General features: G+C 37.5%; 2 protein-coding genes across 6 annotated transcripts; both read left to right on the top strand.

Annotated features, from left to right (window-relative positions):
• Positions 1-26,154: 26,154 nt before the first annotated feature.
• Positions 26,155-31,980, top strand: LOC139147690 (brevican core protein-like). The gene is made up of 5 exons (XM_070718853.1): positions 26,155-26,307; positions 28,048-28,132; positions 28,531-28,812; positions 30,290-30,574; positions 31,430-31,980. Exons 1-5 carry the CDS (start codon positions 26,251-26,253, stop codon positions 31,438-31,440), a joined length of 720 nt encoding a protein of 239 aa, XP_070574954.1. The 5' UTR covers positions 26,155-26,250; the 3' UTR covers positions 31,441-31,980.
• A 12,794-nt stretch (positions 31,981-44,774) lies between these two features.
• On the top strand, positions 44,775-108,529 carry LOC139117658 (fibroblast growth factor receptor 2-like). Of its 5 annotated transcripts, none has more exons than XM_070680923.1 (21): positions 44,775-44,962; positions 78,648-78,762; positions 81,310-81,584; positions 82,950-83,079; positions 84,160-84,317; positions 88,070-88,153; positions 89,508-89,646; positions 92,178-92,422; positions 93,040-93,169; positions 95,490-95,653; positions 95,955-96,041; positions 96,778-96,925; positions 97,955-98,124; positions 99,229-99,341; positions 99,944-100,059; positions 100,760-100,870; positions 101,177-101,361; positions 102,614-102,736; positions 103,356-103,564; positions 104,056-104,161; positions 105,734-108,529. In XM_070680923.1, the coding sequence occupies exons 2-21, from the start codon at positions 78,681-78,683 to the stop codon at positions 105,833-105,835; spliced, it is 2,877 nt and encodes a 958-aa protein (XP_070537024.1). In that variant the 5' UTR covers positions 44,775-44,962; positions 78,648-78,680; the 3' UTR covers positions 105,836-108,529. The 5 variants fall into 5 exon arrangements, with proteins under 5 accessions (XP_070537024.1, XP_070537017.1, XP_070537011.1 ...); XM_070680916.1 differs by having other exon boundaries at positions 44,821-44,962; positions 84,157-84,317; XM_070680910.1 differs by lacking the exon at positions 44,775-44,962 and adding an exon at positions 48,489-49,454.
• The last annotated feature ends 35,650 nt before the right edge of the window (positions 108,530-144,179 follow it).

Here is a 144,179-nt window from a genome sequence, read left to right as displayed (position 1 = left end):
TGCACCTTGCTTGAAAATGTCAAAAAGTGCACAACAAAAGAGACCTGAAATGTAAACTTTCCATGTTTTGAACTTTGACCTCATTTGGTCATGTACGCCTAACCTTGACTTTGTGGTCACATCTTGAGTGAAAGTTAGAATGTGTAACATATCCTATTTATGTTATCAATTTTGGTATGAACATTTTCATAAAGCAGGATATTCACTTTTGTATACAATTGTACTTTCTTAATAATTCAGATGTTTGTTTCTATGGCAACGGTTTTCTACCCATTACTAAGCTACCAAAATTTTTCAGAAAATTCAGAGTTTCAACTTTCAAAAATATATTAAGTGTGAGATTGCCCTCTGCTTGCCCAAATAGTACCAATTGACCATAATTGGGGCCTTGCTCATAGAGTACATGTATAACTGAAAACACACTGATGGTTGCCTTGGTAATTACTCACTACCAACAACATCCCTGATACATAACATACTAATTTTCAAAGAGCACATATCTGTGGCTATGTCTGAACAAGTTTTTGAGTTTCTATCATATTTTATGTTGATGTAGCAGAAAAGTATTTATGAAAAATGCTCTATTTTATCGAAATTCTGAGATGTTATGGGCATGACCTATTGACCTTGACCCAGAATGTTCAAGGTCATGGGGTCAATTGAAAGGCCATGATGTGAGGTACCAGAGTCTGTCTTGAAATCACGTAAATATCTTTTACCGTTCCCTGGAAAATCAGTTTTCTCTAAAATTCTTAGCTTATAAGATTGTAAGTATTGTTGCCATGACAACGACTTTTGAGACAGAAAGCTACTTCTGCGACCTGTCCACCAAAAATTTTCAGAAAGTTCAGATTTTGGGCTTTCAGAAAATGTATGGTGGAATTTGCCCACCCAAATGGTACCAAAAACCTATCTGGCTCATGGACTACTAGTGTCAGCCAAAAATTTCATCATTCAGTTGTATTTTTCGGCGCGCCCTTCGGGCGCGTAACTTTAATAATCAGTCATATTTTTCAGCACGCCCAACTTTAACATAAGCTTATCGAGCATACATACATCAGAGTTATCTGAATGTTCAATATTTTTCAGCGTGCTCTTCAAACTCATTACTTTAACATATCAGACATTTTTCAGCATGCCCTTCAGGTGCATGACTTTAATATACAAGGCATATAGGCCTATATCAGAGATATCAGGATGTTTCATATTTTTCGGCGCGCCCTTCGGGCGCCATACTTTAATAAATCAGAGATATCTTGATGTTTGCTAAGTTAAAGTGTACCATTATGAAATCTGCATTTCATATGAAAAGGATGACAACTTCCTGATACTTTTCTGTTCTCTTTATGAGAATTCAGTATGAGAAAGCAACATGCACAAATATTTCACAATATATATATAGGCTATTTGATACAGTGACTTATTTTAGAGATAGAAAAATGACAAGATATCTTTCCTTCTCATCGATGCAATTATTTTCCTTTGTGTCACTGGTTTTCTGTAGAAAGATGCTTTTTGATGAATAAAATAACAGTTAAAAAAAGGCAGTTTTTGTCATTATTAGCTGTGCTTTTATGGTTTCAATGTTACAAGAAAAGGTCCTCTCAGACACTGTACACATCAGATTTGGCTAAAAAAGCTCTCTATGGCTCCTCAGGAGATTTAATTGGATGGTTGGCAAGTCTTAACGCCCATCAAAGTTTTTGATTCACTGCTTTTTCCTCTTTGATATTAATGATTGACATCCATTTCTGTACAACAGTTCAGGACATCTGGTTAAGCATAGAAAGTGTGACATACATTCACAGGTCATACAAAATACAGCTCATTCAAAATGTACTGTATTCAAACTTTAAGATTTACACTTTGAAATTCCTATCTTACAACTGACATGTCAACAATTTCATTAAAACATAGAATGTTATTTAAAATATAAATATATGTCAAATGTAAAGTTATACATATATATATATATATATATATATATATATATATATATATATATATATAATATATATATATATATTTATATATGTATAATTTATGTCCACCTTTTGTTTTACCTATGTCGCGCGGGGGGGGGGGTCACCCTGTTTTCGAAATTTGGAATGGGGGGGTCACCCTGTTTTCGAAATTTGGTATGGGGGGGTCAGCCAGTTTTTGACGTCGGCAAAAAGGTAATCCACACCCCCCCCCCAGGCCGAAGAAACTGACCAGTCCCTTAGGGGAGGGGGGTTTAAGGCCAAACGCATTTAGTTTCGTTTACCGTGAGCATGTTTTAATTATCCACGGCCCCTTATGGTAGCGTTACCGTAAGCTGATGTCCCGGGTCGACGTGTGACATCCGGTCGGATGTGGTATCTACGTTTGATGACGATCGACCTCCTCGATCTCGACACACCAAAATGACTCGGAGGCCTACAGTTGCTCTTCTCGATACAGTCGACGCCACTGCAATCACAGTAACCTGTGGTCTATTCCGCTCTGCGTCAATGCCCCATAGACGTGTGTACATATGCCTGACCACAGCTGACTGTGCTGCAATCGCGCCCGAGGATACCTCGTATCGTACCTCGGACGTCACCGCGCACAACGAAGGCCACGCTGTAGCCGTAAAGTCGCATGTGGTTTACGACGATGGTTTACATACGAAACAGTCCCAGTACATTTATTTGGGCTGGAACAAACTCAGTTGAAAGTATTCTTTGCGTACCTGGAATTTCAGACAGTGAGTTATTTTATGACCAGAAAATACAACCCTTTGGCCAGTACGTGGTCTTGAAATCGATCTGCTGGTTCAATCGATGAATCCCCAGCATCAAACTTGTTTGTAGCTGTGATATCGCAACGGTACTTGTGGCGTGTATCGAACGCGCTCGGGTCATTGAGGTCATGGCCACAGGCGATGACCTCAATGACCCGAGCGCGTGCGATACACGCCATAAGTACCGCTGCGATATCACAGCTAGCTTGTTTGTTATCATGCAAACGTCACTGGGTCAAACCACACCAAATCTGTATAAAATGAGAAGATGGCCAAATTCTCCGTGGATTTGTTATACAATCTGCAGTCATGTTGCACTATGTCTTGCAAGTGATATTTGTACTTAAACATTTGCTGTTTGTTATAAAAGAGGAATCATACTTGCTGGTAAGACATTCGGTTAGGCCTTACTACATGTTCAATTTTTTGGTTATGTTTGCTTCTGTACAGACTGTTCTGCCAGTAAATCGATCATTCATAAAACAACGTTGTACATATGTGTATTCCAAGTTAATTTGCACAAAAATTAGCAGTTGATTATAGACAAATAAAAGACAATAAGAAGATAGAAAGTGATTTAATGTCTTGAAAATGATACTTAGTTCTGGTTAATCTCTCTCTGTAAAAATTGAACCAATTCACACTTTAGGATAGGATAGTCGGCGCAGAAGAATAAGCAGTGCCTCCGTATACTTGTTACTGCAGTTTTCCCATTGTATCCTTCGAAATTATTTGGTAGAAACAGCACATCATGTAGCCTTGCCAAGTCATGGTTTGCAAATCTGGAATTTGTAAAATAATAGACTTTAGAATGAGTTTAAGGAGGCGCTGCTCGAAACACAGCGTATTTTGCTAAAAATCAGTTGTTTTGCAATTATTCATTTAATTTAAAGTAATTTGTTAAACACAAGAAAACATCTTGGTTTGGTTCACCTTGAAGCTTGTCAAGCAGTCGTATGTTGGGTAAAAATGTGTAACTTTATGCAAATTTATGCAAATCACCCAATTTTTTGGCTTCCCTTTTTCTCCCAATGTCAAGATTTCCAAAGAATTTAACTCCATTATGGCTGGGTCAAATTTTTAGAAATTTTTATATTTTGTTCTTTAAATACTTTAAAAAAAACTACTATTTTGTTTGGCAAACAATTCTTATGTTTTGAATAAGATACATTTTAATTTTGCTTATCGTGATCTTGATTTTACTCACTTTTTTGAGTGTCAGTCTTTCAACCCCTGCCATTTGAGAATGAGGATAGATAATGCAATATAATGGTCGTTATTTTCTACATATACTCTTGTGTCCAGAGAAATATTAAATTTCAGAAAACAGCGTCAAGTTATTATCGTAAATTAATTTTCATCGATAGTATCAAAATTGAGGCGTTTTGCCCCAATTATATACCCTTCATTTTCAAGTAAACTATTGCTACCATACTAAACTATAGATTCTCTGCTTTTTGAAAATATATAGTATGAGGGGGTTTGCTTTTCATCTTTGATGAGAAATTTTGCTTTGAAAAAACTGTGTTGGTAACCTGCAGCCCCACCTTAAGCTAAACATTATATTCAACCAATGGTAACCAATGGTGGAGAATGACTATGTGTACACAGTTGCATCTGCGAAGGTAAAGTTATGCCACACTCATTGTCAAGACGATGATGGTTAACTGGCGAGAGAGTCTCTGAGTCAGTGACCGCGCACCCCAACAAGTTAAATATGTAGCTAAAACTCTGCTGCTGCAAGGAAATTAAAAACTTTCTTTTTTATACGCAAAAAAAAATTTGCTTGAAACGAAAAGTAGGAATTGGTTGCTGTATAGAAAAAACTGCCGGCGATTACTTTTTCAACAAGAAATATAAATACTGAATAAGAAAAAGTGAATATAATATTTTGCATTGACAAATCTATAGACGAGGCAGAAATGTTATCAATCAACCAACTTAGACCTCATTTTGAGGTATTAACGATGTTTAGAGTGTCCTGTTTATCCATTGACATTAGCTCACTTGCCACGATAATTGTTGCGAGGATTTGCGCTTTCATAACAAATGCTTGATATTGATTTGTTCATGCGAAGCTTTATGGGGTCTTTGACATTACTGGGCGAGTCAATAACATCGAATTATACCCATCGGATACAGGCTACTGCTGGCGGCCGTACATTAATGATCATTCGATAACTGGCTTATCATAATCAGCGTTCCTTACATGATACCTTTGTAGAGTTTGGTTTCAATTTAATATACCGGCAGCACCAGCTTTCGGATAAAACATTTGTGAAGGCTCTAATGGAAGTAGATTGCTTGAAGAGATTAAGTATCGATAGATAAATCTGATCTAATGAGGGAAAATTAAACATCTTTATTTGAACGAACTCATATCGGAGTTTCGCAGCTAAACTATCAGAATGTATAGACGGCTGCACTACTGATTGTTAAAGAGCCAGTTGCTGTAACTTTTGATAATTTTTTCATTATATTTGTTTTTAATGTCAATTGCAATTTCTCTTTTTACTGATTGATTTTCATTATAATTCGAGCAGCAGAAAGATAGTTGTCACTTTTCTTGCAAATCGTAACGAACCGGCAAAATAATTAAAAGTCATTATTTACACTTTCAATGAATCGTGTAAGTTACCTTAAAGTATTTCAAAACGTATGACTGATAGATATATCCTACTAATTGCACTTGCGATTTTTACAGACCTATTAAAAGATATACCTTTTCATCGCATGATGGACGACGTATAAGGAGAACGCTTCAACCGACTGTGATACTATGTAATACAGCTTTCAAGAAAGGTCACTTCATCCTTAGTCTATCACTTCCTCGCAACGCAACAGAGCACTTAAACTTTACTCTGTCCAAATCGGCGCGAGAGGAAACCTTGATTGTGGCTCAATATAAGCCTATTAGAGAGTAACAGTCAATTGATTACAAGGATGAGATTCACGTTTTGCCTTTCAGGAAAATTCGCAAAGATCATATCATGCGACGAATCACTTGCACTGTCGTATTTTCTCCTGTGAAGACAAAATGTTTGCGGATAACATCTTAGAGATACTGACTGAATATTTCCCTTCAAAGTCATCTGACATTCACAAGCATGTTATTAGTCCTCATCAATTATTTTGTTTATATCAAATCATGATAAAGACGCATGTTTTTTGCAATAAGGGGAATATATGGCACAAACTAAAACAGCGGAGGTTTCTTACGGTGTAGCGGATGTGCGTGTATTCACGATGCGATTGTCTACTTCATGAATGTACTATCTATGTAATCTTAACTTCTACCCAGGACAGTGACAAATTCTATCATTTTGCCACTTTCATATAGCTTTCAAATATAACATATTAATTTAAAAAGTACCATTTTCAACTGATACCCTTTGGTATTTTCGATCCTGGGAACTACATCAGCATGTACGCCATCTACGTGCTGCTTCCCGCTGGAACTATCACAGGTGTAAGCAGTAAAGAAACACAGTTGTACGACAAGTATTATAAAAAACTTTCATTATTCTCATTTGCAAGTAAATGAGACCAATGCCCTGAGGGTTCCTAAAGGCCACCTCCATTTCGTCTTGAAAGGTATATTAATGAATGTAACCGTTAAACAACAAAAGCGAAATTGGTAAAACTTCATTTATGTTTGCAATAGGCCCTCAACTGCTATGTCTCAAGTAAACAGTACGGCAACTACGTGCAGTGGGCGATGAAAAATAGATTGATAAACATTTAAAAAATACTGTTGCAGACAAAGTTTTCGACATAAATAAATTAACTGCAGAGCAACAAATTAACCAAGGTAACATGAAAAATATTACTGCGGGGTAGCAAGGATTATTGCCAACATAGACCATTTGCCAGAGGAGACGACTGGGAGTCGATATTTATTGTTACTCGGATTAAACTGCCAGCGATGAATCTGTTAAAAAAGGAAAATGAAGTGCCAATTCACAACATATGATAATTTACCTTTACAAAATATGTAATTGCATAAAAATTACCAATTTATCTACCCAAGACATCATTTGCGGTATTAAAAGATTGCTAAGAGTTTTTCGTTCCTCCATAACATGGTGTTGATTCGCTTACCATGCTAATTTTTCTAGGATTTGTACAATTATGTGCTTTCATAACAAATGCCTCATATCGAGTAGTTAACTTATAGCCAAAAAAGGCCTGAACCAGTACTAGATGACTCAATTACATCAAATCATGCCCCCAGGACACGAGCTACTGCTGGTGGCCATACATTAGTGATTTTTTCAATGAATGGCTAATTATAATTGGCGATTCTTACACTGTGCCTTTTTAAAGTTTGGTTCCAATTTCAGCAGAGATGACTTCTTTTATAGAAATCTTCCATGGAGTTCTGGGAAGCGTGTAGAGATTGAATATACAGAGAAAAATATAATTTAAATTGGAAATTAATCGCCTTCTTTTGATGATTGCACATTCGAATATTTGCGTACTTGTAGGCTGTTACGCTGAGTTTCAATGTCAGAAAGTTGAGGGCCTATATACTCATCAAGTCTAGTAGGAACTTTTACTGATGACATTTCACTGCATCGATACTACAGCTAGCAGTCGCACATTTGTGGTGATTCGTTAATTTTCTCATTATTTAATTATCAGTGATACTTTAATCGTATTTTATAGAGCAGACTTTGAAGTAAAGCGACTGCGTGTAAAACGTTGGATATTGAGAGATGCGTACCTTGGAGTCTTCACAAATAATGGTTGTCATTTTACGAAATTATGCCATCTTATGCTGAACGCTATTTGAAAATAATTTGGCATGATTTCACGAGATTTATAATACTGAGCGGTTTTCAAGAGACTGCTAGCGGTCGCGAAAAAGTTTTTAAATGACGCTTATGTAGGTATAGAATTACAATAATGGAAAGTATTTAAATCGATTTATAATCATCTTATTCTGTATACCCGGTACGAACTTCAACGGCAGTGGCCATGAGCAGATCGTGTGACAATTCATCGTTACCGTTTTCTCATTTCTCTAGCGTTTTAATCTTACACCTGCGGCAGCCACGATATCAAATTCCGTCAATTTGCCACTTTCCATATTTTCAAACATAATGCCGTCATTTAGAACGAATCCTTATCAAGAGTTGCCTCATTAAGCCACGTATTTGATCCAAGCAACAACAAAGTAATTATCTTTTGAAATTACCTTTCGAAGTACGTCTCCGTAGAATTGATGATGCATTCCCCGCGGTAGATATGCTCTGATATTTCCGTGATTTGGATTAGCACTTGAGATTGAATGGGATGGACTGACATATTATCGAGAAACCATATCGTCGTTTTTCTCAAAGCAGGACAACATGAAAATGGAGGTATGCTTGGAGAGACAAGCTTTTATCTGAGCATGCGAAGGAAACGCAAAAAGAGTGTATGTAATAGTCTTACTAAGAATAACGGAATAGAACAGTGTTATACCGGTTACATTACAGATTTTCTAAAGAAGGAATTTGTAAAAGTTGGGTGCTCGCACATTAAAAGCGGACATGTTCGTAGGTGTGGCTGATGAAATATACATTATTCATCATTCTTGATAAAGGAAGACAACGTCTGAAATCACATGACTAAACTGTACTTTGTTCCTTAAGCTTTATAAAGGCCGAAGATAGTCTCCAAATCGCTTCTCCAGAGATTCGTGAGATGATCTTTAGGCAGGCGAGTATCTAAGAGAACATCTGGTAAGTTTCCCAAGTATTTAAAATCACATACTGAGGTAAACTATCTTTAAGATTGGATTGAGTTCCTTTCTAATTGACTCGCATCTCTTGATCTACACTATATACATAACTGATTTCCCTCATTGTCCTGAATATTTTTCTTTAATGTACTCAATATATATTCCGATGTATATCTTGCATTTTTCCCCGGAAATTGTTTCTTCTTTATTTATTTCTTTTATTTTGCGGAATATGTGTTTTCACAGTACTGAATGCATGAACGTGTTTAAACGATAAGCACAAAGTTATATCGTTTGACGTATAGTTCGGTTTATTTTGTGTTTAGTTCTTAATTCATTCATTTTTCTTGATAATATCGCGGTGATTGGGTAATGTTAGTGTGTCTCAAAGTTAGTCAATTATAATCTTGACATTGCGTTACTTTGCCACAAAATACAAAGCGGGCTGACAACTAAGTCGACTATTAGAGTATCATCAGTGTAACTGCATAGTGAATATATTTGTTCGAATTTCCTATCAGGAAAAATGGTCTAATCGCTTCAGGCCTCGACTTCATGTAGTATTCTATGCGCCTCGAAAGTGAAAGACTTAAACAGGAACTTTCCCTATAGTAGCCGGAATATGCAAATGTAAAAAAGCCATGCTACTGATTAGACGTGCCGTGTTTGGTCCAAAATCCCATAATTTTGCTAAGTTTCAGGCGTTCATTGTCTTTGAATGTTGGATATGATGTCTGATGTGACTATATAGCGACTAGACTTGAGGCAGAATGAACTGAAAAAAATGTTCCGTTTTTTGTCGGACAACGCATATGTTTCAAAATGTGATCCCTGTACGACCATTTTACCCCTGTTTGCATATGTCACGAAATTGCCCATAATGGTTATTCAAATTTATCATACAGTCTAAGCGATGCCATGCGAATTCTAAAACTATCGCCCAGTGCATGCAAATGACTGCGTCATCAGTAATTCCCCAATTGTGCGCCCATGGTCCTGTAGCTTCCTGTTTAAACTTTTTCTCAAACTTTACTCAAGGATTCTTTCCACCATTCTCTTTCAAAATGAAGAAATAAAATCGGGGGTCACCGTGCAAATTTTGGTACTAGGGAAACTAATGACCTAAGATTTACCAATTTTTGAAATTCAAAATGGCCATCCCCGTGTTAACTCTGTGGAGAACAAATAAAAATTTCGATTTTCGAAAAAGGTTTTCTTACACCAAGAGCTTTAATATGAACCCCCTCAAGTGATTGTGCAGAAAAGAATTGGAACTTGGAAAAGTTTGAGAGTCCAAATATCTTTGCATTCTACATTGAAAGGTCGAAAAAGAAATCAAAAGCCTGGGTAAAAACACGAATATGTGATGTTGGGAACGAAATAATCTGTCCTGAACTTTTTAAATCATTGTTGTAAGAATCTGTTTATAAGCATTTTAAATTCTAGCCAAGTTATATTCATACTATGACTCACTCTGTACACTTGAGTCAAGGCTTTTACTAAACTTAGAGAATCAATGTTGAAGTCGTCTGGAAATGTGTAATAGTCAATAGCTGTATATTGTAGTATTTTGCTTAGACGATTATAATTTAACATTTTCAGTGTTTTTAAGACGTTGTGCAAGTATCTTGTATCTTCTATGACAAGACCCTTTCGTATATGGTCCGGTGGCCTTGGAATTAAATAAATGTGCACAGTATGTATGCACTGATTGATTGACAATGACTCACTAATTGATCATGAATTTTTAATGTTCAAACAGCCGAAGCACTAGAGTTCCCTAGCTAAACAGCAACAGATCTAGAAGTGTGTTTTTCTATTTCTATCTATATCCAATGCAATAACGTGAGAACCACTGCATGTCAGTATGTCATTGGTGTTTGTTTTTTCTGTGTTTTGAATAATCCAAAAGCGTACATGCTGCTGCTCCGATTGCCTTCGATACCGTATGTCAAGATACCAGTTCGATTAGGATGACTATAAGGCAGTTTATTTATTTTACGATCATGAAATCTGAATTTTTTTTATGTTTGCGCTTTAGTTCGCGCCAGACGAAGTCAAGAATGGGCACTTCGAATCTCTTCATGTGCGTGTTTAGCTTCATATACACTGGTCGCCATTGTTGTTTTCCAGTCTCCAAAGACGGCAACCTCTCGGTATATGTTCTCAAGACGGTATTCTTGTTTTTGTGGTCGCCCACTAAAGCAGCTACTTCGTCCGTCGAGAACTTTACAAATCTTGGTTTCTTGCTCATGGAACTTGCATGGCTTTCCACTTCTGGCTCCATCGCTAACATGTTGCCGTTATCAACTTCAAACTCCTGGTTTTTCGTTTTTGTTCACACTATCCATATCGTCTGGATAATAAAATTCACGTTCTAAGTGTTCGACGTACATACAATTCACCAGTCGTAATATATATCCTCCAGTTTTTCCCATGAAGAATGAATTTTACAGACGACAATATTTATACACAGAACGTAGTTCCCCGAAAGACCTCGTTTATTAAAATTTGCATAATCGTTAAAATCATTTGCGTATGGCCCGGTAAAATATACCAGTTTGTCACACGCGCGGTATAAGGCCTAATCCAGAGAATTATGGTTTTGATCACTTTGTTCGTAAATTTGCTATGAATCTGATGTTAGATGTATCCCTTTACCATTCTATATGCACAATAGGGCAATAAAATGTCAGAAATTACGTTTTTGCAAAGAAAAGCACAGGAATTACTTTTGTTTTGCTAATCTGCATATAAGTTTGTAAAACTACGGGTTTTATTTTTTCACGTGCAGCACGGAATACGACAATACATTTGTAATAATATGTACCTTATATACAGTGTAACGTGATAACAACCCTCCTGATAGGTTCTGCAAGGTGTTACTCTACGGTATAATTTGAAACAAATCACATCTTCAATCGCAGTCGAACTAAAGGCAATGATGATAGTACTAACACATTTAACATAAAACCTCATTTCCCCAGCTTAACATCAACAAAATGCGTATTTACTACTCGTTTGATAACCCCTAAAAGCCCAAATTTTTGACAACAAAAATCCAGTTCCAATCAGCATTAGTTGTTATACGACGACTATTTTGCAATTTTTCTGTTACGCTCTCCTTGTTATAGAATAGTACTTATAGCACTTCTTACAAAATCAAAAGTTGTCAGACAGAAAATAATGTATTTCTAATATATCATACCGACGCTTTGACTATCGGCAAAGTACCTCACGACTAATCGAAACGTCCACAAGCTCGAACACTCTTCAACATGCTTTACGGGATAAGTTTCAGAGAGGTTTTATAATAAACATATCAAGGTAGTGATCATGTACTGTGCGTTTTGCATAATGATAGCATTCATTCATTTTACAGTTAATCACATGGCTCATCTTCGAACTAGTATTTCCGCTGTTTTATCGAAGTTTAATGCCGACACGTAACTAAACCATAGATAGTACCTTTTGCCTAAACATGTTTATTCAACTGAATATTTTAGTTACAGATATTCCACTAGTACGCCATTAGGCTCAAATACTTTCAATTGCTTTGCAGGTATTTATTGGTCGGGTTCAATACATTGAAGTTATGAAGGCTGTTTGGTGTTTTCTCTTCACGGTGCTTGTTACCCATAGACATAGCATTGTGGTATGGACGAACGAAACTTATCCGATGACTCCGACCATGGCCACAAAGCCAAATATGATGTCAACTTTCACGTTTATGACAAAGGAAGAGCAAAACACACATAGGCTTACTACGAAGGCAGCTAATACTCACACGACTGGTCAAATGGAATCAACAAAAGTCAAAACCGACGGATCTACGCCAGACCTAACGACCACGACAACTAAACCCAAAACACAGAGCTCAATGATGTTTCAAACATCACAATCGATCACAACAGAAAATATAAATACTCTCACGACTGGTCACATCGAAGCCAATAAAGTCCAAAGCGACGGATCTAAGCCAGCCCTGACGACCATGACATCTAAACCCACAACACACAGCTCAACGATGTTCCAAACATCACAATCGACCACAATAGAAAGAAATGCACAGGCCACTGAAAATGCCCGTATGTCCACATCGGCTAGAAGTACAAGCAGGGTTGTCCCCTTGAAATATTATGTCGATGCAACATCGTTACAATGCATTTATCCCAGTGGTGACAGAATAGACTCGTGTCTCACTCGGAATGGGCTCGTCTGCAATGGTGATGTGACTGCTGAAATAAAGAGATACAACGTTTCAATGTGTTCTTGTAAGCCTGAATGCGTAATGCGTGGGAACTGCTGTTACGATTATGAAGACAAATGCTTGAGTAACAGCGCAGAGTTAGCTGACCCTGATGGAATTTGGATAACGGACTATTGTATGAAAATAAAAAATAGCCCGGGTGTTGTAGCTACGCATAGGTGTCCAAAGGGTTGGACAAATGAAGGCGTCAAACAACAGTGCGAAAATATAAATGGTAGGTGTACAGTAATACATATGAGTGCGTTACGTTTTCATTGCGAACGAATATTCCCACAACCATCTATTTGTTAATAACGATTTTGCACGTTTTCATTGAAATAGTTCCAATGTTGTTATAAACATATATAAAAATAGTGCTTCTAAACGCAAAGTAATTGCTACTCAATGCCATAAAAAACTTTGTAAGGTATAAATACATGAGCATGACATGTCGGTGAATGAAAACATTTTGATGACGTATTAAGCTAATATGACAAACCTTTTGAGCGCCTTAAGAAAATATACTCCAGTCAAATTTTTTAAAGATTTTTGTCAAAACTTTGATAACAATCTGTAGCCAATGAAATGTGATGTCCTTTTGTTCCAAAATTATCAAAACAATTCAGAAAAATTGGCAAAAATTGGCAGTAAAATTTTAATGGGAAAAATTACAGCAATTAAAGGGTTGATGTGTTTTTTTCTAATATTTCAGATACATCTGTCTTTTCTGTGACGCCAGTGATCGATGGTACGGGTAAAGTATTCCGTAATATCTACTGCGCTGTTTGTCATGCTGTGAACGAAACAAGTGTCCGGTTTGCCACATTGGTTTGGCAGTGTTCTATGGACTTTCGTGGTATTCTCGAACAGTTTTCTGGGAACGTGTCTGCCATAATTTCCGCAACAAGAGCTACAGAAGATTGTAAACTACTGTCAAAAATACCAAAGGACCTTGAAGGGTCTGTGACTTCTTGTGTACATTATATTGACTCGTGCCCTTCCGAATATTTAAACAAGAGTATAATCGACCAATGTTATAATTACACTTCAAAAGTTGGGGTAACAGTAAAGTCCGGTAAATTTTATGTAACAGTTTATTATAAAAACATTAATTGCGCGATATGCAATGATTACACAGTGTTACGTAACTTCTATTCGGAATGCGGTATACCGCCGCCAAAGTTTATACCCGGTTCACGTTATCCCACATTCGATGTCTTGTTTGACTTCAGTGCCCAGGGTGCACAGCGTGTTACTATAAATAACGACGCCTTTGAGGAACAGTGGAGCTGTGGGCAGGACGAGACCTTCGACGTGTTGCAAGAAAAGTGTGTTAGCTACTTATCTAGAATTGCTGAAAGCAAGTCCATCGCACCAGCTGACATCGAGTCAACAACCAATCCCCTGTCAATAGATAGGCTATTTGAAAACTCACGATTTTTATGGACTTTCCAACTATCTTACCAATCCCAAAATGATCTCGTCCACTTCATCAAACTACAAAGCCTACTCTCAGAGAGATTATTTCAGAATTACGCCGTCATATCGGAGACAATATTTCACAACTATGGGGTCAATATTTTAACGTCAGAATACCATAGATTCGATGATCACAACATCCATACTATACAAATGAAATTTCTGATTAAGGAAGAACTATCTTCTCTGAAAAACTTCTTGCCGATAGCATGTTCTACAATGTGGACAGACTTTGGTTATGAATTGTCGACGTTTGGCGTCAAATTTCAATCAGTCACATTTGAAACATTGAACGATGAATGCGGGAGCCAAGCGAAACGTGTTGCTTTAAAAGGCGACACTTTTAAGTTCAAAAACGAAACTTCAAATGAAGATTTGTTGGCCAACATCACAGAGCACCCACTCTACCTGTCTGCAGTCTTTCGATCGAAATCATGTCATTATAAACGGGGAAGTTCATTATTGCCAGATATAGACATGGAAGTGGTGTCCTGTGTGACTGAAAACAAAGCATCGGACAATACGTCTTTTTCATGTCAAGGTTTGATCTCGAAGATAGCAGATAGGGAATTCACGGTAAATGAGGGAGTTCTTTCACACAAATCGTCGAAGTACCCCCCGGGAAAATTTATGTTGTCTGCAGATCGCTCCAATGCCTTTATATGTGATCCTCAAAATGCCAGGGCTACATTTTGGCAAATAAGCTCTAAAACCAAATTAAAACAGTTACTAACACTCGTTGGCTGCATTTTATCTATATTTTCACTGTTTGTCACAATCATTACAATCTGTGCTTTCAAAAAAATGAGAACTCGCCCTGGTAAGATTATATTAAATTTGGCATTAGCTCTTGTAACTGCCCAGTTGTTATTCATAACATTGATGGACCTAGTTCAGATTCCATGGTTATGTAAGGCAGCTGCTATTTTATCACATTATCTGTGGCTCGCTGCTTTCTGTTGGATGAGTGTTATGGCAACTGACATTGTGTACATGCGTACACAGTTGACGAATCAGGTCTCTGGAGATGGCAAAGTGTTTGTGTGTTACTGTCTCTATGCCTGGCTACTACCATTTGTGTTCGTTGGAATCTGTGTAGCATTAGACTATTTTGCACCTAATGAATTCAAGATTGGTTATAGTGAGGGTCCAGTGTGCTGGATTGGTCGGCTTAATCCTTTAATCGTTGTTTTTCTGGTCCCAATTGGTCTAATCCTTGTATTCAATACCAGTTGCTTTTTCACCTCAGTATACTCAATTTTTGCATCTGAGAGAAAAATGAAACAACATCGTCAGAAATCTTACGCAACCCATCACGTCATCTTTTCCTTGAAGATATCAACTGTAATGGGATTAACATGGATCATCGGATTTCTGGATGGTTTCCTGCAACACGATGTGTTAGACTACATCTTTATTGCCGCCAATTCCTCTCAAGGACTGTGCATTTTCGTTGCTTTCCTGTTACGCATGCGTACGGCAGGGTTGTATCGTAATGTGTGTTTTGGTACTGAAAACAAATCGAGCAGTACCAGAAGAACAACAGACGAATGATATAACAAAATATGTTAAGAATTAATTGTTAACATTATAGAATACCTCATGCAATTAACTGATAAACTTATGAAAAATGTTTTACTGTTACTTGAATAACGTCTTGTATATTTAATTATCATATACTACGTGTGAATCATATTAAAGCTGACATGATTAAGGACTTAGTGTAATCATTAGCTTAAATTTCTCTCTTTTAGAAGCAGTATCTGATGTTGTATAGTAAAGCTTATCGATGACAGTTATTGTCATCACCAAGACAGAATTTTGCAAGAAGACACTAAAAATGTCACATATTTATATCTGTATGTAGGTGTATCGAATACGCATTTGTATAGAATTCCTGGTAGAATCTCTATTTAAAATGAATAGGAGAGGATTAACCGAACGCATATATTTAGGTAAACTCTTTATTTTCTACAATTTAATTAGGTCTCCCTGTTGTCGTCTTGAATTTCCTAAAGTATGTTACGATAACAGATCTATGGAGACGTTTTACTGAGATTCTAACAACTTTCTGTTCATCTGTCATGGACTGTTTAGCCAATTTTACAGGTGTAAAGTGGACATATTTGTATTAATCTGCTCTCAGTTACTTGTAGCTTGTTAACGTCCTGTTTATGGATATTTGTACTTGTTTAATTTATGTTTCTTTATCAATCCTTGACATGTTTACCAACATAGTGAGGCCTTCAGGCGCTTTCAATTGAGACTCGCTCAACAGTATCTAACCGTAAATGAATAAGTAAATAAATAAGTATTTAAACACACTATTTGAAAACTACTGTGTACTCATAATGAAATCTCAGAGTGGTTTCATACACATAACTAAAACTAGCACACCTTGCGGGGCCATGGATAATTAAAGCATGCACACGGTACACGCAACAAATTGCGCTTGGCCTCAATCCACCCCCCACCCTGCTCCTATAAACGAAAGTTTAGAAGTGCGAAATTCCAACCAAGCCTCATTCTGTATCAGCATGCCTACAATCGGTATTTACGTCGCTATGAAATCACACAAACACTCCCACCACCCCGGCATATCCCCTCTAACATCATGCGAGCAAAGGTAACATAAGCAACCGTAAAACTAAGGGATATCTTATATCAGTGAATAAAATTAGCCATAATTCCCTAAAGTAGGATAAAGTAAAACCATGTGAAACAGTAGCTCAGGAACATACAGTCTGATTTCAACTCTATGTGGCTTATGTTAAGCTATGTATTTGTATGTAGATGATAATATCGACGATTATGAATAAATTACTGTTGATATATTCATTGCATTTTTATATTCCGTAAAAAATACTGACGTAACCATATCTACATGGATGCTGAATGTGTGTAAGGAACTCTATTTCAAGGGACTACTACTTTTAAAGGGAAGGGTCTCACAACTGCGCCTATGCGACTTGTTCCATAGTTAGTTTACAGACAATGTATTCCATGCTCGACATCTAGATCCATGACGTCATCATAGCGGCAACATTAATTTTTTTGTATATTATGACAAACCTAATTTAACTGTCATCAATCGCCAACGTACCCTATATTGGTCATATAAGTGTCATACGACCTTTGACCGCAGTTCCGAATACATTTAACTTTACCACAAAGCCCACAATATGATGCTTGAGTATTAGTTTAGTAAATTTCCAGAGAGGGCGCCATATCCTCATCAAACGAATGGTACAGTACCATATTGAGAATAGATAGACGTAAACAGCGCCCCTCGACGATGCTCAGGATCTATTTTAAGGACCGTCTCAGATTGTCGCACAAGTTCAAAAAGCGAGATTATTTCGTTTACGGCGGCGGGGGGGGGGGGGTTACCTCCATTCACTTACGCACTTTTATTTTGTGATCACAAGTTCTTTGTGTGTAAAAATAAACAAAAACTGCACACTCGTGCGGACAAATTGTACTGTATCTGTTCCCAACTCGTTCGTGTCCAAAACATATCAATATCCTAAACCTTTCATTCATCAACTTATAAAGACGAAAGTATCGTTTTAAATGTGCTATAATAAAAAAATAGAATACTAAGAGAAAGTCATGAGATAAAATTGGGGAAGTAAACTAAAATTACTTTTCTATGCGGTAAACGCCCCTTTAGTACTCAAGTTTGATCGATTTCTTCACATTGTAATGTGGCCAGGGGATACATGTTCTTCAGTAGCTATAGCAAACTGCTACATTGTACTCTCAGGCAGACATTAAGATTTCGCACTTTTGAACTTCCGTTTAGGGGAGGGGGTTTTGATCTAAACGAAGGAATTTCGTTTCCTGAACTTATGTGACAATCTGATAACAAAATATAGTGAGATTGTTGAAAGAAATTTCTGATGCCTTTGTACAAAGACAGACCGAGGTCAACGCTATCATGTCCGGCTGTTCTTTTCCATTTGTTTCAGTAGCATTTAAACAATTGATCGTTTAAACTGGTAGACAGGTGAATGAATACAAATTTAAGAGGTTTCTTATAGAAAGTTCCCATCGGAGATATGTTGATGTGAATGTTTAAGACGTATTCAAACGAACTAAGACGAATAACAGATGAATGTATTTACTCGGAGTGCATGATGGTTAGAACCAGTGCTCACCATCAGAAAGCCTACAAATGTGTCGAACTTTTGTGCAACTTGATAGGAAAAAAACATTGTGTGAATTAGAGAATGAAACATTCACACATTGACTGCAACTGTACGATACAAAATGCAATATTCTAGTGTTATTTTCGTAGTTCCGTGATTCACGTCAGACTCTGTCGGTGTTTATGTGCGAAGTGGTCGTCAGTTCACATATGCTTATTGAACCGCCTTGGACACTTCACACAGTTGGAGCGTGATCATCAAAGCAGTAGAGAAGAGCAAAGGAATGCCTAGCCTGATTTATGGAAAATAGTCAAATGCATTGCAAATTTATTGGTAAAAGGCCTAACGTAATTACTAATGCAAAACAAGACACGCTGCACCATAAAAAAATACCTGTAAAGACGAATAAATTAATTGGTTCAAAATTGCGTACTGTCCCGTGACACAGGTACGCTCCTGACGACAGGTGGTTTTTTTGTTTGTTTTTTTTTGTTTGTGTGGGTTTTTTTTGCAAGACTGTTGATAAAAGTTCTCAACCTCATTCGATTTTCGAAAAATGTCTGTCCATGATGAAAAAATTGTTACAGATTACGTCCTTCGAGGCGAGATTAAGATAAAATGTGGACGCTGTTAGATCTAACAGGACGTAGGCCATTTGAATTAACAACTACAGAATGATAAAAGATGAGCAATTTTCAAAATATAGTAAATGGTGAGTAGAGAAAATTGAACACTCTAAAAAAGACTGGCCTTGAAAGAGTCACCTTAAAACAAATTCGCGAGCTAAACCTGACTTTTTGATTACTTGATCAAACTTCGAGATGCTTTTGGAAAGAGGCCCCTCGCCAAAGCTAATAATAAGATTATGTGCATAGATTTGTAACGTAGGAATAACTTGTACCTTGATTTGAGTTGAATTTTCCCATGAGGCCCATGTTCTCACATTGCCTCTGGGAATATCGTTTTTGCTTGAATAGAATACAATACTTTGGTTGTAAATCGCCAGCTTGACAGACAACATTCTCGCAAAGTGCGACGAACATTATATTTACGTCAATAAGCATATAATTATACACAAAAAATTCAACAATATTCAAAGCTTAGTTGGTAAATAGTTGTCGGGTCGTATATTGTTTGCTGGTCTCTTTTAACATTGCCACCCGTTCACGAACAGATTTCTTTGAGTTTCAATCGAACTGAGATGCATAAAAACGTTGAAATTTCCGAAGATAACACGCATGCAAGGACAATTGTGAATAATTGTCCTTTTTCACATTTCGAGTATTCAATATAGACATTCGCCTCTTAATCTGATCTAGCATTTCCAAAATCGAAGCATGCTCTTTTTTCTCGTTTTTATCCCATGTCTATACTGAGGAATATGAGAACTGGGTAATATGAACTTGAAAGATTGTAAACAAGCCAGTCAGTTTTGTGGGAATATATGTCTCGAAGCTAGATTTATGTGTCAGACCAAATTTATGGTTGTACGTGTTGTCTTGTTACTTCAGCTTGTGCTCTTTATCTTCGCAAGTAGACGAATCCACGTTTAACGCCGACGGGTGAATTGAGCCCGTCGAGAGGCCAAGCGTACGGTCACCATCTCTGATTTATGACATTGTGCTACTGTCCTGCTGCTTAGGGTTGCATCCGACTTCTGTGTTGTATTGTGATAGAACGGTGTGAACGCACGTGACAACTGGATCATCCTATTCACAGACAACTGACACAGGACAACTTGCATAAGAAATCAAGAAAAGATTGGACTCTTCAACCATCTAGTGCAAGAAAGTTTATCCTGTACACCCTCTGCATTCTTTACGTATTAAACAAAGGAAGTGATAACTTATTCTAACAACGTGGAAGTATTTCTTGACACTGGAACACCAGACATAAAATTGTGTACATTAAAATTTTCTCAATACTTCTCTCACATATTGGGTGAGAATGACAGAATTTTAAATTCACCATTTACGCAAATATGTCATCTGATGCATATTCTTAAGATCCACATTATCAACATTGATTGATAATAAGTATTACTTGATCGATACCAATTCTTCGAGCTGTGCTGAAATCAGCAATTATAATAGTTGACGAGAACTTGTCAACCGTTATTCAAATTTAAGATATTCTCAATCGAAGAGATTAGCTTCGCCCACGAATGGCAAAGTACGTCACTGTGTACTCTGACCGAGAGATGTTCTTTTAAAGTCTCTTTCGATGGCAGAGCTGAATATTAAAGGATTTGCGAAAATCACACGCCACAAAGCAGGCCATGGTCAGCCGTATAGCGACACTGTTGACGGTGTTAAAACCGAAGGGTGTGGAAATTTCAACTTTTTTTACAATCATCTCTTTCCCACGATGTTTACAGTGACGTGCACGAAACTGTATGCTGACCTGTTTTCCTTTTTAACGCCGGAAAATGTAGTGTCTTGAACGCCGTGACCCTGGTTGGCAAATAAATTCTGATGCCAAACGATTCCTTCAATGCATATGGAGAATCAAGCCCTGTGATACAGATCGAAAGGTTATTGGCACCCCGATGAATGTTTCTCATTAAAGAGTCGAGAGGTCAGCTAATAATATGGGGACCCCCTTCACGGAATTTAATTTTTTTTTAAATTAACAGATAGTTCATTCCTCAGCGTTCTCCAATAGGAAGTGTTCATTTCGCCATGCGCCATCTGCTGCGAGGATTGCATTAAGTTACGCATTTAAACAGCAGTAGTGGACCATCGCAGATTGTCGCTTAAATTCGACAAAGAAATCATTTTCGTTCAGGTAGAATGCGCCTCGGGGACAGATATTCAGACTCTCAAATTTTTACAATTGCCTTCTGCTCTACCACTTGTTTGGGTTCATTTTAAAGCTCTCAGAAAAAGAAATCTTTCCACTGTCCTAGTTTTTCGAAAATCGAAAATTTATTTTTCTCCATAGAGTTAATACAGGTATGGCGGTCATTTTGAATTTCAAAAATAGGTAAACTTTAGGTTATTTGTTTCTGTAGTCCAAAATTTGCACAGTGAGCCCAAATTTTTGTACTTGATTGGATGAGTGAAAGGTAGAAATTGTCATTCAGGAAAGTTTGGGCAAAAGTTTAAGTCCTTCACTTTCGAGGAGCATACTACCTTAAATAAAAATGCGTCTTTTTGCTCCTAAACGATAGCTCAAAAGTGCGAAGTTTTAATATCATCCACAGAGACTAGAGTAAATGTAACAGTTTCTCATAGCATTCGATAATTTGCCCACGGCTATAGAGCATCTTCCGAGTAATCATTGTAGCGATGGGGCTTTTGTTTTTATCTCATGAAGTACTATTAAGGGGTCGTCGATCATAAAAGCTGACGCACTGGAAACGTAATCCTTAAGTTTTGGGGAGGAGTAAAAATGCAATTCATTTTGCGTGCTTGAAAATTGCAATAAGGATTCTGCTGTAATAAAAAATAAAATAATAAAATCCTGAAACCATAATAAAGAAAAACAATATTGGCACGGGGCACATATTTCGTGTGCGGTACCAGAACTCAACTACTAGTAACGGCTCCCACGCAGTACAAACTTCCCCTTCATCGTGACAAATGTGCCACAAATAACGATAATTAAAAAAATCATTTGAACTATGGTGGAGGAATACTGGCCACTTGGAACGTTAAAGTTTGTTTATATTCAAGTGTAGATTTTGCAAACCCTGTGCTTGCAAGACAGGTTGGTATTCTCCAAACATAATAGACGACATTGTTCTCTTTAAAGCATCTCACCTTAAGGGGTTTCGCTTTGAGGGGAAGGAGGGGATGACATGGATTTACATTTCTAGCAAGTCACCTTTAGCGATCGAAGACCTCTAACAGGAAAAAATTATCAAATAGAAAAAATGCCGCCAAAATATGTGCGAAAATGAGTTCATGAATGAATTTAGGTCAACCTCACCCCTGGTATACGAAATATTTTCGCATTTTGAAATTATGCGACAATCTGAGACGCCCCTGAAGTGTGTCATTTCATGCTCGGTGTAAGCGGATGTCCGCCTCATGATCCCAACAAAAACCCCCTATGTCATAGCCAGGCTACGAGCATCACCCGTTTCATATTTTCTTAGTTTCAAAAGTAGTTGGGTTAAGCGGTCAAAACACATAAAACTAGCAGATCTAACATAAAACATAATTTATAGTTTGTTTGTACAGTACGCGTTTTCTCGCAGCAATGTGACTGGCTGAAAGAATGTATGTGAATTTTCATTTACAAACAATTAGATTTCTTGCGTTTAATCTATAAACAGCGTTGATAGATTTTCGAAATAACCGTTGTTCAAAATTTATTTTCAATTTATAATTCAATGCTCTCCTGTATATCTACAAGCATATTCAAACTATGGAGTTTAGAGAGAAACGTTGACATTTTTGCCGAAATCAAACTCTTCCTAAACCAACCTTGCCCAAAACTGACATCATTAAATCACCGATTCTTTAATAATACAGTAGCCTGTTTCTCTACTGTATATGCCTAAACCTACTTCACGCCATATTCGGAAGTGTCTACAGTTGGAGATACTAAGCTTATTAGCTGTATTGGCATGGAATGCGGAGCGAGCATAAATGAGTTGAGTTCTACCATAGACCCTCTAGGGGCTATGGTTCTACGCATGTTCTTTCGGCGATTCCAATCCCTTGTGTGCCCACTATATAGCCTACACCAATACATTATCGGACGCAAACTCATGAAAGATGGATTAGCTATAACATGTTGGCATTTTGGTCATTTTGGTAAGAATTTTACAAGAATCGGTGTTGAACTCCCTTTAATCAACCAAAAGCGGCTTTGCCTGAAGTAGGTTTAGCTTATTCGAATGAGGGATAGATTTCTGACTGATTTGGGTTAGGCTGAGTTAGGTCTGTTCGACTCTGCACTAATCACAACATGGCTGCCAGGGATAGAATGGCCTTACGCCAAGTGCAGTATGAATTCATGATTGCAGCGAGGTTTAGAAGTGATCGCCTGTAAAATGCTTGTTTATTGACTGTTAACAGTCGTACTTACAGTAAATTGCACTTGATTGGTGTTGTAAAGCAGTAGAGCGGAAATTGTTCAAACCGCAAACTGTAAACGTCGGTACTCGCATTCATACTGGAATGTGTATGCGTGGTTATAATATGTTATTTTCTTTGCGATAGCGGGGTATAAAAAACTTTTGCGGGATAAGAGGCATTTTGTGTCGGCAAGAAAGCAATGTGTATATGTGAGTAAATTCGGATGTTATTTTAATAGAGCATTTACTTTGGCAATTTGAACCCAACGGATTAATAATCTGCAATTGCCACCGGAAGCGACAAGTATAGGGAGCGACCGACGGAAGCTACCTTAGATGGTAAGTACACTGTCAGCAGACAGTGGTCAGTTTGCAGGTCGCTTTACTATGTGTGTTCGGCAAAATTATATACTGTGATCATCACTTTCATATATTGGCATAATATATCAGGTCATGACCCAGTCCCGCACAAGCACTAAAAGCAGGTCTACATACGAAAACTGGCGCTACGAATGAACGGCAGTTATTAAAAACTTTCTCGTTAAAATGATACAGAGGCTTAAAATTTGAAATTTGAAATCGAAAGCTTTGCTTTAACAACATTAAACCATTCACGGAAAAGTCGGCAACAACAATGCATGTGCCATAATTGGTCAATGATATGTTTCACTTTCACTCAACGTTTGGAATAGATTGGAAATCCCCCTCCCCTATTTTAGATCCATGGGCATGGTAGATGTCAAAGGGAATTAATCTTTCTCGGAATTTACCGACAGGAGTGGTAAATGACATAATAGTATATCACATGTCAAAGCTTTCAGAAAACGCATTTCCTGTCCTGAATATCAGTAAAAGTGTAACTCAAATTTCAAAATCAGGTCTTGCGACATAAATGAAGCTGACCAAGCTTTGATTAGCTAAAGCTTTCACTGATACCGTTCCTTCTTATCACATTATTTTACCAAAGAACTCTTATTTATTTTCTTCTCTGTCGTAAATTATCCCATACCTGTTTTGGTTTGCCAGACGAGATCAAACTTTACGTCTTGAGGCTACCCTGTATAACTAATTATACCTAGAATACTTTTAGGGGGGTCATGGGGATTAATTTCTGGTTAAAATTTGTCTGTTGACTGTTCCAGCCTACGATATAAACAGTATACGATGTTTTTTCCTATCTCTCTCTATGGTGTTCCCTTATATCTGTGCCATATACTAAAAGAGAAATGATTTCCCTTGTATGACTTAGCGTTTTGAGCAACAAATCCTCGCAACATTAGCTGTCAATTAAGACTATCATTGTGAAATTCTGAACCAACTTCCGGTTGTATTTCAGTTCCGATTTAATGTGATCGACCAAAACTTTTAGCTCCCACTAAGGGACCGTCTCAGATTGTCACACACGAAACTTCATAAGTGCGAAATGTTCATGTCTGCCTGAGAGTACAATGTTGCATTTTGCTATAGCTACTAAAGACGTATTCCCCTTGCCACATACAATTAAAGTAATCGATCAGATTTGAGTACTAACAGGGCATTTTACCGCATAAAAGTTTCATTTTATTTTACTTTCCCTTCTTGCATCTCTTGTGCTGTTCTTTGTCTTTGTGAACACGCAATTTGTACTATATAGGGGCGGTAAATAAAGGGGCCCAGGCATGTTTAATCATATTAAAACGACTATGACCTGGTGCATAAGAAGTGAGAATAAAGACATCTAGTGGTTAGACGCCTACAAATAGCACATTTAAAAAATGATACTTTTTGTCTTTGTTTAATTTCATGAATGAAAGGTTTAGGATACCATGTTACTATCGGTGAATTGTGTTTGGGGCACAAACGAGCTAAAAACAGTTACATATTTGTTGTCAGGAGTGTGCAGTTTCTTTAATTTAAACTAAACACACGAAAACTTGTGATCACAAAATAAAAGTGCGAAAGTGAAGTTCACTAATGGAATGGAGGTCAAACCCCTCCCCCCTAAACGAATGAATTTCCGTTTTCGAATTTCTGCGACAATCTGAGACGGTCAATAAGGACAGTTACAAAGTAGGACAAATCAGTCAACAAGTTGGCAGAGCTAGATTTAGGAGAAGAATCCAGCTATCCGCTATCTAATTACAGATTGTGGCGTGATACGTTATTGTGTATTAATGCCAAGTATCAACGAATCGTCAGCTGCAAAGACCGTCATCGGTAAACTTGGCATCCTCTCTTGGCTTTTCAAGGGAAAATTTCCTCAACTTCGCTATATCTAATTAGTCACATTTTGCCTTGTTAACGAGATAGAAGCCGATATATATATATGTTATCTGTAGTCATATATATGTTATCTGTAGAGTATATATCATCCCATCGGAAAAGACAGTGTAAAATAGATGGCAGCGGTTTGCAAAATAATTCGAACATTATGGGTTAAATTTAGCTTTTCAAAGTGTTTTAGTGCAGAATGTGTACATTAGGCCACGCGAAATAAGCTAATCTTGTCTTTATTTCAGGCAAAGTATGAGCAACCCTAAAATACCATAGGGGCGTAACCGTTTGACGTAAGATGAAAGTGCTCTGTAATATTTCGTCAGACCATATTCCACGTGATCAAAACGACGGCTCTCGAAGCTGTACCGGACACCAGCAGCCCCAATTTAATACAAATAAGGGATATGCGTGGGCGATTTATGGCTTTGGAGCATTTACTGCTGTTTTCTGCCTGTGGTATAGGATTACACCATCCCTGTCACATGTTTTCTCCGAATGTCTTTTTCCGCTGGCCGCTGAACTACATAAAAGTGCGATGGTTTTTCCAGAAGTTACATTTTGGTTACGATAGTCACCCACCGAGACGAGTTTGCCATGGCGTCCTACATCCGTTGTGCCCTGCTTATGTTGGTGGTGATCCAGTGTGTACTAGTAAGTGGAATGGGTTTTTCATTCACTGCGCATGCTGCACCGACTGGGGACACGGGCAATAGGATCGCACTTAGCGCTTTGACTCACTTACACGTCTTTCAGGTTCGTTTCCTTCTCGTCCTCAGTAGCGGAGAGAGTGAGTCAGTCCGTCGTGCACTTAGCCATCGATGTACACTAATTGTATTGTAGTCATACAATTTTATGTTATAAACTATATTGTTTCCATTCGGCTTTGGTAACTTCGATTGAGGATTAATAACGCAACTCAATAGTTTCCTCAAAGCACAAAATGCTTCCATATCTCTCTAGCGTCTTCGAATTTGATCATGAAGGGAGGGCCGCTAAACATATCAAACCTTAAAGTTAGTCTAGTAATTCCGTTGTTGTATTACCGGTATGCTCCGCGGAATAAAGTGTTGATAATTTTATTAATGAATACATATTTGATGTTAGAAAAACAAAAACGTTTCACGTGATCTAATTAATCTAGTCTTTGTTATGCGCATGTCCGATAATGAGTCACGATTCTTTGCAGCAATCTAGCTGTTTCACATCATATTTTGACTGATTTGTCTTCGAGACGATGGTAGACGTATTTCTAACTATTACACCTCTGAGAAGAAGCTTAGTTTATAATTTGAAATTGGAAATTGTACCAGATGAGTCTCACTTCTCCTCAAATTTTAAGTAATCTGGCACATGAGGTAATCAAAAATAGTATGTGTACATCGTTTATAAGTGTCTACAGTCCGAATGTGTAGACGAGGTTGGAAGTCCCGGCATTCAATACAAAGATTGGTATAAGTATTGCAATATTAGAGCGTTGTAATATTCTGTACAATAAGGGAGGTTTAATTACACGTAATTACGTTCCATCAGTGCACGTAGCAAATTTGTCACATGATAACAGGACGTGGCGTACGTGTGTAGCAAAGACGGTCGGGACGTCAAACGACACTTCAACACGTAGTCGTAATTACGTGTACGTTATATTTTCCGTGAATTTAGACATGCAAATTCGTAAAGTGTCATTGTAAATAAGCAAATTTCTTTGATATCAAAATATTCGTAGACTTTGTATCAAAGAAGTAACAGTACAACTTGTCATTGCCATGATTTCAAGACATGAACGAAATGTTGTAGTCTCATATATCTTACGCCTTGACAAAGATTTCTTTATACACCATGGATAATCGGCCTTTTTATAAGCACATAAGCTGTAATTTGTGGCAAGTTTTTCAGTATTCTGCTTCTGTATATCAACTACCGTGTCTGACCCTAATCCGCTTGTCATGCTGAATTTTCAGGTATTCTTTTTGTCAACACAGTTTATGTGTGTGTAGAGATCATTGTTTATTGTTCACAAATGAATTCTAGTCCGGACTTAAGAATACAATTTTCAACAATAACAGTGGAGATTATACTCATATAGGTTGTGTTGATATGCTAAATACTTGGCATTACATTACAGTTTAAGGAGTCTGTGCAGAAAGTGTAGGGAAACCACAAAACAAAAGTTCTGAAAAAATATCCAAAAGATACAGCTTATGGAGCTTTAATTCGTGGGTAGAACGATGAATGGGAATGGTCCTCACACAGAGAAATTATTTCTTCAGATTTTATACCCTGCATATGTCCTAAAATTTGATTAATTTTGATTACGATCTCATCGGCAATCTTTAACCTAACCACTTACCTTTTGAACAGAGAATAAGCTCGTTCTTACTTACTTTAATTCAGGTCCTTGTAGATGGATATCCGTATCGCCACAGGAATCACCATCAGAATCACAATGGCAGACATCAGCCCCTAACCAAAAGTGCTGGTAAGTTTAGAAAATTAATGTCTCCACAGTCGTCGGTCATTCATCATCAAATACCCCGAGTATGGCGCGCTTGCATTGTGACGCCATGGGGTTATTTCGTAGAACGGTGTGGAGTGTGTTCGTAGAGTATTCTGAAATTAGATCAAGTGAAAAACCCGAACGCAGGATGAATTATGAATCTTTAGCTTTTACTTCCGCCTTTGTAAGAAGTGAAACAGAAAACGCTAATTATAAATGTCATATTATTTGACTTAGTTTTATAAGTCCGAGGTGAAATATTGCATATTCTGTGAAACCTCGGTTTTGTATACCGTAAATTTTGTTGAGATCGACATTGTAACCATGTTTTAACTTTCAGTTTCATTCATTCTGGAATGATTGTTATATATTTTTTACAGATGTGTTCTACGTTGACGGCTGTGCCGGACGTAAGTCATTGGACTACGTAGATGCCATGGCCGAGTGTAAGCTCAGATACGGCGCTACAATTGCCAGCTACAAGCAATTGCACCGATCTTTGAGTCAAGGCTACCAAAAGTGTTCCCCAGGTTGGCTGAGTTTGGGTACCGTGGCGTATCCCATGCAGCAGAGATGCTTACTTTGCGGCAACCGAGTTGGGATTGTTTCGTTGGGTTTCAGAGATATCAGGGAAAAATATGGTGTCTTCTGCTACCCTAATAGTGAGTATTTTTATAATTTTGTTGTTGTGTTAGCACAATACTGCACAATACCGACATGCTTTATTTCTTAAATGTCAATCGCTTAACATTTTTAACACCTGAGTTTATAGTAAGACGGTTAAAGCAGTGTATTTCGCATGGCAAACAAATCACGCTCATTGCCTTTACGGGACACGGCTTATTCCTACACCCGTGTATTTCTTCTACCGTGTGCAAATTTGAGTTACTAATGTGCCAATGTTACACCATAGAAGATGCTCTGGTCATATGTGCAGTCTGCAGTTTCAACTTCCGACTACTTATTTCGGCAATTAATCGATTTTTGGAAGTCAAGATTTCGTCGTTGGACTTTTACACTTTCAAATTCATCGAAGAGTTTTAGTGATTCACGGTCACTTATTGAAGTCACGTTTATCGAGTCCACTTTTTGAGATCTTTCGAATACACCATAAACAGAGCCTTGATTCAAAATGAAATGTTACTCTTAAAATTTGGCAAACGTTAAAGAATTCACACGCGCGCGCATTCGGCGAGAGCAAAAATCCTTTTCTGACGTTCCATGCCAGAAATTCAATAGACTGTTATGATCTAATAGCAACAAATCACACCCCCCCCCCCCCCCCAGCGACGGCATACCACGAGATTTTGACCAGTTCACTTCATATATGCTCTCGCTATCGCTGGGTGTGCTTTATTACATAAATATATACGGCATAAATATCACATATAATAATTCGTTCTGCCTGCGTATAAAGTATCAGGTTATCGACCTAGTGTCACGCAAAATAGATTATTACACCTCACGTATTATTCGGGTACTATGATTGGCTGAGCCTCACTCACGTGATATAGAACAAAACGTGATAGAACATGGCTTAGGCGATATAACCCTGTCGCGTGCGCTGATACAGCCCTGTCGCGTGCAGTGATATAGCCCGCTACAACGTTCTAGAATACCGCGCGTCCTTTCTGCGCGTACCACATCATCGCGTACATTTGCTTGGTATTTTCTGTAAAGCAATGGCTTTTGAAAAGGTACAAGAAATTAGCTCGACCTGAAGTATATGACGACGTTTAGTACATTAAATGAGAAAAACTTGAACAACGCTGTCTTCGTTTTTAGACGTTAATTCAACTTCATGTAGCATTGCGATCGAGCAACAAATAGAACGTTTCACTGTGGCGAGTCTCGGTCGACACTTGACTGCATTCTGAGCAGTTTCGAAAACAAGTGTTTGTTCGGTGTAATAAAATTAATAACACACGCTAGCACGGGCAAGATCACGATTTGTTGCCTGCCCTCGGGCTGGTGCTTATGACGGTAATATTGATGATGCCCGAGCCGAATGAGCACCATCCCTCGGGCGGGCAATAAATCATGATCTTGCCCTTGCTGGCGTGTGTTATTATTTAACTATTCACTGATATTATGCCAAGCTACACACATTAATTTGGTTTTTCTTGTGTGTGTTTTCAGATAGAAAAGTCTACTTCGTGCAAGCCTGTAACGGTACCCCGACGTACGCCACAGCTAAAGCTGAGTGTGTTAGGCAAGGCAACTCTATCGCCACCTACGACCAACTTGAGGAAGAATGGCGAAATGGCTATCAGCATTGTAAACCTGGTTGGTTAGCAGGTGGACGTGTTGGGTACCCTGCGCATGACCGATCTGCAGAATGTGGCGATGAACCAGGCGTAGTTGAACTTCAAGTCGGTATTGAAGACCTAGGTGAACGTTATGGCGTCTACTGTTATCGTTCAGGTACGACAGGCCAAACGTCAATTTAATCAGTTTGATTTCCTTTAAAACTTACAAAAGTGTTTATCTGCATATCGTATCATATCCATCCCTGGCTATTTTAGATTCTGAATAACAGAGAACGGGTTAAAAGCAAAACAAAAAAATTAACAAGGCCAAAAAACCAATAACAGTAACCCAAGCCCCCCAAAAACGACACGGCAATACAACAAACATTGCATGGGTATATCTCATACACTGCCAACGGAGCAAACAATAACAGCATTACTGTTGTCAGTTTTCCTCCTAGACGCCACATACGTACGTCAATTTCTGTTTTCTTCAGAAAAGTGCTCATCGCAAAACGTCCGAAACTGCCTCAATCCCTTACATGGAAAATGCACATTCATAAATACAAATATATGATTTTTATTTCTTTCCGACATGATTGTTGATTGTCACGAAAGTGCAATAGTTGCACTTTTATCTTTTGAAAGGTCCATTCGCAAACTAAAGCTTGGCTATAGATCTCCTTTTGAGAAACTTTGTAAATAGCCGGAGTTCAAATCTTGAGCCCGGACGTTGAAGGCGCACCAGCTAATCTGGGATCTAAACCACCTCAGAAGATTTACAAAAGCAATACAGTGCGCCCTCAACCACTTTCAGAGTACTCATGGCAAACCAAGAACACTCTGCCAGGTATCGGGAGTGTGACAACCCAAAGACAAAACAACAACATCGACATCCATAAGAGTGACAGCAACAATGAGCTGTAACAGTAATTTGAACAGTAATATCGTGAATTGAAAATAAAGGAATATGTAACGTATAATGGTGATTTTTTTGGTGACCTAGTTCCTATTTTATTTTACATAACAGATGATCGGTGAATGGTTCCACTGTGAAAAGGAAGTGCAGCTACGGTGCTACAACGCAAAAATGAACTAGTACTTCATGTATATTATCCTGGCCTTACCAATATTCTAAATTATGATTAATGGAAATAGAGGGCAAATTATGCTTTATTTATATAGTGCACACCTGTCTTTCTGTCAATAAATTTATCTGCCTTTAAAATGATGTTGTCTTTAAACGTCATTATGATTGAGTCAAATAAAAGATAAGACACGAAACTCTGGTTTTCCTTCTTATGTAAGTACTGTGCCAACTGCAGAAACTCCCTCTCGATTAGTGGGTATAACGTACGATGACGTCATGACAAAGTACTCTGAAAATGAAGGAGATATAGCCCAGTTTCGTCCCCTTTCATGACGTCATTGAGTGAAAGGTTAAATCTGACTTGATGCATTGGAAGCCAGAACTCAAGAATGTCATTGACCTCAACAATTCTGAGAATTTGAAAAGCAATTTAAAAGTAGTTTTAGAATTTTAAATAAACTCCCATACAATATTGGCTTGATGATGATTGTATACTTGATCTATTGTCTTTTGACTTGGAATTATTTTAGGGTTCAACTTGCATGTGAGATCGTCATCAGACACGGCTTTGAAATTAAAACACGTGTAGTACACTTAATAGTGTCGTAGGAACATTTAAGAGGAGATAAGAAAGCTCCTTGGATATCATTTAAGCATCATTTCACAACTTATTTGCATAATAATGAGACGGAATGTACAATAGCTTTGTTTTCTGTCAGAGAAATTCTAAATAATTGTTTGACTGCTTGCTTAAAAGCAAAAAAAGATAACCCTGAACGAGCTGGTTAATAACATTTTCATTACAATTATGGAGATAATCATCCAGGGTGTATAAATTCATTAGTTTAAATGCGATCACTCATTGAACAGAAATTGGAGAATGGCATAGGAAAAATTTAATTGGATTGCCTTTAGCGCATTTTATTAATACGAGTGGGGCGAAGACTTTCATTCTGCATGAACCCGCTCATGCGTAGATACACAGTGTGCATACATACATACATACATACATACATACATACATACATACATACATACATACATACACACACACACACACACACACACACACACACATACATACATACATACATACATACATACATACATACATACATACATACATACATACATACATACATACATACATACATACATACATACATACAACATACATACATACATACATACATACATATTGACAGAAAAACAGACTTAGAGAGATAGACAGGCAGACAGGTTTATCGAGTTAAAAAAATATATGAATTATATCAAACCAAAATAGACAACTTTGAATACTTTATGTCGAAGGTCATTCTATTCTACTTTGAGTTGCGTTGCATTATGTAGACTTATCATGTACACTGGTCTACAAGAAAAGAAACAATATGGTCATTTTTCCCTGTAGCTTCCAAAATGAGTTCCTATAGGCAATGCTGAGAGAGAAAAAAAACACCAAATCGGAAAATCCTGCAAACCATTGTACGTTGTACACTCCGCCTCGTTTCAATCGGTTCTTCTTTTCAAAGTTTGCCACCAGACATATCTTTCTTATTACCTCATTAGATCAAATTCCAACCAATGTTTGCCACGAGACATATCTTTCTTATTACCTCAATAGATCAAATTCCAACTAATCCCACACGTGTACCTCTCTTTTGTCACCTCATTAGGTCAAGGTCCGGCCAGTCTTATGCGGGTACTGGTCTGTGCCCGTATGTAGACTCAATCGATGAGAGTATATTGAATGAAGCCTACGTATGTCATGACTCTCATAATCTTCTTTTTATTTGAGTGCCGGGTGATCGTCTGAAAACTGCAATTAGGGAGGGACATTTAACAAAGCTTTTCTCCGGAAAAGGTGATCGCAAACACTTCATATAAGGGACCTTTCTCATGTCAGCTGGCTATTAACCAGGAGGCGTGCACCTTTTCTCATTTGTGGCTAAGGACAATCATATTTATGGGGCAAAATATCCACTCAGCAGGCTTGCCGTGTGATTGAGTTTTCTTTTGGATGAGTTGTCGTCAGCCAGGACAAAATTACCACGTTGAAAAGAGGCGGCAGTTTGACGCCTTTGTAAGATAGGGGACAGGGCAATGTCATGAAGTGTTTGCTGTAGGCGACGGAAGCAAGGAGCTTGCACTGTTGAAACGAAAAGAGTAGATTAACTAGTCCGAATCTTTTCTCGTAGTTGATTGGCTGTTCGGAACAGTCTTAACTTTCCCTTCGATAACGTACGTCTTGATAAAATTTGCGTAAGCCGATCGGTTTGCTGCTTCCGTGAAAGTCTAGCATGTTGTAAATATTTTAGATATAAATAAATATTGGGCTGCTAGTTAGTTTTCAACAGTTTTCTTCCCCTTTGTGGAAGAGATAATTGCAAACCAGGGTGCCATGTCACACAGGGTTTATTAAACCAGCCGGTGCGTGCTCAATCAAATTTGATGACGGCATGATCCTCGCATCTGCTGCCAACATCACAAGCGAAATTAAAAAAATCGCCGGAAAGAAGTAGATTACAGCATCATCGGAACAATGCGACAAATAAGTTGACATTTAATAGGAAGCGCACTGCGAACGAGTCTGGTGAAGTCTGGAATCTTCCTCTTCATATTAGCTGACCACTTTACTGATACACCGACAATCAAAAGTCAACGAAATCAGTGCTGTGAGATTTCAATGATGAATACCAATGCCCGATGCTGTGAGGTGAATTCTAACTCCCGAACAGCGGATCGTCACGCCAAGTATCAGACTGAGTGTAAGACTTAATGAGACAAGCTGAAACCTCACAGGCACAATGGCAAACGACGGGTCTGTTAGAATGATTCTACAACCAGACGCCCGGCTTCTTTGTTCCCCAAGCAATATCATTACATTGCGGTTAGACATTATCTCTAGTAGTAACACGTTCCTATACATTATTTCGTTCTCACTGTTGATCGCAATCTGTGCATATTTTTGTCTCTTGTTAATGGCGCCAAACCTTTTTCAGCGGACACTTGTCGTTGGTTATTGACTCTTTCGCACGTTTCATATTTTATCGAAAGTGCGGTCGATATCACTTGCAGTCGTCAAAAAGTCGACTAATGTGCGTGATATTAATAAAATTATGTAGTTACAATGACGAGAATAAGTTCGGATACATCTTCAGTGGAATCCGACACATCTATATATTATAGATAGATAGAGGGACAATAATTCACTTCAAAATATCTGAACTCACACACTCACGAATGATGCGTTACTGATTATTTTGATATATTATTGCGATAGTCAAATATTCCGCTGTCACTGTGTGGATCACAGGGCGACATCGATGTATTGATGAGTCACTTTGGGTATCCAGTAATTGTCTTATTTCTTTGTTGTTTTAAGATAGAATGCGTGGACAGATGTTCCGACATTTTTTTTTTAATTTTACAACACCTTTCCTGTCTTCAGCTTGAGTGGGCTCATCGGAAGTTCTTCACCGTGTCATTTTTCAAATCGATTTTTTTTCTCTGAGAGTTAAAACAAGGGTTGGCGGGCGGGCCTCTTTGCATTTCAGGTGTTCGTATGTGTCAGGGAATTGTTTCTTTAGAACCAAATTTACACGGTGAATCCTCAGTCTTATCTTTTATTCAAAGTTTGAAGGAGAACGGTTGAAAAATTCCTCGTGAGGTAAACTTTGACAAAATTTTAACTCTTTCAGTTTCGAGCGGCGGACTATCACAAGAAATGAAAACCTCTCTTTACGAGACACGCGCTTCTGTATTGTTGTATATCAACAGCAACGTTAAGGTAAAAGGCGCTTCCGGGACAGAAATTCGGACTCTCAAATTTTTCCATTTCTTTTCTGATCTACCACTTGTAGGGGCCCATTTTAAAGCTCTTGGTGTAAGAAAACTTTTCATCGTCTTAGTTTTTCAAAAAAATCGAAAGTTTTACATTCCCCTATAGAGTTAACACAGGGAAGGTCGCCATTTTGAATTTCAAATCTCGGGAAATCTCCGGAAATGTGTCTGTCTTGTACCAAATTGTGCACGGTGACCCCTGATTTTTATTTCTGATTTGGTAAGACAATGGTAGCTTTGTTGAGGAAAGTTCGAGTAAAAGTTTAAGTCTCTCACTTTTGAGGTGCACACTACCTTAATGCAATTTTCATAATTTGGTCATGTCAACGTACTTTTACCTGTCCTCAAGCAAGACGGCTGCATATGCGTGCCGATCTAAGTCTTCCTGTTCTCAGGTGTATGCTGAGTTGAAGTGTCGTTCACTGGACGATTGCAACTGAAATCGCTGCCACACCGTTGACTGTCAAGAAAATGTATATGTTTTGAGTTCCTTCATATGACGATCGCGTGTGAACCAAAGTGAAAGATACACCGATACGTATCGCTTTCCTTCTATTTCACAGCTGTAATTCAACTCTCTGTTGTTTTATCTAGTCCATAATGTCGATTTGTCACTCCCACGTGATGGCATCTGATCGCTCGCTCGACCTCGAAGCAATCAGCAAGATTAAAACGCCAGGGTAAGCGTGTGTGTTTTATGCGGTGTCGTTTAAACAAGGTGTTGAAGAGGCGATAAATAGGCCAGTGCATTCATAATACGACTAGGGTGTATCACGAAATAAAAAAAACCACACATCAAAAGAAAAAAATTAGAAAGTAAAAGAACAAAGAGACATAAAAGAAATTGGTGAGCGAGTTAGATGGAGACTGCGAATGTGTTACTCTTTCAACTTTGGTGTCGTTCAAGCCCGATGACAACGATATCCCTTCAGACTGTAATTAGAAAACAGTAAATCAAAATGGGACTCTTTGGTGGTTTCTGATATATAGAACCCTGGTGGATTGGACGAGATTGGCCTTGATAATCCAAGGTCATAGCCCTCAGGGTAAGCAGATGTTCCCGGCATCCTTTATTCCTAACATCCTTAAAATTATTAATTGAAAGATTTTCATGACACATAAAGATGATCAAACAGACGCTTGTTCTTCCCTCCCCCGAAGGGATCTCAGTATGCAACCAGCAGGGAATGCGATGCTGTTTTCTCTGGCTAGATATAATTTTACATCTATTGTATGTGCCGTGGATCACACCGGACAGGGATTGCTTGACATCAACACGGGAAATTGGAAACAAGAGCCCATCATTCAAACGACATGGTGATGACTGCCGTGGCTTTGGATGGACTGAAAACATCCGGGATACGTTTGTCTCGCCTGGGGGCTGGCCACGTTAAGATTTGGCTTGTTAATTAAAAGAATGAAATAAAAAAAGTAATATTGAGTCATTTAGCGATGGTAACTTTGTTTTGAGGAGGCACTGTGTGTGTGAGCCATTGCTAGTTCAGGAATGGGCCCACTCTCGTTCAGTGTTACTCACGTCATGTTCGACTAACTGTTATTATGATGCACTTTTTACTATACCAGGGCAACCTTCTTTTTTACATGCTGGCGCACTTTTGATCGTAAAGCACTTTCGGATAGCTATTCGGATTGTATCGTGTGTAGCTTTGGTCTCTCTTATTATCCCTATTCTGTAATATCTTGAGATGGAACGAGCTTGTATGCGACTCTCTAAGGATTTGACCGCTGTAAACCCAGATATGCGCAGAGCAATTTCACATCTCACAACAAACATCAAATTGAATAACCCTTCCTTGCTATTTGTATATTAAAAGGGTCCAATGAGTGCATCGTAAAGGTGATTCTGATGTCATCGAAAGATTTGATATTACTTCAAAGTGACACATTGAAATGCTGAAATTGGAATCCGCAATTCTTGACGTCCGTTATGCTTTTCGTCAAGTGACCACGGACAAACTATGATATTTGTGAAACAGAGATTTTATGAAACTTGAATTATGCAAAAACTTGTCGATACTCACCCAAGTTGGAAAGCGTTAATATCTGGTAAAATGGAGTTAAACCATCGCAACAGTGACGATATAAGCACCCAGTCGGGTTATACAAGTAGTTCTTCCGATACTGTTTTCATACCCTGCTTAATCCATTTTCGCTTTTCTTTGTCCAAATGTAGGGGAGAACGAAATGAAAATCATCCAAAATAAGCAAAATACAAGTTTGACGTCAATAATTTCAAAACTCATAACGTCTGCGTGCTGTCTTAGCATCATTGTTGATATAATTTGTATGCAATGTATAATCATATTCCAATTTCAAGACCGAGAATGGTTCACTGGCTGACGTAGATGACTTTGTGGCAAACGCACGTTTTGATCGTGTATCCAAACAAAGAAACATAGTCAATGAAAAGATGCTAGAATTGTGTAAATTTCACACAGTTACTTTGAATTAGCCGAATGTACTCCTACGATATATCTATTGACAATAAGACGAACAAACTTTTTTTATCGACACATATATCTAAGAGTTCTTATGAGGGTAGCTTATACTTCTAATCGGGCGAAAGACGCCGATCACACTTTAGTAGGCCTCTTTTTTGTGTTTTCCACCACTTTACAGATTTGCAGAAGTATACAGCATTCATGGTAAGCTCTGCATTGCCTTTGCTGTTGCGAGTTTTTTACAAAATAATCCTCCTGTAAGTGTGAAGAGAAAGAATGCGCTGTAAGCAAAAATTCTCTGAAAGAACTGTCGACTTTTAAGAACTCAATTGATATCTCTTTCTAGGCGTTAAGATACCTGGCAGGGTTATTTTCGCAACACCTTGAAAATAATTGAACTGTGCAACATGACGAATGTCGGAATACATTGTTGAACGGAGGATGAGATAAACTGGTTCTTGCTTTCCGGAAACGAGCTGTATCCCTTCAAGGTAAACTAGGTTATGAAAAAATGATAGATCCTGGCAAATCGCCATGGCGATTAGAGGAGATGATACTGGAAGTCACGCTATACAGTGGAAATTCTAGACATCCCTAACTTTTGTAGAATGGTTGCTTGAAATAGCTAGATACATATATACATACTTCATAACATACAAACACACATACATATATACATACCAGACAGGCAGGCAAACAAAGAAGCACCTTAAAGAGGCACTCCCACTTGGTAACATTTTTAAAACACATTTTTTTTGATATTTTTCGATATTTGACGTGGCGACTCCGCGCGGATCGCGAGATATCGATAAAAACATGTCATTTCCCTAGCGTATTTTTCACATCCCGAAGTTTTACGATCGTTTCTGGTTATGACCCGAAATCCCCCGAAAGTGTGTTGTTGTGCTGATTGACAATATTCTAAGGAGTCCAAAAACGTTCGAATGACGCAATTAATTTACCTCCTACTGCGATGACTTTATATACATCATTATCAATGCCTTTACCTCTGGTAATTCTTTTTTAAAACTTCTCCTTAGTTTTTGTCGTTTTCATTATTCTCAATCAGTTGTATTTAATTTTTAAACAATACCACATAGATATCAGTTTTTACGTGTAAAATATTAGTTGCCTCTGATGACTACATTTTGTCGTCTGCCACACAGTTACGCGTGGTTCGATAAAAAGGGCGCCACGTGTGGAATGCGCGCATACCACGCGGCGGCCACTATGCATACTATGTATCAACCGCACCTATCTGTGCTAGTCACCTATGCGAATTCTGATGGAATCAGCAAACTTTGTTTTTCGTTTTTTTGCCGAGTCAGTAGGACTCGGCTTTCTCCCATGGGACATGACCGCTCACCGACGCGAGTGGTACTGCTGTGGCGTACAGCAGCGTCAGCGTAGACTCGTACTCCATAGCTTAGTTGACAATGGCCCCAGTGCCGAACGTTCTATATTCGGAAGCTGAATTCAGGTGGGCCACCGGAATTCAAACTTTAACTTTTTGAGGACATGTTTTTTATCGATATCTCGCGATCCGCGCGGAGTCGCCACGTCAAATATAGACCGTTGGCATTAAAAAAAAGTGTTTTAAAAATGTTACCAAGTGGGAGTGCCTCTTTAATAAATGAAAAAAATAAATAAATAAATAAATAAATGAATGAATAACAAGACAGACAGACAGATACACAGACAAATAAATAATAGATAAAGTAAAAAATAATAAACAAAAAAATAAATAAATAAATAAATAATTAATTAAAAACACGCACGCACTGCCAGTCAATCACAATTATATCGAAATTCTGTGAATTAAACTTTTTCGGGGCCAACTTAAAATCCACCTTCAGAAAAATCCAGTGAGGTGTTAGGAAATACACAGTTACATTATTAGGCCTCGTAACTCAAACCTACATCAATCACTTAACAAACCAAGACCGAGGACAAAACTACATGATTGTATAGACCAGATTTCGCATAAGTAAATGAGTGAGTGAGTGGATGACAGCTAATCGGTCGGATGATTGATTGATTGATTGATTGATTGATTGGTTGGTCGCCCAATTGTTTACGTGAGTGAGTGAGTTGGTGTGTGGGTGGATGAGTCGGTTTATAAGTAGGTAAACAGTAAGCAAACGAATAAAAATGTGTAAAAAATGTCGATGTATTTTCAACTTATACGCCCATAACAGGTAGCAGAAGCTCCCAGCTGTTTATTGACCGGTGTTTGATTTAATTTAAAAATGAAATCATGCATATTTCAGGTAAATGTTACTCTTTCAACGCCGGAGAGAGAGAGAGAGAGAGAGAGAGAGAGAGAGAGAGAGAGAGAGAGAGAGAGAGAGAGAGAGAGAGAGAGAGAGAGAGAGAGAGAGAGAGAGAGAGAGAGAGAGAGAGAGAGAGAGAGAGAGAGAGAGAGAGAGAGAGAGAGAGAGAGAGAGAGAGAGAGAGAGAGAGCGGGAAGAGAAACTCACACTTTTACAGTTGATCGCAAAGTAGGTCATTTTGATAAACCTTCACCTTCTAGCTTCCTACTCTATAAAAATGTCGGAAAATAAGCAAGGTCTCTTGCTATCGATTTCACTGCTGAGTCTCTGGGGAAATATTCTTTACAGAAGATACGCGAGTATGATGATAGGGTTATAACACCAAGTTTTACCGTTATCGGGTATAAATAATTGTAATGTACCAGGGTACCAAGAGAATTAGTCCTTAACTTCCGCTGACATTTCACTCTGAAAAAACTGAATTCTCTTTCCTAAATCAAGAATACAAGTCAATTATTGCATTTTAAATGAGAGTTTGGCCAACATAGTGAATTTTCAAATCAACATATTATAGTTACATGTACACCACACACGTTTACTTCCGAAGTGGGCTCGCATACAGCAAGTGTTTAAAAATTTATGTAACGCCCTCTCTTGTTGAAATTTTATGTCGTCCCTTGACCAAGGCGTGTGAAGGTTGGTTCAAGATCGTACTAGAAGGAGATAGGAGATAGCGTCATATTTTTAATTAATTATTGGTAAAGATTTCAATCACAACAATCGAGCAAGGGATATTCCATGGTGTGATCTTGTTTAAACTGAAAATATGATCAAAAACTGCCAGAAATTTTCATGTGATGACCATTGTACGATGATGACTATTTTGTAATATATAACTTAAATGGTAGAGAGTGTATACTGTACATAGAATTCGAGACTTGGAACGCCATGGTTGCCTATTTGCCCAAACTTTCCTCAAAGGAAACTTTCAACGGTTACCATACGCAGTCGAAATCAAGAATGAAAATTAGCGGCCACCACGCAAATGTGGTTCAGATAAAAAACAAATTGCACAATAATTACTTACACTTGACATTCGAAATGGTCTCTATCCCTGGAGAGATTCAAGGTTTTGACTTTCACAAAATAAATAGGTGAGCTTCAAAGTGAGCTGCACAGGTGGCAGACAACACCGTATTGTAAAAGGTAGAGAGTCCGAACATCTGTCCCAAAGGCGCATTATACATTAAGGCAAAGGCGGTGACTTAATGAGTAGCGTAAGTAGAGAACAGAGCAGTACAATGCAGTGCAGTGCATAGTCTGGCAGAGACCCTGCGATTCGCGTTCTTCCCTAGCCCTGTTGGAACACGCGCGCGCCCTTCAAAGACGCGACGCGAATCCCAGGGTCTGGACGTTCTTGCAAGCGACCGGTCGGATTTCTGCCTGATCCGGGTACTTTACAGAACTCTACGCATCCGTCAATCAAAAACAAATGACAAGTACCATAGCCTAATAAAATTAAAAATGAAAAATAAAAACATACTGCGTATATAAGTCTACCAGCTACTAGTAAAAATTTTCTCCGCCCAGTTAGATAGGTGTTTCTTTTGACGACACTACCCTTATGAATATTCATATCCTTGCAAGAACCGACAGTCGCTGTGTCTGGCAGCGCGTGCTCACAGCTGCACAGCCTTGGAATGCAGACCCATAGCGGCGCGCACAAAACAAGGCACAGCGACTGTGGAGAGTCTATGCAGTGCAGTGCACAACAGTGCAGTACAATGCAGTGCAATATTCTATATTATTATACACCTACTGCCGTAATCTATGGGAGTTTGACCGTCCAATATGTATAGTATAGTATGCGGAGTCCCGAATAAGGGAGACGCGCGACGCGCCAGTTTGGGGTTTGTAGCAATTTTATATCAACAATCGCGCGCGTTCCACTCATATCGCGCGTGCCGCATCCCTCAAAATTTACCATAGAATTAGTTTATACGGACGATTAATGGAGGGAGGTGTATAATACGTCACTCACTGAGCCCTCGTCCATACAGGGCCGTATTTTGTGTATAACCCTATAGTATAGTATAGTACAGTGGAGTACGCCGTGGTGCAGTACAGTACATTGCAGTACAGTGCAGTGCAGTGCAGTGCAGTGCAGTGCAGTGCAGTGCAGTGCAGTGCAGTGCAGCACAGCACAGCACAGTACAGTACTGGGCAGAGCAGTGCAGTGCAGCACAGTACAGTAGAGTACAGTGCAGTGCAGTACAGTACAGTACAGTACAGTACAGTACAGTACAGTACAGTACAGTACAGTACAGTACAGTACAGTACAGTACAGTACAGTACAGTGCAGTACAGTGCAATACGCTAAGGTACCGTTCAGTTTTTACGGCCGGGGGGGGGGGCGGCAAAATCCAGGGGGGGGGTCATCAAAATTTTGGAATCCGCAAAGGGGGGGTCATCGCTTTTTCACTGGTAAGAAAGGGGGGGTCACCACATTTTCAAAAACATAATACCAACAATAAAGTTCACTTTATGCCATTGCCATGATCGACCCTCTTTACCAGCGGGCCGCCTTCGGCGGCCCACTACAATAAATATACATTATGTATTACCCAGCGTTTCCGTTACAATTTCAAAACTTGCGTACGATTTTACGCAACTGAGTTTTTATTTGCGTAAAATGTATTCAAAATGCGTACGGTAGGAATCAGTATCTGAAGTGAGCTGGGCAGTCTTTTCTGTAGAACTTGGGGGTTTCCTGTAATGCGCATGCTCTATTAACAAAAACAACAACCTGGGGGGCTTCAAGGTGTAGCTGAACGTTTGCCATGCCGTGATGCATGTCCCGTATATGATCGTTGAGCAGCCCAATGAGTTCATGTTGAAAGAAAATACCTTCTGACTACGACATTAGTGTTTTCAAAGGGCCAACAAAAAGCAGATACTGTTCAAAGTCCAGCGGGACCTCTCAAGAATGCAACCCGACAGAGTCTAAATGGTCACCCGTAAACACTTTCCAAATAACATGCGACATAATGACCATTAACTGTATCGTGTTACCAACAACGTAGACTCGATCGATTCTCGAATTTTTTGCATCTGTAGTGCCATTTTGTCTGTACAGAACTGACTGACATGACGTTTTGTGATGATGAAATACAATGTTGCATAAGTGCTACGGTCTGCTAAAGTCTAAAATGTTGCAATATCATGATAAATGTCACTTGCAAGCAGGTGCATATGTTCTATATTTGTCCTGAATTGAACCACGTTCAGGCAATGTAGTGCGGGCCAAGTACGTCGTGTCATTGGGCGGCATTTCTCAATGCGTATTTGTTTACGTAGTCATGATTTTTTTTGCGTATTTCCGAACAATTTTGCATAAAATACGCAGGATTTTGCGTTAACGGAAACGCTGATTACCCATGACCCTCTTAACAGGCAGACGCCTTTGGCGGCCCACTCCAATTAGGTTTACTTCATGCAATGGCCATGATCGACCCTCTTTACCGGCGGGCCGCCTGCGGCGGCCCACTCCAATAAATTGACTTTATGTAATACCCCACGGCAATCTTAATGGCCGTGCGCCTTCAGCAGCCCTGTCCAGTAAAGTCTACTTTATGCAATAGCCATGATCGACCCTCTTTACCGGTGGTACCGGTGGCCCACTAGAATAAAGTTGACTTTACGTTATGGCCCATGACCCTCTTAACCGGAGGGCTGCCTTTGGCGAACCACTCCAATAAAGTTCACTTTATACAATGTCCATGGACATGAGTTGTCTATTGAAATGAAGTTAAAAATTGCCTTACAGTCGTCCTAATTAACAGACGTTTCAATGGATGTGGCTGAGAAGTTTGTGCACTGGCATCTCTGCTACATGAATAAAGTGCGCGGCGTACCGGAGTTCAAATCCAAACCATGCGGGTAAATTTGACGTATGGGTTTTAGTTATTTTTAAGCGGGGGGGGGGGGGGGGGGGTCATCAATTTTTTTCGTCTGACAAAGGGGGGGGGGTCATCTTTTTTTCACGAAAAATGCAGGGGGGGGGGTCTATATTTTTTTGAACACCGGCGACAAGATTTTGCCGGCCCCCCCCAGCCGTAAAAACTGAACGCTCCCTAAACTACACTGCAGTAAAATGGAGTGAAGTACAGTGCATTTTAGTGCAATACAATATACTGTAATAGATAGTACAGTGTATTTCAGACAATTACAATACAGTATGGTACGGTACAGTGCCACGCAGAAGGTTAATGGTACAGTACAGTATCTTTTAGTACAATAAAAGACAGTACAGAGCAGTACATTACATTACATGATACTTTACGCCTAGTTCAGTTCAGTAAATTAATGTAATTTGTAACAGAAAAAATATACAGTGAAGGATAAAACAGACGAACACAACGTAATAGCGTACAGCATAACAAAAGACCATCACGCAATACATTACACTATACACAGCCGAACATGACTCGGTAAAATACAACATACTGCATTATATACGATAAACGGTATGGCAGTATTCGAAGCAACTCGGTAGAATGCGACAATATAAGGGTAATTTAAAGGTTCCTTTGTCTTCAATACGGGTAACACAGACATAAAAGGCCATTCTTATTTCTTGTGAGGGATAATCTAGCGTAAATGTGTAGTTTCCGTCTCACCCCGCTACCAGTCAGTGGTTTCGTCCGACAGTTGCAAAAACAACCCTCCCACACTTCGCGTAACTGCCATGCGATGGATGGCGACACGCACGCCACATGAAGAGTGGAATTCACCGGCGTAGCAGGGCCTGAATCTCCGCTCTCATCACGCGCTGCCGTTCTCGCAGCAGAAGTACTGTGCAAAGCTACCTGTTGCCAACGCTGCATCAAAACATACAGGTTAGTGTGAGGATACTTTCGTCCTTGGATAATGTCACTAGATTTCAGTATGGTTTTCGATATGTTGTTAGAGTGAAACTCTATCGCAATGATTAAATTTCTCACCTATTTATTTTCTCAACTGAAGAGTAGTTTATTTGTATTTTTGCGAAACCAAATACATAAGATAATGAGTTTGGACCCGATTTCGTATGCAAGAATTTTCTTAGATTGACCATGTCTTCAAGATTTACCATAGCGTCGTATTGCTGCATTCTAGCATAGCGATCTGAATTCCTATTCACTTATGGGTGATTGTTATCTTGGTGTAGGCATGCGCGTATGCGTAGAACGGTAGTTGTGGTATAGAAAGTCTTAACGTAAAATAATCATTACAACAATCACCGGGGTAACGTTTACTCTCTCAGTGTCCGAGTCATACGACATCGGGCGTTACCATGACAATATTCTTGTTTGTGGCCAGATGTTCGCTCGCCCTTACTTTGATTCTGATAAACTTTGATAGTGCACAGTAAACTATTGTTGTAGTGAGCGTCCCCATTGTACAGAACTCAGAAAAACCGCCCCTACCCCTACATTCCGTTAACAGTGAATGGAAGGCGGCAGAGCTAAGATCAAACGCTGTACAATTTTTTGTTGTTGCCTTATTTCATCCCGTAGTGCGCGATCCCATCATAGCGAGTAGTAGCAAATGTCATGACATTATTCAACAATTATTTTAAAATGTCAGCAATGTTTATGAAGTCTTTGGATATTCGATGCCTTGAAAGACTGTCAGGGGCTCTTTAAGGAAAATGTCGCAATTATCGTGTTTCGATATAACAATAACGAAACCAGCTATTACTACGTATCGTATAAACGAACGTCACCTGCACACGTGCGTCGTGACGTTTCCTCGGGTTTAGCTTGTTTACGGCACTGCCGCGCTGTCGTTTGGTCCATTAGTTTGAATCTACCGCTCGCCAGTGCAAATTGACAGGGTCGGTGAATAATAATCAAAAGTCAATGTTGACGGACAAGAAACATAACCATACTGAAAGTGTGAAAAGACAGATATCAGCACTTATTTTACAATTTCAGGAAGGGAACTCGGTGAGGTCATGCGATCTTCATTCGCCTATTTATCAGTTGCAAAAAATAAACAAAAGAAACACCCCGGATGCTTTTATTTGTTGAGCTCGGAAAATGGACAGAACCTCGTATTCACCAAAGTCATTTTCAGACTTGGGTTCTTAGAATACCAATTACTGAGAAACAACGCAGAGGGAAGTGTAATTTTCAACCGACTGAGAAACTAGAATGGGATTCAAATGATCAGAAACATTTATACGTATATCCTACAATACCCACAAGTGCTTTAATTTCATTTTCTTCATTGCATGTTTGATAGAAACCTTGTAAGTGAAGCGGCTCTTTTTAAATTTTCATCGTCAAATGCACTTTAACATGTACCGTTTTCATCCGTGGCATTCCTTTACAGAGATATAATTCTGATAGATAAATCAAAGTGTTGCTACTGATTGAGGTTTCCATTGAGCAGGGAAACCTAAAAAGTCTTTCTTATGCATGACGAGTCTTTACAATCGACCGTATTTTCATCTGGCGATAAAGAACACAATTCATAGCATGTCGCTCCATGTTCGGGTTGATTGAAATGTCGTGTACTCGTACAAGAAAATATGGACCCAAGTCGGCTTCAAAGTGGGCAGCTCTTTCGATTAAACAAATAAAATGGTTTGCTATCACGGCCGAATGCACACGGATGTCGACCGTACATGGACTGCAAATGGGAAAGCGTAACAATCAGTTTTTTCTCCACATCTTTTCACCCGATGCGGTGTGAACGCACTGTGACGCTATTGACAAAGAATAGGACATCGTTTGGAGACGTAAAAAGTCCCGTTTTGATATTTCAAAATTGGCGGGAAGTACTTTGATATACCTTCGTCCGCAGACGACTTCAGAGAATACCGTAAAAAAGGCGCACATTCACTTATAGTATAACGTACGCCAAGATGCAAGACGTATGGATTTTATGTATATAGAACTAAATAAAACGCTCATTAATATGCAAAGTTTTCCGGACCAAAGAAAAAAATATTGCACGTTCAAATCACAACTAGATTATTTTACTTTAAAATTTTTAGAACATTGTAATAGGACGCTTCCGAAATTGTACGACAACATATGTACAAATAAGCTACTCACGTATACTTCATCCTATATACACACGTCAAATACCCTAGTCTTATTCGAGTGATGGTAACAAACTGTAGCAAAATGGCCACATTCTCGCTGTTTTAATGCCAACAAAATTTGACTGACATATCCCATAATGTTAAAGGATTGACTTGTGTTTTTCCATTGTTACGTATGTTACGTGTTATAATTGATCATATCGATGAACAAGTTGAAGAACTGAACGTGGCTGAAGACAGCGCTATATATTAGGATCTGCTTATTTACAGGGGATATATTATTTTGTGTGGGCGAAAGTTATCGAAGTGAACCGAACTTTTAATGTCGATGAAGACAGACCAGTCTAGACCATAGTGAGCCACCCCCGCATAAATTTTAATCATCGGATATCATCTCTTCAGCTTTGCGTCGTGTCATCCCCGCATAAATTTCAATCGTCGAATTTCATCTCTTCAGCTATGCGTCGTGTTATGTTAATCATTTAACCCTCATTTCTGCGCTCTAATTCGCATGGACCAGCAGCTAGCAACATGTTTGAGCTGCATAAAATCCAGAGAGAGAGAGAGAGAGAGAGAGAGAGAGAGAGAGAGAGAGAGAGAGAGAGAGAGAGAGAGAGAGAGAGAGAGAGAGAGAGAGAGAGAGGGAGAGAGGGTGAGTCACAGAGTCACAGAGAGAGAGTCACAGAGACAGGAGCGTCACGGTCACACAGAGAATCACACAGTGTCACAGAAAGAATCAGAATCAGAGAGAGAGAGGGGAGAGAGAGAGAGAGAGAGAGAGAGAGAGAGAGAGAGAGAGAGAGAGAGAATGAACTGACAACACCTAGTTCCAACGAAAGTAGTTTGAAGCAATACTCTATCAAATATTTGTACTAAGTCTTCTGTTCCGAGAACTTGACTTACTGATTTACGAGTTTGACCATGACGTCGGTGTGAAAACTGACGAAAGAAACATCATTTGCCCCAAGCTCTGCAAAAATCACATCTCAATAGTATTTTAAGTCAGGTGGTTGTCAATTCCTTTGTCGGTAGTCAAAATAACGACAGAACAGATAAAATTACAATACACAATATCTCTGCAAACATAATTTTTAGACAGTTTTGTCATTTTAAGGACACACAGTGTTGTTTTTCTCGCCCATGCATATCTAATTGTCATGATTAAATATGCATTTCACTTGGGAAGATAAATATAATTACGTAGGCCTGGAATGCTACGCTATGTCGTCACGGTTTGACGCGCCCATAAAAATGAAAGTGTAACAATCAAACTAATGTTCCGGTCAAGGTCACACACACTACTCCATTGCACTGTTGATCCAGGCATCATTTCGACACCGGCTTCCGAAAAGTAATGACCGGTTTATTTGCCATCAACCTGTTTTGATAAATACCGACTTAAGCGCGTAACCCGATCTCAGTAAATCCTACAGTTCAACGGAAATTGAATGTACTTAAATTGGCCACTCGGGTGCAGTACTCCGTAACCCTAATGAGCAGAAACCGATGTCGACTGTATCATTGAGAGTTTTTGTTTTGAGTGAGTATCAAAGAACCCTTACTTTGACATACTATGTAAAAAAGTGGACCCGATGTTTGTCTGTTGGTGCTTCGGTAACGCCAGTGTCGTAAGAGCACGATGGAATATCTTAATTAGATTCACGCCAAACGAAAGCTAAGGAACATAGCGAGAGGCATAGAGTAAAAATACTGTATTCAAACTTCTTATAGAACAGGACTGAACTGAATATCACAGGAAATGTTTTTAGTTGAAAAACTCGGTGATATCACGACAATTTGCACACAACAATTCACATAATACTGTAAATAGATGAGCGGGTGATATTTGTAAAGTACCAATACTGAAGCTGATTTCATCAACTGACAAAGTAATAAAATTAATAATGATAGTCAGTGCAACTGAAGTGCTCAGAAAAGGTCAGATCTGGACAGTAGACTATGCACTAACGTTCAGCTCTTCTTAATGGATAGTCAGTGTGTGAGAAATACCCGTATACATCAAACTCAAGTGGCCACGTCGACCGGGTTCTTTATAGTTGTCTGAGGCCGGCGAGCTTCTGTTGTGGGAGGATGAACCCACCTCCGCACGCAAACTAGCAGATTTATCGTTTTTCATCGACAACTGCCGCGTATACGAGCGAAGCTTGAATGTCGTCTATGTCCTCGGCCCGGAAACAATAAATACAGGCAAAGGTACACTCATGACGATGCGGGTTGCCAACAAAGTGTGACAAGGAGATATGTACTGTAGTCCCTTCATAAGTCCTCAAAAGGTAGGTTAAAATATTAATACTTGACAAGAAACTCACAGACGCGTGACATCGAATAAGGTAGAATCCCGAGAGAGAGAGAGAGAGAGAGAGAGAGAGAGAGAGAGAGAGAGAGAGAGAGAGAGAGAGAGAGAGAGAGAGAGAGGAAAGAGAGAGAGAGAGAGAGAGAGAGAGAGAGAGAGAGAGAGAGAGAGAGAGAGAGAGAGAGAGAGAGAGAGAGAGAGAGAGAGAGAGATGATATATTGAAAGGAAATCCTCTACCCGGGCGCTCGTGCTACGACAATTTGTAACTCACACAGTAAAGACTAGGGAAACATTTTTTTCTCGGTTAAATTTCGAATGTCCTCTAAATTTCAGAAATTTTCATAACTTCACGTTCAGTATTAAGATATTTCGAAGGGTAAGCTTAATTTTGGAACGGAATTCAATTATCATGAGCGACAGATACGCGTCGTTTTGAAACTTTGATTTGTACACGACATCTAAATTCTAATGCAGGTGTGCTGAGCGCGCGGGAACTTTTGCACGTACATATGAACAATCTTCCACGGTGGAGAACGAAAAAATGCAACCGATAAATGGCTACTGGCGGGCCTTTAAGTATGTGTTTACTTCTCGATTCTCCGTAGACTATGCAGACTACCACTGTTGTGTCTAACTAGTTCAAGCGTCAATTTTTGGCCTACATTAAAACTCATTACTGAACAAGACTCAAAGTCTCCGTACAGTACTCAGTTTTGCGCGAAGTATGATGGGTGCCAACACTGATTAATAGTTCATTTGCATAAACTTTGAAATCAGGCTGCATGTCAACTTTGAGTATGCTGTCATTCATATGATTACATGTATTATATTATGGAATTGTCATACTTGGGCCGTCTAAATCTCTCTTTGATTTAACAGCAACTTCAAGAGTCCTGTACGAAACTTACTTTATCTATAAAACGTACGCGAATCGCATTGTAAAATCAGTAGTACGGCACAGGCAAGTGTCAAACTTAGATGAATTCTTCTCTGTGTGTTTTGAAGTCACACATGCAAATTTCATACTTGTTGGTGCAAGGTCGACAATCAACAGGTTCTGCTCTGATTGTTTCTGTGTCAGAGTACTTTCAACCGACGCGTACGTGCAAACCCATGGCGGGTGTACGTTCAGGTATGCACATCAGATACCAAATATCTCAATAACAAGTGTGATCAATGCAGTGTCCTTCATTTTAACAGAAAAAACAACTCAGAATTTACCAATTGTATTCAAAGTGGGTACATTTAGACGCGCTATCGAGTGCGCATGCCTGATTTTCAATGTAGGCGATCAAACCTACGCTTGATCAAATTTGCATAGATAACCCTAGTGGGTATAACACATTGGTGGTATGACACATTGGTGGGGCAGAAACGGCGTTTACTGGTGTCGACTCTGTTCACGTGACCCGTGATGTATAAGTTCCATATATTGTGTACATGTACTGAAATAAAGGCACAAACGTTAACTTACGAATTTGTGGTAAACCATAGAAAACACTACTGGAATCCCAACAATGATTTTACAGGCCAGACACGACCGTCATGGCATGATATGAATATATCATATCAAATATCAATACAATTCGTGTACATGTATGTAAATCAAGTCTGTAGTATTTCGAGGGCAGTGTCATTCCTGGAAGTCGAGCAGTCAAGTAGACACCACAACAGGACCACTGTACACAAATCCTGACCTCTGTTGCTGTAGCTATAACCCTATCTTCATTAAAAACACTATGATGCCTGCAGTGTCCTTGATCAAAGTTTTCCGTTTTGTGAATTTAGCGCTAAAATAATATTTGCATTGTGGGATGAGAAAGCACAGGTCGCAAATAATAGAACCATTTTTTTTACAAAAAAGCAGAAGATGTGCTTTCGAGAGACATGCGGGCAGACTTTATTTCATTTCACAAAACACCCTGTAGGTGCTATTCTTGTAATTGTATGTAGAGTTGCCGGTTGTCCTTCAGAGCAAGCTGTATTGTATACCGCGAGTTAAAAGATACTGGACATATATGCAACGGAAACATTTTCCCCCTAGTGTTAGGAAATGTCAACCTTTTCATAGGTTCAGCCACTGAGTGTATGAAAATAATCATAAAATTATGTATGACTAAAAAACGAGAGAGAGAGAGAGAGAGAGAGAGAGAGAGAGAGAGAGAGAGAGAGAGAGAAAGCTGTTAGATTAATGATGATCGCTCTTTTGCTCAGCCCCAACACGGTCCCTCCACAAAACGTGCCCCCAACGTTAACAAGAGGTGACGATGACGATTGTTAGCACTGAGGGTCAATACCAGTTTGTCACTAAGGGAGTATGCGCCTCGAAAGTGAAACACTTAAACTTTTGCTCAAATTTTCCTCGAGTAATCTTTCAACCATTCTCTTTCAAAATCAAGAATATAAATGGGGGTCACCGCGCAAATTTTGGTACCAGAGAAACAAATACAATCAAAGATTTAACAATATTCAAAATTCAAAACGGCCTCTATCCCTGTGCTAACTCTATGGAGAACATACAATTTTCGAATTTCGAAAAACTAAGCAGGTGAAAAATTTTCTTACACCAAGAGCTTTAAAATGAATCCCCACAAGTGGTATATCAGAAAAGCATGTGCACTGTAAAAATTGAAAGTCCGAATATCTATCCCCGAGGCGCGTTCTACCTAATCATTAACCCGAATTAGCTGTACTCAGTGTCAGAATTGTTACAGTCGTGTTAAAGTGTGAATTGTGATTAGGCATAAGTACTCAAAACAAATGTTCCTGTAAGTGTGTTAGTTGTTACATGTATATCGAAATGACTGTGCTATCAGACTCCCTATATCGCCTACATTTCGGAACTGACTGACGCACGCAAACTTCAAATGTTCTTTTTCTTTGCAGCAAAAGCCATTTCATTTCCTTTCACGGGTTATTACATTTGAAGAGTACGTTTACCTGTGTTGGTTGGTTACCGAGTAGGGTTAGGCTATTGCAATTTAACCTCGACCCCTCTAGGCACATGTATCTCAATTGGCCAAGGATAATACAGACAGTATCAAAACATGACTACGGCTATCAATGCAATGAACAGCTTTGTAAGTCCAGCATATATATCTACTAAGGGAAAGGTGCCCCTGGGCAGACTCCGCGCGTGGTTATAGCAAACAAAGAATCATAGGTTAGAAGCGGTTGTTCAACTTCATGACACAAAACATGTTTCGCTGTGTCTCTTATGAAGATAACACAATTTACCCCGCATTGGAGACCTTTCTAATCGCTTTTATCGGTTTAAGGACTGAAAGAACGCCTTGCCACAGCTTGTTCAAAATCAAGTGTAACTTCTTGTACAATGTGATGGACCTCATGACTGCATGGACATACAAAATGGTCCAAGAAAACATGCAGTTACCGTGCTGCACATGAAGAATACCATGAAACTGGAATGAGAAGATCGTCACAGTTTTTAATCAACAATATGTTGCTGACAGAAACTGTATAGCGATAGCAAGATAAATATTTTCTGTGCGTTATCGTATTTTGTGTGTTCGACTGTTATTATATCGCGTGAGAAGCACTGCCTGTAGGATTTTGTCCGCTGTATGCTCGAGGTAAATACGATAGACACCACAGTACCAGGTATTTGTTGTGGGCAAATTATCTCCGCAGACAAGACAGCCGGTTGGAGAAAACCCCGGTCATAGCATTACAGTTCGAAAATATAGCTGTTAAACCCAACACTGATTAGGCTGACATATGGCATCAACGGTGACTATACTAGCTTGGCACATCGATGGCTACGTCGCATCTCTTTTGCAGACATCAATTCCGTATAGATAATACTTGCAGCATACACGCATATCACTGACGGCTCGACAGAGACTGCGCATCATTGCTAAAACTGACAGGAAAACACCTATTTGTCCCAACCTTTTTGTTGCTAGTGCTTGCTGTAAACACGTCCGCCATATCTATCCGATGACGTCATGCTTGGAAACTTTCTTATATGCTGACAAGCAACAACTGCTGTTGTAGATGTGTGTTGATCAGAGTTCATTAACCCGACACCAAACCGTTAAAGGGGCACTCTCGAATCCCTGGTTCTCGCATTAGTGGTTGTTGACGTTTATGTGATTTTAGTCCTTTATTCTCCGTTGAAATTCGTGCACACAGTGCAGTTAGGGGCCGTAGATAATTCAAATACGCGCATGGTAAACACAATTTCTCTGTGTGTGGGACTGGGGGTGGCTGTACTTTAATACTGTGCGCAAAATTCGCACACGTTTTTATGTATTGCAAACAATATTGCACTATGTTGTTTGGCGTGTACCAGGCCAGTGCGGCACTAGCGCTACACCAGTCTTTTGACATACATGTGGTTAAGCGTACAAGTAAAATAGCGTAAAAATCATTTTGGATAAACTAGTTCAATTGATTCCATTCTATTATTCTATTGGTTGCGTCATTGTCGAGTTGGCGCTGAATAAAGGTTGATTTTAGAGTGGGTATACGGGGGGGGGGTTAGATTTCATAGCGACAAAATTACCTATTGTACATGCTGATACAGAATGACGCTTGGTTGGATTTTCGCACTTCCAAACTTTCGTTTAGGGAAGGGGGAGGGGTTGAAGACAAACGCGCTTAGTTTCGTTTACCGTACACATATTTCAATTATCTACAGCCCTTTAGTCAAATTGCTGGGAGATAAAGCTTATAAAGAAACTGCCCTATAACACAGTGAGCAATACGTATTCAACATGCAAATCTGACACAGTTTTTGAATAACAAGGTTAACTCGCACGTCACTCCTCGAAGTCGATGTACTCCACAGGAAATTAATTCACAAAACAACCGAACAAACATTCACGATCAGCTATCGACACAAATTGTACAGTTATTGTCACTTCAAGTAATAATAGTAAAATGTTTCCGACATACACCACTTTGATCTCGTTTCATTGTACTGTAGGTCAAATGAGGACATGTTTGGGCGCGAAGTTTGCTACCGACTTTCCGTAATACTGTGGTACACAAATTTTTTGACAAAGGTGCAAATTTTGACTAAAATTGCAACTTTTAAGCACTGGTCTACCGAGTAAAATGAAACGGCATCGTTTTTTCTTGTCGTTCATTGTGCTGTATTAACTCGGATATCTAATGCTTTATATAACAGTTCAGTTGTCATGAGAAACACTGCAGCCTCAGTACGTAGATTCTGATTTGTTCTCGGTGGACGTGACTGTACCGGCGTTAGGTATTTCTTGAGCAGCATGGCAGCTGGCTGGTCAGCAAAATCGTGGCGATAATGGGTCTGCATAATAAAGTGCTAATGAACCTTTGACAGAAAAAAAGTTAAGTACACTTTAAGGCCAAACAGAACCTATCGGCCACACACGGCATGTGTCACCGTGAGTCCGAACATGTCCTTCAAAAGTAATTCGTCCTGGCTCACTGTGAATGCAAGCTGAACGTGGTGTCGTCATACAGTACATGCAGATTGTTCCTCAGAAACGAACGTCCTTATTATTAAATCATTCACTTCCTGTCGATCTACCGCGTAAACTTGTAGACCAATATCAAACATGTAGCGAAAATGAACGTGTGTCGTTTTCTGAAATATAAAAGAAACCGTTCGCATGCCGTGTGTTAAGGTAGCACGCGTCTGATAATTGACAGCTATAAATGTTTGCTCAAACCTTCGATAAGAAAGTTTAAGCAATTCTCCTTCGAAATCACGAATTTACTTAATGGAAAAAATAAATTTCTTAATTTTCAAAAAAAGAAGCCTGGGAAGACTTTGTTTCGCCATGAGCTTCAAGAAAGAGCCCCCACAAGTGGTAGACCAAAATAACCTTGTAAAAGTTTCAGATTCCTAATAATTCTGTCCCAGTGGCGCATTCAGTCTGACCATTAGGAATATATATGTAGGTCTTCTTTTGCTTGATGATATGTGGAATGAATCGATCGTAATGATTGATGAATGCTGTCCTGGTTTTAAACAAATACAAGGAAGTCTCTCCGAAACTTATAAATCTTTCAAAGCTTTGTAGTGAGTGGTAATGAAGTTCAACCATAGAAATAATATGCTAACGCACAGGCTAAAATGAATGGTACGCTTATCGTACCGAGTACCAAGTGGTTGTATGAAATAAATTTCGGAAATGGTGTGTGTTCGTATTTTATCAAAGCAAGCAGGCAAAGCCCGAATGTTGCATGTAAATGCGATTAAATAAGTACGCGCCTCGAAAATGAAAGACTTAAATATTTGCTCAAACTTTCCTTAAGGAATCGTTCAGTCATTCTCTTTCAAAATCAAGAATAAAAATCTGGGTCATCGTGCAAAGAATGGTACTAGAGAAACAAATTGCCCAAGATTTACCGATATTTTAAAAATGGCTACCATCTCTGTGTTTGCTGTATGAGAAAAGTAAAATTTTCGATTTTTTAAAAACTAAGATGGTACAAGTTTTACTTGCATCTAGAGCTTCAAAATGAACCCCCACAAGTGTTAGATCAGAACAGAATTATAAAAGTTTGACAGTCAGAATATCTATCCCCAAGACGCACTAAACCTAAATTCGTACGCACCTCGAAAATGAGAGTTTTAAACTTTTGTTAAAACTTTCTTTAATGAAACTTTCAATCATTCTCTTATTACATCAAGAATAGAAAAATCGTTGGTCACCGTGCAAACTTTGTTGATAGAGAGACAAACTACCTAATATTTACTGATATTTTAAATTCAAAATGGCCGACACCCCTGTGTCAAATCTACGGGAAAAATAAGATTTCGATTTTCGGAAAAATAATACAGTGAAGCTTTTTCTTACACCAAGACCTTTAAAATGAGCCCTCACAAATGGTAGATGAGAAAAGATTTGAAAAAAAGTATGATATTCCGAGTTTCTGTCCCCGAGGCGCATTCTACCCTCAAACAAGCCGAAGCTATTTCAGACGTTTTGTGCGATTGATCAGAAAAATATGTTACCTGCTTCATGTCGCCACAATTCAGCGTTAACACAAAGGTTTGCTTAATAAACACACTAACAATGTATTTATGTATCCTCCCTTGTAACCGTAACCAGATATAAGATAAAATGTTATTTAGCGACGATTACCAGACGCGTGGTTTGCACATATTTCAAGCGTAAAGAGATGAATTCCTAAATTGTATGCAGTGAGTAACGATTGTATGTGAATCTAAAACTAATCTCCTAGCATTCATTGACTAAACAAAGTATCCTGTCCCCGCAACTTATAAGAAGATTGCTCAAGTTGTATATTGTCTTCAAGACCATTTAAAGATTTTTTCTCGTGTTTTTGTTGAGTAACGACATAAAATGAAATACAGCCGTTGGAATAATATAGCTCATATGTGAAATAATATGTATGTAATAATATTTTCAATATTCGATAATGAAAGTATGGTTATCTACAAATTATAAAATACATATTCTCATACTTTTCTGTTACTATACAACAAATATGAGTTATAGACAGCGGCACTGATAGTTTCCCCAAAATGTCAATTTTGTTAGAGTAATGGTGCATCACAGCCTACACGTCGCATGATTTAAATAAACCGCAGAAAAGTTTCCAGAATCAGGCCAGGCTGAACTTAAGAAGTTATCAGTCATTTTTCTATGTCAGCATTAACTCAAATTACAACGAAAGGTAGGCCTTGATTATTGCAATACTTTTCAAATTTACCTGGTATACCTTCCTCAATGAGATTGTATATTGAATAAAATATTAAATGGTAAAGTAAAGTAGTTAGATTGGAACCCCAGCAGTTTGGAACATTTGTTAATAAAATGTTCTCGAAGAAAGTGGTGAAAGTGATTGGAAAAGTAATAAAAGAAAGTACATTTGTGCTTCAAGGTCATGGACAATAATTATGTTTTCGATGCTACTCATATATCGTGACACATTTATGGCATTTTTTTACTGTCTTCGGCCTTTCTGTTATTGAAACAAACGAAAACACCAGCAAGCCTTTTTAATGTTGTTTTTGCGTTTGAATTTATCACCCTTCAAAACGATGTCGTCAGTCAGTTACATGATATACAGGGCTATAACCCTCTTGTCTTAACAGATAAATCTAGTTTTGAAACCATACGTTTCGTGATGCGCTGAACAAAACACAAATGCGACACTTCTTCTGATTGAGTAAACTTCACGTGAGATTCAGTCGATACGATGATAAATTGATTCATGTAATACGATAATGATCATAACAAAATACGCCGCGGCTATGCATAATATACTCCGCCAACAATAACTTTCTTTTGAATCTGATAAGAGGTGCTGTGAATCATGTATGCCTTTTATATATCACAGAGTACCGGATCCATTATCTGTACGAAGAAGTCGTGCGAACATAACAAAACGTTTCGTCTCATCAGTGTGGTGATATTTCAAGGTACACACCCGATCATTATCTTGTTGGTGAATTATCTTAAAAAATTAATTGTCAGAGCTTTCTTTACATTTCAGTTGGATAACACGAAACGGTTACTTTTACCACATCCGACTGTGAATTTAAAAAATTAAAAGATGTTTACTTCTAGTACACGTTAGAAAATGTGGCTTTTCACCGTACCCATTTGCTGTAGGAAATAACACGTAAAACCTGGAAAGAATCCCAGAAACCTGTTCTCGTCTTAACTTTGTTGTTCCGCTGTATCTTTGGGGCATTTTCCACAAGTCGAGTTCGTTTGTGGAATACCGTACGGTATTGGGACTTCATCGCCGATGAGCTTTTCACCAATGCGGGTGTGTGCTTGTTAGATAACTCTGCATGAAAACGTTTCTTTTCATCTATTTAGTTGCATATTTACGAAATCGATCCTAAATTTAATGCATGGGCTTATATAGTAACAACGAATCAAAGCCGTAAAGAACTTACCTAACCACTTGAGGGGAACCATGACACAGTGCCGATGTGTACGTGATCAAGGGCAAAATGGAAACAAAACTGACGAAAAAACCCCGAATATTTCTGAAGAGGAATGCCTGTGGAATAAGTGAATCACCTTTAAGGCAAATAATTTATGGAGGCGTTGAGTATTTATTGAAAATCACTGGCGTGTTTCTGCACAGAGTGTATGTCGATGACGAATGTTACCCGATTTGCTAAAATATTACTTGCAATTGCTTTTGTTTACCGTCGTTGAGAAGTAAATTGACTGCTTCAGTATCACTCCATATCGTGCATGCTCGCTTCCCGTGTCGTGACTGGGCCTTCACCAGATATCGAACAAACTGACTTGGTCATTTTAATTTCCACATTGGTGATAACATTTTTCTCCAAGCCTTTTAACGCTCATTTAACTATATTTCGATACTTGTACCGATATTCCCTGATAGTGAACTGATATCAGAACTTATATCTAATAGCATATACCTGGATGAACTTGCAATTTTAGCTACTTGGAATGGTCTGTTCTAAGGGACACAAACTTAAGCGAATGTATTTACGGCTATTTATATCCTCATTCCCAAATAGAGAAGTTTTATAAATTGTCTAAGCCGTCCTAAAAATTACTCAAAGTTAAGTAGCACAGTACAAGGACAATGTAAGCGGCTATTTCAATTTTTTTAAGATTCCAGCTTTCCGGTTCTCCCATGGGACATTCTTATCTAATCTACGAATTCTGCTTTCTATTTTCACATCTGTTTTTCAATCTCTGTTCTGCTTGTAATGTTTATTTTGCACGCAAGGAGATAAAAGTAATTATCTATCATCCCAGGAGCGGCACAAAGATCAAGCAAAGGGAAAATGAGGACAATAAATAATGATCAACAAAATTAAGTATAGCGATAACTCTGGCGGTTTCTCCATCTCACATTTCCGCCATGGTATTGGGAGCACTGACGTGGCCTAATCTCATTTGGCCCGAGAAATACAAAGAGGTCTTGAACTCCTACAACGTCTTAGGATAAGAAGAACGACTTCGCGAAACGGATTAACATTTCTTTTTGGTACTCTAAGGCTCTTATCGACCGTAGTTTAAGGGTATTGTCTCGCAACAATAAGCCATTTTATTCCATTTGAACTTCACTTTTTTGATTTCGTTTGTTAAAGAGGCAATCCCATTTGGTAACATTTTTAAAACACATTTTTTTAATGCCAACGGTCGATATTTGACGTGGCGACTGCGCGCGGATCGCGAGATATCGATAAAAACATGTCATTTCCCGAGCGTATTTTTCACATCCCGAAGTTTTACGATCGTTTCTGATTATGACGCGAAATCCACCGAAGGTTTGTTGTTGTGCTGATTGACGATATTCTAGGGAGTCCATAATAAGTTCGAACGACGCAATTTTACCTCCCACTGCGAAGACTTTATATACAGCATTATGCCTTTACCACAGATCAGTTTTTGAAAACTTCTTCTTAGCTTTGTCGTTGTCATTATTCTAAATCAGTTGTATTATATTTTTAACCAATACCACATAAACATAAGTTTTTACGTGTTAAATATTAGCCGCCTCCGATGACTACATTTTGTCGTCTGCCACACAGTACGTGTGGTTCGCCGCGCGCGTGGTATGCATCTATGCATACCACGCGGTGGCCGCTATGTATTAACCGCACGTAACTGGGCTAGTCACCTACATGACCTATGCGAATTCTGGTGGAATCAGCAAAAATTGTTTTTCGTTTTACCGCCAAGTCAGTAAGACTCAGCTTTTTCCCACGGGGCATGACCGATCACCGAGGCAAGTGGTACTGTGGCGTAAAGCAGCGTCAATGTAGACTCATACTCCATAGCTTAGTTGACAATGGCCTCAGTGCAGAACGTTCGATGTTCGGAAGCTGAATTTAGGTGGGCCACCGGAATTGAAACTTTTACTTTTTTGAAGACATGTTTTTATCGATATCTCGCGATCCGCGCGCAGTCGCCACGTCAAATATCGACCGTTGGCACTAAAAAAATGTGTTTTGAAAATGTTACCAAATGGGAGTGCCACTTTAACATATGCACATAAAGAGACCCCTTTATCGATCGGTGGGCCTAAGGACAGTGGACATCGATGTTGAGTGATTTGTCGACTCAACAATGCAAGCATACGTATTCCACTCCATGCGAGCATTGATATGATAACTCATACATTAATGTCAAATTCTTACCGTCGGTGAAAGTCTTCAAACAGCGTGCTCAGTGAGACGAGGTTTATGAAGACCAAGGTTGTAATCAATGTTTTGATATTATTGGACTGACATTTGTACGACAAGCAATTAGATAATATGATAAGGAACAGCAAAGCCTCACTTCGATCAAATAGCATTTTACATCTGAGGACTTTTGTCTTCCGAAAACTTGCTCAGTGAGACGTATGTTTGTTAAGATATAGGTTTTAATTTAGATATTTGGCATTATTACACCGATCTGACTATTTATATTGAAAATGATAAGCAATACAATTATTGATAAAGAACGGAATGATGCCATTTTCTTTATTCTAACTTCACAGTAAATTTAATTCAATCCATCTCACAACTGTGGATTACTTAATCGCCACTAGTCTTTATATTGCCTGTAGTGTCTATTTATCGCAGTCTAACAATCAGGTGCTAAAAAGTGGGTACTAAAAGCACTTCGTCGGACCTAATCAATCTTACTTGTTAACTTCAGAAATCAATCCAATAACATAGATATGGATGATAACGTCTACATGATAGACCATTGATTAATGATAGACGTACTCGGCACGAAAAGTTAGCAATTCTAACAACTAAAGACACGTAGAGATTAATAAATAAACCGTCACGTTTTTTTATGTATCTGATATGTGCAAATTGGACTGTGGATACTGCAAACGCGCGCAGTGCGAAGGAAATCTGTTGCGTTTCGCGTCAACCCCTTCTCTTAAAGGGACGTATTAAAGCGTGAAAAATATGACGACGAAATTATGTGTTGAACTCCCCGAACATGATGAATTGCAGATATGCTTTTTCGACGACAAATACTTCAAAAAAAATTCTGAACGGTGAAACATAATGGACGCATACCATACGGCTTCCATCGCGAAACCGTACAAAAAAGTTGTTACGAGTTTTGCCCCTGGTAGTTGAATGAGAACGTAACCGTTCCAACACCCTCCCCACCGCATCCGGTTTCGTCTGTCATGTTCACACTGTAATTATTCACGGACCCCCACCCCGTGTACAGCGCAGAATTGAGTACCCCAGCTCAGAATACTTCTTGTAGTCGTCCGTCTGAGATAGCGGAAAGAATTGATTTCGTTTTCCGGCCATCGCACTATATGTAAACACCCTGAATGTGTGAAAGCAACAATTTCTACACTTCAGGAAAGATTAAGTTACTGAGTTTGATTTCGATTTTACTGGGGGTATAATACATAGCTGAAACTAAAACTGGGGTGAAAGAGCATCCGTGAGTTTAAAACATGGCAAAAAAACCCAGAACAGATCAGGCTAGGCCTGATACTGCACAGGAGATTCAAATCAAAAAGATGTAAAATATCAAACCTCGTTAACTTGAGGAGAACGCACATTTACGAGCGACATAGTGAAACGTTAAGGAACAAATAATGAAGACTGTCAAATTAAAACTTTGCGTTTTGTTATTTTAATGTTTAATATAAATCAAGAGAAAGTAATATGTCAGTTTAATGTGCCTAAATATAAATCATAGAATATAATGCGTCATCAATAAACATATAAACGGTCGGGTAAGTTTTCCGAAACGCGTTCACATCGTTAACTATCTTTGTTTCGTGTGTGTTTATGTGTGTGTGTATGTGTGTGTTCAATGTAATGCCAATGATGTGCGAAGATGTTGACCGCAACATTGACAAGAGTTATATCGCAATGCAAGGTAAACTATGGTGAAATGCCTTATTCACTATAAAGACAGTGACTAATAGGCTGGGTGATATTAAACTGCAATAATTATTCTCTCGAATCATTTACATTCACATGCATCGTTTTATAACCGAACATTTTGAACATCAAATTTCAGAGATGAAAGGCGTTTGTGCAACCTAGAATAACTAAGTATCTAACAAACTGCATAGATAGATAGATAGATAGATAGATAGATAGATAGATAGATAGATAGATAGATAGATTGATAGATAGATAGATAGATAGATAGATAGATAGATAGATAGATAGATAGATACGTAGATACGTACGTACATACATACATACATACATACATACATACATACATACATACATACATACATACATACATACATACATACATACATACATACATACATACATACATTTTTTATGAACATACTGCTTTTTCTGCTGTACCTGACATATTGTACAAGACAACAGTGACAAAAATCGCCCCAGTGCAAATATTCACCAACTCATTAGTTTCTTTAATATGCTTATATTCTTTTTAGCCGACCCGCCTCGTAAAATAAGTATACAATATTTTTCCATAAAATGTGACATTTATGGATTAAGGACTGAGGCTTTAATAATTATTTCCTCCGGTAGACAAAGAGACCGATGTATACTTGAACAATACCAATGTCTTGTACACAATATATATATATATATATATATATATATATATATATATTATATATATATATATATATATATATATATATATATATATATATATATATATATATATATATATATTTATCACATGAACTGGCCCGAATTCCCACCTGTGTGACGTAGAACAGGACGGATAAGAAATCCGAATTACCCCTGTTGTACGTCATCAACCGGAACTTTTTCTTGCATGGTACCCTTCATGCGGGTCGCGACGTGAACATAGACCGATTTGTCGTGATCGATGCCATGTGCCATGCTCTCAAGACACTTTTTCAAAAAAGGTGACCCGATAAATTCACACATGGAAACATAGAAGGCATGTCCAGCGAAATTTCGAGTCGCTAAAACTATAGCTGTTCCCGAGAATCGAATGGGGATACCGCCGATCCGGTCGAGTCGCCTCGTAAGGCTCAATGTGGACGTCGTACATGGCGATCCCGGTTGGCGATAAACCTAAAATCTTCACCTCAACGAAAGTTCAACTGAATAAAGGAGTACAGTATAATCTTCGGGAAAGCGACATACAGGCACAAGCATAAAGTCATTCGACTAACAACGATAAATTTCCTTCATCATACGAAAAATTCCGTAAATTCTTGCTCGGAATCAAACCTGTAGCGGCGTAAGGTTGTAGCGCTAGCGAAGACATCAACTGTTGAGCTGTAGGCTATAAGCTTATGCATTGCAGCGCTGTGGAATCCGATGTACTTCGAAAGTTGACTCAGACAACACTCAAAATAGAGTTTCCGTCAAGTAAAATTAGGATGTATCTACGGGTGAGATATATGTCACTGCAAACATCAAAATCCTTAAGACGAAAACATTGACGACCGAGATCGGGATTAACGAGTTTACACCGGCATGGCAGAGACCGGTGACGGCAGCGTTGTGGGCATAAAGTACATGCAATGAGGTACACTCTGTGTGTCATCGAACGGAATCTTTCGCGCTCGCCACGGTCGTAAACTAGTGTGATATTTTGAAAAGCCACGGAATCTCTGAGAATGAGAATTACTGTTTCGATCGTGTCGTTGCATTCACTTCATAAATCTATTTGTAAATATTCTGAATAACTCTGAATACTGTGGCTATCCGTCGCTAGCACGATGAAAGTTATGTCGACCGTACCGTACCGATGGCCGACTTGCCTTGGCATCGGTACAGCGCGAGACAATGATTGACAGGTTCACGTGACCGAATCCGTATGTCTGGTTGCAAATTTCAGCTTGATGGGATTTATGAATGAAAGTATCTCCTGGGTGACGGGCCGCTTTACTCTTTAAATGAAAGTAATCCGCGTAAGTAAAACACAAATCGCGACGAAATTCATGCAATTTGTTTCGATAATTTTGATCCATCTACGTCAAAAGAAAAATAAGAAGACTGTTCATGTGATAAATATATAATCCCATGGTATTTTTCTCTGTTTGACGTCATCGTATACTCGTGTTTTTCGCGGAGCCGCACAACTTCTCGCCTTCGGCTCGAAGTTGTACGGCTCCGCGAAAAACACTCGTATACGATGACGTCAAACAGAGAAAAATACCATGGGATTATATATATATATATATATATATATATATATATATATATATATATATATATATATATATATATATATATATATATATATAAATTACTTCAAGTACAAAGTAATGATATCTGTTACTTAAGTTTCATGCATCCTCCAATCATCAGACAGAATAAGTGAAATACATGAAAATTTAGTAACAGATATCACTACTTTGTACTCGAAGTAATTTTTTATTATTATTTATAACGCTTTTCTTTAGCATCGAGCACTGTTATTTCCCACGTGGACACCTGTATACTTGATATATATATATATATATATATATATATATATATATATATATATATATATTATATATTATAATATATATATATATATATATATATATATATATGCGCCAATCGTTAAACAAGGTGTCTCTTTAAGAAACACAACGCAAAGCAAACCAAAACGTGAATGAAATACAAGTCAGTTTCGGAATAAAGTCAATTATTAAAAGTTTGCATTGCAAAATTGCCATGTTGTCGTGAGTTAATATCGTCGATGTCTGTAATAATCTATTTGACAAACATTAAAGAAGCATGTTAAATATTCAATACTCTCCAGATCATGACATATGATGAGAAGTCGTTCAACTATTCAAACAAATTGTAGCCTGGAAAGTTCTTGATTAGCTATATTTTAAAGGACGTGACAGCTTTGTCTTGAAATGTAGTATATTTACGAGCCGCCCAGGCAAAGCGGATATATATCTGACCGCAGGGAGAGAGGATGTATCTATCCTGATGTAGAAAAGTAATTAATAGTAAAATTTATTCAATATCTAGTGTTGAGGGACTAAACAAAGACAGGTTTTCCGACTAGGATGACATTACAGTGCATTAATAAAAGTGAAGCTGAGGAACAATATAGTGTTTTTATCTCCAGATCTGCATACAACATGAACCATGGTTCGACAGGTGTGATCAACAAATCTTGAACTGATGTGGCACATCTGCTCATTTTAACTAATTCAGAGTGTTTATTGATATTTTGTAAAGCACGCACATGACAAACGAAAATCATAGCGTCTAGTGGGAGGATGCGTAGCTCTACTGCGATTACCATGTGCGCAGTTTCGCGCTTGCCACATCAATGTCAAGGTTACGTCATAGAAAATGCCTATAAGCAAGATACTAACTCAACTCTTACTATAATATATTGTTTTTAAATGTTCGTCGTTCAACAACTTTTGAGCGAAACTTATGCAAAGCCCGAATCATCATTTCGTCGTCAGGTTTTGAGCACTTCTAGCAAGGGAAGCGGGAGAGCGTTTTGGGTTGAACGCATTATTCAAGTTTATCTTATCATAGCGACGTAAATAGGTAACGCATATAATTATGATTTAATCGCAACTCAACCATTGCGGAAATACTTGGGAAAATCCACATGACATTTGCACACCGTCCACAGAATGCTCAAAGTCTTAAAAATCCCTGCACGATAGGAATTTTTATGACCCCTAATACATTTATTTGAACGCTTCGATGTTAATGCATTGCACGACGTATAGTTTCCGGTGCAGGGTGAGTTCTTTGTATCCTTTTGTATTGTTAGGTAGACCCATTCATAACGGAAATGTATCATTTTGCTTTTATGATGAAATTCAGCCTCTGTGACGTTCTCTGTTGTGTTAGCAAGTGTGCATGGTGAAAAGGAGAGCGCTAACGTGAATGATTTGGTCAACCGTGACGTCATGCAGGGAAGAATTCATGTATTGCTGCGTATGATCTCCTGTCGATTTGGTTCAGTATTCTTGCTGTACGTAGCCTTTAGAATGAACTCAGATCCTTTTTAAAAGCTATAAATCCATTTAGAGAGTTACAAAGTACGTGAGTAATCGTGCTCAGACACTGTCTATTCAAAGTGGAAGAGTAAAATTGACTGTAAACATCGGTGACTGAAACGAAACTATGATTTGAAGATTTATTGTAGTCGTCTGGTCACGATCTGAGGTGCTAAGGATGCGTGATTTTACTGCCTTTGTAACAGACTAACAGATATCAGTGCCGGATCGCGGGAAATTAAGGTAGGACGTGTCTCTAAAATGAAAGACAAACTTTTGCTCAAACTCTTTCCTCAAGGAATCTTTCACCAGGGTCAATATGCAAATTTTGGTACTAGAGAAACAAATAACCCAAGATTACCGATATTTTAAATACACAGTGGCAGCCATTCCAGTGCTAACTCTGTGGGGAAAAGTAAATTTTCGATTTTCGAAAAAGTAAGAAGGTGAAAAGTTTCCTTGCGACAAGAGCTTTAAAACGAGCCTACAAGTGGTAGATCAAGAATTGCAAAAGTTTGAGTGTCAGAATAGCTGTCCCAGAGATGCATTCTGCCTTAAAACTCTTGCATGGCGAGTGCAACTAATTGCGTTTAAACTTAAAAGCTGCCATCCTTTAAAAGAAAGTTTAGAAGTACCATAAAGAAATTGTAATTTGACCCTTCTACAAAACACGATACTTTACTGACAGGTTTAATTTCAGACCAACAAACATTTTGAAACAAAATCTGTTGATTCGCTACCATGCTGATACACACTGTCCCCTACGTGACCCTGAAATGTAGCAAGCGTTAAACTCTGCGTGTAAATCGACATCGACGTCAACTCCTCCCTCTAAACGCCATGAGTTTTGTAATTGCCTGTTTGAATTATCAAGCACGGCCCGTCACAGATAAGGTGATCAGAATGAAGCCAACACAGAGCAGCTCGTGCGCGTTTGTTAATCTCACAATTACATGGCGACCGTTTATATTATTGGTGAGACCATCGCGTTAAAGCCACAATAGCTGCGAATTTTATGCATTATGTTCATGATTTCAAACCAAAGTCGGTTCCTATATATTATGCGAACTGGAGGACACGTATAGAAGTATTTGAAAGGTTAAATAAGGCGCCCCCACGGAAATGTACAAAAATGCAGAATTCCCTGCACATACACATCCTGATCATACAAGAAAACAGGCATGATGTCATTTACTTGAAGGTAAAACACACGATAGCCAACATTTTATTGTTGTAATTTGTATTTCCTCTATCACATGATTAGATTTTGAAAATGGCGGGAAATCTAAAATTATGTCAAAATGTTTGAATTTACAGGCCACTTTCGACACTTATGACAGAGTTATATATTTTTCAGTCTTTAATGGGTTTTACTCAAAATCTCGGAAAACTCAGGATATTTTGAGATCGGTCTATGACACACTTGCAGCTAATGTGGCTTTAACGTATAACGTGACATAACTCTGAAAAATATATTAGTACAATACAAATATTCAAAGTACTGTAATCTCGCATTGCCGATTAAATGCAATGGCGCCTGAAGCTTCAACGCTTATTACAATTATTTTGGTCTCTTTGTATGCCCTTCTCTGTCTGCCTCTGTATGGCGCTCTCTCTCCCTCTTCCCTCTCTCTCTCTCTCTCTCTCTCTCTCTCTCTCTCTCTCTCTCTCTCTCTCTCTCTCTCTCTCTCTCTCTCTCCCCCCCCATGATACTGTCATGATACTGCTTTGCTCGTTTGCTCCTTTACTCGATAGCAAGACATCATGATCACGAAATTCATATTACACAAACCTCACAAGGAATATGTTATTAGTATTGTACGAGACATCGGCTCGTCTTGCAACTAATATTTTATCAGTCCCGGAATGCCAGGTGTTTGTATTGTTGATGTATGAGTGCATGATGCAATATTAATTTTCATACAAGATGTAAAATCAACTAATATCGTATTTTCAAAAGAACAGTATATCATTTCAGACTATATTTCAAAGTACTTTGTAATGTCACCAATTGGATAGATACCAAGTTTCTTATCATGGACAAAATATCCATTGTCGAGATACAGTATCGCGTACATATTTAATTTATACTTACCATGCATATTAATGATTGCCATTGATTCAATTTTTTCGACGCTTACAAATTATGTTTGGTACCATTTTGTCATCATTTTCACACAAATAATAACTTTTCCGGCGCAATTGTTCGTGAATTAATTGAGTACGTCGGTTGGGGACTGTATGTTATCTAGCCACGTGCCTGACAAGGGAGCCTCATTGTATTTAGATTGCTTCTCATTTCAAACTTGGTGAGCTAATTCTCACTCATTTCAAATATGATGAGCTAACCCACACGTAGTGCATACGACGGTGACGCCATGGAATCTCTGTATATTAGCCTAACTCCATTAGTGTTCAGATTTCCTGCAGGCAGTTCAATCTTACAAGCTACTTCAACTTGGCACTAATTTCGGCAACTTATCGTGTTTAGGGAAGTTCAAGATATAATTTCTGCGAAAAACGAATTCTGCGCTGGTTTTCCAACCTTTCGTTGACGGTCGGTGGGTTTTTATGTGACAAAGAGGAAATGACACCCGGTTGAAATGCATATGTTTAAATCATCCATAGCCTCTTAGTCATATTGCTTTTTGATTCATGTCAGTGTAGGGATAACGTATAATGCAAGCAAAATGGATACAAGCCATAACTTTGTCGATATATTGTCACCGTGCTTTAATCATATTCAACGTTCATTCAGATCTCAGAGTTATGAGTTCCTTGCTACCGGCGTATATCGGTCGGTTGAAGCTTGGAGACGATTTCTTGGTGACATGGCTTTCACAGGTTTTGTGCGATAGGAAACGTTCGAATTCAGGTTGTAATGGAGAACCTGCTACATTCCCTACCCTGAGTACACAACCAGTAAAACAGATCATGTAGTTCCCTCGTATCAAAATGTGTAAATCAAATGTCGTTATTCGATACAGATTTGATATCAGTAACTTACTCGTCCTCAAAAAAATTCTGCCCACAGTGTTTAATTCCCTGATGACTTGACACGACAATTTCGGAGGACTCACCTGGTTCGCTTATCCCTCCCTGTCTGGCTTCCTGGGAACACGTAACTCTTTGAAACATCGTGTCATTTATTACGGTCCCATATCTCTCTGAAGTTCTGTGAGAATCTTGGGAAATGGACATAAGTCAAGACACATGTGATAAACTTAAATTTGGCAGTGCCAAGAGAATGCTTTCTGTGCTATGTTTTTGTCTTGTGTTCTTAACTATACAAATATTATTGCAATGCGAAATTGAGATGGTATAAATCAAAAAAGGCTTCAGTAGTCTTTGGCGAAGGACATTATTTTTAAAATTATGTTCACCTTGTAAGAGGCAGGTTAATGATAAGCTATTCTACAAAACAAAGTAAAGTGACATGGTGACATTTGATGTAAACAAATCAAAATTAAATTAGGAATACAAGTAACTTAAGTGGACGCATGCTTGTCTAAGCTCCACGGTTAAGGTTTGCGTTGAACTCCACTAAGGTCAAATCGTTTAAACACCCCTTTTTAACAGCTCAATAATGCCTCATTCATCCGTTTGTGTTCATCACGTTCTGTTGATCGTTTCTCACACAGACAAAAAAAACAGAAAAAATTTGCAGCTTACCAATCCTAACTTCAATTATCAGAAAACTTTTACCAAAAATTGAGACAAGTTAGGTGGTTTTGTACATCTAATCGCTAAAATTATAAGGTGCCGCGATTACATTCTTATTAAGGAAGAGCGCACCCCATGGACAGTTATTCGAATTCTCAAATTTCTACACTTTTTTGTGATGCACCACTTCTGGGGGCACATTTAAACTCTTGGAGAAAGATAAAATTTCATCGTCTTAATTTTTAGAAAATCCAAAATTCAATTTTATCCTTTAGAGAAAACACAGGGATGGCGGCCATTTTGAATTTCAAATATTGGTAAACCTTGGTTTATTTGTTTCTCTAGTTCCTAAATGTGCACGCTGACCCCGAATTTTATTCTTGATTTTGAAAGAGAATGGTTCAAAGATTCCCTGAGGAAAGTTTGAGCAAAAGTTTAAGTCTTTCACTTTCGAGGCGCATACTAACTGAGTATGACAGTAACCGTGTACCAAGACGAGATTCTCATTCAAAGAGATAATAATTTACTCATAGTGGGTTATTGTTAGTAATCTTGGTTTCCTTTTGCTTGCTTGAATTTTAGTGCCTCGTTGTTAATAAAAAATCATATTTCGAAATTATATCTCTGAATCAGTAAATAGACTGGCAGGTTTTACAGATAAAGAGATTATATAGAAAGCGTTGCTTCAAGGGTCAGTAATTGAAAAAGCTCTCAGTTAACAACGCCCCAAACAAACTCTTAAATTGCTTATGTCTAAGACTCGAATTAAATTATGAGACCCGAATTAAACGACAAGAATCGAATTAAACGAGGGCAGGACCATTCCGAGACACAAAATAACATATAGAAGTAGTTGTAGTGATTGTGGGGATAATGATGGTGGGGAGGAGGATGGAGGTAGTGACGATGATGATGACGACGACGCCACCGCTTCTTATGATGATGATATGATGACGACGATGACGACGACGCCAGCAACAACAACAAACAGAAGCACTTTCCTCTTGCCCCGCTCCCGTCCTGGGGCCAACATGCAATATTCAATCAGAACGATAGTCATAGCGTAGGTAGGTCAAGAGTGGCGGTAAATTATATCATTATATTCTCCATCTCATTTCGTTTAGAGATAAGTCAGCGAATTCAGGCGCCCAGATTCATCTTATCTTCTAATCACACGCAGTCACGATTTCAACGGCGACTTGTCTTGCATAGATATGATTTCAATGCAGCTTATACGATACCCTGTCGTCACATAAAACTATTGTTAGCCGGAAGAAGTCACGTTCACTTGTTCATGTCTATAGATGCTAACTTTTGAGACTTCAATGTAGGTCAAGTAACTACAAATTTGATGGAGATCGTAAAGTACGGCTTCCTTTTAATCAATGCAGCTTTATACCCAAATCGTTTTCTTTGGAGAGTGGATTGTTTGTGACAAGAGAGATGCTGTACTTTCAAAGTTTTTCCCCTGCAATATCCGTCTGGCTCCTTCAAGAACATCAGGTGTGCAGCTAGTGGTAATGAAAGTGATTTATGGAAATCCGTGCTTACGGTTGTTGAATAGGTCGCAATATGAGACCACAATATAACCTTTATCTCAGAATTTAAGTAAACATTAGTCTATTTTTCAGAGCTTGTTAGAAAGACGGACATACCCATAAATACCAATGACAGACTAATGCGTCTTTTAAGACGCAGTGATAAGGTGTGTATTCGTACCACCTGCGTCTCCCCATCAAATACTCACAATTATTTCATTATAACATTTTGTTTGAACTTGAAACGACTTCAACGGTTATTTGTTTCAAGGCTGTTGCCCTTGATGCAGTTATGATTTGATCATCATAAGGCGATGGACTTGAGAGTTTTCAAGAGCGATTTATGGAAAACAAAAGGAAATTTACATACGTACAGTTCGCGTATTTTTTACGGTGAAAACAAAACAAGACACATACGGGAAGTACTGCTGCATACCCATAAGACAACATTTAGATAATAACAATTATTTGCCTGCATACATTCAGGATTTCGATTTTTCCAATAAAATCGGAGAATATTTGATCCTACAATCCTTTTGGTTTACTTTTTACGGTTTAATAAGACAATAAACCATGTTTTTCAATCATTTATTGAATATTTTTGTACGCCTGTAGACAGAGAATCTTGCTAAACGAACCAACTTTTTCTTCAAAATTTCGAAGTTATGGTTCTATTACCACTCATTTGACAATCAAGGCCAGAAGATATCGTTCAAATTTTATCATTTAAAATAGCTTTTGGTCTTGTAGTCTTACGCTTTGATACGATTCACTTAAATGAACTTAAAAACTTTTTTTGGAAGCATATTTATTTCAAATATAAAGTTAATAAATAATCAATTGGATTCGCTCTATGACCTAAGGTATCTATTCTTCCAGAGAAGACATCACAAGACATTTAAGGTTAGCAAGCACCATGCCAAAATTATTATCATCACAGACTCTATGAAATGCGAAAGTTTCATCAAATAAATTGGCCATAAACTGAATATTTGCTCAAAACCAAACGTAATCAAGATGCCTGTGAGCTGCGTCGTTCTTGTGCGGATGCGTGGTCTGAAATTCAGAACTCGTGTTTAAGACTAAGTTCTTCAGCTTCTCATCTAATTGCAGTGAGTTGCCTTGCTAGAGGACACACTGACTCTGACCGGTATGTTGGTCTTTGAAACAATTAATTCTCCCTTTCTTCCCTCCCTCAATTAAGGTACAACGAGCCGCGGTAATTTGTCTCTCTTTTGCCAAATTTTGCACAGTGATCCCTGATTCGTATTTTTGTTTTGGTAAGAGAATGGTAGAAAGCTTCATTGAGGAAAGTTTGAGGAAAAGTCAAAAGTGTAGTTCTTTCACTTTTTAGCTGCATACTACCTTAACCACATAATTTTGTAACAAACATGTGGACAGAAATCAAGACAGGCATACTATTCGGAAAAAAGGTCATTTTTTACATTCTCGCGCTCTCTCTTCAGGAAAGAAGCTGGTTTCCTTTTCTCGGTTTTGATTTCTAAGAATAGAGACTTTTCGCTGTTGCTGCTAACGAGGACAGGTTTTCGAAAACTTGTTGAATTTTTGCAAGCGATAACGTTACATCAGTTAACGTAAACTAACGTTATGATTGTTGAAAACACGCATATCCTGCAGCCTGAGGGTGATTTCACTACTATGGATTATATGACCTAATGATTTCATCGGTAAAAGGAAAAGGGTTACTATTGATAAACCTTAAATATAATATTCCTTTTTCGTTGATATTTATGATTTCAGGTGTATTGATTTCAACGTTAAACCATATTCTCCTTCCCAAAGTCCCAAACTAACCGTTGTGATGATACAGATGTACAGAGACTTTGCAGTGAAATCAGACACAGCTTGTTCTTTGTGATAACACGTGTTCAACGCATGATCAATTGCTACTAAGGCTATAAATTAAGAATGAAAGTAACATACTGTTTAGCTCGAAAAATTAGATGTATTAATTCATCAATATTAATATTTCGTCAATTTATCACTTACTGTCAACAAGATCATTTAAAATGTGTTGCGTGACTGTGTGTTCGCGCGGTGCTGTTTGCATGAACGTAGGCAGACAAAATGGCGCCATCCTTTAAGCGTCTTTACTTTTTCAGTGCAAATAGTTCACGTTCAAAGACCTCTAACTCCCCCGTACTTCCATACTCATATAGACAAGTGCAGGATTTCCAATATTTGATGACATTTAGATAGACGTAGGGATTTAGCTCTAGGACATGAATTTTATAGTTACAATAGGCCGCCGACTCACAGAAAGAAAATGTTCGGTTTAAGCACAGGTTACTGCAAGCAATATTAGTCTAGAAGTTATGAATATGATCAATAAATGTCATGTATTAAACTTTTTTCATTATACAAACCTTACCTGTGTCTTGCGTGTGCCTATTACTTTCATTAGCTATCTCTGTACAGTATTTCAAAGCAAAAAGTCCATATCCGGTTTCAAAAAATCTGCATATTCGAAGAGTTAGATGTCGTAAATTTTCGAAAAATAGTCGGCATCAGATTTGTATTGAAGCAATCTACAACGACGGCCCTTCGAAAATGCAGATTTTTTGAAATCGGACCCTGAGAGTTTCACCCCTTTCCATCTACTACCATATGAGCTGCTAGCGAGTTATTTGGTGAGGGCGATAATCCCCCGGGCTGGTGATCGCCAGAACAAATTAATGAAGGGTATCAGGGAGGTATTTAACAGACATGGACTGTTTTCTCATTGAGATACTTTACCGAGGTAGCGAGGGTAAAAAAGGAAAGGCGCATACTCGACACAGTTAAGGCTTGTATAATGGAAAAAGGTTGAATACATGACATTTATTGATCATATTAATTACTTCTGGCCTAATATTGCTTGCAATACCCTGTGGGTCAAACATGAAGGTAGCGAAAGTAAAACGATAACTCGTTGCGCCTAAGGTATTACACAACTGTAGAAGGCGACACATGCAAGAGATACGTTATTTCCGTTGACCTACATCCTGTGCGGCCTACATTATCCACGCAAGGTCAACCGATAGTAGGACCGATTACAAAAGAATCACGTGACCGGAGATCAGTATTTCTATAAAGTTTCGAGATGTTTAGAAGCCCTATCCTAGAAGTCATGGTCAAACCAAAGTAGGTATTGACATGTATTACTATTTCACAGCAGAAAAGACTGCTTTAAATTATGGAGATCTATTACATCGACATGGAAAAGAAATTTCCGTAAGGAAATTGAAGTCAAATTTTGACAATTTCCTGCATAACAGTATTAAGGGTTTTTTTCTCTTCAGATTTACTCTAAGGTTTTTGGTAGATATATCAAAGAAAGTTCCATGCGAGAGGTACTTGTAGACTTAAGGAATTTTCATGATTACTATACCGAGAGAGTCATTCCTGTCATACGGATGTTATACTACTATTGTGTGGTGGTGCTGCTAACTACTTTTTCTGTCAACCATCCACAGAATGCTTTCCCATCTGCAATACTGGCAGTGCACTAGAGAAGACACCCTTCAGTATACAGAAAGACAAAACCGATCACAGGCAGCGACAGACCGTTTTAAAAAAGAACGGTGATTGTATTGTAAAAACGTCATAGAAGCGCCGGAAAATAAACACACTTACAAAGAAGCTGATAATTATATATTATAAGTGGATAGATGCATATATATATATATATATATATATATATATATATATATATATATATATATATAGATAGATAGATAGATAGATAGATAATGAGACATTGATTGATAGCTAGGTAGAAAGGTTACCTAACTAATTAACTAACTAACCAACCGACTAACTAACCAACAAACCAACCAAACAATCAATTTAACTAGCTGACACGTATGTACGGCTAGATTATTGGATTTTGTGCTGTAAAGATCATGTTTCACAGTAAACATGGCGCACTTCTCTTTTATCTTGATAGCTTTCAATTATCTTCCGTCTGTAAAGTTAGATTATAATTACCCACGACAAATATGTACGTGTTGAAGTTGTATAAGCATTTTTTGCAATGTTTGCCGTTATTTTACATGCATGATTGTAACTTTTTCCGAGGCATTTGATGTTATATTTTGCCAGTAACTAAAGATAGAGAAACACATACCTACATTTACATTGAACACAACAAATTTGTCGACTTAAAAATAAAACACACGATTCAAACAAACGACTTTACTACAAATTCCCTGCCATCACTCATTCATATCCATTTAGATGGAATTGTTCGTGTCATTGCATGCTCGCACATATTTTCCACGATACCAAAACTCAAAGCTGCGTTCGCCATTATCAATGAATGTAGGTTGGTTTAAGAAGTTGTCAAATGATACTTAACAAACAAGAAATCGAATTTTTACACGTTCCACCTTGATAATACGTTGATTAGATTGGGAATCCGAGTGTTTACAAATTCTCTAGATAATAAATGAAATATCAGTTTTATGAAACCCATGGGAACCAATTTATCAGTCCAAGGACAATAATACATTGTATGACATTGAATAGCTGGACAAAGAAAGTATATAATGGAACTGAAACAATACGAAATAATATATAAAGGCTGTACAATATGTGCGATGAAACAAGAACACTGCCATAGGAAATTGCCATGCCGAAGTGCCTGAGTTTGCATTTTGAAACATTTTTGATAGGACATATATTAGTAAAAGAAAAAAAATGAAGAAACAGGGGCGGGCTTTATAAGAGTGTCACAAATCAACATGATTTAAGCTGTGTGAGGAGTAGGCAAAAACTCAAATACATGTTCCGCTCGCGGTTGTACCTCGAATAATCACGTGACCAGCAACTTTTGTGCACTTAGTGACCACATAAGCCCATCTAAACATTTACGGGGAAACAACTTGGTCCCGCGTGTATCAGTCGGCGTCCACGCATTTTTGTCCTCGAAAGAAAGACCAATTTATATTCAACAATTCTCTGACAGAATTTGTGAAGTTTGACAAAGCGCAAGGATGATGGGGTCGTTCTGCTCGGCTGTGTAAGAGTGTCACTCTGTTATTAACCACAATGTTGGTGATTAGCACGCATCATCGGTTAAATCAACATGTATGGTGCTATTTAACTACTAAGCATTACAATAATTATAATTAAGAGCGTACAATTGTAATGCTATACACGTGTACAATTAAATACCAATAACGATGACGACCATGTGTTTGCTGGGAAATTTTCAGTGATGAAAATAACTCCAATTTTGCGAGGAATATTTAGGTTTCAATAAATTAACCCAAGTATTAAAACTTAGCCTTCTCTTAGCAGCATAAACATCCTGTACTTGTTCTGATGTTTGCCCTTGACACTGACATTCAATATCATTTGTCTACTCGCATAAGAACGCTGTTAACAAACTTGTGAAGATTTCGCATATATGACATCATTGTAGTTCGAATAACACATTGATCAAATATTAAATTGGTTAGAACCTTTATTGGCTGATTTCATATACCCCCATTGCCGTAATGTATGGGTTTCTGGCGTCCAATCACTTTGGTATAAAATATTATATATATGCTGAACGCGGAATTCCAATGCGAGCTACGCTCTTGGCTAATTTGACGTTTGACATGCCGATTAATCCGATGTAGACAAACTTAAGGACGTTGTAACGCATTCTAGGTGTTGACTTTTCAGACTCTGTTCACATAAATGCAATCTGCAAATTTTGTCTAAATGATTGTGTTATCTCTCTGAAGAGGTGGAATAAAGTTGAATAGTTACGGACGTTCGTGCACAGAGTAGTAGACTCTGCTAATCGATACGTCACTCACAAAATACGGCTGAATATGGACGTAGCTCCCCGATACGTCTTTCACTGAGCCCGAGCCTATTTTGTGTATAATCCTATAGTACTACATTGATGTCCATGCGTCGCTTCCTAGGTGGATGTAAACAGACAAAGCAAAACAAAGATCATCGAGATTTTTGATGCCAGAGGTCAAAGTTTACAGAATTAATGATCGAACAAGTAAGCCGTCGATAGTTCTCATCGTAGCTCGAAGTCCGACAACGAATTAAAATTCAATACCAGAGATCTTTCGAAAACAAGTCGTCAAGTTTGTCTTATATTCACATGTGTGACGTTAAATGGATACCTATTATTGATATCTGAAGGTCAAAGTAAAAGCACTCGTCCAACGGCTCCATCACCTCTCAGGCTGTCAGTAATAAATTGACGAAGAACTGAGCAACGATAAATCAATTTGAGGTATAATTTCCCCAGCGATCGATCATATCAGTTTATTATCCGCATTGGATTTTATGCTACAAACTGCACATTGGCAACCGATCATTCTTTTCCTCAATGCTTGAAATACAATCGAGGAACATGAAACTCATACAAATGCCAAAGTGTAGAAGAACTTGTCGTTTTGATTGATGGGTTGAAACTTTGTACAGAGAGATGGGTAAATAAGGCACGGGTTTGCAAACGGCGCGTATCAGGGAGTAAGAGAGTAGTAGTTTGAAACCTGAATTCATAACTTTCCTTACTCGGCCTCTGCTAGGAAACAAAAAGAGAAATGCTCAGCTTGTCTTTCAGGTAAAAGTATGGAAAGTTTTCACATGACGTAATATATTTTGAATCAAACATGGCACAATCAAAAAAATGACAACATACTTGACCTTGCTACTCAGAATACCATATTTGCAATAAAAGTGCCAATTTGTCAGAACTTCCGTTAATATTTGAATATGTTCAGTCTCGTTGACTGATGTACTGATCGTAGTGATTCTAGTTACAACTGTTTTAATATACCCACTGATACAGTTTTCAAAAATGAATTCAATATAAGGCATAATCTTCCAATGAATGGAGATGAACATACAAATGGGTGAGATACTACAAGCTTTACAGAGAATTAATGTTGATATATTGATTTTATTTCTGCTTATGTCAAATAAATGTAATAAAGGGTTTCTTCCCTCCGAAATATTCTTTAATCGGAGCTTCTCCTCATTTAAATATAATTTGACAATATTTTTAATGTTATTCAATCCTTATCAACTTCATCCATATTTGTTTCAGTTCGATCACCGTGGAAGGAAAACTTTTGAGAAAATGAAGAAGTCTCTCATGTTGATCGTGATCTCATCTCTACATTTGGTGACATTTTCTTTGCGTCCTGCGGCAGGAAAAATAGGTGAAAAACTTATCCATCTCCGTCTATATGAAACTATGCTACACTAATAGCCTTTTCGGGGAGGGGGGGGGGGTAAGCATGTGTAGTGAAATAGTAAAACAGTGCCTGAAATAAATCAGTGCGCTTTACATAATCTTAATATCTGCGTAAACAGTTTGGATTGTGTCTGTATGTCTGTGTATGTCTCTGTGTCTATCTGTCTATCTGTCTGTCTGTCTGTCTTTCCTTATGTCTCTGTCTGTATGTCTGTCAGTCTGCCCGTCTGTGTCTCTGTCTTTTTATCTTTCTCTCTCTTTGTTACTCTCTCAGCTGTCTTGTTAAAAGAGGCAATGATGTTTTTCCTAGGTAGCTGCTCTTCTAACAAGCCTAATGTAAACTTTTCAACTGGACCCATCCCTCATATGCGTCGGGACAGTCAATCATTTTTCTTTAATAAATACACCTTTTTAAGTTGAAGATAGATAGATAGATATTAGAAAGGTATGTAAATATAAAATCCCACGTGGTGTTAACACGGGATTGAGGTAATCTAGGGAAATTCATTTTCCACTGAGAGTTGCGTCGAGATCTGACACACTACAGACGCAGAAGACAAGAGTATTGTCAATCATCATGTGTTTATTGTATGCAAGGGTACACTATTCAAGTGCCCAGACGAAAACGATATCGGTTCTTCGCCTAAAATGTCAAGGTATCCAGGACGTACCCGGATTCTCCACCATGCGTTAGCAGTTGAGGTATATAGTGAAGTAAACATGTTCGCTGCTTAGAGATACACTGTGGTCTAACAGGACTGAAACTCACGATTAATTTAAGGGCGTAAAACGTATAAACTTCACGATTTTTGCACCTACATTTAGTGTTGAAAAATGCAGCATAATACTGCCAATTTTCTCATCATAGGCTTGGTCGTCATATTAGAATAGAGACGTCAAGATTTACTTAAACGTGATTAAAGTTAATCTGAACAAATTTCAGATCTGTTAGGAACCGTTCTAGTTTCATTTAATTCGACTGAATCGAGATTTATTACTGTACGGTTAGGAGAGTTAAGCCAGGGGAATGAAGCCAAAAGATATGATGAATTATGAAAATTTGTATAAATTGCCACGGAACTTCACTTTAAAAGGCGTAATCAAAGTTCTGTTTATGACTGTCTGTTGAAACGAGATATAGAAGCAAAACAACAAAAAACAGCAGGAATTGCCCATTAAATGTAAAATACCAACCGTAACATCTACACTTCGAATGTTAGAAGTTTACTACAAGGTATTTGAAAGTCATGAGTAAACCCTGGCTGTTTCGCGAGACTTATACAGACTATCGATAGGAAAACTGTAAACAAAACTATGAAAATATATTAATTGATTATATTGTTCTTTGGATACATATAGAATATATATAAATGTCAGGGTAATTAATTTAGTCACGCTTGATCAATAAGTTCCAAACGAGAACTACTTTAAGAAAAAATATACAACTTTTTTGATGACAGATAATTATCTATGTATCATGATAGTATGTGATGAATAATTTCATTTTGCAGTGATTCCTTCCGGACATTGCATACATTGAACTCAAGAAACAATTAAATATTTGAAAATTGTTATGATGCTTTCTATTTATCATACTATTGTCAAGGTAGTCATAGTTAATATACTGCAACACCGAGGGAGATATTAGCGCCTGCGTAGTTGAATTAATTTGTTGTACAGATTCCCGCTACGATGAGTCGATTCTTCAGTGACGTCATTAGACTTCGATGTGATATGTTTCTAAATTCCCAAAAGGTTTAGCAAGTGGTTATTTTTCACGAACAAACTTTATTATCGCACTTTTTATCGGACCTGAGTTTTCTTCCACGTCCATGTAAATTAATGCTTGGGGGCGCCCTTATTCCCAGAGAGAGGGGGAACACTACAAGCCATGCCAATATCGCATGTCAGTCATTTGAGACACTAGGGATGTTTGCAGAAAATGGGATTTATATGAAGTCATGTTTACCGTAGTTCATAGTGAATGTAGGGCGTTAGTACCTTACAAAATCAACGGCTTTCACTCTATTTTCAGGAGTAGTTGTTTATTTTAGCGTATCAGAAAACACTTAGGTTTTATCTTGAAAAAATTACCCATTATCTATATTACGGTGATGTAAAATATTAGCATAAATGCTAATGTCGTGAAAGAGAAATCACAATATCCAAGTAATTTACATTTCAAGTTTAATTTTATACTGCACTTTGACAGAATAGACTGAAAATGTAGTAGTAGAAAAATGGAGGCTATTTGGGACATTTTGGAGATGAAAATCTTATACTAGTAATTTTTGGATAATTCTCTGGAATGTCAACACTGATCCAACAGTCAGATTTTAAAGCCGCAACATTTTAGAGTGAAATAGGTAGGATGTTTTATGAAACAAGTTTATAAATACAATCAAAAATACCAAACGATATCTTTCGCAATTCAAGAATGGATTACGGACCTCTACCATTAATTATACGTCATTTGGAATGTTTATTTGTATTGCCTCATCACATGTTTCAGAATTTGACGGCATTGACCACTGTCTAGATGTCAGCTCAGAGGAAGACTTTAAACGCATCCGTAATCAAACAAGAGGTACGGACTTTCATTACCTGTATTTCAAAAACACAGACATGATGCCCGGTGGCAATCATACTGAATGGGCGCTGCTAGATTCGACAGCCTCTTTGGAGTGTCACTCACAGGGTCACGTGACACCGACCGTCAGGTGGATAAAAACAACAGTGGAAGAAGGAACTTTTATAGAGGAAGTCGACATGCCCGCCGCCGTCTCTGTGAGTGATGGATAAGTTATTGAATTTGCAAGCATTTTAAAGTTATCACTACTGTCGCTGTATATATACTTGCTGGAGATTCGGAGAGTAAAGGGACAAAGTCGGCCATTTTCATAAATGTTGTTGGATATGAGATACTACTTACACTTTTTGACATGTTGAAAGATACTGAATGAAACCGTCTCGAAAATGAATTATTGGTCATGACCATTTATTCATGTTCGCGATGGTTTCATTTAATTTGTCTAAAATCGGGGTCGAATATATGCATGGTAACCCATTCAGTCAGTATCTTTCAACATGTCAAACAATATATTTAGTATCTACATATATTGTTTGACATGTTGACGACTAATATAAATAAGCCTATACTCACCCTGTCAATGCTGTAGAGTTACAAAGTCAACGGTCTTCGATGGTACATTATAGTTCGACTTTAAACTATAATATTTCCTGATTTTGTATATTTAATTCATTAAAAATGACCCACTTTGTCCCTTTAAACAAAGAACGATTATGCTTAGTGAAAACTGATACTATCTAGGGTCTATGTCTAAACTATGGTTCAGTGGTCAGTTAATAGCCTCGTGCACACCTTTCATTCACTCTGATGTCACAACTTGTGTTAAATGGAAATTCAATTCTTTTTGACTGTAGTATCTGTTGTCACGCATTACAGAGTACACGCTGAACCATATAGCGAAACCGTTCTAATTTAAAAGTGATGATCTTATTTTATCACGTTGCGCCTGACAGCATTATCCTAATGATTGACCAGATCTCGTGACGTTGTAAATTTTATAATTGATAGGGGGTCACCTTGGAAACAATTGCTCTGTTTATCTCGTGTGTGTCGTCCACTACAAATTGGAATTTGGGGTTATCAAACAACAATGAAATAGACGACTTATGTCCATGAGCCTATACACACTCTGTCAATGCTGTAGAGTTAATAAATTCAACGGTCTTCGATGAGACATTATAGTTCGATTTGAAACTATATTTCCTGATATGTAAATTATAGAAGTCTAAGGAAAACAAGACGTTGCACGTTCAATAAGCATAGAGAACGGTTGTAGACTCTGGGCTCTAAACAAGGCTTCGTTCTGTAATGTTATATGATCGTTTACAGTCTAAGCTTAGTAACTCTTCTGAATCCAGTATCATTCTCTTTATGGATTAGTCCTGAGCCATTTTCTGCAGTTGTAAACGGTGAAACAAAGACATTATGACGTTTCTCAAAAGTTTACCTGTTCAATTACTTGAGTTGTTCTGTATATAATAAAAGTCAAATAAACTAAATGGGCTCAAAATTCCCTTGACATTTGACCTCTAAGTGACCGTATTTAAGTTCCTACTTTGCAGCTAACCACTGGAGGTGATACGCTGGAGCTAGCAAACGTGGTAGCCAGTGATGAAGGATTCTACACATGCGTGGTTGACAGTGGGCCGTGCAGCATTAACTTCACATACCACTTGAGAGTACAAAAGAAAGGTTAGTCTTTACATTCGTTTAGCAATAGGACATATATTCAGACACCTGACATATTCAATCTCTTGGCTTTTTAGCAAGAGTACTGATACGCGATATCGACAGATTTACTGAACCTTGAAAAATTTGATTTCCTTGTCACCTGTTTATGTTAAGTCATTTTGGGAAGTTTAACGAGCTTAGGTTGGTATTGCGTAAATTAAAGTAACGTTTTCTGCCTAGCATTGACAAAAGAATAGACTTCAGGTTTCATTTTTATATTGGAAGCTTTGAGACAATTTGCCATTCTTGTTACAAATGCATGCCATAGAGCTTTGCCCATGATTATGTAAGAAAATCATTTCAATGTGTCTCCAGCAAATCATGAGCAAAAGTTCAAACTTGTAGTTTGGTGTGTTCTGTTTTACTAAGTTGAGTGCACGTACTTGTAGCTTGCAACCTTCGTGTGTACATGCAATGCTGTTTGTAAAATATTACCTTGGAATACCAGGTAACGACAATAGAGCAAATAGATAATTTAGAGGAATTTGACCTACTTTTGCAGAAAGGTTTGGCTGCGACTATTTGCTCATTTCCGTGGTGGGCCGATCGAGCTGTGTAGACTCGCCTGTACTCTCCCAAACCAATAGGCTTTTTATCCAGTATCTTTAAAGTTTTCTTCTCAGCATTCCAAGCTAATCCCAAATACAGTAATTTGTAAATTTTACTTTATACAGTTAATTTTTCATCACAATGGGGCTGTAACCTCAACCCGGCAACTGTTAAGCGACAATCACCTACCAATATGCCGGCCAGTGTAGAACAGTCGCCCCGAAAAACACGATTTCTGTTGATTTCTATCAGAAAATTGGTCAAATCGTTTCCTTATACCTACAGTTTAATATAATCGTGCTCTGAACTTTACAGAAATGGGTATTTTATGCGTTATTAGTTTTTTAAATTACGCAGTCACCGTCGAAGTTCTGCACACCAAACTTAACTTAGATACAAGCCTTGCTATTTTTTACTAATCTCATATGTGTGACAAAGATTTAGCTTTCGCAGATGTACAACTAACATAATTTATGTTTCATGAATCAGCAGAGCTCAGACCGATACTTGATAAAAGTTATCCGGAAAACCAAACAGCAGTTTTAGGATCGAACATTACTTTTGAGTGCCGCTTGCTGACGAATGAATCATCCCAAAAACTGTATTGGATAAAACTTGCAGATGCAGAATTCAGCTTGGAGCAACCGGAGGTAAGATTGACAACTCCTGAGAGGAGTAGACGTAATGGAGGATTCTTCTCATGTACCATTAACCTAGGGGTCGAGTTATGGTCCAGGACTACGTTCAAGCAAAGCCAAATCAGTTAGAGCCCCCTGGGTCCAAGGTTCTTTTCGTTCACAGGGTAATTTTTTCTACAAGCCTAATACTCCCATAGCCGTAAAAATCACTTTTGAAGTTGACAAGAATCATCGTAACTTCATATTACAGAAATAAAATTATAAAATATTCTTAACATAACTACCAATTACGAGGTTTAATATATTATCATAAATTGCCATTGCAAGAATTTCAAATGAAAAATTTCTCTTCGTAATGGCTATCTCTTTTGACCATCTGTTGTTGAGAATAATCATTCTTTGTCCAAACGATTGTTATTCGCCGAATGAAAAGGGTAACAACTGAACCGTTAACGCCACATCTATCTAAACACAAAATTGAATTCTGAGTATAAGGGACACTCGTTGGTAAACGCTACGCGATGACAATTTTCGAAATCTGTCAATCCGCGTGCGTCCATATAGTAGGTAAAAGTGTATTAAATTTGAAATAAAACAATAATGCTATGAGCAAGATAAGAACTAATATAGTTTCCATAGTTATAAGAATAAAAATGTAAATCCGAAATCACGTGAATTAAGTAAAACTGAATTTTTTTCTGATAAACACTGATTTTCTTTTTTACCTTGACGACAAAATAAAAGTGCAGTTTTAGCGGCTGAAGACTTACCGAGTGAATTTAACACCGATACATAAAGTAACAAAGAAAGATACAATTGGAAGAACCAGTCCCTGTAACTTTTGATGATAATTTCACTATTTTTGTTTTGTATATAAATTGCAATCTCTTGTTCTTCTCCTCAAAACAAAATGCACTAATTATTAAGCGTGTCCACATGTCGTGTATAATGCAGTTATCGTTTGCATTTAGATTGTTACTCAGGCCATGAATCCCTGCTGAATATTAAATAAAAAAAAATTGTAGACCGAGATTATAAACCCAACTCTGTGTATGTTCACTCTTTTGGTAGTTGAACAAGAAAATGTAGTAGAAATTATGACAAACATTCTAGCGAAAAAAGCATCAACAGCTATAACTGCTTGCGCTTCACAAAGTATGGTATATAGATAGCAAATCCAGTGCTCTACAAATACAGGTTATTTACAACACTTCGAACATATCGTGATAACTCTCACTCAAGAGCAAAATAAAAAAAATAAACAGCACACATGTCTATTTTGCAGACGATAATTGAGTAACTTTACTCTTGCGCGTAAGACAACTAACGTTCAGTAAAATCAATTCCGATTAACGGGATTGCTAGCAGTCATTGCATTCGACGATCGATGTAGTCTTCATAGATGGCAGCTCAGAGGCTTCTGATTGTCATCTTGTATCGAAAACTGTCAAGTGTTCGGCCCTCGGTATAACTATTAATGTAACGTATGAGTGAGCAGAAAATTCCGTTCTAACTATATCGCGTTTATCAGACGGAAACAGTACAAACTGAAGGGGATTGCCCTCAGATGTTAGCAAACACTCACGATTTTACAATATTCTTAATTAAGTATTAAAGTAGAAGATTGACGGAATTATGCAAAGGCTTACTTTACGTCTTCTGTTATGGAAAATGTATGAAAATAATTCAGCAGCGAAATAAATGTTTTCACGTTTTGAAACACAGCAAGATATCTCGCGAGAGTTCATATTCGGTCGAGCAATTGCGCAAACACAAGCGACTGAAAAGGGTCAAGATTTATCAAGTGCTGATAACCCTTATGGACACATTTTGGAAGAGTAATATCGTTATTACTTTTGAAGTAAAGCCTTGAATTCTGAGTGGAAACATTGCAATAATGATTTACGCGATTAAGGAAATATTGTAGTACACAGACGGAAATATAATGAATAACATTGCGTTGATTTTCTGCCCAGTGAAAGCATAGACCCTCGAGTTTTTCTCGAGGGTCTATCGTGAAAGGTACATTTGAAAGCTTTGTGTATCGACAAATCTAAACAAAAATAAACAACAAAGGAACATAGATTATCAAACGATAAAAGCAAATTAATTTTCGACGGGAAATCGGGTGTTACGTGCCAACGAGCAAATAAACTAGTGACGATTTGAAATGTGACCAAGATTTTCCGAATAACTGTCAGAGAAAATACTGTTTGGGCGATATATGCCAACAAAAGCTACTCGTCGATTGCTGTTATACAACAGCCACTGTGAACTGTATATTTGTTGCCCTTACTGAAGGTTTGTGAGATTTTTTGTGTTTTTTTTTGTTTCATCATCACTCGATGGAAACTATGATGAACAATAAAATGTTACGTGTGTAAAATTACATCGATCTATCATCGGGGTTTGACGTCAAGCGTGAAGATTCTTTGTGAATTGATCTGCGATTGCGTAGTCGAATGACGTCTCAAAAAGCGTCATACTTTGCTCTTGGTTATTTATTAGTAAAGGTGGAAAAAAACCCAATAATGACAGATTGTGAGTTAATGAAACGCTCGGATATCGAGGTTTCAAGCAACTAAACATATCGAAGCATCTTTATTAATGTAGACACAGAGAAACATAGACAGAGTGGTAACACCTGCATGCCTTTTGTTCCATGGTCGTCATTTTTATATTAAAATGAGCTTCAAAGGTGTTAAACTATTTGGAGGCTTTGTTTGCATTGTGGTTGATAATTACACGAGATTATGCGAAAAATACGACGAGATGGCATCGTACTGCCAGTCGCGTAGCAACCATAGTTACTTTGTGAGCTCTCAGGCCAGAAACACTGCTTCACGCCAATCAAAACATAACACGCCAGCAGTTTAATAAACATGTCCTTCCTTGACGCACGTGTAAAAGACGGTATGACTGACCGTAAACCATTGAGTAAAACCAGACAGTATCGATAAAAGACTTTCAAATTTGGTTCAAACACACTCATTATATATTCATAAAAATATGAGAGGAATTTTTAAAACAGTGAAACTCACTTTTCTGAAGCTCAAAACACTTACGTTTTCCCCAACACGTCATTTCTGCTCAGCACCACACGACAACAACAACACAAACTTTGCCGAACATACTTTCGCTTAACGATTGGCGAAAATCCGAAAATTACCGAAGGATTCATGGTCGGCACTCTTCGGAAAAGAGAGGCGAGAGCAACCTGAGGCGAGGCGAACATGAATGGGTTACGTAACCGCTTCACGCCTTAAACAATACCCGTTTCCACTCTATCTATGTTTCTCTATGAATGTAGAAATGTGACGTTGACTCTGAAATGTAGTATGAACCTTGGGGTTCAACAAAAACAATTCCATCGAAAACATCACTTCTTTGAAAAATAGAAATGGTCACATTTTATAATCAGATACCATCAACAAGCGCAGGCCGTTCTTTTGTCGATTTTTGTCAATAAGTTTTGACATTAAATCGATTTGAACCAATTTAGGATAATTGGATGGATGATGGTAAGGTAGTTACGGTTTATAATTACTGTTGTTTTTCAACATTCAGCTATAGGGCCATTGGGTTCCCAGCACGTTTGAGAAATTTGAAAAAATATTGAGATCCAATTATCCAAAATTAGCTCCACTCGTGTTCTTTGGCATCTACTAACTTTGTAATCGAAATGTTAGGATTTCTGTGTGACTTAAAGTGACTTCAGAGATTGAAACATACACAAATACAATTTCATAATATTTCATTGTCAGGAATTGTTTCCTTGGAAACGGGATAATCACCTAGAAAATAGTCATCTTGGTTACCGTGAAAAGGGCGTCACCTACATTAATGAGGTTAGTATAAATGTAATGAATTTTTAAACTGGATACGTGCTTCTGTAGATTGATTGAAAATTTGCATGTTGCCTTTTAATTTGAACGTGTCCTTAGTGATTTAAGTAACACCATTTCAATATAATAAAATGGGGTGTTACGAATGTGTTCATTCATGATGTGAAAAATGGATTATTTACATGTGTGAAACACAAAAATGAAAGAAGCTGGTAGGAATACAGTGCATTTTGTTTCAGAGTATACAATCATTCAACGTTATAAATGTTGACGTGTGTATCCATTGCAATATAGTAACCAACTATATTAATGTTCTACTTACCTGCATTATTGCGAATATTGATTTGGTGGCTCGAAAAAATTGTTAAGTAAATATGTGGTCTTGTTCAAGCTCAAGGAATGTCAGATCATATAGGGCAGTGAACGTCAAACATAACCTGTACATGACCCTCTCTATAGCCAATTTGCTAGAATTCGACCTTAAAGGAAGGCATGAAGTAGGGTTTGCCTGTAGCTCTGGTTTCGCCAGTAATAAGCGGGACATATTAATCTGATAATTGCCAGTACGGTAAACGTCATTTTACATTTAGGCTACTGATTTATTATCCACTGTCAAAATTTTAAACTCGAAAGAAGAGTTTGTTATCTTATCACATGGGGAAGGAATGTTTAATGCGTTGATTGTGACGTGGCATACTCTGAAACACACAGCCAAGAACGTTCAGGAGTCGCTTTAATAGCTAGAATCGACATTTTTCAGTAGTTAATGATGAACCGATTATTTAACAAACGTATTCTTAAATCGAAACCACCGATTTACTATTTACTGTACAAAAATTAAACTCGAAAATAGAATTCGTTATCCTTTGACTGAGATACACCCTGAAACACATCGCTAGGAATGTTCGAATCGACATTTTTTGTAGTTAGTAATGAACAGATTGTTCAGCAACAGAAATTTCATCTTTTGCTTTACTTTTTTCTCGTTTATCATCTGTGAGGGCTCATTTTTGAGCTCTAAATGGATTTTTCACCGTCTAATTGATGTTTATATTGAACATTTAACCCCAATGTTATACTATACCGTGAATAGAGGCATTGCGGTTATTTGTACTTTGAGCAGTCCGTAAATGTTAAGTAAATTTGAATCAGATAAAGAATTTATTGAATTATTCTCTGACTCTAATACTTGCACTATGATGTCACTGCTAATTTTGATTTTGAAACAGAATAATTGACGTATTTCTTTGAGCAATGTTCTAGTAAAAGATTGTCTTTCATTATCGATACGCATACTACCTATAAGAGTTACCACCTTACCATTAAACACGGGTTACAAACCCCCATTTTTTTTCAGGATAGCCTTGAGATGACGTTGAACAATGTCACATTTGAAAATTCGGGACTGTATAGCTGTCTTGCAGTCAGTTCATACAGTTATGACTTCAGCAGTGCCTGGCTTACAGTAAAGAAACTCAATGAATCTAGCACACCCGGTGAGTGAGAATGTTGAAACCCATTAAGTGTAACTTCCAAGCACTGCTCGTGTTGTGTTTGTAAAATGCATTTTCTTTAATTAGTTCTACTCCAGAAATCACGTCAAAATGACATTGTTTCATTTGCTAACATAGCCTATCGAGCCTACCTGTATAGAAATTCCAATGTTATTGTTGGCACCTGAAATTTACCGCGAACTAGATTTACAGCAATTGAAACATTGCTTAATGTTCATGATACGTTGTAATGACAACGTTAGTTCTTCGTACAATTTCAACATTCTTGAGGAAGACTAATAGAAGCATACTTCCATTTACAGAGCAAAACAAAATAATATCAAAAGTTACAATTCTTGTCTTTTAAGGGATAATTTAAGCAGGTAAAATCACGAAAGCAGATGAAATCTAAGAAAGAGCAAGTTTGTTTGTTCTAGAACTAGGGAAACAAACGTTTTTATATCATTATACGAAAAAAAATTTGATTGCTTATGCTCAAAACTGGGTTTCTTTGGCCTTGAAGCTGGTGTCACAACAACGCTGCGTGTTGCCAGCAAGGCAGGGTCTCCTGATCACTATAATAAAAATATCAAGCACCATGAAATAGGTTAAGTTGGTTATTGGCGGATCTTTCGCTACTGGAAATTTTTACAGTTTACAGTCAAATGTAAACATGCGGTGACCAATAAAGGATCGTGGCCTATTCTGCAAAAGGATCGTTGTCACCCGCAAAGCAAGCCTTCAGAGCCCATAAAAAGTGCAGGATACTAGTAGGCCACACAAATGTGAAATATGCCGAAACTTTACTTCACATCCTCAGTTAATAAATTTCAAAGATAACATTTCAATATGCTGTAGCAATCTGTTTTCATTACATCGATTTTATGATGGAAACTAGTCATACGAGGATCCCGCTGAGAGAAAAAAGTATGAATATGAGGCTGGTGACAACGACCCTCTAGAGGTTTTGTCAGGAGTATAATTGCAGAACTGATAAAAAGACATGCAAAATTTGTTTTGCTTACAGTATATATCAAAATAGCTTGGAATTAAACGTGCTTGGGTAATAAGGAAAACGTTTCTTGCGATAAAAAGTAACGCCACCTGCATTCATTATAAACGTTCTCATTCGATAGATTTTGCAACATTTTAACCAAATACGACGTTCATTGTTCATTGACCACAGTCAACATCGTCAGTGTTGCCACGTTCACACTGGAAAAAATTATATTTACACTGACTGCTTTAACATTCTTACAATTCGTATATTACATTTTCCGTCAGCGAAACTGCACAGAACGCTGACGGTAGGTTTTTTCGGTGCAGTGTGTACTAGTCGGTACAATGATTGGTTTTTCCTACACTGAACGTGCTCTGTATGTGAGAACAGTGGACGTCATATTGGGTTAAATTGTTGCAAAATCTATCAAAGGAGAATATTTGTTAGGGACCGTCGATAATAAAAGCTGACGCACAAGAAACGTAATTCATTCGTTTTACTTGAAACCCCCTCTCTCCCCCCTCAAAACGAAAGTTCTTATGCGACATCAATTTCGTATTATGATGCCGTTTCTGACAAATCCACAGAAACCTCTCTGATACGCACGCCCATGAAAAAATACCGGATGTACACATTAATTAATAAACCTCCACTGTATGCGTCATTTTGGAATGTCATTTTCCACGCATCCTGGGCTTCCCTCAAAACTGCTGCCTTTGTTCTCCCTTGACTACCGGTATGGTTGTACCAGTATGCATTAACAAATCATTCATAGTCACCTGAATGTTTAGAGTAGACCTGGCGACTTGTACTTGGAACATGGTTCCAAATAGGGTAGTTTGTCCCCGCAGTTGTACATTAATTTTCTTTGAATTCATAGCTATGCTATGAAGCATGGTTTTGCTCTCTCACGTGTGTGACGCATGCTCAAAATGTCGGTTGACCGCAACGCTTACTGCACGTGTCACAGCACCGAGCAGCTCTGTACAAATAAGTGTATCAATTTCAATTCGAAAATAAAATTGTGAGTGTTTCTATTGTACCATGTTTAACATTTTTTTGAACTCCAAAATAATGAAGTAAATTCAGCTCCGCATTTTTTCCCACAAACGCAAGTGGTCATGGTTCAGAAAACAATAGACGAAAATCCTTTTGCGATTTGACGCACATAAAACGAAATGAGCTTTTACCCCCTCCCCCTAAACGAAAGAATTACGTTTGTCGTGCGTCAGCTTTTATTATCGATGGCCCCTTATGAATGCAGTGAGCGTTATTTTCTATTGCCAGAAACGTTTTTCTAATCACCCATGCACACTGTACTTCCAAGCTATTTTGAAATTTACTGTAAAATTCGGCATAACGATGCCATGCCAGCACTTTTGTATAAACCCTTGTCAGTATGGTTCAAGACTTGAAGAATCCTCGCCATTTTGCCCTATCTGACGCTTTGCATACACTAGCGATAGCATTCATAATAAGTACACTTCATCTTTTTCTAGTTCACATTTGACGTCATCCTATTTGCGTTTTACAGGTGATTTCGTTGTAAATCCGGTGTCACATCAAGAACAAGGTGACGATAGCAATTGTGAAAACTTGCACTTCACAGACGGTTCCATGTTACCAGGAGGAACACGGGTTGAAGTTGTACATGTCATGGACAAATTTGTTATGGCTTGTCCAGCCAAGGGTGATAGTCCATTGACCTACACATGGAAAAGGAGAGAAAAAAGAAAAGGAACGCCGTTAAAAGATATCTCCAGATTTGGTAATCATCCGGTGAGTTAAACACTGGTCCAAATCATCACTGAGTAGAGCGTATGGTAGTTGTCCAAAGTATTTAAACGAATCCATATACATTTAAAAAATCATGGCATCATTTTAACAGAAATGTATGTATGTATGTATGTATGTATGTATGTATGTATGTATGTATGTATTGTATGTATGTGTCATGCATGCGTGCATACAAAGTCATATGGTTTTTATTCTGATATAACTAAAAAATAATACATTACATGGTTGCACATGCATATTTGGTTTTGCTCACTTGGCGAAATCGTGAAATGAAATTTAAATATTTGCAATACATTTTTTGTTTTATTCGATAGTATGGCGACAAATATTGGACAAAAATGCCTTTCTCTTTACAGGAAAATTTTAAAATGTTTGTAAAATATTGTAAAATGATTTTTTTTGTATTTGTTGTGTAATTAATTATCAAGTTTTCGAATTTCCCACACCCTCCTCCAAATGTATGAAATACATTCGCATGTGCTTCGAGAATAATGTGGCAAAAGTTTTATTTTTTCGACAAACGTTCCCGCTAAACAAACGTTATTCACATACTATTTTCTGTATCCGTATCTGTTTTACATTTACTATATGTCGTACAGCCTCTCATAGAAGATGACAAACTCGAGCTGAAGAGTATCGTTAAAGATGACAAAGCCTATTACACGTGCATTGTTGGCAGCGGTAAATGCAACATTAGCTTCACCTTCTATCTGATAGTCCAGGAAACACGTAAGTATCGTTGATTCTTTCAGCTTCATGTTCCTAAAGGTAGAATGTGCAGTATGGGCAGATTAACCGACTCTAAAAACATTATCACATCTCTTGAGTCAGTAACTTGTGGGGACTTATTTTTGAGCCTATCGAGAAAAAGGAAAGTTTACAATGACTTGTTTTGAAAATCGAAACTTAAATACTAGAAAATAAATGGCAGTCATATTGAATTACAGACATTGGTAAATTTTGTATAATTTGTTTCAATAGTACCAAATTTGCAAGGTGACTCCCGATTATTTTTGACATTGAACGACATTAGCTGAAATTCGTGTCGAGGAAAGCATTAATTTTGCAAATGTTTTAAGTCTTTCGGGTTCGTGGCGCATACTACCTTTAATTTTCACTATTTTGTTCTGTTCATAAACCGCACGTGATAAGTCGAATCTCTAAAACACGATGAAACTCCTAGAATTTAGATTTTCAATTTAGCTTTATACAATAAACAGAGGACATTATTTGTTAATCCTGAAAATTCAATTCGAATCTGGGTTTTCATTGATATGTCGATAAAAATATAGATTTTACGGACCTGAAGGTTTTGCACCTATGTAGAGTATTTCAAATGTTAGCGTGATGTGCGATATAGAACTAGTAATTTTTATGTACAATACAAAAAAGCCAAAGAAAAAACAGATTGAACTTCAGGTAAAAAGATGCCGACAATCTGGGAGGGCATACATTTCGTTAGGTACGACGTTTCTCCTCTCTTAATTACAACTGTCGAGAGTGTGAAGTGTTTACTTTTAATTTTCTTGTTGAGTTTGGGTCGCTGCTGCTAGAAGATTTCCCACCTAAGGAATGTTTCATCGTCGGTTTACTGTGATTCCTTAGTTTGTAAGATACGGTAAAGTTATTTTATCGCATGCACAATCAAGGTTTGTCATTCCCCGACAAAAATATGTGGTTCTACGTCGCTTCGGTCGATGATTATTCTCGCGAAATATGCTAATTGTCTCCTGATAGGTCGCTTGTCCGATGTCGCTACAAATGAGAAATCAATTGATCTATGTATGTGTTCAGAATATAATGTCTTGGCATGTTTCTCTTCTGCTACGTCATCAAATACTTGTACTCCAAAAATTAGCGGAATTATACCTCTGATTAGGCAGCCTGCGATGACGTCACTCCATGTCTACATGCCGAGGAGTATACATAAAATATTGTTGTACAAGCGTCTTGGCCCGAGAGCAGATGTACAACGTCGACGTAAGAAGGATAAATTGTTTTTGTTCCTATTGGGAAGGCCCGACAACTTGTGTATTCAGGCAACAGTGATTTTAGTAGCTGACAGAGACCGAGAAAGTCGTCAAGTATGTAGAGAGAAATGGTAACGTCTGACTCCATTCAGACCCATATGTTGACGGTATAGAAATTTGGTCGACCCCTGCAGTCGCATAATGTACAATAGTATATCACGTCCTGGGTAACCGACAGGTTTCAAAACGCAACGATGGTCTCAAGTAAGCTAGAAATCAAACACCTTATGCAAATTTCAGAAAATGTGGACGATCAAGTTGAAAACATGCAAGAACTCATTGGCATCTAAAACATTGTCTTGCTAAATCTCCTGAACACGATATCAGATGATGTAAGTAAGTTTACGCAATAGTGTCAGAACACGGGAAAAAAGATCAAATGATTTCCTTATGCTGGTGCAAAAAAACATTTACCAGTACCTCCCATTGATTTCATCCCATCGGCCGCCTTACCCTAACGGACTTCATGTCGTTCAGAGGGCCGATACATTTTCAAAATGCCCATACTCCTAACCAAAACGTTATCAGCTCGTCAAGATATGAGCATGTAACGAAGTAAAATCATATTAAAATTGAGTAGAATATAATTCATCACAACTTTAAGTCGTAACGTACATATCAAATATGCACAGCATGCTTGAGAGTCGTGCATCATTATACTCGTTAACAGAATGGCTTGCATAATATAACAAGATATCCATATCGTATTTCATGATGGATCATCGCATCTACTGTACTGTATATCTGTTAGATTCATTTGACACGTATGACCCTTAAAAGATGGAAGAAGGACGGGAGAATGAACAAAAGAATAAATAAAATTTTGAACTTTCTGTTGAAAATAGACAACTCTATAATGATTGATGGTTTCACTAAATGAAAAAAAATATCATTATTCTAATTCAGGTTACATATTTTATGGAAATTTTGCAATATACACGACCATTTGCCATCCAATGAATATTGGCGGCGTAAGCGCTTATACTATCGTAATGGTTGTTGTTTTTTGTGTCCTGCAGCATCAAAACCTGTCTTCGATACACGGTTTCCGTACAACCAAACTGTTTCCCCTGGGGCTAACGTGACCATGGAATGCCGTATAGACAGCAAGCCTACACCATACACAAGCTGGATCAAACATAACGATTCTGAAAACGCGGAGGCAAATATGAAGAAATTGAAGGTTAGATTGTATTGGATGACCGTCATCCGTTTTCTCTATTGTGGAATTCTCTCGAAAGGATCGCTTGCCAACTGCTAACAGCAAATTCATATAAAAGAAAACAAAATTGAAGCAAAGTTAGGGCTGGGATAACCCGGACACCTTTTGCGTATCATAAATGATATGTTTTGATGTAGAGGTATGTACTGGCAGTGTGTCGTGTTAAGAATCTTATCCATGACTGTGTTTGGAAACCTCACGTGTCTCTAATGTAACTCACATTATATTTCGATAACAAATAATATCTTGTTTATTTATTTAGAATCAGCTACCTTCCGATGCGTCGGTAAACATCGTCGCCTTCATTGACCATCTTTTCCAACCTAATACCATGCAAGTCGTTTATGAGGTCAGTCTAAGCATATTATGAATTTCAAGTTTACTCATAATTTCATGCTGTCATATAACACTCTACCATTTCCAGAAATGTGGTCATTATGGAGAGGTTCCTGCAGTCTAAGTGACAGCGCTAGCGGTCATTCTGTCTGCCTGTCTGTCTGTCTGCTGCCCGCCTGTCTGTCTGTCCCTCTCCCCGTCTTTTTTCTGTCTCTTTCATTTAATTGATTCTTTTCTTATTGGCGGACTGGGAAAATCAATCGTTTGTTCAGCAGGTAAAATGAAAAAAATGAACCGCAGAGAGTGCGAATCTCTTTTAGAGATGTTCCGTTGGAGCACAACATGATTCAGCAAAGAGAGAGCAGCAGGGATCGGGGAGATTATGATTGGGGTTTCCTTGTGGATATGGGGGAGAGTAAAAATTGAATGACAGAAATGGAAATTTTCAAATGGTAAAGCGAGGGCAAATTTGTTCACAATACATTACTATAGTAAGTTTCTTATGAAGGAAAAACGCCTCTAGATATAATTTCTCGAAATCGGGAACCGTGCAGCAGATAAAACTTGATGTACGTGCAAAACATCTTGGGTTAATACGTCGACTTAAGTGAGATCGTAAAAGAATGGTAAACCAACTATTTGTATAGTTTCCTGAGCGCAAGAAAAACTTTGCTTTTCAACCAAGGAACTTGAAAATTAAGACAATATGCTTTTGTTTTAACAAAGTACACTTTTTTTTATCTATTCAGGGAGATTCCCGCTTAAAGCTCTATGACGTCAGTTTTGATGATAGCGGTTTGTACTCATGCTTTTCCGTCAATGAGAAGGGTTCAGATTTCAGCAGCGGTTGGTTGTCAGTGGTAGACACAAATGTCGTTGAACTGCAAGTTGCACCGGGTAAGTTTCAGGTACAAAATCATACAGAGTAATGTTGTTTTTGTTTCAACACAGTATTAATCACACGGGCTAGATTATACAAACACGATTGGAACTAATTTTGGATAATTGGCTTTTCACACTTTTCAAATTTCAAAAAAAAATGTTAGGTGCCCTGTAGCTGAATATTAGGAATTACTCATAAAAACAAGTGTATAACTTAAAAAGAAAAGCAGATGAGCTTACATTTGTAGATTGAAGAAACAATACTTCACCATCCAATTATCCCAAATTAGTTCCAATCGTGCTTACAGGTATTGTTTTAGATTGAACAGAGTAGCTTCTTAGCGGCTGTTGCACTTTCTCTTAGTATGCTTCATCTTATTCTTCTAAATACTAGTAGTCGAAAACCAAGGCTTAGTAACTGAACAGAGTAGAATATCTTATAAAATCGTTAGGCAGAAGTATTTAAATCAAACAATCACATCATTGTCATACAAGTGAAGCAGATTAGTTCGATTTGTATAAAAAAGCAGTTTATCATTCGTATAGACCTTGAAAACAATTTCTCTGCGTCTACCGATATATACTCTATATGATAGGTAGGAGTAAAGACTGTAGCTTCATAAGTTGAGAGTGTGCATTTTGTCCAAAAGTAAGGCTTTGTTCAGTTTTAAGTAACACTAAGTATTCACACATTGTCTTCTCCTTAGTGTTATTCACAGTGCTAGGTATACATAACAATCACAGTGTTAATGGCTGCTCAGCGGCATAAGTAACGACAGCGCTAGCTCTACAGTGATGTTGACACAGTGTTTAAGCAAACACAGTTGCAGATGCGGGATTACATGAAATGTAAAAATGTTTGAATTTTATATAAATACTTATCCGGCACAATGTAAATCGAAACTATTAACCATTTTCAAACATATAGAAAGCGTGGTAAGATAACAATTAAGATGAATACGGGTGACAAGCCTAGGTAAGCAATTTAAAGTTTAAAAATGCATTAAAGAAGAGCTCTAAGTCTTTGTTTGCTTCTTTCTGCAGAACCCAGAGCTCCAAATCGGATTAAGTCAGTTCTTCTTCCCGTCCTGAGCGTACTCATTGTCGTTACACTGGCTGCCTATGTCCTAAGGAAGTGCCGCTACAGAAAAAAGAAAAAGAGAGCTTCGCAAGCAGCGAGATTTGCCGGATCGTCGTCACAATTCTACAGATTGGTAACTATGTATTTTAGTCCCGTCCCCTTTCAAACGGAAAGGCATGACAAATAGTCTGAGAAGCTCCATATGAATTTTATGACACACTATGGGGTCTACTTTTGACTGTGATATAAAATTGAATGCTATGATATTACCTCTTAACATGTACCTACAAAGCTATTAATTAGGATCGTGTAACTCACTCGCTAATTCTTGGACCTTAACATGATATTATTGATTCAAGCAATGTACAGGAATGATTTTTATGCACCTAATCAATGTAAGTCCAAAAGTAGTTGTTGATGATATATATTAGTATATATTCGTAGGGTAGCCCCTACTATATAAATGCAACTTAATCGCTGACAATGAGAGCAAGCGATCCATTGGTGACTTTAGCTTTGGTCGCATCCATTCATTCTAGCCAACAAAGTGTACTTTCAGCCGCAAAATTTACACGGCAAAACTAACGCAGAGCATGCAATTTTTTTTTTTGCTATACTGTCTTTTGAGTTGAGTATGTGTACAAACGGCATTTATGCCAGGGAATACGTTTATGCAATAGTTGAAGACCCAGCTATTGATAATGAGCTCGTCGACCACTGGGTTTCTTTAGATCAATGTCTCTACGGGCACAATGCAACGGTTACTACGTGAGTTCATAGTTTTCGCTTTGCCTACTTTACATCATTTAATGTATTCTAAATCTCTTAGACTACTTGGTTCAGCATAGTTTTGTATCTTCCTGTCTGCTGGTCGATATGCGGCTTCTTGCAGGGATGTCGTTATAAACTTTAAAAAAAGAATTCTTAGTTTTTAAGCCAATGTTCACCGGTAGACAGTGTCAAAATATGTCAATGGAAATATCAAACCATCTCCCAGCGAGAACATCTATCCGGCATGAAATATAATCACAAAGAATTCCAAACAGCAGTCTGTAGTCTGTAGTCTTAGAGCGGATTGGAATCGAATTCATATTGACCGATGATCCACAGTCAACAATAAGAGTAGCAGAAATTTAATATCAGTAAAGACCTTCATTGGTTTGGCAATAAGTTGTAATCAATTGGTGTTTTCCTTGCAATATTATTGATAGGAAATATTATCACACGTGTTTTACAGATTTCCCATCGACCGCTATCCTATCAAGGGTATAAAGTGCCACGCTTTCACGATTACGGGAAAGGTTTGCCTAAAGACTTAATCGACGATAAATGGGAATTTCCTCGCAGCAGGTTGGTTTCTCGCGGATTTTTTTATCTGAATGTATGCGTGCGTGCGGTTTACGTTGATCATCAAATATTACCTTTTGTATTAAAATTATACAGACACTTGATATAATATTGTGATACAAATTAGATTTTTTCTAGTTAAAGAACACATTGTTGATTACAAAAATACCGAAATACGTGCACCTGATTATTGTATCAGTTCCTAGATTGTCATTTTAAATTCATAAGTGTAAGTAATTGTACTTGTAATAGCTGTGATGTAACTTACAATTTAATACTGAACTATACGTAGTTGATAAAACCTTGTGACAGTGATTAGATCAGTATACATTCTGTAAAACGGGACGTGAATACATGAGGAAATCTGTCCGAATATTTATGCACGTGTCATTATTTCGAAATGCGCTCCGTCGTATTTTGTTACTTGTACTATTAAATCGTTCAAGTCATGATAAAAGAGCACTCAAAAGCGGAAATGCAGTTAAAAAATCTAGATCAAAAGACAGCCCACATGAAACAGTGAGAAACTCGAAGAGAATTCCAAAGTGCGCAATTCTAGTCGACATTTATTGGCTGAATTTTCAATAAAATGTGTTACATTACAGATTGGAACTTGGAGATGTCTTGGGAGAAGGGGCCTTTGGTCGAGTTGTGAAGGGAGAAGCTTGCAAAATTGTACCCGGTGAAGAAACGACTACCGTTGCAGTGAAAATGCTAAAAGGTAACCCATTAAGATGTTGTATCCTTCAAGCCTAGAATACAAACACGCCAATTGACGTTATCTTCCATTTTATAGCCATTGCTTATGCTCTTCTAAAAGGGGGATTTTACAGCCTATACGAGGTTTACATAAGAATATATATGATTTAAAAGTAACAACAGAAATATTTCCGCATTTCAAGTAAGACACTGCCGGTTGATTTGGTCTTGTCGATATCCACTATTAAGGATTGTCAACGAGGTCATGGTAGCTGGTTAGAGAAGACCCTTATAAAAGTTTCAGTAGGTTCGAAATATTTCCAATGGGCACAATAATGAACCTTTCTTGTTCATGTTTTTTTTTTGTTATCAGCCTGGCAAAATTTACAGGCCGCTTTGAAAATGCATTAGTAGGTGCGTTTGAATGCTTTCATTCGGTGTTTTGATCATATAATTACTAGTCAAACCAATTAAAACTAGTCCATTTCTCGCCTTATTTCTTATTTCTTTGACGTGGTCAATTTAGAGTGTTCACTATTCAAGTTCCTCACGGTATTAAATGTTTTATGGGTCAATGTTCATATTACGTCGTGTTAATGTATGTAATAGAATTAGCGAAATTTACATGCGTAAAATCGTATAATGAAAACACCCAAAATCTTTGTCACCAAGCCTGGTATATTGGACATTCATTTATTTCAGTCAATGTGTGTTTGATTTAGATCATTCTAGCGAAGCAGACAGAAAGGCCCTGATTGCAGAAATGGACTACATCAAGACATTTGATAAACACTGCAATGTTGTTAGCCTACTTGGATGTTGTTCGGCTGAAGGTATGTCATAAATGGTTTGAACATCTTTGACGTCATTTCCCCCTCTCATTCCTTAGGTGACTATTTTGTAAGCAGATAACAAGAGACCATGCACACAACACCCGTGCGTAGTTTAATTATCAGAAGTTTTAAAAAATGGAAGAAGTAGACAAATAAACAATTATGTTTATACAAACGACTTTTCACTTGCCAATTGCAACATTTGACCATTGATCACATCTACTATATGTCAATGTGAAGTATAAACGTATTACAGTCGAACAAAATAACCTAGCGCTTGCTTATTTTGTCAAATAACTCTCCTAGAGCCGCTGTTGTTGATATTTGAGTACGCCATCAATGGAAACCTGCGTGACTTTCTACGCTTACGAAGGTGCAGAGAATACTATGAGAACGTGACGCAGTGTAGCTTAAAACAATTGACCCATAAAGACCTTGTTTCATTTGCATACCAAACTGCAAAGGGAATGGAATTTCTAGCCAATCGCAAGGTAGGATATTTAGCAGTGATGACATTTTGAAGTTCGATACGTATGGTATAAAATAGATTGCCAATGTATAACTTCATTGAGTTTGCTTTCTGGTCTTGAAGTAATCGTTTGCCTTTTGGTCTTCAAGTAATCGTTAGGTACTGTTTTTACAGCTACTTAAGGTAGAACGCGCCTTAGGGACAGATATTTGAACTCTAAAACTTTTCCAATTCTTTTCTTATCCACCCTTTTGTTGAGACTCATTTTAAAACCCTGGGAGTAAGAATTTTTTTTTCAACTTTTAGTTTTTCCAAAATCGAATATTTTATTTTTCTCCATAGAGTTATTACAGGGATGGTGGCCTTTTTGAATTTCAAATGTCGGTATATCTTGGCTAATTTGTTTCTCTGATACCAAAATTTGCACGCTGACCTCACATTTTTATTCTTGATTTCGAAAGATTCCTTGAAGAAAGTTTGAGCAAAAGTTTAAGTCATTCACTTTCGAGGCGCATACTACCTTAAGTTATTGGCAGGAGATAAAGATTCGGCATCTTTACCCTGTCTTTTCAGCTTCAACCTGCTTTGACAATCCTTGGTTGGGTGCTGCCCTTAATACACCCACTGTTTCCGACTCATAATAGCAGCGTTCTTACCCAGAGACGTTGAAGTATGAGGAAAGACAGCATTTACGTTAATTGTCATAAAGTCTTCTGGAGAGAATAGTATATGCAGATTTTCACTCATTTAAGTGGAAAATCTTAATGAGCTAGAAGGGGACTGCTTTGTATGAGACCATTACCTGAAGACGGTTTTTGGATCAGTCACCCTTGTTGTAGATATGCAGGGTAACCTTTATTTGTTATTCAGTTAAGGTACAACGTGGAAAAGTGTTCCATGTATCTGTTGCTTTATATTCTGGGTCCGAAGTCTCCCCAACGATACACGTGACATTATATTGTGACTGTGGCAGTTAGGAGGAGCAGGTTTCGTTTAATTTCTTTTTGAGAACCAAACCACTGACTTTTTGATAAGGTCAAAGAGTCGAATCCATTCATAAAATTAGTTTGATGATAAAGGTTATCATCGCATAAGATGTTTAGTGGTTAGAATTTCGTTCGTGTTGTATCAATAAAATCAGTAAGAACGTATTATGTGCAATCATGGAGAACAATACTGGAGTTATACGTCACAAATAACGTTTTATATATTATTCCGCCGTGTCTCACTAATACTTAATAAATGTAACTTTCCAATGTAATTATTTCTTGCAGTGTGTGCACAGGGATCTTGCCGCAAGAAACATTTTAGTTGACGAAGCATACACCATGAAAATCGCGGATTTCGGTTTAGCGCGAGATTTACATTATGAAGACTATTACAAGAAAAGCTCACATGTAAGTAACATGTAATAAATCTACTGCATACATACAGAGATAAACAAAAACGCCCCCTTTTCCGATGTACATTTCTAGGATGGCCAAGCGACGACTTTATTTAATTGATAAAAATGATCTTGTACGTTGTTTGTGTCATGTCGTGTCTCAAGATAAATAAGATAATTCAATTACTAGATCCCTGGTTCATCAATGAAGCCCATTGTTGTAATGCTTTTTCACCTCCTCAATTTTTACATCGTCCTTAGCATTGTTTAACGACAAATTTGGGAATGTGAAAATGAAAAACTGGGAAAAAATAAACATTGCTATCTTATTTCATGTACCTCAAGCACAGAAAGGTTAAAATCTACCAGCAGTGTTCCCCATGTTTTGTAAAATAATGAACAACAGGGTAAAGCGTTTGGTTCGCTTTATATCGCTAAGTAAAACACTTTTTATACAACTTCAAATGTGACCATTTGTCAAAAGAAAAAAAAATTGGAACCTTTATCTAAGATCATCAATAACGTGCAAGGATTGCTATTTGTCAAATCCTAAATGTTGAATTAAATATTACACAATAAGTGACGTGGAATTTTGTTGTTTTATTATCCGCTTTTAACTACAACTGTTTCAGGGGCGAGTCCCTATCAAATGGATGTCCCCTGAGGCATTGTTTGACAGAGTCTACAAGACAGAGAGCGATGTGTGGTCATTTGGCGTGGTGATGTGGGAAATCATGACGCTAGGGGGCACACCGTATCCAAGTGTAGCCATAGAAACCATGTTTGAGTACTTGAAGTCCGGGAAGAGGATGAGCCGTCCGTGTGGATGCCCTCAAGACGTGTGAGTCTATGTCCTGAAAAAACAACAACAACACTTATTTATTGCTGATTTGTAATGATTTAATCTATGACTCATGAAATAAGATTTACAGGATCGCATTGTGTACATGCTACGCCCATGTGTCTATTTATCGTGGACCGGATTCTTCATTCACAAGGCCCGATATATCTGTACGCCAATTTCTTCCTTTATCTGACAGACTGTCTGTCTGTCTATATAAATTTCTTTCCTCTATTGTCATTAATATACGTTTTGTCTTCTTCTACTCCGAATATGTTAGTAACTGGCAGTGTTATACGTTACCCTGAGAGAACAGTGCTTTATCAAGCCAAGGCTTTTCGTTTTTTCAAATGTCTCTCGTTCCTTCAACCACTAAATATTTATCATATTAGTTTTCTAGCTTTAACTTTCCTGACAGTCCGCATTTATGCCCATGTTACCTTAATTTTTTGTGTTTCTATGACATATTTTCTCTCTCTCTCAAAGAATAGTTATGACATTATGCGCAGTTGCTGGGCACTCAAACCGGAACACCGACCAAGCTTTACCAGCCTGAAAATACAACTGGACGTATTGCTTACAATGGCATCCAATCAGGTATCCATACAACTCTGCCTATAATTTTGATAATGGTTTTAATCACCTCGTCGAAGTTGAAGGACGGTTGGTCATGCAGCATTTAAGAGGTGTTTAGAACGTTCTGTTGACGTGGCTAGTAGCAGCAATCATGGTAAGATTGGTGCTACTATGGGCCAGGTCTTTTAATGATTAATTTTTGATTTACTTCACAAACACTGGAAACAAGTGACAAATCTTGAACCGCCATTCACTCACTGCTTTGTGTTGACCTAATTCTTCTGAACCGGAATTCAAGTTGACGGCCACCTCTCCAGTGTAGGTGCCTAGGCGTGTAACCATTACTTACGCTTGAGATAGGTTCGCTGCGTCAGAAGGCGTCATTACAAAATTTATTAGATCATATTACATAATATTATATTGATGTGTCAAGCATTCCAAGACGGCGTTATTGGATGAAAGCTCACACCTGCTGTGGTAACTAGGGATATGAAAGTTTTTTAAGTGTCACTTTCATCAACAATCATCAGTTCCTGGCGTTTAATTTCCGTTCGATCATGGTCACTAAGTTTTGATTATGCTTACCCCTTCTTGAGTACTAAAGGTACGGAAAACACCTGTTAATTATAAAAAAACACACACATGCTGATCAGATATAATGTCATCGCAGTGATCCACTCAACAGGCAATATTCACATTGTGCAAACAATGATCATTCACATTGTGCAAACAACGCTCATAAAAGCAATTTCCTAGCGACTCGTGTTGTTATATTTGTCATTGTATTGAATCTAGTGAACTGTGGGGATTATTGCGTGTACACTTACGCAAATATATCCTTTACTACGCATTTCGGTTTGTTTCTCGAGTCAGCAGTTTAAGGCCGCGGTTTAGGAGGCCGCGGTTAGGAACGTCCGTTTTCAATCAGGAGCCGAACGCATACTATCATAATGGTTCTACTCCGGAATAAAAAGGACGCGATGCGTTCTACAGACTCAGTACGCCCAAATAATCACGTGATGCCGGTACAAACAAACCCACATGTGTACTAACGCGTATGGAAATGCACGTACGTCTATGCGCGTTTGCACACATGGCTTTGTTTGTACCGTGGTCGATTCGAATTCCGGGTTTGGCCTATTCACACACTTTTTCCCGACGCGTAGGAAACAACCGGCCACTTGATAGACCAACGAAAGCATTATGATGAGAGGGATCCTCGTCTTTGAACTTCTTTAATAAACCTTACGTCTATGAGAGCACGTGCTCGGAGTTAACTGTGGTAACTAGGGATCTAAAGGTTTCTCAGGGTCACATTGATGGCTTGCGTGCCCTCATAATTTTCCAAGGCTCCTTAGCTATTATGCAAATATTTCACACCCCACTTTGATAAAGGTAATCCCAAACATGATGTCTAGCCCCCAATATAATTTCCGCCCTGCAAATACCATGAATTGTAATGTTACATTCGTTATTTGGCAATAACCTGACAAAATCTCCCGGTAATTTTTCTCATAACATATATATATGTCCTGACATGACCTACATTTCTCCCAACTTACCATTAATGTTACACTTTCTACCTTAATGCAGGAATATCTAGCCTTGGAAGTACCGACGATGGAATTTACTTTGTACGAAGAAACTAAAGAAATCGAAACAGGATCGACTAAGGCTAGAGAGACGTCCGTTTAACGATGGGAGTCCAATTGCAACATCTGTCACCGTACTATTCAGGGCATGTGAACATCTAACGTGAAACGCTGGACGATAAACTATGCCAATGCTATGTACAAACCTCCATTTGAGGTATTGAAACAACTTGTTGAGGTGTGGCGGAATTTTCCTGAGCATTCAATGTGTACCAGGTTTCGCCGTGGTTCGACAACCAGGTGTTACCTCTAACAAACACTGATTGAAATCAATCGTAGGGCATGAAGAAGACAACACAGTGGTTATCAATAAAGTCAATGTGATTATAAAGTGGCTGTTACCCGTAAGTATTATTTTGGACGCGAGAGGCATCAACAAAGTTTGTTTTCGGTGACGATCACCATTACATAATTATACATTCGTTTTAGAATTGATTATCCTAATATAATGTAATTTCATAGTGTTATTGTCACTAGTTATTTTTGACCTTATCGTAAACATTGTAACCTCCAGCGATTAATGATGTTTGACATTTATCGACATTGTTGTAGGGTTACATACATACCATTTTATATTTAATCACCAGATAGGGTGATACGAACCTTATGTAAATCTCCTACGTTGTCTTTCCATGGATCACCTTTAGCTACATCACGTAATACGGTAATCACATTACATAAAAAAGAAAATTTTTACTAAAGAAATAAGTAAAACTAAAAAAATAATATTGATTTCGAAAATCTGCAGCATGTTGAACTATTTTATAATATTGCGTTTGATGACGATTTTTCTGATTTATGAACTGAGTGAGTGCTAGCGTGGATGGAAAATGGACATGTGTTTACAAAACATGTTGCACTCATTTTTGGAAGCCACTCTACTTCCGACCCTGGCACAGTTATCAAAGGAATGGTTCAGTAATGGTTTAGAATGGAACAGTCAATCACAGACGCTTATGATTGTGTTTGTGATGTTTTAGATATACCGGTCAGTGTGACACAGGTTTTATATGTTGTACACTCCTAAAGTCCTATGGTAGTATGCGCCTCGAAATTGAAGGACTTAAACTTTTGCTCAAACTTTCTTCAAGGAATCTTTCAACCATTTTCATACTATATCATGACTAAAATCAGGGTTCAATGTACAAATTTTGGTACTAGAGAAACAAATTACAAGGTTTACTGATATTTGAAATTCAAAATGGCTGCCATCTCTGTGTTAACTCTATGGAGGAAAAGAAAAATTTTCGATTTTCGAAAAACTAAGATGGTGAAAAATTTTCTTACATCAAGATCTTTAACATGAAATCCTACAAGTGGTAGATCAGAAAGCAATTGTAAAAGTTTGAGAGTGTCCCCGAGGTGCATTCTAGCGTACCTTTATCAATATTTTTTTAAATACCACTTTGTATGGCGAAGAGTAATCTACATACAACAAAATAAAGATGAGCAATAAAAACTTGAGAAAAAGATTTCATGATCTGATCAAGCTTAAAAAATTCGTTTCAATTATTATAAAGGTCATGCAGTTCATGTGAACAGTTGACTTCCTACAGGAACGACAGGTCAGATTCTGTTGATACCGGTCCCCATGACAGTAGGTCGTATCCTTGACTCTACCTTGCCTTTTATCGTATCCTCATTTGAAAGTTTACGTTTTATGTATTTAAGTATGTTACAGTAGCAAGTCAATAACAGTGATTGGCAGTTTCTAAGCACATGAAATCAAACGCGCTTCAATAAAAATGTCAGGTCCTTGTGTCAGGGTCATGAGAATAGAAAAGCTCTTGCTAAGCATAGCACAAATTCTATTACAATATCATTCGTCAGTTCCCGTGCTAAGCATAGCAGGTACATTTTGTCCGACCTGACACAAAAACATTGTAGTCAAAGGTTCCTCGGCACGTCACTATGCAAGTATTTCAGACCTAAGAACGACTTGATTAACGGCTTTTCCAACAAGTTATCTTGCCCCCCCGGCTTTTACAACAAGTTATCTTGCCCCCTAAAATAACTACAACACAACACAACACAACTACAACACAAGACAACAAATAGATGATTTTATTTATTTTTTCACCTCAGCAAGTGTAGATTGGACAAAATCTACCGACAGTGTTTCGCATGTACCTTACAGTTGTATGTATTTTATGAAGGAGTTGCAAGTTTAGGTAAAATGCCACTTGTATCATTTTACAACCACAGATTATGGTAGGTAGTAGTTTTCAGCTTGCCCTAGACTGTTTCTTACTTTTATCACGGATATGAGATTGCTTCAAATATTTTCTACGCTTGAGATCGTGACAATAATTTACATTGCATCATAAAATAATATAGTATTTTTGCTATCCACAATTAAGATTTAATTACTTTTCTCAGTCATTACGGAAATGATCGTATAAAACAATTGGCTGATGGTGAGGGCAGTGCCAGTATTAATTGCCGCTCTGACAGACACGGGTGATGTACTTTAGATCGTATAAAAATAATCTGTTCAACGAAATCATTCAGAAACATTCGGCATCTCAACGTGCTTGTTTCCTGTGAGAAGATAATTATGTTATTCTACTTACTGTGACACATCATGGTTCAGAGGATGTCAGGAATATTCTGTCATTAAATAATAAATTAAGATGTAATTTTCTCACTGCAGCGTTTTGTACATTTTTTCTTCACCTGTCAATTGTAACATTCCACAATATTTTCATTAAAATATGTATATTCCCTCCAGATTGTACATTTACCTTGTTTTATATGTGACTTTGCCGCTGACAAAAACTTTGCTTCTAAACTTTAGATTATGATCTTTATTGATGCCCTAACAACAACCGACTGACTGGACGAGCAGAATTCATTTCAGTGCAGGATTTTCAGAGAAAATATCTTGTATATATTCTTGAAAACCTTCCCTTAGGCACCAGCCAAAATTTTATGGCCCACCAGCGGCTTAGATAAGGCGTGATACTGCGACTTCAAATTGATGTATGCAAACAGTCGAAATTTTCTGATATCAGACTATTCTGCAGCCGTCCACAGACGAGCGTTTAACCCTTTGAGCGCCAAAGTATATTTTTGTCCCCTTTATAAAGTAAACCGCAGTCAATTTTTCTCAGATTTTTGCCAAAATTTTGAGAAAAAAACTGTAGCAAATGAAATGTGATGTCCATTTGGTCCAAAATAATAAAAAGGACAGAAAAATTAATAGAAATTGGTAAAATGTTGCACTAAAATTTTGGCGGGAAAAAATTAGTGCTCAAAGGGTTAACGAGTGTGAGGACGGTAGAATGTATTACACACTAAAGTGCAAATAATCTCCTGTAATCTCGCTATCTTGCTTCGCGTGCCCTACTTATGGTAGAATGGAACAGTAGCTAAACCAACGTTGCAAAGCTGGTTAGTTTATAGCCCTCAGGCTGTTGTATACCCTGCGCATGACCAATCGTGGAATTTGAAACTCAAGACAAAATTAAATGCTGCGGCGTGTTCTGCCATCGTTCAGGTATAACTGACCAAACGTCCTAATGACCAATTTTATTCATTTTTTGCAACTAACACTTTTGAAAAATTTGGAAAATATCAAGATCTAATTATCCCAAATTAGTTCCAATAGTGTTCAACATACACTCCCATTCGTAGTTTGGGTTTCACTGAATTAGTTTTTACCGAGACATCACATACAAAATTTGATAATTAGAGGAAAAGAATAAAAAATATTTCAGCATGGGTACACCCACCAATAAGTAAAGGAAATATACCGTTTAAACGTTATTTTACAGTATTTTTCTTTCTTAATCAAACTTTAACGTTAAATAACTCAGCAAAAACTAAACTAGCGAAACCCAAAATTCATGAGCGGGTTTTAAACAGTTTTCTTCCGCGAAATCAAACGCGTGCCTCACTCTCTTTTTTTACTGGCTTGTCGCAAAACGGTCGAGATTGCTCGAATTTCTTATATGGGAAGTCCAAATTCATAAATGCAAATTTATACAGGAACTCTATTGGAACTGATTTGGGATAATAGGATCTTGGTATTTTCCAAATTTCTGAAAAGTGTTAGGTTCCTTATAGCTGAATGTTGCGATATTACAAATTACTCATAAAAACAAGTAGGTAACTTAAAAAGAAAAGCAGATGAGCTTATATTTGCAGATTATATCGACATTACTTCACTATCCAATTATCCCAAATTAGTTCCAATTGTGTTCAGGGTTCTTTTTCTGACTCTGTCAAAGCTCGATTATAGATCTCCCACTAAGCCAGAGTTCAAATCCGGAACCCAACCTTTGAAGGCACCCTCGATAATGAAATCTCTGAGATTTAAATAACTGCATGTTCACAACAGCAATAATAGAGTACGCCATTAAGCACTTTTAGAATACCCGTGGCAAATCCAGCACATAATGCCAGTTATGTGACAAGCATAAATAAAATCCACATCAACAATGACTACAGCAAGTTGCAGTGAAGACAACGCGTACAACCATGCTTACAACGGAAGTAATAATTGGGAAGCACAAGTCAAATAACAAAATGAAGGGTAACGTTGTGAATTTTCTTATTTCAATGACGTCATTGTATGAAAGGTTAAACATAAGGAGGTCGGGGGAAGACAGAACTCAGAATTAATTGTCCCTTAAATTTTCTGTGGATTTAAGTAAAGTTTAACTCTGATAGAGAGCTTGGCCTTCAAGTTAATTGTATACTTGCTTGGCCTTCAAGTATACTTGCTTACTTTACCTCTGCGGTCGAGACTTTGTCTTATTTCTTGGTCTCAGAGAAAGGGCTTTGTGAAAGCTCCAATCACGGTATCTGCAATCGATCAAGGCTTACGCTGTTTTCAGGTGTTCATGTCCGTTCAAATTTGCGTCATTATTTTGAATCGTGTGAGGTCTATGGAATAACCTACTTTCTGAAACACTTCGTACTTATATTTCTACCATGGCGACTGTATTGAAAACCATGATACACAATTTCAATAGATGGATTGAGACGCTCGCTTTGGAGCTGCATGAACGAGAACCATAATTTTATGTGGCCCAGTATCTGACAGACACAGCAGCAGGGGAAAGAAAGTAAACTCACATGTCGCTAATCAAATTATTTTCTACATTTTGTCATGTTGCGAAGCAGATATCAATTTGTTCCATTTTAACAGGGGTTAACACAGGTAGAAAGGCACGCCATAGAGTCGGCATCCGTTGTGGAGAGAGAGTTCCCGGGGATCATTGGACAACACGCACGCTCCAGTGAAATTTAAATTTCCAAAATCTGCAATGAACCAACATTAACACAGTTTGATAAGAATACCGGTATCAATCCTTCGTATTAGAGAAGAAAATTACCCCTATCATCAATTCCTAATACTTGAAATTTCCGCCTTTCTATGTGAGAAAATTGCTTTGTCATAAAAGAAAAGGATCATAAGACCAATACAACAGAGGAAAAAATAGCAAAATACGATCGTACGAGGTCCCAACGCACAGAGCCAAATGTTCTTTCTGCCTCATGTTCATAAGTTCATCTCTTCAACTTCATCGCAAAGAGGTGATTACATCTACACAAGATCTAACTTACCCAATACAGGTGCAACTTCGTGCCCGTACATGTCGGTATGTAGACTCAATACTCGTGCACGGCACACATCACAATTCACTGAATATCATTAAAGACAATGCGTCGTTTTCATGAGGGTAACATAATATTTTTGGGTGTCGACATGATCGTTTGAAAATTGAAATCAGGGGATTCCATTGAAGATGTTCTTGAAGAACAGTGATATCAGGCGATTTCGTATGTACGCAACTGCTACTTAGCATCTGATGTTTTTAACTTTTTGTGTCATATGTAATTGCAAACCCTACTACCATGTCACGCAGGGTTTATAAAACTGGCATGTGCGTTCAATCAGATTTGATGGCGAGTAGATCCTCGTATCTGCAGGCAACACCACAACTTTAATTTTGTTGACGGAACAGAAATAAACGACAACGTGATCGGAACAATGAAACAAACAGTTTTACTTTATCATGTAGTCAACAGCAAACAAGTCTTATGGAACCTGAAAGCGTCTTCTTCATATTTGTTGAATTTTTTTTTGCCAAAACGTTGACGATTTAAAACCAATGAAATAAGTGCTATAGAAATTCAATAATGCATACACACAGGCAAAGGTATGATTTGAATTCTAACTACCGACCTGTTAATTGTCACGCCAAATAACTAGTGTAAGTATAAGTGAGACGAGTTTGAATATTACTGGCGTGATTGTAGACGGCTAGTCTGTTAGACTGGTTTCGGTCCCTAAACAACACAATTACTTTGCGGTTAGAATTTGCTTCTGAAACTAAGTGGAAACATTGCGAGACATTATATTTCGTTTATATCAAGGCGTTTTTTCTAATGTTTCATCGTCTTGTGCGTAGTATAACCGCTGATAGCGTTTGTTATTTGGAGGCCTTGAATGCTCCTCCGGTAAAGATATTCGGACTCTCAAACGTTTACAACATCTTCTGGTTTATCGCTTGTGTTCACTCATTTTGAAGGTCTTGAATTTAAAGGAAGTTTCTTATTTTGTGAACTTTAAAAATGTAATTCTCTTCACAAAAATTTTGCCGGGTTTCTCGCAATTTTTTATGATTTCAAGAGTTCGCCAGAAGTCAGGTAGTTGTTTCTCAGATACAAAAAATTTGCATAGTTAACCCTTCATTTTATTGCTGATTTTCAAAGAGAATGGATAAAAGTTTCATCGTAAAAACTTTTTAAAGTATTTAAGTTTCGATGTGCGTACTATCATAAGGAATAAAATTTTCTTCTCATAAACCACAACCTCACTACAAAAAAGGAAATGGAATTTGCATAAACAGATCTTGTCAATTTCTTCCTAAAACACAGCTGTATTTCAAAATGCCAGCGATGAAACGTGGCTTGCATGCCTATCTAAGCCTTTGTCAGTGTTAGCTGCAGTGAAATTGCCAGTCACTGCGCCATTGCCATAGAAATCGCTTCCTGACCGTTGACAGATGAGAATGTTGATGTATTTTGAGTCTCGCCATATCGCGTGTAAACCAAATGAAAGGTACATCAATACATATTGCTTTCCCTGTATGTCACAGCTGTAATTTATCTCTCTATTGTCTTATCTCGTTCATAATGTCAATTAGCCACATCCACGTGATGGCATTTGATGGATTGCTTCGATAGATCTCATACGTATTAACAACAAGATAAAAAGGTAACCTTTACGGTTTAGTGATGTCATTTAAAAAACCAAATTGCTTGAAATGCGATAAATACATCAGTTCAGCCATAGCGTCACTCAGTAAGTATGTAAAGTGTGACGAAATTAAAACTAAATACAAGCCGGAAAATAACATTACACGCATATGAAAACTGAAAACAGACGAATAAATAGACAAGCTAAGAAATGAGAGAAGGAATGAATAAATAAATAGTGGAAACGAGAACAAGATCCAGACTATAAAAAATTAAATTTGAAATTTGGTGTATTAACGCCTAATGACATCACTGCCCTTTGTTGACTGCCATAAGAGAACAGTAAAATTCAATCAAGATTGAAATTCTTGCAATTAATATTTTCTATTATATACGTTACACTGCATGAAAACCCAATAATTCAGATAAATTCACATTAATGAGTTGCCTGTATTATAGTGTAATACACGTGAATTCACATGAATCCACATGAATACAGGCTTGTTGAATACAAAAAATGGATTCTTTACTGTATTCATCTGTATATGCACTATTCAGCTAAAATACAGGCAATAATCCATGTTAATACAGTAGGCCTAAGTATTATAGGGTTTTTATGCAGTGTACTATTCCGGTTGACTCGGTGAGATTTGCTCTTATAATCAAAGGTCATAACCCTTGGAGAAAGGCAGATCTCCCTGAATTCCTTTGTATACCAAACAACCTCAAACTTGTCATCATCAATCGTATGATTTTCATGAAACATAAAGATATTCAAAGTGACACTTGTTCCCCTCCAGAAGACTACTCAGTATGTAACTAGGGCAGGAAAACAGAAAGCGATGCGTTTCTCTGGCTTAGCATGTTTTTGTATCAGTGTTACGTATCGTGGATCGCAACAAATAGAGTGGAAATTGGAGACATAGACCCATCTTGCAAACGACAATGTCGTGACATCTTGGCCTTTGAGGAAAAGAGAACATCCGGATTTTGATTACCGTTTGCCTCAAGAGGCATTGTAAGATTTGGTTTGTTCACTTCAAAAGACTCGGAAATACAAAAGTGGATTAAGAGTCATCGACGGAAGGTACTAGTAGACATGTCTTCAAGATGCACTGCGAGTGGGTCAGTCAGTGTAAGTTCGGGTGATTGGATGCACCAAGATTTGGCATGAATTCTCATTCACCACTCTCCACTCACCCTTTTACGTTACGCTACGTCCATTTACTGCACAACACTATTATACCAGGGCATCATCAGAAAGCTTCTTCGATCGTACCGCGCTTTGGCATCCACACTATTATCCGTACTCTGTATTATGTTACGGCGAAACAAGCCTAGGGCACTCATAGGGTTGGACTGTAGTAAACTTAAACGCACTAGAGAGTTTACCGTAATGACTGGAGCAAATTACGCTCTGCAAACAACATTGCAAATTGAATAACTGTTGTGCTATGTTTGTACATTAAGGTAGATCGCGCCTCGGGGACAGATATTCGGACTCACAAATTTTTTCAATCCTCTTCTTATATACCACTTGTTGGGGTTCATTTTAAAGCTCTTGGTGTCACAAAACTTCATCGGCTTAGTTTTTCGAAATCGAACATTTATTATTTCTCCATAGAGTTGAAACAGGGATTGCCGCCATTTTGAATTTTAAATATCGGTAAATTGGTAAAGCATGTTTCTCTAGTAGCAAAATTTGCACGGTGACACCCGATTTTTATTCTAGATTTAGTGAGAGAATGGCTGAAAGTTTCATTATTTAACTTAGGGAAAGTTTGAGCAAAAGTGTAAATCTTTCACTTTCGAGGTGCATACTACCTTGAAAGGACCATTTTTATTCATTCGGAAGCCGATTGTGATTTCCTCAATAGAATCTATTAAAATGCTCGTCATTGCTTCCAACTGACACACTGAATTTCAACAATTCGTTTTTGGGATTATGACGCCAGCGATATTTGTAGTGCCGGGACAAAAACGTCAAAATAATGTGTTTGCACAACAGAGGTTTCAAGAAGGAGAATTATGCACAACAGACAGACTCCTCAAAGGACCTTGTTGGCGGCAAAAGTTTGCCACTGTAATAAAAATATACCTCTTAAAATTGAGTCAAAACACGGCAATACTGCCTTAAGAAAACGTTTTTTGAAGAAATGAATACATATACCTTCTGCGTTTATATACTACAAGTTGATGAAACTTGCTACATATATTAAAGATACATGTACTATACTACAATATTCTTGAAAGTCATTAAGCATTTTTACTTCATCCAACCCCCAATTTGCATATTAAATAAACTTTTGAAATTAGGGATTTATATTTGAATTGACTCGACCAAAATTAATGAAACTTACTATGTACATTAGAGATACTGTGATATGAAAGTCATTAAGCATTAAACTGCAGCCAATTCCTAATTTGCATATGTAAAGAATTTTCCTAATAAAGGATATATACTTGGATTTACTTGATCACAGTTGGCACAAAGTTGACAAAACGTGTTATGTACGTTAAAGATACTATGATACAGTATTATTGAAAGTCATTTAACGTTTTTATTTCAGCTAATTCCTTATTTGCGTATTTAATGAGAACATTTCATTCAATTCCTAATTTGCGTATTTAATGGATTTTCCTAATAAGGGATATATACTGGGATTTACTTGATCACAGTTGGCAAAACATGCTGTATATATCGATGATTATACCAGATTATAACAATATTGAAAATCATTTCGCATTTCATGTCAGTAATTTGTAACTTGCATATCTAATAAGCTTTTACAGTTTGGCATATATAGCTTGAAGGACTTGACAAAAAGCAATTGCACGTGCTATATAAAGTGGTGATACAATGACAGTACTCCAACAAATCATCATTGTTATCTCAGATAATTATATTATTTGAATACTTAATGACCTTTAGAATTGAATTGTGGTGAATATTGTCTATTATGTTGATCATAACACTTTCAATGAAGTTGTAAACACGTGACAAAGGTTCAAATTTGCACATAAATGCAATATATAATGAAACACGTGAACATTTTCAGTTCATATCTGGTTACTATATAAAATTAATCAAATGAGTAATTTGCATGTGAGAAAAATTATTCATAAAAGAGTAAAAAAAGTCATTACTCTACACTCAGACAGAAATGACTGTTCGACTTAAGTATTTGAGAACCGTAATCTTGGCTGGAACGATGTTGATGGAATGATATGCAAATGAGCAAAAACAGACGATCAAAAAGTCACGGTACAGCCTCGTAAACTAATTAATGACTCTGCTACTATCAGTGTCAGAATTTTCTAATTTGCAAAGCTTTTAGGTATAATAAACAAATGTATTATTTTTCATCTGTAATTTATTCATTGCACGTCAATATATGTTAACCTAAAAGAAACTATCACTTGGAGCAATAACGATATCAGAACACATCGCGATCATCCCACCACTGTAAAATGCTTAATCTCATAAGAGAGAGAGAGAGAGAGAGAGAGAGAGAGAGAGAGAGAGAGAGAGAGAGAGAGGGGATCACTGCGGTCAACCATCAGCTTCTAACCTATACAGCTAACACTCTTTGAATATATCTTAAAATAAACAAGGTCGGCAGTATCGATTTGGCTGTTGATTTCAAACAAGCCTCAAGGGAGATGTACTTAACAAAGGTACTCTAGTACGGTGACAGGGTTATAAGACGAAATTATACCGCGATCTCATGCAAATTATTTTAACATAATGTGATGTGACTGGTACTTTGGAAAATCTTTTTCAAAACTTCGCTGTCTATTTTTACTCAGCTACACCTTAAACTGTGGGGGTTACTTCAATTGGAGAATTTTACTATGCTCATAATAATAACATATGCAATCGTTATTTGAAACTTCAAAATAGACGCAAAGAAATAAATAGAACATGATTGTGATTAATATAATTATAATTATATATATATTATATATATATATATATATATATATATATATATATATATATATATATATATATATTATATATATATATATATATATATATATATATACATACAGATCGCGCACCATATATGAAACATATGTCGTTCGTTTAGAGCCTTTTTATTCAAATGAATGGCTATTTGAATCAAACCGTTGCTAGGAATTTAATAGGAATTTTAATATGTTATTTACTCGAATCAGATATCCGTTGTTTAAATATCATAATCATATATACACAGTACCAAAAGTAGTTTGCACACCATGAATCTCGTTTAATTTCCCAAATTATTACCTGTATATTATAGGCTGCGATTTTTTTTATTCAATTGTGAATTCTTGCTTTCACAGCTCCATGATTGAAGTTGTTTTGCATTAAAAGTGAACAGACGCGATCAAACTTTTCGCAACCAAGAGTTATGAACACATTGTGAGGCAAGCAATGTCCTAATTTCTAAATATCCCCAGAAAGGTCTTCGCTAAGCAGATGTGTGATAAAGGGCTCGTGACGATTGATCGATAGCACGCCCGGTTTAAGTGATGAGTCAGCATTTGACGAGTTGTGCAACAGCCAGTCAAATACGCCGCAATGTTGACCAAACTTTGTGTAATAGACCCTAAGAGATAGACTTGCTTTCCTGTCTCTATCGTCACTACTGCTAATGTTCTCACTGCTTTTTGTGACGTCAGAGTTGTTACAGTATGTCTGATGCTCGCAAGTGCGTTAACTTGGAAGTTTGTTTGGGCAGATCTACAGTTGATGCTGTTTACAACCGAACCTGTGATGATTTTTGACAGCCATTACTTTAAGTCTGCGGGGTATTGTTTATGTGTAACTACATCTCTGTTCAAGAGAGCTGTATAAAAGACGAAAGTGGACAATCGTCAGTTGAGTCTGCAATCCTCTACAAACTTAGTGTACGCAATTCGTAATGAGGGGGACAAGGCTTATTGTCGAAAGGACTGTTTTTATATATAATCAAGGATATCCCTACATTAAAGAAAACACAAAATTAATGGAAAATTATTTTGTTTGGATACACAAACATATGAAAAATTAAAAAGTCATTAAAAAATTGGCAATTTTTCACTGTATTACGATTGTTGCCGAATATTTAATTCACTTTTGGATAAAAATTTACTTTTACAAAATAATTTACATTTTGAGTTTTTTCATGCGTGTTTCTCATAATATCCCACTCTCAAACGTTCCTTACCTTTTGCCGTCGATCTTTTTTTTTAACTTAACCGGTCCTTCGTGTAGGCCAACTTATGACACTAGAGAACAGAACCATTGGCAAATCTAGTAGTCCTGGGTTCAGGGTCCGTTTTCTGTCTACCTACCCAAGCCGGGAAATAGCAATACTGCTTCTGTATGATACACAAACAAAGTACTCATCAAGTGATACGGTTTGCATTGATTCTGCTCACTTGAGCATGTTGAGTCATACAATACCGCATGGAGTGACACACTCAAGAAAATGACATTTTCATTGTTGTTTTTTCTTAACTATGATAAAAGTGAGCTTTTATCTTGCGACAGTATTTTTCGATTCCGTGATGTAAGTAATACATTTTCTTATCAATTGCTATTTAAATCGTCGCTATATTAATAAAGTTACATATGTGTTATATTTCGGCTTATGCCTGACCCACTTTATACATAAGAGAATAAATCACCTTTAACTGTGTTCTGTGAAGTCGCGTGCACGAGCAAATTAAAGTACTGCACGCCAATTTAAAGGCTCAAAAACATCATAATTTTTCTAGATATCCATTCGATGAATGTTGTATATCAAGAGCCATAGTTTATTTAGTCCATATCATTCTGTTGAAGTGAGGGGAGATTATATATGACAGGTTGTTACACATTCACATATACTTTTCATTGACAGCATGAATTTGCAGTCAGTTGTCAACAAACTGTAAAGGTTCTATTTGATTAATTGATCGGCATGTACAACTCGAAGCCGACTCGTGGGTTGCACATTTTCTTGCATGAACACTCTGCATTCCCCACGGGATGTGATCAACCCCAGCGAGGCGCGACATGCCAAGGATCATTCAGATGACATTTTGTATCGATGTATAGAAGGTTACGTCGATTGCAACGATTGTAACAATTCGTCGAGCATATGAAGGCCTTTCTAAGTCTCTGTTGTCAATGGAAACTACAACCGATTGAACGGATTGAAATTCGCGTTCTCATTAGTTACATCAGAGATATGGTTATATTTAAATCCCTTAAATGTATGGTTATAGCCAGTAAATCCATCATACCTCTGACCCGTGCAGTACAAATATAATAAAATAATAAAGGAAACCTAACTCTGGCTCCCGGTCGTGGTTTTCAGTCACGTGATCGAATGTGTGATTTTCGTTGTTAGCTATATAAACCGCAGGCTGATCTGAACGACACAAATAAGCTACCGGGACAAATTATCAAAATAAGTACATTGACGGTATCACTGTAGGCAATGGTGTCGACCTGCGTCAGCTCAATGACCCATTTACAAGAAATTCATTATTGTATGCTCCATTAAAATACATATGTTATCGTGGTCTGGTCCTGGTCGCAACGACAGCGCATGTCAAGAATATCATATCCTTTAGAACAGGTTTTGGTATTTGGCGTACAGTGACTAGCGTGGACTAAGGACAACTAAGTAGATACCACAGAGAAGCAGACTATATTTACCATACCCTGATAGTGCTCGTTTTTGTTAGTGTATGAAAGCATAACTCAGTGTGTGGTCATAACTGGTTGTGTAATTTAATTAATAAAACTAGTTATCAAAAAGTTTCCTAGAATTATAATACAATGGGTACTGAAACAGTTATCTATCACTTTACTATTTATTAGAACTTGGCTAAGTAAAAGTGCAACAGAAGGTTAGCCTTGATTATTGCCATATTTTTCAAAGCTACCTCGTATACCTCGGCGTTATAAACATGTGAATTGAGTGATAAATGGTTGCATAAAGTAGTTACAGTACAATTGCAAATTTCAAACTGTCACGAATACTTGCAATGTTTTTCGAAGAAAAAGGTGAAATAACAGGAAAATTAATAAACAAAGATGTACTTCTCGGTCACGTACGAGAATTGTACTTCCTATGTTACACACTTTTATGACACTTTTAATGCATATTTTAGTGTCGTCGGCTCGTCTTGTATTGAACCCGACCAGAATATCTATCAACTTTTTTTCTCAGTAGTTTGTGAATATAAATTTATTGCCTTTCAAAACTATATCGTTAGTCATATAATATGTATGGTTTATCACCTTGTCTTCACAGATAAACCTATTTTTGAACAATACGTGCTTGATGCGCTGAAAGGAAACGCAAATGCGACACATTTTCTGATTGAGTAAATTTCATGTGAGCCGACATTATGATTTATGAAGCTTTGTTACAAGATAATCATCCTTTAAAGAATACCGCGATTAGGCATAATATACTATCGACGATAACTTTTTTGAATATCTGATAAGACATATTGAGATTCATATCTTACATTACTTCCGCTTTTATTGTGTTTCGGAGGCATTAACAGTTGAAAAAAACGTCTGTTTTATGCCAATACTACGTACTATTACATTATCACGGTTCGCTAGTTCGCCTCTGTGGGGCGTTTATAGATTTGCTTGAAATTGCTGAAAGTTTAGCTGAAATTGCAGCAAGTATCACTGCATGAAAACCCGATAATTCAGATAAATTCACATTAATGAGTTGCCTGTATTATAGTATAATACACGTGAATTCACATGAATCCACATGAATACAGGCTTGCTGAATAAAAAAAATGGATTCTTGACTGTATTCATCTGTATATGCACTCTTCAGCTAAAATACAGGCAATAATCCATGTTAATACAGTAAGTATTATAGGGTTTTTATGCAGTGTATATATCTGTTACTTCCACCTTAGCCTAGACTGGCACCTGCCCTGAAATCACCCTTCATAACAGGGTTCACATAGAATGTATGTCACAATCAAGGTAAGGGTGCCTTTTTGAATATATCACCTTTAGTCGGATATATTGAGTGAGAGTGAGTATTATTGATTCACAATTTATATAAAGTCTTTTTCGTTTAGAATATTTTAATGAAGGCGCCAGTCCCTGACAAGGCGAAAGTCACTAATAATTGTCGAAATTTCAAGTAAACGTTTCGACTTCAAGTCAGAGATATGTGGATGCGTGAGTGGGGTGAACACGATGAGTGGAGTGAACGTGATACGAGTGGGATGAACGCGATAGAAAGGATTTTCATCTGCGTAGACTCAGAACGCGTTCAATAGCAAGGAAAAACCTGATCTGGGCTGTCAAATTTCAAATATAGGTTTATATGAAACAGACGAGACAGAAAAGAAACTATTGCAAATGATTTTTTTTAATTTACCGATTTGAACCGAGTCTAGTAAACGTTCAACTATTTTACCATTTTGTTCACCTAGTCGAAATGGCTAACTGAGATAAATCTGCAGTATGTTGAAAACTTGCCGTCTCATTAACACACTGTCTTCTAGATTTTACTTGCATCATCATTCTAAAAATTACTTTCACCTCTACTGTGTTTTTTTAATTCACTTTTAAGAATCGATACAATTTTATCCCATTCATCGAGACGTGATAATATACCATTGCTTCATATTGATGTAAAACAACTCTAAATTGATATTAGCCTTTGACCAAACTAGTTCAGGAAATATCACAGCAGAAATAGCAAGTATTCAAAAACTCTCTTCCATTGCTAAATTAAGTCTACCATGTAAATATATTTAACTACGGCTCCAGTGCATTTTTCATTCAGTTTATCTCATTTGTGCAATAGAGAGTCGTGACTTTATCGCCGGAGGATACACTCAGAGTCGGGATTTTTGATCATTTAAAGACTGCATGAAAACAATCCCTTTCACTGATTCTGTCACGTGTTTACTTCACTAGTGTCTATATCTAGTTCACACTCCTTTGGTTTGCAGACATTGTAATCACCAAGACGACGCGGCGTAAGATGCTGGGCGTTTTCTCAAGTGTGCCAATGGAACCATGGGCCTAGCTGCTGAAAATCAGGCGAACCAGTATGTCGTCAAAAGAGAATGAACAGAGGAGGTTGGACGTTTAGCCGCTATCCAGTTGGTATTAAATCCAAAGCAGATCGGAAACAAAACCGAAAAGATTGAAAAATTCTGAAGAGGAATGTCCATAGATGGTGTAAATTATAATTCTTTGAACGCGTATTCAATTATTTTATTCTCCTACTGATCAGTCCGACTGCCTCAGTCAAGATTGTTTATTAAATGTGTTGTATTGAATATCTCACGAATGTTTTCGCCCTTCTAGCTACTTTTTCTGCTCAAGTAAAATAAATTTGCCAACATACAATTTGACTTGATTAAGAATGAGTTGTTGGAAATGACACACAATTTACGGTTATTGCCTTTCCAAAATCGAGCGGTTTTGTACTTATTTTAGACCATCACCAAAATATCGTTCAACATGCAGTAGCTCTGTACTAGAACACGTTACAGCATCTATTCAAAAAGTTGATAATATACTAGATTCCCAGAGCCCTCTTGAGGCAAACTTATGTAATCTCGGGTTCTGTACTATATTTTCATATCTGTTTTCCGACTTCCATTTTATCCTATAACTGTATTGCAAGTAATTATCTTACATCCCAAGAGCGGCACGTGGACCACACAAAGGGAAGTACAAGAACAATAAATAATGATTTACACAATAAATAATAGCGGTAATTCTAGAAGTATATCCTTCTTATATACTCATGATTCTACTACTGAGATCCTCGGCATGGTAAAGAAACCCGGAACCGGCTTGAAACCTTATAACCTCTAAAGATAAGAGAAAAAAAGACTTCACTAAACAAATCGACTTTTTTGTTAATCAACGTTAGTTGAGCTTAATTTATTGTATTTCAAGTGTTCTCTTTAGTGGGACTTCATTTTTCTGTATGACCTTGATAGCATTTATGTATTAAGAGAGGGTTTGGTAAATGAGTCTAAAGACATTCATTTTGAAGCCTAGATTAAGTCGACGTACTCAACGATGCGCGCATGCGTATTACACTTGATGTACGTGCGAGCATTGATATTTCAATCATGCTCACATAGAAAGAGCCATAACTGTTTTGTCAGTGTGTGCGTGAGTGCCTGCGTGCGTGCTTGCGCGCGCGCGTGTGTGTACGTATGAATTATTTGACATTTTACGTACTTCTATTAAAGGTAATCAATCACCTGTAATCTAAGTATGCCCATATATGGTCAAAGGGGCGTTCCTTGGTATTCAAATGCCCATGTGAGGGCGCTGTTTTTAAAAAGCGGCCACCCGCTTAAAATATGTGATTGATTAGATTTTCTCTTTCCATGGTAACCGTGGCAAAATTTGAACAGGTGACAATATACCTTTAATTACTTATGCATTTATTTTCTTTTTATCCACGTATTTGTAGTAATTCACATGACAGATTCTGTTCACTCCAGTTCTGTCAGTCTGACTAGAAAATTTAAGCAGGTACAGCAATTCCTTGGACCTGCTGACAAATCCCACGTTTTTAACCACATTAACATCTGCCAGGTGTAATTACGCAAATTTAATACGAAAAGATAACAAGGTCTGCATGACAGACAGCTGCTTAATAATAGGAAAATTGAGAATAAAACGAAATGGACCGTCACAATTTCTGAGTTTATCTGATACCAGCCTACCAGGTGTTTGTTATTTTAAACGACCTTTGACCGTAGACGGTGCGAACACTCGCTGAGCGATTGAAACCCGCGGCAGTTCACGTCAAGCTTCGTATGCACCTCGTCCAACGGAAGTTTCAGAGTGCAGACAACAAAATTAAGATTCGAACTCCACGAACGCAATGAATTGCAGTCATATTTTTCACAAAAGCTGAGTATCTTTGGTGTCGATCACCTAAGGGTACCTTATCGTCAGTGCAAGTTAGTGCCACATGATTCAAATATTCATCACTTCAACACCTCCGCAAAGGGTACCTGTTGTATTCCTCACAGTTTAGCTGGAATTTCTATCGTCAGAGTGATAATCTCCGATGAACACTCCTTCAGATTTCCTCTTCAATGTAGAGATATCCCTGCCTTAGGCGACTGATTTTTCCGTCTAGTTGTCATGTCAAAGTTAAAAGCCATAATAATGTTTACAATGCATGTCACCAAAAGGACTAAAAGGACTTTCATATGTAATTCTTTCATTTCATTTAAGAATTAGTTAAATGGATGAAATTTGCCCATAATCCTTGATGTTTGTCACAAATAAATAAATAAATAAATATGAAATGAATAGTTTAATAAATAAATACATAATAAATAATAAATAAATAAATAAATAAATAAATAAATAAATAAATAATAAATAAATTAATAAATATTGTAAAATATTATATATTACGTTTTCGTCTGAGAATCGCTAAAGGAAGCAATGGCATTGTCAACCGGCTATCACACTTCTTGTATAAAGTATCTAGCTTAGGAAGCCGTGAACAAGTCCTGCAATTCAGGAAAAATAAAGTAATGTGTTCTAATGTTTCCAAAGTATACATCGTTTATCCGCAGAGAACGCACCAACTCCGAAAACAGAATAGGAGAGGGCATTTTGCCCCGGCCTGATAGCAAAAAGGACATTGACATAAACAAGACAAAAAATTCAGAATCAGTGTTCACTGCAGGAGAACGTACTTAACACTGCTCAGCTTAGTCAAACGTAAAACTAACAATGTTTTAACGCATGTGAATAAAGACTTTCAAATTTAATTCTTTCATTTCATTGTTCAGTGTTAAATCAGAGAATGTCATGCATGCTTCAAAAAAACAAAACAAAAAAACGCACAACCGCCTGTTTTATAGAGAACTCTTTCACATCCCCCGCTATCTTTGCCATACTTTCAATGTGATATCATTCACGTGCGTAAATATTGACCCGACTATTGTCAATATTTGCTCAATGAATGATACTCGACTGAAAAGTAATCTATACATATAGTAAATACCCAATGACATACGTACACAATAGGTAAGTGATCCACATGCATCAAATGATGAGTGAACACTTGAAAATCCAAATATTGAAAAGAAGTGATGTCGTACGAGAAAGCCCTAAATTTCATATGAAGTTTAAGGTGATGTGCGCCTCAAAAGTGAAAGACTTAAACTATTGCTCAAACATTTCACCTCAAGCTTCGTATGTACCTCGCACAACCGAAGGTCAAGAGTGCAGACAACAAGATTAGGATTTGAACTCCACGAACACAATAAATTGCAGTCATATTTTCAACAAACGCATTTCAAAGCAAGAACCGAAGGTTTATTATCAAGCTGAGTATCTTTGGTTTCCATCACCTAAGAGTACCGTATCGTCAGTGCAAGTTAGTGCCAAGTGATTCAAATATTCATCACTTCAACACCTCCGCAAAGGGTACCTGTTGTATTCCTTACAGTGTAACTGGAATTTCCATCGTCAGAGTGATAATCTCCCATGTACACTCCTTCAGATTTCCTCTTCAATGTAGAGATGTTCCTGCCCTGTTGAGCGACTGATTTTTCCGTCTAGTTGTCATGTCAAACTTAAAAGCCATAATAATGTTTATAACGCATGTCAAAAAGGACCAAAAGGACTTTCATATTTAATTCTTTTCATTTCATTTAAGAATTAGTTAAATGAATGAAATTTGCCCATGATCCTTGATGTTTGTCACAAATAAATAAATAAATAGTTAAATAAATAGTTTAATAAATAAATAATAAATAAATAAATAAATAAATAAATAAATAAATAAATAAATAAATAAATAAATAAATAAGTAAAGTAGAATATTAAATATTAAGTTTTCGTCTGAGAATCGCTAAAGGAAGCTACGGCATTTTCAACCGGCTATCACACTACATGTACTTAAGTATCTAGGTTAGGAAGCCGTGAACACGTCCAGCAATTCAGGAAAATTATAAAGTAATGTGGTCTAATGTTTCAAGTGTATACACCGTTTATCCGCAGAAAAGGCACCAACTCCGAAAACAGAATAGGAGAGGGTATTTTGCCCCTTCCTGATAGCAAAAAGGACATTGACATAAACAAGACAAAAAATTCAGAGTCATTGTTCACTGCAGGAGAACGTATACTTTACACTGCTCAGCTTAGTCAAACGTAAAACCCACAATAATGCTTATATCGCATGTGAAATAAAGACTTTCAAATGTAATTCTTTCATTTCATAGTGCAGTGTTAAATCAGAGAAAGTCATGCATGCTTCCAAAAAATCACGCATCACAGCCTGTTTTATAGAGAACTCTTTCACAACCCTCGCTATCTTTGCCCTACTTTCAATATGATATCATTCACGTGAATAAGTGATCTATATATAATAAACACCCAATGACATACATATACAATAGGTAAGCGATTGGTTGATTGTGATCAGTATAGGATGAATCGAATACACATGAGTAAACACTTGAAAATTCAAAGATTGACAAGAGGCGGCGTCGTACAAGACAGCCCTAAATTCCCCATGAAATTTAAGTTGATATGTGCTTTTTTAAAGTCAAGAATACAAAACAGGAGTCACAGTGCAAAGTTTGATACTAGCGAAGCAAATTACTCAAGATGAACAGACAGGCTTATTTGAAATTCAAAAAAGCTACCATCCCTGTGTTATACCTTGCGAAAAATAATTTTGGTGATTTCTCATAAGCTAAGACGGTGAAAAGACTTAGTAAACCAAGAACTTTAAGATAAACCCCCACAAGTGGTAGATCAAACCAGAATTGATAAATTTCTGAAAGCCCGAATATCTTTCCCCGAAGCCCGTTCTATCTTAATTTGCTACAAACAACAAATATCATAGTACAAAGTGAATCGCCTTGCGAAATTTACCTTTTTGTATTGACCTGAAAATTAATGTCATTGGCCTCCAAGCTGTCTTTGCCTTACAAAATACATAAAAATAACGATATTTATCAATATGTCACTCTTTTCTCAAACACTGCTAGGTTTTAATTTATAGTAATTTGAGCAAAGCCATCATTAGATCAAAGACAATATCCTTATAACTGCCTTTCTATCAGTCAGTAAGTCAATTAGTCCATTTATTGATTTCTATGCAGAGTTAAAACGACACAAATATTCTCGAATAAATAACTTTCTGTTTAGTGTGTAAAGTGTTTTTTCTGCAATAAGCAACCCTTTAACTAGATCATTACATGTTATATCGCATGAAATGAAAAATGCAGATTGAGGAATTGGCAGGAGAATTTAATAGAATGTCTGTGTTGTTTGCAGGACTCTATAAGGTCACTTGTTTCTTATCATTAGGAAAATTGAAAATTGAAGCAGTCAAAATCCCCTATACGTCATACATTATCATCGGTATCGGATAACTGTGAACATCCAGCATGCCCTAGGTTTAGTCACAACGGTCGATTCAGTATGTACAGTGTAGACTCACAACAAATTTGACATGACATAAACAAAATGCTTTCGGGTTTACTGCAACATTATGGATAAACAAGAAAGGTTTGTAAGTTTTCCTTCGTCAACGTTTCCTGCTGATATTTAAAAAAAATTATATCCTGTTTCAAATATCTTCCCATAATCTCAAAGAATGGAACACAACGAGAAAAGCAACGAAGGTATGCTAGAAAACATTTATGATGATGAATGCAAGTGGTAGTTATGGTGATGGTGGTGATGTGAACGCGATGCTGCTGCTGCAATATGATGATGATAATGATGATGATGAATACGATACTGATTTTGACGATTATAATGATGGTTTTGTTGTTGTTGTTGTTGTTGTTGTTGTTGTTGTTGATGATGATGATGATGATGATGATGATGATGATGATGATGATGATGATGATGATAGTGTACGAGACGACGACGACGACGACGATGCTTATGGAGATGATAACGGTTGGTGATGACGACACACAAATATAACTTTCCTTTACTCTGTCCCTGCCATGAGGTTGATAACAACTAAGCTCGGTGATTGAACCACACTTTTTAGAGTGGGGATTTTGCCGAGCGGTTCTGTCTGTTGCTTCTGTGCTAGGTGACTGGATGCCGTATGTTGTGGGTTCCCCGAACGAAGTACACTGTATACACCACTCAATCAAAATGATGGTCTCAGTGTAATTAGGTCAAGGGTTAGCGATAAATTATATCATGATATTCTCATTCCTTCAACTTTCAAGAGATAAGTCAGCGAATTCAGACGTTTTTATCCATCTTATCTTTTAACAACATACAGTCAAGATTTCAACGGCGACATGTCCTGCATAGATATGATTTCAACGCATCTTATACAATACCTTTGTGCCATAGGAAGTTATCATCTCTGTGGAAGAAGCTATAACCACTTGTACATAGCCAGAAAGCAAGTTTTATGGTCTTCACTGTGAGTCAAGTTTAACTGCAAAGTTGATCGAGTTACAACACGGCTTCCTTTCAATCAGCGCAGCCAAACATATGCAGCTTAACAGATAAATTATTTTCCTCGACGAGTGGATTGTTTGTGATTACAGAGATTCTGTATGTTGCTAAACGTACCTTTTCTTAACATCGATATAGCTCCTCCAGCAACATCAAGTTTCTTTAATCGGTTGGCGTGGAAGTTATTTATAGATACCAATGCATACGGTTGAACAGGTCGCAATATTCGAAAACAGAATAACCTTTTTCGTAGAATTTATATAAACATGTATTTTTTCAGAGCTTGATACAAAGAGGAACAGAGCCGTAAATGTCAATTATTACAAACTAATGCGTCTTCAAGACTATGGCTGTTTCTTTGGTTGTCTATTAGTCGGCCACAGTTATTTCATTATCGCGTTTTGTTTAATCTTGGAAAGCCACGTCTATTGTCCTGAATTGGAATTTAAGTGCAAGTACCACAAGTGCGCCGCGCTTGCGCTACACACGAAATGATGCCAAGTACGATACGTTTCGACGTCTGAAGTCTGGCGGAATGACATGTATCAAGTTGCTGCTTTGTAAGCAGGTTTGATGTACTATGATGTCGTTGACTTCTAGTTGGTTACTTATGCCACGCCTCCCAGTCCTGATTGGGCAAAGTGTTGTTTAAGTTTTACGCCAAAAGTTCGTGTATTCGCTGAACTGCTCTTGCACAAGTTTTTTGCTGCTATCATGGTGGGAAAGAACAGAGCAAAGCATAAGGTTTTTGAGAGGTCTACCCTGAATTAATTTATGATTTACATGGTTTAATAGATGCTTAATTCTCTTCACCAAGAGGAAGTGATATAAGCCAGGAAGGTACAAAGTTAAACTATTATTATTTTGCGAAAGAGCTGCAGTAGTAGCTGGAACCCGTCGGAGCTGGCGCAATCGCGAAGGAAAGAACTATGGGATAGCACTGTGGTCAAATATATCAAACTTTCAGATCTTATCAGATCAGATGTGATGATCTTTTCTCTTTGATAACAATATACAGTACTGTGAGTCTTTGAAATCTTCCGAGTCGAAAATTGTTTCTCTTTTGATGAAGTAAAGCTGGTATGTACGACCATTTTCTGCCTGCTTATAATACATACTAGTTCTTTACAAAAAAGTAGTCCGGGTCACATGCGCTTATTAACATAAAGTTATACAATGTATATATGTCTTGTATTACACTACAGTACAAATACCGATGCCAGTGAACTGTGGTATACGTGTCATAATCACAAGTTGTTCACACCCACATACTTGGGAAAATATTACGTACATAAATAACCTTTTCCTGTAATAGTTTTAAAGATACTGCTCGGTCATCAAAGTGACTTTTATAACCACCTACGTAAAAGGATACCGTTAGTATCTTGGCATTGTCGACAGCAGGGATGTTGTTGTCATAGGCTTTCAAACTGATATAATAGACACCAATGTGTTCATTAGCTTTTGTGGAAAAAGTGTGCCTGTTTATAAAGGGGGCCCGGGAGCGGAACGCACGATGTAAAATCAATACATCATTCATTACACGATGTATTTGCTTAAACAAGCAAAAATCAATCGGAATATATTTTAGTTATCTCTTGTGGCGGATGTACGGACTGACAACCGTTCTTGCTTGCAACCGCAAATAGGTTTCCTCTATACTGTTGCGGGCAAGGACGGTCTTACTTAAGCTTGATGAACTTTTCATTCAATATTGCGAATCCACTAGTTGGCATTACGTGTCGTCATTAAAATTCTAAATCAGAGCGGATTGTGAATCCTCCACGATCTGAAATTTTGTCTTTTTGATCAACGAGTTACATAAGTGACACGTTCGTGTACATGATTCATCAGACCTAGATTAACTTACAAACACCTTTTGAAAAGAAAACTAGGATAGGTATTGAACTGCAACGTATACAATAATCCTTCTTTCCTGTATGTGTATGATCGGTTGGTTTCGTGATGTGGCAAAGAGAGTATGGCTTTACAAGTAAATCAATACAGCTGAAGAGGTACAGATACAGAAAAGACGAAATATTGTATTTGCTGCGTATATCGATATCTGTATCTTTTCAAGTTTGTATTTTACTTATTTATCTATTTACACTTTAATAGAGCGGCCGAATTACTGGCAGAGCGATTTTCATCGGGGATTTTTAATACATCAAGAAAAAAGGATTAAATACGAATAGAGGAAATCACAAAGGCACGTTTCTTTTCACATATTCTTTTAATTTAAATTTGAATGTACTCAAGCTGGATAGTTGCCTGATTTCAGTCGGTAATGAATTCCGCACTCTAGCGGCACGGAAATGAAAACTACAAGTTGTCCAACATTTAAAACATATAGGTACGTAACAATCCTGACGAGAATAGAGCGCGTATAGTTATCACGAACATCGTATACAGTGAATAAATGAGATAAATACTGTGGTCCAGAACCATTCATACATTTGAAACTTAGCATTGTCATGAAATAAAACAATTCTCTGTCTCGTTGACATTACATTAAACACAGAAAATAAATCATCTGAAGGAAATTCAACTCGTAGTTCAAAAAGCGTCAGCTGTATTGATTTCGACGCAAACCCATACTCTCCATGTCACAGTACTTAACTAACCGATGTTAGTTGTGTTGAACTCGGCAGAGAAACGAGCATAGATCCGACTTCTCTGCAATGAAAACATACTTCAACACATGATCGATTGCTGCTTTGCTTATAAATTAAGAATGAAAGCAACATACTGCTTGGTTCAAGAACTTAGGTATATTAATTCATCGCAAGTTAATTTAACATTTCATTAATTTATCACCTGCTTCCAACAATAAAAACTACATTATATACTTTGGTTGTGTATTTGTGCAATGTTGTTTATTTTGACTTGCATAAACGTGTGCAGACGAAGTGGGCGCTTTCCCTGCAATACTTATCAGTGAAATTATTCCATGTCGCAAAAAACTCTTAATTCGTCCTACTTTTACCGTCAAATAGTTAGGATTTTCAAATCTTCAATGACATTTACTTCAGCGTGTAGTGATTGAGATCTCGGACAAGAAGTCCACAGCTACACTGATCCACAGATTCACATTGAGAAGACGTGCGGTTTACGCGTGAAAGTAGCAAAAGTAAAACGATAGCTCATTTTGCCTGAGGTATCACGACCCGGTAGAAGGGACATTTACGTCATTTCCGTTGGTATATCCTGTGCGGTGTGCATTATTCTCGTAAGGTCATCCACTAGTCAGGCTGATTACAAAACAATCACGTAACCGGAGATCAGTATTTCTATCAAATTTCGATGTGCTCAGAAGCCCTTTGCTAATAGTCATGATTAAATGAAAATGGTTACTGGCATGCATTGCTGTTTTCCGGTAGAAAATAATTCTTTAGCTTAAGGTAGAACGCGCCTCGGGGACAGGTAGTTGAACTCTCAAACTTTTCCGATTCTCAGTTTTCTGATCTACCGCTTGTTGGGTTTCATTTTAAAGCTCTTGTGAAAGAAAAAAAATACCGTCCCAGTTTTTCCAAAATCGAAAATTTTATTTTTCTCCATAGAGTTAACACAGGGATGGCGGCCATTTTGAATTTCAAATAACGGTAAATCTTTGGTAATTTGTTTCTCCAGTACAGAAATTTGCACGGTGACCCCCTAATTTTTATTCTTGATTTTGAAAGAGAATTGTCGAAAGATTCTTTGAGGAAAGTTTGAGCATAAGTTAAATTATTTCACTTTCGAGGCGCATACTACCTTAATCATGTAGAGCTATGGTAACGGGTTAGAGTAGTTTCCGTGCTTGACGTCGACTTCCGAAAATTACTTGCATAACAGTATTATAGGTGTGTTTCCCTTCCGATTGGCCCAAAGGTTCCTCTAATGGATATTTAAAACAAAGTTCCATGCAAACATAACCTATAGATTACAAGAATTTGGATGACTACCCACATATCCCAGGAATGGTGTCCCTGGCCTACAGATTGCGCTGCGACTTGTAGTACGCGTGCTGGTGCTACACAGGTCAAGCTTCTATCCTATCAAGGTAATCGTAATTAGTGTCCAAAAGAAACTATACAATTTCTTGCTACATTATGTATCTTTAACTTGATGATTTCAGATCAATCAGTCAAATAATGCTTTCCTATTTGCAATACTGGCAGTGTACTATACCCTCCAACCCTTTAAGTGCTGTAATATTTCCCGCCAAAAAGTTAGTAGTTCAACATACGGTACTAATTTTTATCAATTTGTCTGTAATGTTTTTGATCATTTTTGACCGAGTGGACATTATTTTTAATTGGCTACACTTTTTTATCAAAATTTTGTCAAAAATCTGAAAACAATTGACTGGGGTATATTTTAGGGCGATAAAATTGACTTTGGCGCTCAAAGCGTGAATAAACAGAATGCCAATCTAATCACTTACTGCGACAGACTGTAGTAATAGAATGGTGATTGCAGAGTACAAATATCGCAGAAGTGTCGATCAATAAAATAATAAAAGCTGTATATTTTTGTTTCTACAAGTGCAGCTGGCGTGTTCAACTTGGTTTCTAGGCTTTAAAGTACATTTTTTCAATGTGCACACTAGTTGCTCCTCTTCTGTTGTGATAGTTCTCGATTGCGTTCAATTATGTAAGGCACATACCTGTAGAACTGTCAGGGGTGACAATGTTTGCAGTGTTTGACATCGGAATCACGCATGATCTGTATCCCCAACATCTGAAGAGAATTTCGTGAAGAAGCAGAAACACGCACCTACAGTCGTTTAAAACTCAACAAAATGTATGTGTACAAGATGAAACGTTGATCGAATTAAACAAACCGCTCTTCTCTTCATCAATTATTTTCTAATAATTATATTCTATTAATATTGTGAAATTTTTCGTGTCATTACATGCTTTTCACATATTTTTCACAAGACTAAGCTCAAAGCTGCGATTTGCTTTTATTAATAAACGTATAGAGGTTGGTAAAAAATTGTCACATGATACTGCACAAACACGACGCCCAACATTTTAATTTTCCACACTGCAAATACGTTGATTAGATTGAGAATCCGAGAGTCGAAATGTTATCTCGATATCGAATGAAATATCAGTTTTATGAAACCCATGGGAGCCAATATATCACGCAAAAGACAACATTATTAAAATTTATTTGTCAAGGCAACGCAAGTGTCATTTGCTCGCACCAGTAATTATCCCATCGTAGGACACTGAACGGCTGGTAAAGGTAAAAGGTACATATATATATATATATATATATATATATATATATATATATATATATTATATATATATATATATATATATATATATATATATATATATATATGTATGTATGTATGTATGTATATATATATATATATATATATATATATGTATGTATGTATGTATATATATATATATATATATATATATACACACACACGAGTTTTTCTCCATCGACTGTGCAATATCAAGAATGACACAAGAATGCTGGCACTGATAGCGCCTCATTGGAAATTCCAAAGTCGACTTTTCTGCTCCCGGATAAACGGTCCAAGCGTATCAGTCGGCTTGCACACAATTTTGCCCCTGACAAATGAGAGCAAATTGACTCAAAATGCCGAAACTGTTTTTGACAGACTTTGTGAAATTCAGGAAAGTACAGTAATGACAATTTGATCGTTCTGCTCGACTGTGTAAGGGTGTCACAAAGTTATTAACCGCAATGTTTCTATATTAGTACGCATCAGCAATTAAATCAACAAGGATGGAGCCATTAAACTAATAAGTATATATAATAAGTTTAGAAACAAGAGTTTAAACCCTCAGGTGGCTGAAAAACACACCGTTTGTGAGATTGTCCGGTAAACACGTGGTGAGAACGTCTTGTTCAACTCACTGAACCTTGCGTCGAGCATCATTATTGTAATGATCACCGCAAGATGGATACTTCACGTTAGATGTTTTTTATAACTGCTTGTCGTGACAGTCATGTTAAATGATACATGATATATGACATACTATACAATGCTAACATATACAACGCATTCTGATAACAGGGGACACTTTGATAATTTTCTGTGTGAATGAAGGTGAATAACCATCATAAATTGACTTAACATGTGTAGCAAGCAGATTCTGTACAAACAAGTTTTTGTTTTTATTGCAGACTTCTACCTGATTTAGGTGTTTTATTCCACTCTGTGAGCAAAGTTACAAAAAGGGCAATTTGACAATGTTAACATGCCTCGCCTTTCTCTTGATTGTCACCACTTCAATCGCGTTTTGTTATTTATTACGCTGAATAGCTTATGGCTGAAATGCATTCCTAAATTTTTACTTGGTCAATGCCTTTTGATATTTGAGAATAAGCATTTTCGTGCGTGTGTATTGGTTGTTATGGGTTGGTTGGTTGGTTGAAATCGAAGAAAGTTTGCCCTAATATCAATAAACCACATCTCAGCTGAAGATTAACTGTGAAGCGATGAGCTGTCGGAGACGTCTTGTCAGAACGTATGCGTTTGTGTGTTACAGAAAGTAGTACAAACTCGTTCTAAACATTCTCTCGGGAAGGAAATTAAAAACATGTGTTTAACGGTTCATTCAACTCTCAGATTGACAGCAATAAGTTGATGAAGGACACGCGATAATTAATTGATCAGTTTATGGTTACCGGGTAATTTCCCAGGCGATCATGTCGTTGAACTGCACATTGACAACCGATAATTGGTTTACTCTACGCTGGGAATACAGTCGACGAAAATGTTACTCGTAAAAATGCCAACCTTCGAAAAGAAACACATTGTTTTGATTGATAGATTAAGGTGGTATTCGCCTTGTAAGTGGAAGACTTCAGCTTTTGCTCAAACTTTCCTTAAGGACACTTTCCAATACTCTTTTTCAAAATCAATAATAAAAACAGTGGTTCATCACGCAATTTTGAAACTAGAGATACAAATTACCCAAGATTTACCGATATTTGAAATTTGAAATTCGAAATGGCCGCCATACCTGTGTTAACTCTATGGAGGAAACTAAAATCATTTTCTTTTTTCGAGAAACTGAAACGGTGGAATTTTTTCTTATACCGAGAGCTTTTAAATGAGCCCCCACGAGTGGTAAATCAGAAAAGAATGTAAAAGTTTGAGAGTCTGAATATCTGTCCCCGAGCCCGAGACGAATTCTGCCTTAAATAAGGTAAAGAGAATGAGTCATGAAGATGTCATGAATCAGGCAATGAGGCAATGAGAGGAAAGGGTTGAAAGTTGAGTTCCTAACATTCCTCTCTCGTGCCTAGCAACCCCGAGAAACAAAATTTGAAATACTTAGGGGTCTTTCGTGTAATACACGTAAAGTATCGTTGTGAGGTAAGAAATCTCGAATTAAAGATGGGAAATGATTAAGTACATGACCGAAGGATGATTACGTACATGACCTTGGTCCTCACACAATTAATGTGATAAACATTGCAAATGCGACTTAGTGTGTCAGTACCTTTATTTCGGAGAACGTTTGAATTTGTGAAATCTTGTTGGTGGTAGTACTCCTTGCGGGCAAATGCAGTCAATTTCGCCGCCCCTCATTTTGCCATCATTATATAGGAATAGACAAGTAAACACACTTAAACATGATGGCATTTCTGCTTAATATATTCCAGCTATTTCAATGAACCAATTGTTTTTATATAACTCGACTGAATCGGGATTTATTACTTCATACTTGCTACCTATGGAACAAAGCCAAGAACGCAACGACTTGTTAAAATAATTTGTCTAAATTGCTTTTGAACTGTCACTTCAAAAGGCGTAATCAATGTTCTGGTCATCATTCTCTGTATGTCTGAACACAAATGAAAAAAGAATAGAAAAATCGGGGACCATCATGACATCTAAATGGTTAATGCTAACGTATACAGTATAAACGTGAGAAGTTTTACAATGTATGCACGGGTAGAAAATCATGGAAGACTTGCACAGACTAGAAATAAGGAAAATAACAAAAGACAAACAACGAAAACCAATATTAATAACATTGTAATTTTTATACTACAGTGCAATGTTTTACTCATACCTGAACAGTAAACTCGATTCTCTTCAGATAGGACGCGCCTCGGGGACAGATATTCGGACTCTCAAATTTTTACAATTCTCTTCTGATATACCACTTATTGGGGTTCATTTTAAAGCTCTTGGTGTCAGAAAAAATTTTCACCGGCTTACTTTTTCGAAATTCGAAAATTTTTTTTTTCTCCATGTAGTTAACACAGGGATGGCGGCCATTTTTAATTTCAAATATCGGTAAATCTTGGGTAATTTGTTTCTCCAGTTATACGAAATTTGCACGGTGAACCGCAATTTTTATTTTCGATTTTGAAAGAGATTTGTTGAAAGATTCCTTGAGCAAAGGTTTACGTCTTTCCCTTTCAAGGCGCATACTACCTTAAATAAATAATATGAACTACTTTATTTAGCAGCGGATAATGAACTCATGATCGTATACCACGAATGCAGTGATTCCTCGCGGACTTGCAATGTTATTTCGAACATTAAATATTTTGAAAATCGTTATGGCGGAGTCTGTTTATCTTGGTAATATCAAGACAGGTATGGTTGACAGATCCAAACATCGAGGGAGATATTGCGTGCGTAGTTGAATTAATTTTAACATACAGACTCCCACTTCGACGAATCGAATCAACGGTGACGTCATCCGGCTTCGATGTGATATGCTTCAAAAGTTCCCAAGGGTTTTCACGTGGTTATTGTGATGTACATAAATTTATTGTCCGACTTTTTATCGGAGCTGTGGTTTCTTTCGCCTCTGACTTCATTAATGTTTGAGGGCGCCCTAATTCTCCGAGAGAGTGATCGTTCCCGCTAAGGCAATATAGGATGTCAACCAGTGATGGCATTGCTCAAGGGATATTTGCAAAAACTCTGACTAATGTGCAGTCGTGTTTATCGTAGTTGGTATTGAAAGCGAAGGGTTATAATTTTAAAGAGCAGCTTGCAACTATTTTTCGCGATGATAAAGCACAAATTCAAGGGTTTTTCGGGAATTTAATGTATTAACCCCAATCCTACAATAAGATTTTAATTCCGCAACAATTTTTTACGTGGTAGGATGTTTTGTGTGGAGATGAGTCATCTAATAGATTTTCAAAAATGTAAGAAAAACATCAAAGTGGTCGTTCAAAGACAATCAAAATGACAATTTGCGCTTCGCCGCAGAGTTAATTCTCTATCTTTTTTTCAGAACTTTTACTCGTATTTTCTTATCACATGTTGCAGAATTTGCGGCATCGACCAATGTCTAGATGTCAGCTCGGAGGAAGACTTTAAACGCATCAGTAATCAAACAAGAGGGACGGATTTTCATTACCTGCATTTCAAAAACCCAGACATGATGCCCGGTGGCAATCATACTGAATGGTCGTTGCTAGATTCGACAGCCTTTTTTGAGTGTCACTCACAGGGTCACGTGACATCGACCGTCAGGTGGACGAAAACAATAATTGAAGAAGGGATGTTTATAGAGAACTCCAATTTGCCCACTCTATTGACTCTGTTAGTCTTGGCTCTTAGTTGATGACTAAATATTTTACAATTAGCCTATCGTCAGTTTTATCTGTGTAAGTACTAACTTGCCAAGAAACAGAACGGTACTTATAAGGAATATTGTGCACAGTAAAAACAGGTAATTAACGATTCGCAAAGGTTCCATGTTTGCATATTCGATCATAACATGCCCTAAGTATCTGATCAAAAGAAAAGTGAAATGAGAAGAAGCTTGAAGCGGACTCAGAGCATGCGCAGAGAGTGTTTCCAGATAAGGCTATATTATGGGCTTTTATATCTTTTATCTTCTTTTATCTGTATTTTTCTGTACTGTGATACAGAGACAACTATGGGAAGTAAAGGTCTTTTGATCTTCGACCTCTAAGTGACCTTATTTGAGTTTCCAACTTTGTAGCTAGCCACACGTGGCTGCGCTCCTGACGAATGGTGGTCCCCATTTTCGTTAGCAGCGCAGCCAGCGGTAGAAATGGGTCACGGTAACTTCACTTACCTTTTCAATGGACTTAAGGGTGCAAAAGAAAGGTCGTCTATTCATTTTTTTCTGGATTTAGAACATATATTAAACCCTGATGACATTCTGAATAATTCTGAATTGTTCATATACAAATTGTCGTAAATGGTGAAACAAGAAATAATTTATATAGCTTGTTTATCTGAAAAAGTCTGTTGTTTTTTGTATTAAGTAACAGTACACGGTCTGGACAGATTTTCTGTCTTTTACAACTTTCATAATTTCTTTGTACCTGTTTATGTCAACCGTATTAAAATCTCTAAGGATGTAAGGTATTGCGCAAATTAAAACTTATGATTTTCTGCAGAGTTAAAAGAAATTGGCTTCTTCTTTCATTTATAATATTGAATATTTTGACATAATTTGCTATGTAGTCAAAGTACATGTCGTGTAACTTTGTTCATGACTATGCGAGAAAATCATTTAAATATGCCTTCAGGCTTAAGTAAGCAAACGCGTGGGTAAGAATAAATACTCAAGTTGTTTGAGTGATTTATGTCATGCAAGGGATCAGCAGAGTGATCGAAATATTGTCGCGTTTATCAGACGTACGCGTTATATTAGCCTAGCTATGACTCTTAGTTCCAAAATAGATACTCAATTATGTAATTGACGGAATCATGCCTGGGCTAGCCTTAAAGTAGAACCTGCATCGGGGACCAATGATCGGACTCTCGAATTTCTACAATTCTTTTCTGATCTACCGCTGGTGAAGGTTCAGTTTAAAGCTTTTGGAGTAAGAAAAACTTTATTTTTTAAGTCCAAAATTAAATTCCCCCATAGGGTTAACACAAGAATGGCTGTCATCTTGAATTTCAAATATCGCAAAATGTTCGGTATTTTGTTTCGCTAGTTCTAAACTTTGCACGATGACCCCGATATTTATTGTTGATTTGGTAAGAGAATGGATGAAAGTTTCATTGAGGAAAGTTTGAGCAAAGTAGTATATTATATAAGTCTTCCACTTTCGAGGCCCTTCATGCCAAGTTTCATGGAATTATGTAAACTAAAACGATATTCGTTGAAAGAGAATGCAGCAGCAAAAGTTTTCAAAGTTTTTTGAAAGTTTTCGCAACAATTTTCAAGACATAGCAACATATTTATAAAGCGTTGTATTCGAATCAGCAATTAATCACAATGTCGAATACAGGAGACTGAAAAAGATGAAGATTTATCAAAGGTTACATAACCTTATACAACACTTTCTTTGGCAGAGAAATTACTACTTTTGAAGTAAAGCTTTTAGCTCCGAGTGAAAAAATGCAATGATTCGTAACGCGATGAAGTAAACACATCAGTTGATAGACGGAATATATTAAACAGCTTACTTTCACTTAACGAGGCAGAGTTGGCGATAAAAACTATCACATTTTGTAAAGTGTGAAATGCAATCGATAAAATATAATAAATTAATGGACAAATGCAAGAGCATTGATTTTTGGCCCTGTTAAAGATACATTTTGAAGCTCTGTGTTTCACACATAAAAAAGACATTATAGAACTATAAGACTACAATTCTAAATAACATTCAATCGGGCAGAACTTCAATGTGTTAAATGTAAACGAGCTAACAACGTGACGAACTGAAAATAACCCTGATATTCCGACTGTTTCTTTTACCCTCATTCAATGGCCAGCTATGCTCTCGGTTGAGCGACATATGTCAATTAAAATTCTCACCGACAAATCAAGATATACTAAAACGTGCATTTATATTTATTTGTTACAGAAGGATTGCGATAGACTGTGCCGTATTTTTATCAATCCGATAGGAAAGCTATGATGACCTTGAAGCGTGACCGAAGTGCTCCACTTACGGAGGCAATCAATAAAGTGGGACGTGTGTCACACTACAGCAAACTATCCTGAGGATATGACGTCAAGGATGCATATTTGTGAAAATCGACCTCGTTATTTCATCAACTAAAGCACTTGTATTTCAAACAACGTCATCAAAAGCGTCACATTTCGTTCTCGGTTATTCACTTTAAGGTGACAAGAACCATCGATGACACCTTGTGAGTTAATGAAACGCTTGGAGAAACGATACTTTGAACAAACTAGGAGAAACACCTACTGTATGCGCTAGAAAGTGACATTTATGATTCTAGATTTTATTTTGAGCATGGAGGGGGGGGGGTTAAAAGAGCAGTTCCGTTGGCAATTTGATAACTTTGACCTTGAGATAGATAATGGATTGATAACGGCGACACTTTTTACAATCTGATACCACCAACAAGCATTTCGTTCTTTAGAAAAAACCCGTTGAGTGTTGTCAAAAATGATTTGACATTGGCATCGACATAGACTTTGCAATCAAAAATGTTAGGTTGATGTTGTGTAATTGTGACTTGAAGCGACTTCAGAGATCGGGAAAAAATATTGCTTACACACGAGGTCATAATATTTCATTCTCAGGAATTGTGGCAACATAATAATTTCCTAAAAATTAATCGTGGTTACCCTGAAATGGACGTCACCTACGTTAACGAGGTTGGTAATTGTGATGACTTTGTAATTATCGATACATGTACGTGCCATATCGTGCTTCTTTCGATTGAATGCAATATTGCATGAAGCAATTTTAGGCAAACGCCCCCTCTCACAATTCTGTAATTATATTGTAATTGAATAAACTGGAGTGTAAGTTATTATTTTTATTCAAGATTATGAAATCGGTATATCTGTAAATAAAAATACAAAAAATACATTAAATTAAGAAGCTGAACGTGAGGCACACGTCATTTCGCTTCATAAGATGTTATTTTAATGTTTGTAAAATGTCTGAATCTGAATCAGTTGCAATGTGAATGGTGGAAAACAAAATTAATGCTCCTTTAACTTGGCTTGTTGATACGAGAATATTAATTTGTCGCCTCGAAAAAATGCATGTACTATTTTAGTAAACGTGTTGTCTATTTGAGGCACTGCGGAGTGTTACTACATGGTGGGCAGTGAACGTCAACATCGGTCAGACCTGTTCCTGACCCGTCATCAGTTGTTAGCATTCGACCTTGAACGAAGACATATACATGTTAACAAGTGTATATCTGTAGCTGAGATTTTGCCAGTGACAACTGGGACATTGTTTTATAATAGCCAGTGAACGTTGTTTTACATTAAAGCGTGGTAATTCATTAACCACTGTCAAAATTTAAACGAACACTCCGCAAACTGAAAAGTACGGCCTGTTATCTATTGACGAAATGAAGAGGGGGGGGGGGGGGGGGGGCAGGGTTCTTAGATAGATGGGAATTTGGGGAACTATCAAACACATAACCAGGAATGTGCTGACACGTCATTTTCATTGCTAGAAAATATATTTTTGGTACTAAGTATTGATCAACCGTTTTGCAGAAACACAAAATGCATGCCTCGTGTTGCTGTTGCGGTCTGTGTGAGTGAGTCTGTGTGAGCTCATTTAGAAGCTGAAGTTTTCGACAATTGGTAATTCAGTTTGCTCGATAGCGATAATTGTCTAGTAACTACTTTATATTTCGAGCCTGGAAATGTAGCGTACAAATAAGAATTTACTGAATTATACCTCTGGTACCACTTTGCATGATGGCGCTATTTCTATTCTTGACTTTGAAAGAGAATAGTTGAAGGTTTCCCCGAGGAAAGTCTGAACAAAAGTGTTGATTTCGAGAATCGTACACAGATCACCATTTTAATATAAAGCAAGCATAAATTATTTTCAAAACAGGCTGCCAAACTTCCTCTTTCAGGCTGAGGGAATCCTTGAGATGATTCTGAATAGCATCACGGACTGGTCACCCGTATCTCGATTACTCTAAACTGCTATAACTATAGCAACGCGTAACTTACTGTAAAGAAATTTAATGAATCAAGCACAACCGGTGAGTAAGAACGTATGAAGTCCATTTATGTATCACTTGCGATGTATTTTCAAGTTTTCCTGTTGTGTTTATGAAATATATATTCACTTTTGTCCCACTTCAAAAATCACGCCAAAATGACGGTTGCACTACACGCCACCACAGGCTGCATATAACACGATTGAAACTGATTTGGGAGAATTGGATCTCTTATATTGTTCAAATTTCTCAGAAGTGTTAGGTGCCCTGTAGGTGAACGTTGTAATATTACAAATTACGCATAAAAACAACAGTATTGCGAATTGAAGAAGAAAAGCAGTTAGTTCTAATCGTGTTGTGTTTGAAAGTGTAGTGTCATTATTGACAGCAAAATTTGCGTCCGGACTGGAATTAAACCAACAGCAACAGGGCATTATGTACACGATATACGTTATGATAGCAAGCAAATTCGTATAATTTAACATTTATTAGGACACCCCCCCCCCCAAAAAAAAAAATGTTTCTGGTCAGGTCTTTCTTTTAAAAATGGTGCGGCGACGCGCATTTTTTTATTTTTATTTTTTTTCCCTCAAGGTAGGGAGGCGGGTCAGTTTTATAGTTTTATCAATATAGTCACATATATACTGTTCATGCAGTCACTGATCATGCCCCCAAAAGAATTTTCTCTTTCTCTTCAGCCATTTTTGTTTGGTGTCAGCCACGGCCACCGGCCACAAACAGAAAAAAGGGTGATGCGCTGTTGTTCAAGTTACCCGCGCGCTGACCAGAAACATTTCTTTTTTTGCCTCAGGAAGACGAATAAAATCAAGCGCTTATGTACATGACGAAAATAAAATGGAAAGCCTAACTTTTAATTGCCGTCCCTTTAGGAAATTAAATTAATCAAGTAAGTGAAAGCTCATTAAGCTAAAGCTTCTTCATATAAGAGTAAGGGTAATAGACTTTTGCGAACAAAGCATTCATTATGAGAAAGGTTTAATTCCGCATCGCCAAGGAACTAGGTTGCTTTGCCCTTGAAGATGACGTCACCACAAATAAGCCTTTGGCAAGCGGCGGGGCTCAATATTGATGTGTACTTTTAGACTGTAGACTGTAATAATAGATATCAGGCAATCTATGTAGATTCTACAAGAATTTAAAAAATGTAATATTAGGTATTGGTTGATCTGTTGTTGATTCATAATAACTACCCTGTATATTTATACTTTGGTTTTGTGTAAAAATATACATATGCGTTTTTCAATACTGGGTCGTGACCAATCGATTTTTGTGTCCCGCTGAGCAAAGTTTTAATTTAGACTGATAAAATACAGGATGAGCCGAATTTAAAATATGCCTCAATCTAATAATTTTACATCGTTGCTCAATAAAACTAAAAGATGACATTTAAGTGCGCTATCACGATCTGTTTACATTCCATCGATATGAAAACGTGTTCTATTTCAGGATAGCATGGTGAAATTGAAATATGAACATGAAATAGACTTGGTTTATGCAAATTTAGGAGTGTTCATATGCTGCATGCAGTGTTGATATTTTACATGATTATTTGCAGGCTGCTATTTATCTTTGCGAATTCATGAGGTTCGATTCCTTTGATTTCCGTTCCTTCCGATTTCAAATGCACAGGAATGGTTTATAGTTTGGTAATCACTCAGTGAAATGATGTTATGCCAGCACCTATTTAGGTTTCTTTGTCTATATTCTTCAAGACTTCAAGACAGCCACAGAGAAGAATCGCCGTCACTCAAGAACCAATTTGCGCCATCTGACGAGCTGCATACAGTGACATTGGCTTTGGCA

The sequence above is a fragment of the Ptychodera flava genome, chromosome 2 (assembly GCF_041260155.1).
Source record: "Ptychodera flava strain L36383 chromosome 2, AS_Pfla_20210202, whole genome shotgun sequence".
NCBI lineage: Eukaryota > Metazoa > Hemichordata > Enteropneusta > Ptychoderidae > Ptychodera > Ptychodera flava.
The sequence above is the reverse complement of the archived record's forward strand: the minus strand, read 5'-3'. Positions and strand labels throughout refer to the sequence as shown.

Bases quoted from the DNA above. Each gene is read 5' to 3' on its own strand.
- LOC139117658 (XM_070680902.1), top strand. From the start codon at position 49,422: ATGTACTGTAGTCCCTTCATAAGTCCTCAAAAG. The intron at 92,423-93,039 runs GTGAGTTAAACA...TATGTCGTACAG, and splicing joins CCAGATTTGGTAATCATCCG to CCTCTCATAGAAGATGACAA. The intron at 96,042-96,777 runs GTCAGTCTAAGC...TTATCTATTCAG, and splicing joins CCATGCAAGTCGTTTATGAG to GGAGATTCCCGCTTAAAGCT.
- LOC139147690 (XM_070718853.1), top strand. From the start codon at position 26,251: ATGGCGTCCTACATCCGTTGTGCCCTGCTTATGTTGGTGGTGATCCAG. The intron at 28,133-28,530 runs GTAAGTTTAGAA...TATTTTTTACAG, and splicing joins GCCCCTAACCAAAAGTGCTG to ATGTGTTCTACGTTGACGGC. The intron at 28,813-30,289 runs GTGAGTATTTTT...GTGTGTTTTCAG, and splicing joins TGTCTTCTGCTACCCTAATA to ATAGAAAAGTCTACTTCGTG.